Raw genomic sequence first — 141,620 nt, 5'->3', positions numbered from 1 at the left:
TAACCAGCCCATGTGTCTTTTGCCATGTTACATGGGACAGGGATGGAAGGTTCATTTTTTGGGAGAACGGGTGGGATCTTTTCTACACTCATAGCAGTTATACGAAGCATGGCCCAGCTCCCCCCATGGTCCATTGTCCAGCATTTATTCTGAGAGCAAGTGCATGCAGCCAGAGGGCTGTAATGACATAGACGGGACAGTCCTGTGCATACTTTTTGGTTACAGGAAGTTTGATACGGTTATGTTTGACGTAACTGACTAATCCTACTAGCACTTGCCATGCACACCCCAAACTCTCATTCATCTGAATACAAAAGGCCAAACTTTTCCCAGCTCTGCTTTGTTTATTCTCTCTGGGGGTTTTCTAGCTGTTTCATCTACTACATCCCATGTATAATGGGAGGCTGAGGCTACAGGATTAAGCGGCGTCTCAAGCCAAATGGAAAGTAGGAATTAATTTGCATCTCCCTCTGGCACGCGCGTCATTTCATCTCAGCGCTCCTCCGAGATGTCTCAGAACATTTAAGGACTATTTTAGGCGACAGCTTCTGAGGTAGAATTGTTCAGTGTTTGTTTCAGGGGGGAAGGTTTATGTTTGCCATTGTGTATTCGCTGCTTTAGAATTAGGTGCCAATCAGGCTGCGCTGATTTATGCCGTTGAGAATCTGGCCTATAGATTAAGGAAAACTAAACAATGCTATTTTACACAAAGCCCCTTGTGGCGCATGGCTGGAAAGGGTTAAACATCCTGCAAAATAAATAACCCTCAAAAGACATGTAGGGCGATAATGTTTGTGGTTTTGTGTATTTACATATGTATGAGTAGGGTCCACAATGTAATCAACAGTCCCTGTCTATGCTGTATTCTGACAGCATTTAAATTAATTGTAAACACGGGATATCTTGGTATTCATCTCTCTTTGAAATGTACTGTGAATGGCGGAGGAAAAAGCAAATGGCCTTATGTTAATTCACATAGCTAAGTACCAATGCTGGACCTCCTTCAAAGTCATCCTAATTGCCCCTTGTTCCCCGCAGCAATCCCAACTTGTCAAAGAGGACATGAAATTGTATAAAAGATCCTTGGGTCCTGATTCTGTCATCGCAGATCTGCTTAGACTTCAGGGGAAGTTTGAGTCTCAAGCCTGAGGTCCCAGTTATGCTGGTACGCCCTGAATATGAGATTTGGACATTGGACTATGACCTATGACCTGAATTCGAAAGGAACTCTTTGCAACTACAAAGCTCACCATCTCCGCTGTGAATCTGAACCTCAATGAATTGAACTCCTGTCTGTCTGCATATTGATCTTTTAACCATACTCTCGCTTTTGTTTTTTAATACATTTTAGTTTAGTTAATAAGAATTGGCTGTAGCGTGTATTTGGATAAGACATGAAACATTCATTAACTTGGGAGATAATGTATCGGACCCTTTGGATTGGTAGAACCTGTTCTTTTCTATGATGAAATAAGATTTACAGAAATTTTCATCATATTTGACGTGGATATCTGGATGGGGGCCTGAGGCTGGATCATGTTAAGGGAACTGCGTTGTTTGGACTTCTGAGTAACCAGTGAGGTAATAAAGACGCTGTTTTGGTAAATCTAAGTATTGGAATATCCACCAGCTTTATGGGGATTGTCTGCCCCATTCTTTGCAGTTCACCGTAATTGAGTGACCTCAGCTGGCTCCCCGCTAGGCCCCCGGTCACAGCCCTGAACTCTGAACAGAGCAGGGCAGGGCGGGAACACAGCACTTTCCCAAGAGCACTTTGGTGAGTGCTTCACACCTGGGACAACACGCTCAGGCCCAGTCCTACGCTGCTTCTAGCGCGGGGACCCTCCTCGTTTTGATTTGCTGTATTCCCCCTGCCAGGTGAAGGAGTTATTGTCACACAGGCTGCTGGTAAACAGCAGGAGACCTCACATCCTGCAGTCTGCCAGCAGCTGAACTGTTAGTCCCCTGTCCCCCGCCCCCATGCAGTGTTCCTCCAAATTTGAGAACCAGCCGCCCCTTCCTGGGGGACAGGAAATGGGGGATGAGAGTGGGGTTTGCTCTCTGCCGATGGCTTCCCCCAGGGCTCTGACGCTCACTGCTGTGGTGTGGCTTTTTGCACTGCAGATGTCCCGTGCAGGCTAGTTCTTATCCTAGCTCCTGTCAGGCCATTTCCTGTTGCAGGGCTCGGCTGAGTTCACCTGTCCCCATTTCAGGAGCTTCCCATTGGCAGTTGTTCAGTCATTGGGGCCAAATGCTCCATTGATATGGGTTGGTTTTAGCCAGCCCTGAATGCCCCATTCTGATCACCCCAGACAGTCATGTGACACAAACACGTCTCTTGCTCTGCTCCAGGAGCAGCCTTTATCACCCTTCTGCACCCCCCGGGGTGTGTGCCTGGTAAGAGCCCCTTTATGCCAATTGGCAAAGAGCACATTCATAGAATCATAAATTATTAGGGTTGGAAGGGACCTCAGGAGGTCATCTAGTCCAACCCCAGGCTCAAAGCAGGACCAATCCCCAAACGGCCCCCTCAAGGACTGAACACTCAACCCTGGGTTTAGCAGGCCAATGCTCAAACTACTGAGCTATCCCTCCCCCCATTGCTAGGTACCAGTAAATCTCAGCATGGCTGTCAAACTCCCGACGCCCGGCACACTGTCAGATTATTTAGCCAGACTGGGTCTGGTAAGGTAACATGAAAACTGGTGACACGCTGGCCATGAATACCATTGTGTGCACTGTGTTCGGATGGTGCATAAAGCGGTAGGTACGTTTGCTGGAAATAGGTTCCTAATGTAGCTCGCGGGGGCGGCTGATAAACAAGGCTGCCTTAGCTCAAGGAATGTGGACTTACCGGTCTGCCTGGTCCATGCTAACAGAGGGATGAGCAGTGGTAGATTTAGAGTTAGTGGGGACCCATGCGCAGCTTCATTTTTGGGGGGCCCCCTCAGGACCCAGCCGAGAAAAAGAACATTCTCCTCTCAAGTTTTAGACATTAGAAAGCAGGTTTTCTTTTTGTTTCACTTGGAACCTATTCTCTCAGCTCAGTGTCACTTCAATCTCTGCTCTTGGGTAATACACTTCATTGTAGACTTACCCTAAAGTCAGCACAGTGCTGTGATATTAAAGTGAGACGGGAGCCCTGTGTGACCCCACTAGCAACCCCCCCACTAATGGATGATCCCATGTTAACGGCTGCACGTAAAGATCTAGTAGTTAGCCAGCGTCAGTTCATTGCTATGGGCTATACTGCTATGATAGAGTGATGCTGGCATGGATCAGTGGCAAAGACCTCGTCTCAGGGACAAGGTCTCCGTCTCCTGGGCACAGGCCTGCGGAACAGACTGCAGGGATGCATTGTGCATTAGCAGTGAGGAATGATTCCATCGGGCAGGGCCGGCTTTAGGCCAATTCCACCAATTCCCCTGAATCGGGCCCCGCGCCTAAGAGGGCCCCACGCCCAGTGGCAGGGCCACCGCGAGAGGGGGGTGCAAGTGGCTGAGAATCCCTTCCCTGGCTAGAGGCTCCTTTTTAATTTTTTACTCACCCGGCAGCGCTCCAGGTCTTCGGCGGCAGGTCCTTCACTCGCTCCGGGTCTTCGGCGGCAGGTCCTTCAGTGCTTCTGAAGACCCGGAGCGAGTGAAGGACCCACCGCCGAAGACTCAGAGCACCACTCGGTGAGTACAAGCCCCACATGTTTTTTTTAGTCATCCCTGCCGGGGCCCCATCGAAACTGTTCGAATCGGGCCCCACACTTCCTAAAGCCGGCCCTGCCATCGGGTGATGTGTGCACAAAGGCCCGGTTGCAGGCACCTGTGGCATGATGCAGCTGCCACGGTGCACGTGTGGAGTCACACACAGAAAGGAAGGTAGAAAAAAAATCAGCCCCCCTTTCTATTCCTCTCCCCATGCACACTGCTCTGCAGAATCCAGCCATCACATGAGCGCATGGGAAGTTCCCTATGACCCTTTCAAGGACTGCAACCCTAATTCGCTGCAACCTGCAGAGCCTCGCTCAGCTCCATTTCTTTTCTGTTCCTGAAACATACGGTTCTCCTGACTGAAGACAGAGGGACTGGGGCATTAATTAGAGACAGATGCTTCATGGATGTCTGCGCAGTGGGGCTTGCTGGAAACAAGCAGAGAGAATGGGGCTTTGCTTAGGGTGGGTTTGTTTTTTTTGTTGTTTTTTTTTTGCTTCAATGGTTTAGTCTTTAATGTGCTGGGCCAGCCCCCCTCCCTGCTGCAACACTCCATTTGTGGTCCAGACAGCAGCTGTCTCCTTTAACAAACCCCACTGCAGTCAGTAACCGTTTGGAGGCCTGGCGTGGCTTGACTACACCGCACACTTCACATTCTTTCCCTAGGCTTGAGGTCTCATCTCCACATCTCCCTCCTTCCTTCCCTAGCCAACCAGACACAGCTTGTCCCTTCTCCGAGCCTCAGCTCCCGTTCTTCAGACTAGCTTCTTCGATGGATGCTAACTGGGATGGGGTGCCCAGGGCTGGCCCTCTCTCCTAGGGACTGCCTGGCTGCTCTATTCAGATTTCACAGGCACAAACATGACCAGAATGCATCACCCCTCATCTGGCCTGGTTAGCTCTGAAACTGACAGATCACCCGAGGGACAAGGTGGGTGAAGTAAAAATCTTTTGTTTCAAACTTACCCAGAGCTCTTCATCAGCTTGGGTCTTCTTCAGGTCTGATCAATCAGCCCAGCCGAGACCACCACAACTGATAGATTTCTGTAAGCCGAGGGGGGGGGGGGGAGTAATCAGAACTCATCAGCATGGGTTCTAAAGGGTTCAACATCTGGGTTGGGGTTTGTGCAGTGGTGGATTTAGAGTTAGTGGGGCCGTGTGCACAGCTTCATTTTCAGAGCCCCCCCCTCGGGACCCAGCCAAGAAAAAGAACATGCTCTCTTATATCCTCCCCCTGTTTTTCATTCTTTTTTTCCTTCATCCTCCTCCTATATTATAAGTAATAGGAAGTAAATGAAAATAAAGTGAGGTAGCTTGATTGGGGCAGAGGGTTAGGGTGCAGGAGGGGGTGCAGGGAGGAAGTTTGGGTGTGGGTTGCAGGCTCTGGGCTGCAGTGTGGGAGGGGGTGAGGGGTGCGGACGCTGGGCTGGGGCAGGGGGTTGGGGTGTCGGAGAGGTCAGAGGTGCTTACCTTGGGCAGCGTGGCTCCCAAAGCAACTGGCACACTGCTCTGGCGGTGGCTCCTAGGCGGGGGCGGGCCGGGGGGTCTCTGCTTGCTGCTGTGCGCAGGTGCCACCCCTGCAGCTTGCATTGGCCGCAGTTCCTGGCCAACGGGAGCTGCGGAGTCAGCACTCAGCACGGGGGCAACACACGGAGACACCCCCATCCCCCCCAGGGGCTGCAGGGACATGCCGTCCGCTTCTGGGAGTGGCGCAGCGTGGAGGGAGGCAGGCAGCACAGGTAGGGAGCTGCCTTAGCTCTTGGGGAGAAGGGGGCAGCAGGACTCCGTGCGCTGCCTGGGGTGGGAGCAGCGTGAGGAGCCACCTCCCCCCTGCCAGGAGCATGCAGAGATGTGCCAGCAGCCGGCTGCTACTGGGAGCGGTGTGGGGCCACCAGCCATAGAATGCAGGCAGCCTGCCTGCCTGAGCCCTGCTGCGCCACCGAACAGGACTCGGGGGCAGGTTGTCAGATGAAATTTGTCCTGCATTTTGGGGGGTCCCCGTCATTGGGGGCCCTGTGCCACTGCCCTGTTTGTTTTATGGTAAATCTGCCTCTGGGTTTGTGTGTCTTCCTTTAACGTGATTCTCTCTGTGTTCTTATTTGGCCCTCCTCAATGTAGTTGTAGGAGCACCTACAGAGAGTGGAACGTGTCATTATATACTTTCTATTCCCCAGTTAAGCGCCTCATAATGAATGAGCGGTGTCAGGGAAAGACGCATGTTGCAAGCCTAAATAATCAAGGCAGGAAGTTTGTTCCGTAATTGGATTAGTTCAGCTGGGAACAGACTTCGTCTTGTATCTCTGTCAGTCCTGGGCTGGCAGCTGGCCCCAGAGCCATGTGCAGCATTATCTGGAAGCCACCCAAATAGCGGGAGTAAGAGCACGGGCCAGACATGAATACTTGGTGGAGTTCACTAACTGAGGAATAACTAGCCTTCTAAAAACGAAATGGTCATACATTAGCCAGCCTTCCCAGGGTGATGAAAGGGTGACGCAGGCAAGACTTGTATCCTTCCCTCCCCGCATCAGGCCATGTTTGCTCAAAACTCTCAGACAGTTCACTTATACATGTTACTAACTTTGTTCTGCACCCACCCCCATGCCTCAGCCTGCTCCCCTGAATCTCCCACTGCCTCTTGTCCTGCCCTCTGTTGCAAGAGAGAACAAACTTTTCTCTATCTTTTTTATGGCAACCTTTCAAGTATTTGAAGACCACTATTATGTCCTCCTTGTAACGGGGTACACCTACATGAGCACCCCCTTGGCCAAGTGCATGTGCCTGCACACTCTCTCTCACATTGTCTCTAGGGAGGGAGCTCTGGGGCCCTGCTCTATCCCAGAGCAGGGACAATGTCTTCACCCTCTTGGGCTTTCTGGCTACAGCCCTCCACCTGGGCCACTATAGTTCAGTTCCCCTTCTGGGATGCCTCAGTGTCCAGTCCACTTCCCCCCAGTGGCTAATAGGGGTTGAGGGGACCCAGGCCCACCCACTTCAACTAAATAGGCAGCTGCAAATTGACCATGGTGACGCAGTACCTGATTGTAGTGAGTCGGTGTGGCTCCCCTCCTGCCCTGAGGAGGGAGCTCCATTACAGACACCCAAGTGGGCGGAGCCACCACCACCAGTCCCCACCCCCCGGAAGTCAAGGGGCGGGACAGGAAGTAGAAAAGCCGGCCACCAGAGCTCAGTCAGAGTCCAGCCACCGCCGGGAGCAGATGTGCCGGCGGGAGCTCCTGACTGGGAACCCTCCAGGACCCGAGGCAGCTGTCCTGACTGGCCAGAGCTTCCCCGCGCCCACTACAACGAGGAGCCGCCGGAGCTTCCCCATGACAGGTACTGGGGGCAGCCGCTGGAACTCCCCCGCACCCCCTACGAAGAGGAGCCGCCGGAGCTTCCCCGCCCCTGCAGTTACCCGGAGGAGCCGCCTGAGCAGGCCTGGCCGGACTTCCCCGAGGAGCTGCCGGACCTGCCACCAAGCCCTGGTCCCGAGGAGCCTATGCTTATTGACTGGCCTGGACCCAGTGCAACTGACGAGGTAGGCCCTGAGGGGGAAATGGAAAGTAGCCCGGGGGTAGCCGACCCCTGTCAGGCTGCAGGCACCGAAGTGCCGATGTCAGTGTGTTGCGGTCAGGACCCCACTGACCAGCAGCGGTGATCGCCGCTGCCAGGGCCCCGGGCTGGGACACAATGGAGTGGGTGGGCCTATGTCCCTCCTGCCACCCCACTCGTGGGTGGCAGTCTTCCCCTTCAACCCACCGCTCCGGTCTAGGGACCTGAGCTTCCTGTACTGTTTACTGCTCAGCCCCTGCCACAAAGGGCCTGAGCTCCTTATATACTGTCTGCTGCTCAGCCCCTGCAACCAAGGGCCTGAGCTTCCTGTACTGTTTACTGCTCAGCCCTGCCACAAAGGGCCTGAGCTCCTTATGTACTGTTTGCTGCTCAGCCCCTGCCCCAAAGGGCCTGAGCTTATTGTACTGCCTTGTCGCTCAGCCCCGCACCAGAGGGTCTGAGCTTCCTAACACTGTTGACTATTGTTCCGCCGGTTCCACAGAAGACGTGGAGTGAGTCGGTGTGGCTCCCCTTCTGCACTCAGGAGGGTCGAGCCCCGGCGCGATCGATTACACTGGTGCCTTCTCTGAGGAGACGAACTCCTGCCCCTGTGAGAAAGGGCTAGGAAGGGGAGTGGCGGCTGCCCACCCCTTCCCAAGACAGAATGGATATGGAGCGTTTGATCCAGCTGCTCATGGAAAGTCAGGAGCGGCAGCAGGCAGCCCAACTGCAGCAGCAGCAGCAGGCCGCTCAACGTGAGCAGCAGCAGCAGAGGGACGCCGCCCACCTCCGGTTACAACAGGAGCAGCATGCAACCCAGCTGGAGCAGCAGCAGCAGTTGCTGCAGCAGCTGGGAAACCAGCTGCAACAACTGCTGGTCACACTCCCTCGCCCCGCGGAGGGGCCAGCCGGGGAAGGGGCAGGGCCACCCCGATTAGCGGCCCCCCTCTGATTGACCAAGATGGGCCCGGATGACGATCCTGAGGCCTTCCTGGTCACCTTTGAGCAGGTGGCCCTCATCGCAGGGTGGGCCCGAGACCAGTGGGCTACGCTGCTAGCCCCATACTTGACCGGGGCAGCCCAGACGGCCTACCGCGGACTGGCGACAGAGGAAGCCCGGGATTATGACCGAGTGAGAGCCGCGATATTAGACGCCCTGGACATCAGCCCTGAGACCTTCAGGCAACGATTCCGGAGCCAGACCTACCCCCCGGGCGCCCGGCCACAGTTGGTGGCCCAGACTCTAAAGGAGGCCTGCCGGCGGTGGCTACAACCGGACGTCCGGACGGCGGAGGAGGTGACCGAGCAGGTCATCCTGGAACAGTTTATCCACACCCTGCCCTCCTGAGGAAGGGCCTGGGTGCTCCGCCACCGGCCGGCGACGCTTGCCGCAGCTGTGTCTCTCATGGAGGACTTCCTCACCGCTGAAACTGCAGTGGGCCCCACCTTTTCATGTCCTGGTGCCAGGTCCGAAGCCGCCCGCATGGAGAAGAAGGGGAATACCCCGAGCGAGGCGCGGCCCTCAGTCCGCGGACCTAGTTCACACCCGGAGCCCCGGGTCTGGCGCCTGGAGGCGGCCCCATGAACTGGACCAATGCCATCCAGCCAAGGACCCCCGGGGGTCCGACGGAGCCCCCCCCCAGAGTCCGAGCCAAGCGGCCCCCCAGAGTAGGCGGCCTGAGCTCGGTCCCTGCTTCGGCTGTGGTGAAATGGGACACCTCCAGCGAGACTGCCCCGACATGGACTGCAGCTACGGGCAAGTTTGGGCAGGGCACAACTGGGCCCAGCCGCCCCTGAACCCCAAGCTCACAGTCCTGGTGGTCGTTGGCAACCGGGCCACTCAGGCCTTGATCGACTCCGGATGTGGCCAGACGTTAATCCGTCAGGACTTGGGCCCCCCAGCCGACTCCCGCTTAGGATCGATTCATCTACAATGTATCCACGGGGATGTCTGGCCCTATCCCAGTGCCCGAGTTCCCCCGACGATCGCGGGTGTCACCCGGAGTTTGATAGTCGGCCTAGCGCCCCGCCTAGCCTATCCTGTTATCCTGGGTCGGGACTGGCCCGCCTTTGAGGAAGTCCTTTGAGCCACGCCGGCCCTAGAAGCGGACCACCCGGAGCCCTCGTCCGAGGGCCCCGAGGACGTCACGGAGAGTGAGGCGGAACCTACAGACGTAGCGGGGTTGCAGCCAGAGCCCACCGTGGAACCCCGCTTCGACACTGACTTCTACCGGGACCAATGGGCAGATCCTACCCTCAGCCACTGTTACAAGCAACTCGCGGCGGTGGATGGGGCGGTCATTGACCCCCAGCGAGCTGCCCAGTGGCCACACTTTGAACTGCGGCAGGACCGCCTCTACCAGATGGACCGGGACCCACGCACCCGGGAGCCGCAGACACAGCTGCTGGTTCCCCAGTGCCACTGGCGGGCCGTAATGAAGTTAGCCCATGATGTGCCGGACGCCGGGCACCTGGGGCAGGAGAAGACCCTTGCGCGGATCCTGGGATGATTCTTCTGGCCCGGGATCCACCACGATATAAAGAGGTACTGCAGCTCCTGCCCGGAATGCCAGCTCGCTGCTCCGCCAGGGGTACCCAGGGCGCCCCTAGTCCCCATGCCCCTCATGGAAGCACCCTTTGAAAGGATCGCCATGGATCTCGTGGGCCCACTACCAAAAAGTGCGGCTGGGTTCCAGTACGTTCTGGTGCTTGTGGACTACGCCACCCGATTCCCAGAGGCAATCCCATTGCGGAGCATTACCGCCCGGACCATTGCCGGGGAGTTGGTGAAAATCTTTGCGCGGGTAGGGCTCCTCAGGGAGATTTTAATGGACCAAGGGACCAACTTCACCTCCCGGCTGCTCAAACAGGTGTGCACCCTCTTAGGGATAAAGCAGCTCCGCACATCCGTCTACCACCCGCAAACAGACGGGCTGGTGGAGTGCTTTAATCGGACCCTCAAGGGCATGATGCAAAAGTTCCCACCGGGGGAGCTCCGCCATTGGGATCAGTTCCTGCCGGCCTTGCTGTTAGCCATCCGAGAGGTTCCCCAGGCGTCGACGAAATTTTCTCCATTTGAGCTACTCTACAGCCGCCGGCCGCAGGGCCTCCTAGATCTGATGCGGGAGACCTGGGAACAGTCGACCTCCCCAGCCCAGGGCCTCCTGAAATACGTCTTCCAATTGCAGGAGTACCTGGCCCAGGCAGGAACCCTAGCGCGTGAGAATTTAAGAGCGGCCCAGGAACGGCAGGAGCGGGCCTACAACCGAGAGGCACAGGTCCGGGAGTTCACACCGGGGGATCGAGTCCTCCTTCTCCTACCGTCAAGCGAGTCCAAGCTGTTGGCCCGCTGGCAGGGACCGTACGAAGTCGTCTGGAAAGTAGGACCGGTCACCTACGAGGTTCACCAGCCGGATAAACGCAAGGTGACCCAATGGTATCATGTAAACCTGTTGAAGCCCTGGCGTGACCGAGAGGGCCTCTTAATTAACCCGTGCCCACCTGAGCTGGAACTGGGACCCCGTGTGGCCCAGACGGAGGATCCCACGGCACCTATGCTGGGCGGGTCGCTGACAGAGGAACAGCACAAGCAGGCCAACTGTCTCCTGAGAGCCTTCCAGAAGACCTTTACAGCAGTTCCGGGCTACACCACTCTGGTCTGCCATTCGATTCAGACCGAGCCCGGGAAAGTGGTCCAAGAAACGAACAGGCCCCTGCCCTATCGGATGCGGGAGGCCATCGAGGAAGAGGTTCGAGCGATGCTGACTTTGGGAGTCATTGAGCCATCCCAAAGCGAGTGGCGCAGCCCGGTGGTCCTGGTGCCCAAGCCAGATGGCACCAGCCGCTTCTGTATTGACTTTCGGAGGGTTAATGCCATCTCGCGCTTCGATGCATACCCGATGCCCCAGGTGGACGAGCTACTGGGTCGACTCGGAGAGGCCCAGTATATTACCACCCTCGACCTCAGTAAGGGTTATTGGCAGATCCCCCTCGATGAGGCCTCGAAGGAGAAAACCGCCTTCGCCACCCCGACCGGGCTATACCAATTTACCCGAATGCCTTTTGGTCTCCATGGGGCCCCCGCGACCTTCCAGAGGCTGATGGACCACCTGCTACAACCCCATCATGACTATGCGGCCGCCTACCTAGACGACATCGTCATCTATAGCCGCCGATGGGAGGACCATCTGCCCCGGGTCGCGGCGGTCCTGAGATCCCTGCGCCAGGCGGGTTTGACAGCCAACCCCAAGAATTGCCGCATTGCCTGGCAGGAGACTACCTACCTGGGTTATACAGTTGGGGGAGGTCAGGTAAAACCCCTTGTGGGGAAGGTGCAAGCCCTAATGGACTGTCCTACCCCTACAACTAAACGGCATGTTCGGCAGTTCCTGGGCATCGTCGGGTACTATCGAAGGTTCGTCCCGCAGTTCGCGTCCATAGCGGCGCCCCTAACGGGACTACTAACCAAGGACAGTCCCCGGCAGGTACGGTGGACCCCGGAGTGCAAGACAGCCTTCCGGACCCTCCAGAGATGCCTCTGTCAGGAGCCGGTCCTGTACAGCCCAGACTTCCATAGAGGATTAATTCTGCAGACGGACGCCTCCGAGGTGGGGCTGGGGGTGGTCCTGTCCCAAGAGGTGGATGGTCAGGACCACCCCGTGCTATACCTCAGTCAAAAGCTGGTTCCTCGAGAAAAGAACTACTCTGTGGTAGAAAAGGAGGCGCTCGCTGTAAAATGGGCCTGCGAAGCCCTCCGCTTCTACCTCCTGGGGGTACCCTTCACCCTGGTCACGGACCATGCCCCACTCCGGTGGCTGATGCGCATGAAGGACAATAACGCCCGCATCATGCGCTGGTATTTGGCCTTGCAGCCCTATGCTTTCACCATCCAGCATCGGGCTGGCAAGGACCACGCTAACGCAGACTTCCTGTCCCGTATTGGGGGGATGGAAGAGCCTGGCCCCGACAGGCAGGAGCCAGACTTAAGGGGGGGTGCGTGTAGTGAGTCGGTGTGGCTCCCCTCGTGCCCTGAGGAGGGAGCTCCCTTACAGACACCCAAGTGGGCGGAGCCACCACCACCAGTCCCCACCCCCCGGAAGTCAAGGGGCGGGACAGGAAGTAGAAAAGCCGGCCGCCAGAGCTCAGTCACCGCCGGGAGCAGACGTGCTGGTGGGAGCTCCTGACTGGGAACCCGCCAGGACCCAAGGCAGCTGTCCTGACTGGCCGGAGCTTCCCCGCGCCCACTACGACGAGGAGCCACCGGAGCTTCCCCGTGACAGGTACTGGGGGCAGCCGCTGGAACTCCCCCGCACCCCCTACGAAGAGGAGCCGCCAGAGCTTCCCTGCCCCTGTTGTTACCCGGAGGAGCCGCCTGAGCAGGCCTGGCCAGACTTCCCCGAGGAGCTGCCGGACCTGCCACCAAGCCCTGGTCCCGAGGAGCCTATGCTTATTGACTGGCCTGGACCCAGTGCAACTGACGAGGTAGGCCCTGAGGGGGAAATGGAAAGTAGCCCGGGGGTAGCCGACCCCTGTCAGGCTGCAGGCACCGAAGTGCCGATGTCAGTGTGTTGCGGTCAGGACCCCACTGACCAGCAGCGGTGATCGCCGCTGCCAGGGCTCCGGGCTGGGACACAGTGGAGTGGGTGGGCCTGTGTGCCCCCTGCCACCCCACTCGTGGGTGGCAGTCTTCCCCCTCAACCCACCGCTCCGGTCTAGGGACCTGAGCTTTCTGTACTGTTTACTGCTCAGCCCCTGCCACAAAGGGCCTGAGCTCCTTATGTACTGTTTGCTGCTCAGCCCCTGCCCCAAAGGGCCTGAGCTTAGTGTACTGCCTTGTCGCTCAGCCCCGCACCAGAGGGTCTAAGCTTCTTAACACTGTTGACTATTGTTCCGCCGGTTCCACAGAAGACATGGAGTGAGTCGGTGTGGCTCCCCTCCTGCCCTCAGGAGGGTCGAGCCCCGGTGCGATCGATTACACTGATCCATCAGGTGTTGGGAGGTGGCTGGCGCCCCATGTAATCCAAACGGCATAGTTATAAAATGGAACAGCACTAGGGGGGTGGCAAATGAAGTTTTTTCCTGGGAGTCTTTTGTAAGGGTTATTTGCCAATACCCCTTGGTTAAGTCCAGTGGTGTTATGTATCTTGCCTTTCCAAGCTGATCCAAGAGTTCGTCAACTCGGGGCATGGGATAAGCATCAAACTGTGAGGCTGTGTTTAGGGCCCTGAAATCCACACAGGACCAGGTGATGCCATCTAGTTTGGGCACCAGGACTACTGGGCTGCACCAAGGGCTTTGGGATTCCTCAATAACCCCAAGTTCCAGTATTGCCCAAACCTCTTGTTCTAGAGCCTCATGGAGCTTTTCGGGAACTCGGTAGGTCTTGTGTTCGGGCTTGGCAGTCAGATTCACCTGGATTTGATGGGCCACTAGATGAGTCCAACCCGTCTGAGAGGAGAAGAGATCACTAAAGTATCCCAGAAGGTTCCTGGCCTGCCGTTGCAGGCATGGAGGGAGACATTCTGCTATGGCTACATCTGCAGTGCCTGCTGTGGATTGCACCTCTGGTCCCAAGTCATCCAGCAGGTCCCAGGGGTCTATAAATAGGCACTCCTGTCCCTTCCATGCTTCAAGCAAGTTTACATGGAAAATGTGTTTTTTTCCCTCCTCTTAAATTGGCAATGGATCCCGTAGTCCATGTCCCCTATTAGTCTTCTGACATCGTAAGGCCCTTGCCATTTGGCCAAGAGCTTATTTTCAGAGCTGGGTAACAATAGCAAGACCTGCTCACTGGATTGATAGACTTTCTCCCGGGCTCCTTTGTTATAGTGGCAGGCCTGCGTTTGTTGGGCCCGCTTCAGATTCTCTCAAGGCAAAACTGGCCACCTGATCTAGTAATTCACACATTTGTAACACATTGAGTTACATTTTGGGCTCGGGAAGGTTACTCTTCCCACATTTCCTTGAGAAGGTCGAGTATCCCTCGGGGTCACTGTCCACAAAGCGGTGCAAATGGGGAGAATCCCGCTGAGGCCTGTGGCACCTCTCCTACTGTGAACATAAGATAGGGCAGGACTTGGTCCCAATTGCGAGGGTCAGTGTTTTTTCAACATGTTTTTCAAGGTTTGATTGAACCTCTTCACCAGGCCATCCATTTGGGGGTGGTACATGGAGGTCCTGAGAGGCTTAACCTGAGAGTGTCCACATCAACTTTAACAACTGGGACATGAAATTTGTCCCTTGCTTGGTCAGGATTTCGGTAGGTAAGCCCACCCAAGAAAAAAGTTGAACTAGCTCTGCTGCTACAGTTCGTGCCGTTATTGAGCGCGTGGGGACCACTTCTGGATATCGTGTGGCATAGTACACCACGAGCAGTAGGTGTTGGTGGCCCCGAGAACTTTCCTCTAGGGGACACACAATATCGATCCCTATCCTCTCAAAGGGCGTACCTACTAGAGGTAGGGATATTAGAGAACCCCGCCCTGAACCCTTTGGTGTAACCTGCTGACAATCTGGACAAGACAGGCAGAAATTAGCGGCCTCCTTATAGATTTTCGGCTAGAAGAACCGAGCCAATCATTGGGCTAATGTTTTTTCCCAGTCAAGATGGCTGGCTGAAGGTATTGAATAAGCCAGCTGCAAGACCTCCCTCCTGGCCTCCCAGGGCACCAGGAGTTGGTAGCAGGCCTCCCTTGTTTTTGGGTCAAGGTCAACTCAATAGAATGTATCATTCTTTAGTTCAAAATGGGGAAATTGGGCAGCTTGGGCCTCCTGGGTACCCATTCCATCAATCACAGCAATCAGGGCATACAACTTTCTCAAAGTGTCATCTTCCTGTTACCCACATATGAAGTCATAGGTCTGGGTTAAATGGGCTAAGTCTATCTCTGGAGGAGCCTCCTGGAGAGGTTCTCATGGATCAGAAGGCGATAGCTCAGTGGTTTGAGCATTGGCCTGCTAAACCCAGGGTTGTGAGCTCAATCCTTGAGGAAGCCACTTAGGGATCTGGGGCAAAAATTGATCCTGCTAGTGAAGGCAGGGGGCTGGACTCAATGACCTTTCAAGGTCCCTTCCAGCTCTAGGAGACTGGTACATCTCCTTTTATTATGCTGAGACGATTCCCCTGGTTCTGTCTCCCCAACCTGACAGGTCTCTCTTCTTCTTGGCATTACCTGCGGGAATTCTTAATCATCTGGGTTTGGGCAGACCCCCTCCAAAAGGTCAGATTTCAGTACAGGAAATATCTCATCTAGCTTTTGGGGTACTGAGTCAGCCGGAGGAGGAGGTCCTGATTAGGGGAGGAGCAAAGAAGGGAACTGTTGCCAGTCTCTCCCAATTATAACCTTCCAAGGAAAACGTTTTGTTATGCTGACCCAAATTTTTGTTTCTTGATCACCCACCTTCATTTGTACTCAAGCCGTGGTGTAAGAGTGGACATCCCCATGCACACACATCACCTTCAAGGGGTGGTCATATTGGAGGGTGCTATGGTCAAGCAGGGACTCTCGAACCAGGGTTTAGGAGCACCTTGAGTCCACCAGCCCAGGCATAGTGCACCCTCCCACGGTGACTTGGGCCAAATAGGCCTTATGCCGCTGGTCCAGCCCGGGCTCAGAGCTGCTACACATTTCAGTGACCTCACACTCTAAGAAGTCACATTCCATTACAGGACAAGATTAGCTGAAGTGTCCTGGCCTCCCACAGCAAAAGCATATCAACAGGCCTCTAACAGGATCTGGCTGACCCTTTCTCGTCGGGGCTTCTGGGGTGCAGCTCTGGGATGGGAGGGCAGACACCCATCCTGACTGGTGCTCCGGGGCTGGAGCCAGAGGGACTTCCCTCCTGTTCAGTTTGGGTCTCTTGGGTGCCCCCTTTGGAAACTGGGCAGAGTTCTCTGGACCCTGGGCCTGCCACGTGTCAGGCCTTGGCGGGGTATATTTGCCAGGCCAGGAAGCAAGCAAATAGTCCTCTATAATCTGGAACGCAGCAGCAAGCGAGGCAGGGCTATGCCGCCGATCCCATGTTTGAACTGGTATTGGCAATGTGTTTAGGTATCATCAAGCTAATTCCTGAGTTTGTGTTGTAGTGGGAGCACATCTAGATATGGAGGATGTCAGAATTTCACTCGGTGACCTGGAGAAGGGCTTGGAGAACACGGCTTTCGAGTCCATGGTAAATCTTCCCTTCTCTTCTGCACTGGACCTGCTCTAAGGACACTGACCAGGGCCGGTGCTTCCATTAGGTGACCCTAGGCGGTCGCCTAGGGCACCAGGATTCGGGGGGTGGCATTTTGTGCGCTCCCCACGGGGCGCACGGGAGCTTCCGGTTCCACTCCCATCGCGCCGCCGAAGAAGGACCTTCTGCCGACGTGCCGCGGAAAACAGCGGCAGGCAATTGAGCAGCTCAATGACTGCCGCCGTCGCCTGTGGCATTTCGGTGGAGGGTCCTTCTTCGGCGGCGTGATGGGAGCGGAACCGGAAGCTCCCACGTGCCCCGTGGGGAGCTCACAAAATGCCGCCCCCCGAATTCTGCCTAGGGCGCCAGAAACCCTGGTGCCGCTCCTGACGCTGGCTAACAGGATGTTTTACAGGAAGGAGAGGGACTCCCTGAGGGAGCACAGAATCTGCCTCCTGAGAACAACAGAGAGGAGAGAGCCGAACGCCCCACCTTCTGGAGCTATAGTAACCCCAGGAAGCATCACTGCTCCCCAAACAGCTCCCATTAACCAGAGCTGAGTGGCCGGAGAGCAGTGGCTGCTGGCTGGGCGCTCAGCTCCGAAAGCAGCGTCACTGCCAGCAGCTGGGAGAGGTGACTATGGGGGGGGGTGCCTAAGGCAAATGTTGGGGTGACTGTAGCCCCCACAAGCCCCCCACACATAGTGCAGCCCCTGGTCTATTGAGAAAGTTAATGCAATTTAACCCCACTGCTAAATGTTTCTGGGGGAAAAATCTGGTGTTAGCAGACACTCTGCCATGAGCCCAATCACACTCAGCTACACATGAGCTCAAAGATGATGTACATGGATACTGTAGATTAATGGCTCTCAACCTCTCCAGACTACGGTTTCCCTCTCAGGAGTCTGATTTGTCTTGTCTGTCCCCAGGTTTCACCTCACTTAAAAACCACTTGCTTACAAAATCATAGAAATACAAAAGTGTCACATCACACTGTTACTGACAAATTGCTTCTTTTCTCATTTTTACTGTATAATTCTAAAATAAATCAATTGGAATATAAATATTGTACTTACATTTCAGTGTATAGTAGATAGACAATGACTTGTTTATACTGCTCTATGAATTTTAGTTTGTACTGACTTCACTGGTGCTTTTTCTGCAGCCTGTTGTAAAACTAGGCAACTATCTAGATAAGTTGATGTACCCCCGGAAGACCTCTGCACACCCTCAGGGGTTCGTGTACCCCTGGTTGAGAACCACTGATGTAAATGCATACAGACCAGTGTCAGAAAAGAGACAACACCAGCTACAACAGGCAACCCTGACCGACCCACAACGACAAGAAGTTCTAAGTTACATGAGGGCCAGCTGGCCCAAGTATCTAAAGAACACTCCGGAAGTGAGAAGAGACTGCTTTGCAGTACATGGACAATTAAGCGAGTCAAATAGACACATGACTCAAAGTGATGGTATTGTAATTCCAAGTGAAATGAGAGGAGAAATCCTAAACCTCACCCATGAAGGACATACCATGTTGCAGTGTAATCGAGAATCTGAAATGCACTTTTGCTCACTTCAAGAACTACTAATGATAGACAACAGACCACAATTCCCTACAGCAGAATTTAAGTACACCTCTACCCCCGATATAATGCAACCCGATATATCATGGGTTCGCATACAACCCGGTAAAGCTCTGACACGCTGCTCTGGGGCTGGGCCGGGGCTGAAGGGTTGGATAAGGGGCAGAGGGTCGCGGGGGGCTCCTCCGCCCCCAGGGTCTAGGAGGCAGGAGCTGTGGGGGGGGCAATGTTGGGGACCCCCCAGTCCCAGAGTGGCCCGGGGGATTAGCGGGGGGCCGGGAGCAGCCCGTTCCATTTCCCTCGCCCCAGCGCCAGCCGTGTCACTTGGGGGAGGGGGCTTAGGGGAAGGGATCCCCCCGCACTCACCGGCAGTGGAACAGCCCGGCCCCAGCCCACTCCACTCTGCCAGCTCCCAGCTGCGGTGCTCCGTTTCCAACCTCCCACCCCCTCAGCGACACGGCTGGGGCTGGGGCTGGGGCTGGGGCTGGGGCTGGGGCAAAGAAAGCGGAGCGGGCTGGGGCCACATCACTCTGCTTCCCACCACTGGTGAGTGCGTCCTGTCTCCAACCTCTCCGCACTCACTGGTGGCGGGAAGTGGAGCAGCCCGGCCCCAACCTGCTCTACTCTGCCAGCTCCCAGCTGCGGTGCTTTGCTTCCCACCACAGGTGAGTACGGGGGGCGTCCTTTCCCCAACCTCCCCGCACTCACTGGCGGCGGGAAGCAGAGCGCCGCAGCTGGGAGGTGGCGGAGTGGAGCGGGCTGGGGCCACGTTGCTCCACTTCCTGCCGCTGCCGGTGAGTGCCTGTCAGGGGGCGGGGGATGTGGATAGGGGTCGGAGCAGTCAGGAGACAGGGAGCGGGGGGTTGGGTAGGGGGTGGGGTCCTGGGCGTGATTAGGGACAGGGGTCTCTGGAGGGGGCGGTCAGGGAACAAGGAATGGGGGGGTGGGGGGCTAAAGCAAGTTCAATATAACACGGTCTCACCTATAACACGGTAAGATTTTTTGTCTCCCGAGGACCACGTTATATCAAGGTAGAGGTGTAATTCCAAATGAAATATGATTTTGACCATCTTACTAGCAGCCCACATTACCCATAAGCGAAGGGCGAGGCTGGGAGAGCTGTACATACAGCCGAGAAAATCCTACAGTGGGAAGATCCATTCCTTGCTCTTCTGAGCTACTGATCAACACCAATAACACCTAACGGGTCTAGTCCCGCACCATTTCTGATGGGAAGACAACTCAGAACTAATGAACTGACTTAGGTTATTTTCCAGTCTCCAAAGTGGCCAGACATGGAGAAAGTAACCAAATCAGATAAAAAGGCTAAAAGAACTTGCACTTTTACACAGACATCATCATTTAGAGAACTGCCAGATATAGAACCTCGTGACCGTGTTTGTGCCAGAATAGGATGGACAAATCCAGCTGTTGTAAAGAAAAAGAATTCATCTCCCAGACCATATGTGATCGAGATCGTCAGTGAAGAGTTCAGCAGAAACTGTTGACATCTATAGTTTGTTCTTCAAAAAGAAAACAATGAACACAGCAAACTCTACAGCTGACAGATGCAGAACCAGAAGACAACCAGTGCTTTCAAACCAACCACAGCCAGTCGTTGCAGCTGGATGACCAAATTTTTACATGTTTGGGTCATGTAATGAGTGTGACAAAGTGGTTTTTTTTCCAGAAAATTTTGTATGTATAGTGTGTGCGCCTCAGTTTCCCCTATGCACTGCATGATTAACTAAGGGGAAGGGAAAAGGTGTTTTCTTTGCAGAACATTCCGGAGATGCAGGTGGGGTCCCCCATACATCCTAAACAGAAGAGACCTTGCCACACCCACACCCTCCCCCTTTTACCTGGTGTACAATAACGCGGATGTTGGACATTCAGAAGCTGGGCTGGTTTTAAACTATCTCCCACCACTGAGATAGGCTGACAGCAACTCTTCTCCTTTGCTGAAACAGGGACACAGACTGCTGTTCAACACACTGGGCTAATCCCACTGAGACGAACAGGGAGGCCGAGACGGGTTAGTTTATATTGCATTTCTGTAGCACCTTTCAGCCAAACAGCTCAAAGCACTTTCCCAAGGGGAGTAAGCACTAGTCCCTGTAGTGGGGCTGCGGTCATCCCTCCCATTCTGGGTCAGAGACAGGCCACCCCGCCTCACTACGTCATTGGGATCACTGCCTAGTCACAGGGGAATTAGCAGCGCAGGCATAAGTGTCCTAATCGCCTTAATGGGCGAAACCCCAATCAGTCTATAGGCACCGGCCCTCAGGCCAGGGCAGAGCAACAAAGGTTTAGAGGCCCAGGCCCTCAAAGAGGGCGGGACACCAAACGGTCTAAGACTCCAGCCCTAAGGCAGGGCAGAGCAGTGAATAGTCTAGTGTCCTAGCTTTGGTGGGTGGTAGGCTAACACTGGCCACCTGACTTACAGTGGGGAGGCTGCCACCCCAGAGGTGGGTGGCAGTGGGTAGGGGGACCTGGGCCCATCCGACTCCACCAGGTCCCAGGCCAGGGCCCTAACAATGGTGGAGTGTTCCGCCCCTGGGGCAGGGCCACCCAGAGGGGGGGCAAGTGGGGCAATTTTTCCCAGGCCCCGGGCCCCACAGGGGCCCACCATGAGAGTTTTTCGGGGCCCCTGGAGCGGGGTCCTTCACTCGCTCTGGGGGCCCTGGAAATCTCTCGCAGGGCCCGGGCCCCCGGAGCTTCCTCCGCTCCGGGTCTTCAGTGGCAATTTGGCAGCAGGGGGTCCTTCCGCTCCGGGACCGCCACCGAAGTGCCCCAAAGACCCTGCGGCGGGTCCTTCCACCCCAGGACCTGCCACCGAAGTGCTGGGTCTTCGGTGGCAATTCGGCAGCAGGGGCCCCCTGCCACCGAAGACCCCAGGCCCCCTGAATCCTCTGGACGGCCCTGCCCTGGGGCAGCGGGGAATCCGCTGCAACACACTGACCGCATTGCAGGCAGCACTACAGCCAGACTAGAGTTGGCTGCCATAGGCCACTTCCTACCCTCCGTTCTGGATCAGGGGCTGTCCTCCATCTCCCCTGGGGTAGGTGGCCAGCAGCAGTCCCGTCTGCTCCCCTGTGGACACAAGTTCCTCCAGAAGTAGGGCGTTTCTTGGCTTTGCAGTGAAGTCAGCAACCTGGAGAGAGTAGTATGCATCTGTCTCCCTCGCTATCTCAGCCCCAATTGAGCTGGATGCTTCGCCTTATATACTTCCTGTCCTGCCTATCCACTTCCGATGAGATGGGTCTGGCTCTGCCCACCTGGACACAGACAGTGGTTCCTCCCCTTCTGGGTCAGAGGGAGGCCACACCACCTCACACTCACTGTTGGTAGCTCTCATGATACATGCTTAAAGCCCCAGCTCCTGGAATCATGTGATTCACAGCTTTCATAAAACAAAACAAAAAAAACCTAAGTAAATTTCTAACCCTCATGGTTGCTGAGATAATAATCAAAAACAGGAACCCTAAAGGCTCAAAAAGCAGGAAAAAAAATAAAAATAAAACCCCAAGGTTTATTATTTTTGAGCCAATCTCATGGTTTTGGGGGACTGATTCATGGTATGTGAACACTTGGGGTTGGCAGTGCTGGTCTCCCACAACCGCAGATGGGAAAACTGATGCACAGAGAGGCCGAGCTATTTGCCTGAGAACACAGAATCAGTGGCAGAGCCAGGAATAGAATCCCAAGCTCCGGCCCCTCTGGTTTACCTCCCCAGACCATGCTGCCTGTGATGGACAAACCAACCACCAAGAGATGATGGAAGGGGCAGAAGTGTAAGTCAAGACAAGAAAATGAGGATTAAAAATAACAAAATGGCTTTCGCCCCTCTCTCCAAGAAGAAAATTTTACAAACGGATACCACATTTGGCCTTAAACTAAACTATTTCTTGTACCATTTTAACTGTATTGCCTTTCAATTAATGGAACATGGCCTTGTTCTTAACAATACAGGGCTGCCCTGGCCTCCGTTCATCAATTTACCAAATGTAGTTCAGAGTCTGCAGTTAAAATGGTTCCCCACTTCACTGCCTTCAGGCTATGCTGGCTTTGCTCTAAAGGAGCAACTGCATCATCCCCAAGCTGTGAAGTTCCTGTAAATCAGAGCCCTGAGCTATAGCCGGGAAAGGGGGTTAGCACAATAGGGCACCAGTGGCAGGGGCCAATCTAAACTGAGCACAACTGAAATGAGGTTAGCAAAACCCAACTGCTCCCTCGATGGCTGTTACCAGAGCTGTGCCCGGGGCAGGGGCTGGACTAGCCAGGGTTGTTACGAGACAAGGCTGGGGTGAGCGAATAGTTTATGGACTTTGTCTACCCTGGCTCTGGTTTCTGCAGAGGTCAGGACTGAAGGAGCAGGGAGGGTGTATGTGGGATGGAGAGACATTGACAGAGCTGCAGGGGGTGGGAATAGGTTATTGAGCACCTGCCCATATGATGAATTTTGTCTGTGGCATCGATCCCTCCCTTTCAAATAGGGAAGATTTACTCCAGTTATTTAAAGACACGTCTCTGCTCCCGGTCTGAGGGTGTCAGAGGGTGCAGGGGTGACAAGGGAGGCAGCGATGCAAATTAAAAATGCTCCTGCGGGGCGCTGTCTTTGTTAACCACATGGCTTTACTGGATCCCGCTGGCAAAATAGGAAACATCACAAATAACTGGCTTCATGTGCCAAGGCCAACTGGAAACGCATGGAGAGATTCACAGATGCACGTTCCTGCTGATCCTTTATTCCATGAACTGAGCTGCCCTGGAAAAGGTGGTAGGAGCATGGGGGGAAGGAAAGACAGAAAAGCTGCATTTATCCCCCAGGGAGGGGGCTCCTTTAAAGGAAGTGGAAAGAACAGAGGCAAAGTGCTTTTTAGGGGAGGGAGGCAGGGGAGCAAGAAGGGACTAGCGAATGCTCCATCGCGTTTCAGCTGATGAAACTTTCCGACCTCTTATGTACGACTGGCAGAGTCGCCCCAGCCACAGGCATCCTGGATTGCTGCAGGAGTTCAGTCAGCGGGTGATGTGGAGCTGGCCTAGCCGCAGCATTTGGTGGGCTGCAGCGCGCTAGTCTCCAGAGGAGACATGAGAGCCCAAGTGCCTGCCCTGGAGTAGGCACAGGAGACAATTCAGGCAGAAGCAGAAGGACAGATCAGCTCCCTGCAGCTGTTCAGGAACAGAGCCACCACCAAAGGGCTGGGCAGGGACGTCAGGGTCTCTCACTGATAAAGCAGCCCCCAGCCGGCAGGCCTGGGTGTTTTCCGGAAGCGTGTGTGTTACACGGTGGCACGGCTCATGGGTTTGGACGCCTTTGTTATGAGAACTCCGAGCTGAAGCTGGTCTCGAGGTGGAGATCTCATTAGCAGATGCAGAAGCCACCAAGCTCCCATCCACCATTGCTCTGGGGACGGATCCTGGGGTGGGGCTCCTGGAAGCACAAGGGCTTGTGGGCAGGATGGAGGAGGGGCGGGCAGGAGGCTTCACAGCAAGAGAGCTGGAGGGGGGAAGGGGAGGACAGTAGCCAGAAAGAGTGGGAAGAGCAGTCGTCAGTTTCAGCTGCAGGGGTCTGAGAAGGGAGGAGAGAGCCCAGTCCAACCTCTGCCCAGGCGGTGTCTGCGGCTGTGTGCAGCAAGGGGCTTCCCCAGCGGAGGAACCGCACCCACCAGACTCTCCAACGGGCCGCAGCACAATCAGCCGGCTCCTTCCACGCTCGCTGCCGTCCTCCCAGCTGCTCAGCTGAGAGTTTTCATCATGGTGTGGGCCTGTCTCAGCTCTGAAAGTGGAAGAGGAGATGCAAACAGCCAATGGGGCACAGTGACCTGGATCTCAGCAGGGGGCGCTGCAGCCAGTTGCCAATTCACCGGTCACAGCAGGGCAGAGAATAACCTCTGCGCTGTGAGCAGGAACAGAGAAATGACACAACATGGAGACAGCCGATCTCTGCCTTGGCCAGTAGGGAGAGCAGCGGGGACACAGGAGAGGAAGCACCAGCCGGCAGGGCGGGGACGAGGCGAGCGATTCCAAGCTGCCCGTCTGCTGTCTGCTCACCTGCCAGTAAGACCCGGAACTTCTCTGCCGACACGGTCATGGCAAAGGGCTCCGTCACACCTCGGTCCCCGTCTCGCACAGTGAACTTCAGGTGCACAAGGGGCTCATTGACCTGCTGGAGCTCACTGGAGCTGAGCGTCTGATCCACCCTCCAGGACACAGAGTCCAGATGGTTCACTGAGGACAGAGGCAGAGCCAGTCTCAGGTTTGCACTGTCAGTGTAAAACTCTCTCTCTGTGCACAAGCCGGCGATATGGATTTGAGAAGCATTTTTCAAAAGCATTAAGCGGCTTCACCCACCCCTGAAATGCAGCCACCTCTGGTGTGTGCAACACAGCAACTGTCTTACCGGCCCACAGCGACAATGTAAGACATTACAGGAAGGAAATGTCTCCAGTTGAAATACCAAGGGAGTTTAGGTCAGTGGAGTGGAGCCCTCCGAGATGGAGTGTGGCTGGGATAATGTAGCTAACACCCCTTGTTGCATAGATTCCCATGAGTCATAAGAACATAAGAACATAAGAAAGGCCGTACCGGGTCAGACCAAAGGTCCATCTAGCCCAGTATCTGTCTACCGACAGTGGCCAATGCCAGGTGCCCCTGAGGGAGTGAACCTAACAGGCAATGATCAAATGATCTCTCTCCTGCCATCCATCTCCATCCTCTGACGAACAGAGGCTAGGGACACCATTCTTACCCATCCTGGCTAATAGCCATTTATGGACTTAGCCACCATGAATTTATCCAGTCCCCTTTTAAACATTGTTATAGTCCTAGCCTTCACAACCTCCTCAGGTAAGGAGTTCCACAAGTTGACTGTGCGCTGCGTGAAGAAGAACTTCCTTTTATTTGTTTTAAACCTGCTGCCTATTAATTTCATTTGGTGACCCCTAGTTCTTATATTATGTGAATAAGTAAATAACTTTTCCTTATCCACTTTCTCAACATCACTCATGATTTTATATACCTCTATCATGTCCCCCCTTAGTCTTCTCTTTTCCAAACTGAAGAGTCCTAGCCTCTTTAATCTTTCCTCATATGGGACCTTCTCTAAACCCCTAATCATTTTAGTTGCTCTTTTCTGAACCTTTTCTAGTGCTAGAATATCTTTTTGAGGTGAGAGACCACATCTGTACACAGTATTCGAGATGTGGGCGTACCATGGATTTATATAAGGGCAATAATATATTCTCAGTCTTATTCTCTATCCCTTTTAATGATTCCTAACATCCTGTTTGCTTTTTTGACCGCCTCTGCACACTGCGTGACATCTTCAGAGAACTATCCACGATAACTCCAAGATCTTTTCCTGACTCGTTGGAGCTAACTTAGCCCCCATCATGTTGTATGTATAGTTGGGGTTATTTTTTCCAATGTGCATTACTTTACATTTATCCACATTAAATTTCATTTGCCATTTTGTTGCCCAATCACTTAGTTTTGTGAGATCTTTTGAAGTTCTTCACAATCTGCTTTGGTCTTAACTATCTTGAGCAGTTTAGTATCATCTGCAAACTTTGCCACCTCACTGTTTACCCCTTTCTCCAGATCATTTATGAATAAATTGAATAGGATTGGTCCTAGGACTGACCCTTGGGAACACCACTAGTTACCCCTCTCCATTCTGAGAATTTACCATTAATTCCTACCCTTTGTTCCCTGTCCTTTAACCAGTTCTCAATCCATGAAAGGACCTTTCCTTTTATCCATGACAGCTTAATTTACGTAAGAGCCTTTGGTGAGGACCTTGTCAAAGGCTTTCTGGAAATCTAAGTACACTATGTCCACCGGATCCCCTTGTCCACATGTTTGTTGACCTTCAAAGAACTCTAATAGATTAGTAAGACACGATTTCCCTTTACAGAAACCATGTTGACTATTGCTCAAGAGTTTATGTTTTTCTATGTGTCTGACAATTTTATTCTTTACTATTGTTTCAACTAATTTGCTAACCGGTACCGTTAGACTTACCGGTCTGTAATTGCCGGATCACCCCTAGAGCCCTTTTTAAATATTGGCGTTACATTAGCTAACTTCCAGTCATTGGGTACGAAGCCGATTTAAAGGACAGGTTACAAACCTTAGTTAATAGTTCAATAACTTCACATTTGAGTTCTTTCAGAACTCTTGGGTGAATGCCATCTGGTCCCGGTGACTTGTTAATGTTGAGTTTATCAATTAATTCCAAAACCTCCTCTACTGATACTTCAATCTGTGACAGTTCCTCAGATTTGTCACCTACAAACGCCAGCTCAGGTTTGGGAATCTCCCTAACATCCTCAGCCGTGAAGACTGAGGCAAAGAATCCATTTAGTTTCTCCGCTGACTTTATCATCTTTAAGCGCTCCTTTGTATTTTCATCATCAAGGACACAGAGTCCAGATGGTTCACTGAGCAGGCAGTCTCTGCTTTGCACTGTACTGTAAAACATTTTGTTATTACCTTTGGATTTGAGAAGCATTCTTCAAACTCCTCTTTGGCTTTTCTTATTACACTCACACTTAAGTGCAGCGTTTGTGCTCCTTTCTATTTGCCTCACTAGGATTTGACTTCCACTTTTTAAAGGAAGTCTTTTTATCTCTCACTGCTTCTTTTACATGGTGGTTAAGCCACGGTGGCTCTTTTTTAGTTCTTTTACAGTTTTTCTTAATTTGGGGTATACATTGAAGTTGGGCCTCTATTATGGTGTCTTTAAAAAGGGCCCAAGTGCTTAGCACCGCCTCAGCTGTCTCTCTCTTTATGGCCAAGAAAGATAATGCAGAAGGCAGAGCACTGCCTAGTGCATCACCTGCCCCACTCCCTGCTGCACTTGGATTGTCCTGGAGGTGAACTAACCTGGCCAGATCCTAACCTGTCAGGCCGACAAGGTCACAGCCCAAGGGGGTCAAACAACAGGGTTCTGGTCCCAGCTCCTGGTCATCCCCTTGGTTACTGCGGAAAACCCATCTGCCCTCAGCAAACTCTGATCCTATCCCACAGTCCTCAGGAGCAGGTTCGTCCCAGGAAGTCCCAGAGGAGAATGGCTGAGAAAGTCCTATTGAACTTCCATCCATGGACACAGGGGAACAGCTAGAGGGGTGGGGGCAGTGGGTGCCAGCCTGTATCCCTGCTGAAGGACCATCTCCCATCCGCTGCCTGGAGCAGTGTCAGGTTTGCACAGCCGGAGGGGGAACACTTACGTCTCAGGCTGCGTGTCCTCAGGCTGTCCTGCAGGGGGCTCTGTTTCTCCTCGTAGGACCGGCACAATCCTGTGGCATGTTCTACAAAACAAGGAGACCAAGAAACCACCCACCAAAGAGCATCAGATCGGTCCCTGCACAACACGACTCTGGTTCCAATGGGCTCAGAAGGGACCCTGGCTGCAAACTGCTGAGCTGGCCCGTTTAGCAGGGGGACTCTAGCAGGATGCTGACATTGGGGCGCATGTGGGATAACGGGGGGATGATGGTACCGTGGGGCATTTCAGTCAGAAGACGGCCCAGCTACTGCTCCAAAGTCTTTCCTGCTGGTTGACACAGCAAGTTCTAACTTCTCACTGATGGGAGAGTGCGGGGGACACACAACCCAGCAGCAATCGCCTCCTCCCCCAGAGAGCCAACGTACTGAAGTCCACACAGTGCTGGAGCAAGGGTGGAAGGACACAGTTATCCAGGGTTACAGCCTGGTGCATGGCGTAGACAGACTCTGCTCCGCTCCCCAGCGCCCTCCTCTGGCTGACGTCGCACAAGACAGTCAGGCTGCTGCTACTGACCCCAAGGCTCCGCAGTGCGCTGCAGCCCTCTCCGAGGGACCCATCCCCTGGCACTTCCCCTACCTTTGGGCAGCCCCAGCTGTTGCAGCTCGCTGGACAGAGAGTCGCTGCCTACGCTGTGTTTGGCTGCACTGGAGAGGATGAAGCTGAGCACGGCAATAGTGGCCTTCACGTCCCCGGACTCTGGAGAGAGGAGAAACCTTTGGGACTCTGCCTGGCAGCAGGGCTCTTCCCTGCAGGGAGGCAGCTTTGACAGACCCATACAATTGACGAAGGATCCAACAGCCCTTGCTGTGGCCTGCCCTTTGCAGTTCATCGTCTGCAAGAGACTAGAGAGGGTGCACGGACAGACGCCACCTCGCACTGGGCCACGAGGGGCAGCAGGGAAACAGGCAGAAAGAGCTGGGCTCATTGTCACCAACCTGGGTAAGAAGCAGTGATGGGCAGGGGACTGTGTGTGTGTTGGGGAGGGGGGAGTCAATGCAACCAGCAGGGGTCATAACAGGTTAGGATTTCAACAAGCCTGGGACTGGCAGGGGTTAAGTCTAACTAGAATCGATTGATGCTAGGGATCCAAATACTAATAATGGCCAAGGGCCAGAGGCGTAAGGGCCTGTCTAAGCGCACACTTAGCTCGTGGCGAGCCGGGGTGTAAAGCTACCCTGCCCTAGCCAGCTGCGCACTGTCCGTGAGGACCCTGCTGCCGCGGACTAACAGCTCCCTAGGGCACTTTCACCTGCTGTTTCCAAGCAGGGCAGCTGCCAGGCACGCGGCAGAACTCAGGGTGTGGAGCAGAGTCCACCCGGGCACCTAGCGCATGGCAGATTTACACCCTGGCTTGCCAAAACTAACCATTTGTACAGCCAAAGCCTAAGGTTAACATCGCACAATAACCAGGCCAGTGGCGGTAAGACAGGGCCAAGCCACAGCACGGCAACTCAGCCAGGGTCAGCTCATCCATGAAAACCAAACCAGGCATTTCACATCACGGTCCCATCTGGCCTCGATCGTCCAGCCTGACCTGTGTAACACAGCCCACGGGGCGCCCCTGAATTAATGCCTGTTTGAACCAGAGCAGATCTGGATTTAGAAACTGCCAGTGATGGAGAGCACTTGGGCAGCTGTTCCAATGGTTAATGACCCTGTTAAAACACCTTATTTCCAGTCCGAGTTTGTCTAGCTTCAACTTCCAGCCATTGGCTCATGTTAGACATCTGTCTGCTGGACTGAAGAGCCCATTATCAGCTGTTTGTTCCCCATGTAGGTACTTACAGGCTCCCATTGAGTCTCCCCTTAACCTTCTCTTTGTGCCGCTAACCTGGCTGAGTTACTGGGACCCCTCCCCTCCCCTCTCCATTGCCACACTAAGACAGCAAGTTCTGCAGGGCAGGGACGGGGGCTGTTCAGCTGTTTGGGCAGCACCTGGGAAGTTTGGATTGCTACTGTGATCACCACAACCACCAGGCCCGGGGCACTTCCACACACTCGGGAAATGGTGTTACCCCCGCCCCCCCAAGGCCCAGAACCACCCAAAATATAAAGCCAGGGCAGTGTTTGGGGTGAGAAGGGGGAACTCATCAGGCTGCCGATTAGCAGCATCTCCCCCCAACAGAACAGGGGCAAGGACCCTGGGAGATTAGCAGGGCTCCTGTGCTTGCTCACAAGCAGAGCGTGCGGTCGGTTTCCAGTGGCTGGGCATTAACTCTTCAGGCCTTCACTGCTTCAGGACGTGCCTCTCCACTCGTGACCCCCGCCAGCAACGCTTTTCAGGCAATGCGGCTAACAAAACCGAGCCCAGCGCCCATAAACGCTGCAGGTAAAATGTTCTCAGGCCAGGCACTGGGGTGTGGACTGGGCCAGGGGGGAGGTAAGAGTCAGCCAAAGCCTGGCCTAGCATCCCAAAGCCACCGACTTGCTGCAGCCTCCCTGCCGTAAGCACAGACAGAGGAATGGCAGTTCTAGTAATGAAGCCAGCAAAGCTCCCTGGAAGGCGGGTGAGGCAAAGAGCCAAATCCACCATGACAGCCTCACAGACAGCACTAGAGGGGCCCAGGCTACGGACACTCAACAGCTCTGGAAAGGAACAACACTCACCAAACTTGGCATCCGACGTTAGCTTCAGGATCTTTTCATACTGCAAGAGAAGAGCAACACCCAGGTCCATCAGCCCCAGGGGACCCCGCTCCCAGTGCGCACGGCACGGTGCAGAATGATCACTGAGCCCTCGCTGAGCAGATCCCCCACGGGGCAAGCAGAGCCAGGGTAAGGCCAACACTCCACAAGGGGCGTCTGGTTTCGGGTGCACTTGGAGTCAATAGGAGCGGTGGGGGCTCAGCACTTCTGAGTAACGGGGCCGAGGTGTCTCAAGGGGGGGACCCAAATTACTAGAAGCTGCTGGATTTAGCCTGAGTAACTTGCCCAAGGCCACATGGGTGATCGGGGACTAGGACTCCTGGGTTCCTGGCTCCCACTAGCCCAAGCTGCCTTCACAATGGGGGGGTACAGGATGGGCCATTCCCACTGGCTGCTAGTGCTCCAGGCGTGTCCTACAGGGAACCTCCACGATCCAAACAGCGGGCAGCTGCTGTCTGCGATGGGCGTTACAAATGGCTCAGCCCCATGTTCCCGAGCGGCCAAACCCCTTTGCTGGGAGACCTCAAGGGAATCCACGTTGTCAATCACCGGCCACTCCCCTAGCGATGGCAGGGCCAATGGGTGGATGAGGTGAAGCGGACCACACAGGACCCTTAGAGAAACAGACACTAATACTTACTAGTAAGTACTTAGCAGCCATACGGTCCTTTCCACCAGCAGATCTCCTTGATCGGGGAGTGTCACTGGCCTTATTTTACAGGTAGGGACACAGGCTTTAGGCATCCTGCCCAAGATCAGTGGCAGAGCTGGGACTAGAACCCAGGTGTCCTGACTCCCACTCTGAACCCCCCACCCACACACACACACTCCACCGCACTGCCTGCCCTGAGGCCGGCCAGCTCAACATGGCCCACGCCACTCAGCCAGGGGGAGGGGAGACTTAGTCTCTGCGATCGCTGGATCCCTGCTCAGCGGGGCTGAACGTGGGAGAAGAACGTCCTGCACTTACATCAATCCCCTCTCCCTGCAGGTCCTTGAGCACCTGGCCACAGATGAGCTTCAGTTTCACCGAGGACTGGAAAGGAGAGAGCAAGAAAATAAAACCCCACCACAGCACTGGGCCCGGCGGGCACTGCCTAGCAGGAGACTGAGCTCCCCTCAAAACACACGCTCTCTGCCACATCAGGGGGACCCATTTCAACCTTGCCTGGCCTGCCCCAGCCAAACAGTCACTGGTTTGGGTTGTTTAAAAACTCGCTTCTCTGCCACTTTGGGGAACACCATGGTCTGGATTCCACAAAGAGACTCCCGGAGTTCTGGATGCAACGGTCAGGCTAAAGCCCCAGCCAGCTCTTGTGCTGCACTGAGTGTATTGCTCGAGCCCTCAATCAAAGCCTGTTCTATGTTCCCGAGCCTCTCCCCGCTCTCTTAGGGAAGCCCGGTCAGCCAGAGACAGGCACAGAGCTCATGCCAGTCGCTCAGGGACCTGAGCTCTCCCCCTTCACCAGATACTCTGAGTCCCAGAGCTCAGATCGGGATGCATCACTCAGATATTCCCAGTGCTCCCCAAGGCCGTAGATACCCCTCTTGACAGCCAAGGTTTTGTGCTGATTGTACAGCACCCGATACCATCTCGGGCGGGGGGGGGGGAGGGGGGAGGCGGGTTAATAGCAAAAATGGCTCAGATCCCAGGGCGCTGGGCACCGGGTAAGATCCAGAAGAAAACAGAGAAAGAGAAAGCTAAAGCTTCCACTTAACTATTTTGGCCAAGGTGCTGATTTCGGCCAGGACCCAGTCGGGACAGTCCAAGTCTCCGCAGAACCGGAACCTCTGGAAGGAGAAGATTGGGGGCCGTTAGGACCCAGGCGGCCTTTGGGCCAGGGGACGTCAGCGGTAGAGTGTCCTTTGCAGGGCAGCCCAGCTCTTCTTGCCAGAGCAGGGGAACCCTCATTTCCCACCGTTATTGCTGCCCTGCCCCCGCACTGCACCAGAAGAGCTGCCCCTAGATTTCTCTCCTCTCTGGGTACTTGGCTGCCCTCATCTCCGGTCTCTGCTCTTGCTGAGCCTGCTGCAGAGTTGGATGGCAGCTGGGTCGATCCGGAGCTGTACAAATAACTCTCCTCCTCAGACCCTGGGTCCCCACTGTATAACGCCCCTGCGAACTCAGGTACAGCGGCTCCATGCACGGAGGTCATCAGCCTTTGGAGCAAACTCCTGGGGAGAACGACCGGATGCAGCTGGCCAAGCTCAGCCCAGGCACGAGGGGATACAACTGCCCTGAATTCAATGGGCTTCCCCCCCGGGCTGAACTGGGCCCAGAGTCTGAGAGAGACATACTTATGCCCAGAGGAGGAAAGAGATGGACGGGGCTGGGGTGTGCCCAGAGGGATCAGTCTGACGAAGGGGTGGGGTGAAGGTGGGGGCAGGGCAGATGGCCCCTTCCTGTTCCTAATAGCTACCAGTTAGGCCGCAGCTTCAGCAGTTTAACCCAGCAAACACTAGTACAGACCATGAGCCTGCATCCTGGAGCAGCTGCTTTATACCCACTGCAGTTACATAGCGAGAGCAAGGGCACAAGTCCCTGGCGTCCCATGTGTACAGGTCCACAGGCTACAGAACCAGGCATAAGCCTCTCAGACCAGGGGGCAGACGTCTGGGTTGAGGGGAGCAGGACAGCCGATCCCGCCCCCCACACACAGGTGTTTAACATTATCATGGCTATGAAATTATCCGTTCCATGCCCACTCGTTCCCCTGCACATCCAGCGCTGATGCCTTTATTACTCCCTGCTTTAGAAACACAGGTGCTGCTACAGCAACAGCCCATCATGCCCAGCATCCGGCCCCCAGCCCTGGCCAGAGCTGGCTGCTTCGGAGGAAAGATGCATTACAAGTTTTCACTTGCCCCATCCTGCTGTGCAGCACTTTGGGGGTGGGGGTGAGGCAGGGAAGGCAGCGTTTCCTTCCTGACCCCTGCAGGCTACTGGCCTGCACCCTGAAGCATGAGATTCATTTACCCTGAGCACACTTAACTAGGAGAGGTATTAGAACTCAAAGGGCTGCCCCTGTGGGTTCCCCAGGCCAATTACCTACTATGCAAAGGGGCAGCTCGTTCTGTTTGCTCCAGCTCCTTCCCGGGGCCCCACTGATCTCAGGTCACTGGAGGGAGGGAGCAGTTTTTAAGCCAGACCCTTCACAATATTTAACGCCCCCCCCCGGGATGCACGTGTTAGGAAGCTGGTGACACTGGCCTGGCTAATCCCAAGCACTGGGCTAGCAACGGGGAGTCCTCAGCCATGGCTCCAGCTGTTACCCGGAGTCCCTGCTGCCCGGGGGACACAGCTCTGCATCGCCCCAGGCCCCCAAATCCCAGCAAAGCACCAACACCCCCCAGCCATGCACCGCGCCTGCGCTCACCATGGTTTCCTGCTCTCTCTGCAACGCCTGACCACGCCCACGGCAGGGCCGGAACCCATCAGCTGATCTCGGAGCGCGGTCAGCTGACCACAGGCCTCCCGACGCTGCAGCCTGTCAGCCGCTCGCTGAGCCGAGTCAGCTGAGCGCAGCTGTAGTGACGCTTCAGCCGTGGAGCCGGCTGGCTTATTGCACAGACTGAGGCTCAGCCGCGGGCAGCTCTTCTCTGCCTCCAGCAGGGGGCGGCAGAGGCCTTCAGCTCGTGTTCGCAGGAGTTCTAGTCTCAGCTGCAAAGCAAACACTGTACCTTGCCTCTGCCCCCAGGGCCACCCTGAAAGGGAGATCAGTGACTGAGCAACTGGATGTCCACTGGCCTGTTAACCATGCTAGCTAAGGTAGCTGCGGCCCCCTGCTGTACAGGATGTCAGCATCTCATGCTCGTAATGTATTTGTCCTCACAATATTCCTCAGACCCATAGGTGCTGGTGCTGGGGGTGCAGCCACACACCCTGGCTTGAAGTGGTTCCCTTTATATACAGGGTTTACAGTTGGGTTCAGTGGCTCTCAGCAGCCCCACTATATGAATTGTTCCAGCACCCCTACTCAGAGGGAGGGAAGTACATAGCACAGAAGAGGAACTGAGGCAGAGAGACTAAGGGCTTGTCTACACTACGAAAAATAGGTCGAATTTATTCAAGTTGACCCGTAGCCTCCGATTTTACAAAATCGATGGTGTATGTCCCCACTATGCACATTCCATCTGCGGCGCGCATCCCCACTACCATGGGTAGCACTGACTCACGGAGCGATGCACTGTGGGCAGCTATCCCACAGTTCCTGCTGCCGATTGGAATTCTGGGTTAGGCTCCCACTGCCTGATGGGACAAAAACATTTTCATGAAGTGTTTTGGGTACATATTGTCAACCTCCCATGATGCACCTGGTTCCTACCTTCCTCCCTCCCTTCTTGAAAGCAATGGCAAACAATCATTTTCGGGCGGCAGATGCCATAGCACAGCAAGCATGGACCTCACTCATCTGTACACTGTTGTTGTGAGCATCACAAACACCCTGCACATCGTCCTGCAGTATTTGCAGAGCCTAGCCAGGAGCAGCCACGCAGAAGAATGTGATGCCAGGCAAATAGCCGTGTTGGAAGCCATGGAACGGAGCAATTTGCACATACTGGCAATGACAGCTAGGCTTGTTGACACAGTGGAACACCATTTCTGAGCCAGGGAAACAAGCACAGACTGGTGGGACCGCATTGTGATGCGGGTATGGGATGATTCCCAGTGGCTGCATAACTTTCGAATGCATAAGGCCACTTTCATGTGATAAAGTTAGACTCAGGACTTACAGTTTGTCAGACCACTTTGTTTTATTAGCACAGCGCATTGCTAATAACACCCAGATAGTGTGAGCACCATGCAAGACACAAACTATCTTATTTATACAGATAAAAGGGCGAGAATTTAACAAGATAACAAAGGAAGCAGAATCTGATCAGTTTATCTAGGCTAGGCATGCATATCTTATTTTCTTACTATTACCGATTTTCTGTTAATGTTTCGCCATTAGCACCATTGTTTATGCCTAATGCTCTTTTCCTGGCACCTGTATTTCAACATTTCTTATTTCTGCTTAAAGGTACATACAACATTTCTTTAATCCATTTTTATTTTTACAGTATAATTTATTCTACTTTCACACATGGAACTTTGCGAATTGCTTTCCCCAACCCTGAAGCGCAGAAATACCAAAATGAGACCTGCTCTGACAGTTGAGAAGCGAGTGGCGATAGCCCTGTGGAAGCTTGCAACACCAGATTCCCGACTGACCGGTAGCAATCAGTTTGGAGTGGGTAAATCTACCATGGGGGCTGCTGTGATCCAAGTAGCCAGGGCAATCAGTTCACTTGTGCTAAGAAGGGTAGTGACTCTGGGAAACGTGAAGGACATAGGGAACCTCATTGCGGCAAAGCCATCCACTAACTGTGGTGGGGCAATAGACGGAACTCACATCCCTATCTGGGCACCAGACCACCTTGCCAATGAGTACATAAACTGGAAGGGCTACTTCTAAATGGTGTTGCAAGTGCTAGTGGATCACAGGGGCCGTTTCACCCACATCAACGTTGGATGGTCAGGAAAGGTACATGACATGCGCATCTTTAGGAACTCCAGTCTCTTCAGAAAGCTGCAAGAAGGAACTTCCTTCCCAGACCAGAAAATTACCATTGATGATGTTGAAATGCCGATAGTTATCCTTGGAGACCCAGTCTACCCCTTGCTCCTGTGGCTCATGAAGCCATACACAGGCAGCCTGGACAGCAGTAAGGAATAGTTCAACCATAGGCTGAGCAAGTGCAGAATGGTGGTAGAATGTGCCTATGGACATCTAAAGGGGTGCTGGCGTGGTTTACTCACTAGGTTAAATCTCAGCAAAAGCAATATTCCTATTGTTGTTGCTGCTTGCTGGGTACTCCATAATACCTGTGAAAGTAAGGGGGGAAAGTTTCTGGCGGGGTGGGGGGTTGAGGCAGATCACCTGGCTGCCAATTATGAGCAACCAGACACCAGGGCAATAAGAAGAGCACATCGAGGCGCATTACATCTCTGAGAGGCTTTGAAAACCAGTTTCATGAATGATCCATCACTGATGTGACAGTTCTGTGTGTTTTTCCTTACCAACCTGCCCCCTTTTTTGCATGTACTGCCCTGTAAACTAAACCCCCACCAACCACAGTGTGCACAGTGAATAAAGAGCCTCTTGTCCTCAATTAATGCATTTTTATTATGCTAACAAACACTGAACAGAGACAGCAATGAATAGCAATGATAACCAGGGTCTAAGGGCCTGATAACACAGGGAAGGAGGGGCAAGGACACATAGCTTATTACAATTGCACTGTCTAGTAATCAAAGCTGTGGGAATGGGAGCCTTCTGCTCCATGAACCATCCCCTGGAGTCGAGTTCAAGGAGCTTCTCCCCCCCTTGCATGCTAGGACGTCTGGGAGAGGAGGATATAGAACTTGGTGAGGAGGGCAGCTGGTTCATCACTGGGTGCAGCAGGACTCTAAGGTCTAGTTGCCTTTCGTGCACCTCAACCAGACACCTCAACATATCTGTTTGCTCCCCCATAAGCTGCAACATCTCTTGCGTGTTACACTCTTGTTCCCTGCATGCTTTCCTGCCCTCTTGGTCAGTGCACATACTCTCCAATAGCAGCCTCCATGCATTCAGCTGGGCCCTGTCAGCCTTGGAGGAACGCATCAAATCACAGAACATGTCTTCCCTTGTCTGCTTTTTTCACCTTCTAATCTGGGCCAGCCTTTGTGCTGGAGTGGAGGAAGCACCCAGAGAACAGGTTGCAGCTGCAAGGAAAAGCATACATTGTTGAAAACAAAAGATGAACTGTTGCAATGAATGAAACAATTCACAGCAGTAAATACATTCCCTGAGGGTCTCAGCCAAATGTTGTGTTATAAAAGAAGAGCCTGCCGGTAAGGTACAACACATGGCAGCGCGCTGGGCAGCAGATTTCGGTTTGCAGGCAGGCATGGTGAGCACACAAGAAAGGGCAGGCGGTGGCAGGACACACCTGGGGACATTTTTTACTGTGGAAACTCTTGGCACATAAACAGGCTTTTCTGGAGAGCGCCCTTTGCGTGGCTGCACTGGCCACCACTGTATCCCAATTGTTTACCTCATGTTAAACATCAACCACAATTGCATTTAACCCCTATAATGTTATTACAAGGTGCCTTCCTCGCCAGCACAGTCCCCGCACCAGTGGGTCCTGGGAGGGGATTGGCTCCAGAATTAGGAAAAGGTCCTGGCTGTCATGGAAAACGGATCCTCCACTTGCCTGCTGTGCATTCTCCTCTTCTTCTTCCTCATCAACAATGTTCTCCTCGTTGTTGGTTGCTTGGGGCCCCTGGGAGGTAGCCACGGAGAGTGTTAGGATACTGGTGGGGTCCCTTCCTAGAATCGCATGCAGATGCTCATAGAAGCGGCATGTCTGTGCCTCAGCACCAAAGTGACTGTTTGCTTCCCTTGTCTTCTGGTACGCTTGCCTGAGCTACCTTATTTGTACCCAGCGCTGCTGTGTGTCCCTGGTGTAGCCTTTCCCCCTCATGCCCTGTGCGATTTTGGCATAGATGTCAGCATTTCTTCTGCTGGTTTGGAGCTCTGCCTGCACAGACTCTTCTCCCCACAGAACAATCAGATCCAGTGTCTCCTGTACACAGGGCTGGCGCTTCCATTAGGCGACCCTAGGCGGTTGCCTAGGGTGCCAGGATTCGGGGAGGGCGGCATTTTGTGCGCTCCCCATGGGGCGCACAGGAGCTTCTGGTTCCGCTCCCGTTGCGTTGCTGAGAAGGACCTTCTGCTGACATGCCGCGGAAAACAGCAGCAGGCAATTGAGCAGCTCAATGACTGCCGCTGTCACTTGCGGCATCTCGGCGGAGGGTCCTTCTTCAGCGGCGCGACGGGAGTGGAACCGGAAGCTCCCATGCGCCCCGTGGGGAGCACACAAAATGCCGCTCCCCAAATTCTGCCTAGGGCGCCAGAAACCCTGGCCCCACTCCTGCCTGTATGCTCCATGCTGGAGCGTGTTTGCATACCTGGGCAGCCATGGTCAGCTGTGGTGGTGAGCTCTCCACGCTACTCAAACAGGAAATGAAATTCAAAAGTTCCTGGGGCTTTTCCTGTTTACCTGGCTGAAGTGGAGTGGAGTTGAAAGTGCTGTCCAGAGTGGACACATTGGAGCACTCTGGGACACCTCCCGGAGGCCAAAAAAGTCAAAATACACAGTGTTGTGTCTACACTACCCCTAATTCGACCCAGGAAGGTCGAATCTAGTGCTACTCCTCTCATTGAGGTGGAGTACAGGTGTTGATTTTAAAAGGTCAGCAGGAAGGGCTCTGTAGTGTAGACAAGAACATTATAAATTCGACCTAATGTGGGGAATGTTGATTTAACGACATTGTGTAGACCAGCCCTAAGGTCCAGATCCTGAAAGCTACTTTGACTCCTGCCTTCCCTTGATTTAAATTCAATGGAAGTTGGGAGTCTAAATATCTTTGAGGATTTGGGACTAAGTGACTTGCCCAGAGCAGGGCAGGGCAGAGATGGGATGGGACTCCCCCCCGCACTCCCAACAGCAGAGCCCCTTGGAGGAAGGCACATCTGCTCTGGAAGCCAGTGTCTGCCAGGGCTGTCCTGAGGCAGCGAGCTGGGCATGGAACAAGAGGCAGCAGAAAAACCATTCCATGGGCCACCTTTCCCCGGAGAACTCCCCAGCCCCACTCTGGACGCGGCTGAGAAGAGCTCAGCTCACTGGGTTAGGAGCAGAGCAGGTGGATGCTGAGCTTTACTGAAAATCCGGCCCTGCTTATCTGACCTTTGTCACCATAGGAACCCAGTGCCTCACAATCACTAATGGATACTCCCCTCCCAACACCCCTTCAGGCAGGGACATGCTATCCCCATGTGGGATAGCAACATGGGGCTCCTGGGAAACAAAGCCCCACTCTGAAATGCAGCTCCCTACTGCGCACCCTGCCTCTCCCAGGGAGGCTCCTGAAGGGGACTAAAGGTGTTTTCCGAAGAGCCCACAGGTCTGACCTCCCGCCCCCCTGGCTCATGGGAGAGTCTGAGATACAGCTAAAGGGGTCACTTCCTTCCTCGCCCATTCACCAGTGGGAACATCTCCCTCAGGAAGGCAGCAGGCTGCTCAGTGCTCTTCATTTACTCTGCACCGATGGCAGAGTCACCTGGCAGCTCGGGCAGGGACTTGCTACAGTTTGTGCCTACAAGAAAAGGTCCCAGAGTAAGACAGGCCAAAGCTGGGGTAGCAGCTGCTGAGCATAACCCCACCAGCACCGCAGGCTCCACAGCTGCTGGAAGAGGAAAGCCAGGGTTCGAACTGGAACTGAGAACTTCTGCTGCATCCCTGGCACTTACACATCCCACAATAGGGAGGTCACTCTGCTTCATGCATTAGCAGACACTGCAGCTGGAGTTGTGTTTGTGCAGCACAGAGGGCCCTGGGGTGGTGCTGCCTAGTATGATGGGCAGCAATTGCTTTATAATTCCGCCTGCAGAACTGTTGATCATAGACCACCACTTGGTGCACCAGCCTAGCTGTGATGGGCTGGAGCAGGTATTCAGTGGAAAACCCCCTGACTCTGGTTGTGCCGCTTCCCTCTTCAACCCCCACTGTTATGAATAATTCCCCCCACCCTGCCCCAGGATGAGACTTCAGGATTTTTCCCAGGTGGTTGGAAGCGCCCAGTCCTCCACCAACAGAGATATAGATTCATAATACAATGCAGAAAGCTCTCCAAGGTGTACGCAGGTAAGTCACCAGATACCATGTGATGCTGCCTGCATTGCTTCCTGTCAGTCTTCTAGGAGATCCTTGGACCCTTGCTAGGCATCAAGGATTAATAGGGGTCCTACCACAACATGATCCTCTGCTACCCTCACTGAGGAGTCACCTGTGCTGGGATACAAGACTGTTACCAAAAGTCCATTAATATTTCATTAGATACACCCTCCCCCACTCACTTTGGGATGAGGACCCCTTAAAATGGCAGGTCAGTTTGACCAAGCCAGCCTCTGTTCTTCAGGTCAAAGGTTATATCCTGCCTTCCTACATAAGTTGAGTGGGGATCACAGAAACCTACATGCCTGGGGGCCACATCTCTCTGGAAGCATCTCTCTGGCCCACTGTCCCCAGGGCTGCCTCTCCTGGACTCTCCTCCAAGCCAGGGGTTCTCAACCTTTTTCTTTCTCATTCCCCCCCCCCATGCTATAAAAACTTCATGGCCCATCTGTGCCACAACAACTGTTTTCTGCATATAAAGGCCAGGATCAGCATGAGGGGGTAGCAAGCAAGGCAATTGCCTGGGACCCCACACCACAGGGGACCCCTGAAGCTAAGTTGCTCAGGCTTCAGCCGTAGGTGGTATGGCTCAGGGCCCCAGGCTTCAGCCCCATGTGGTGGGGCTTTGGCTTTCTGCCCTGGGCCCCAGCATGTCTAATGCCAGCCCTGCTTGGTGGACCCCCAAAACCTGCTTGCAGGCCCATAGGTGCCGACTCCGTGGGTGCTCCAGGGCTGGAGCACCCATGAAAAAAAAACCCCACGGCAGCTCCCTGTGGCCCCGCCCCTCTGCTCCAGCTCACCTCCGCCCATGGGTGCCGACTTATATGGGCTCCTGGGGCTTTAGCCCCAGGAATATTTACAGTCAGGGGCTCTGCTCCACCAATAGTTGGAGCTAGGTTTCGCCCCTTTTAAATCCCAGCCGCGGCCAGGAGTCAGAGGGCTCTGGGCTGCCGGCAGCCGCGGGGAGCCCAGAGCCTTTTAAATCCCAGCCGCGGCCGGGAGTCAGAGGGCTCTGGGCTGCCTGCAGGAGCGGGGAGCCCAGAGCCTTATAAATCCCAGCCGCGGCCGGGAGTCAGAGGCTCTGGGCTGCCTGCAAGCGCGGGGAGCCCAGCACCCTTTAAATCCCAGCCACGGCCGGATTGCCCTCCCCAGAGGGCTCTGCCCCAACTGCCCCAGCAGGACCCCAGAGCCCTTCCAAGCACCACACTGGTCCTTGAATCCCAGCCCCCGCTGATTACCCCCCCAGACCCTGCCCCAACTGCCCCTTGGGACCCCAGCCCCTATCTAAGCCTCCCTTCTCCTTGTCCCCAACTGCCCCCTCCTGAGACCCCACCCAACTTCCCCACAGAACCCCACTACCTGTCCCCTGATAAACCTCCTGGACTCCCATGCCTATCCAATTGCTGCCTGTCCCCTGACTGCCCCTTCGAACCTCTGCCCCATCCAACCCCCCCAGCTCCATGTCCCCAAATCCAACCCCCCCTGCTCCTTGTCCCTTGACTGCCCCCCAGAACTCCCAACCCCTTCTCCAACCCCCAAACCGCCTACTGTGCCACTCAGACCAGCGTGTCTGGCTCCTGCAGCTCCAGACAGTTGCTGCCATGCTCCCCCATGGACCCCACAGCCCTCTCCCACCCCCAGCACCTGCCTTCCAGATTTGAACACCTCAAAATTCAGGAGTGCTCAAGCTCGGTTTGGGCAGCTTTTACTTCATTTCTCCCAAATCAGTTTCCCCTGCAAGGTGCCAACTGAAGGTGTTGGAGAACAGAGAGATCGGGTGGTCTCCTAATGCCTGGAAAAGAGACAAAGGCCGGAGGAGGGAGTGTCAGTGCCTGTGCGGACTTCTGGGAAGTGCACGGTGTGGAAGGGGATGCTGTGATGCTTTGGAACAACTCCATACAAAGCCAGTCAGGACTCTGGGGGAGCCTCTTCTCTCGGAGCAGACTGTCTCCAGGGCAAGAAGCTTACACCTTCCTGGGTCTGACCTCGGAGCATTCAGCTTGCCCTTCCACATCATGCACTTTCCACAGCGAGTCTGCCCAGGCTGGTCCTGGGGCAACCAGAGGTCCCTGCACCCCAACTCCGCAGTCAGATGTGACTCTCAGCCAGACAGTAAAACAGAAGGTTTATTAGATGACAGGAACACAGTTTAAACAGAGCTTGTAGGTACAGAAAACAGAACCCCTCTGTCAGGTCCATCTTGGGGGGTGGGGCGCCCAGAACCAAGTTCTGGGTCTCTCCCCATTTCCCCAGCCAGCTCCAAAGTGACACTCCCTCCTCTGGCCTCTGTGTCTCTTCCGGACAAGGAGGCCACCTGATCTTTGTCCCCAACACCTTCAGTTGGCATCTTGCAGGGGAAACTGAGGCACCCATACAGTATCCAGAGAAAATATTAAGGACATTCCCACTTCATCACAACAGGTGCAACAAAATATAATACTGTATATTGAAGCAGGCAAGTGCTGCTTCTGACTTTCCACTTTTAATTGACCTTTGTAATCTTGTGGCACTGACGCGTTGTAGCTTCATTTTATATCGGCTTACAGGGCGGGAGCCGGGGGGCACCACCATTTTGGGCCCCACCAAAAATTATACAAACCTGCCGCCTATGCCTCCGCCTCCTCTGCAAGCCCGCCCCCGCTTCCTGCTTCTCCTCCTTCCCAGCGCTTGCACCGCGACACAGCTGATTCGCGGAGCAGGGAGGGAGGGGGGAGGAGGGGGAATGTGGCACGTTGGAGGAAGCGGGGCCAGGGCAGAGATTTGGGGAAGAGATCCAATAGGGGCAGTGAGGGGCAGAGCAGGGGTGGAGGAGTCTGTGGCTCGACCCTGGGAGAGAGGCAGTGGCCTTGTCTTCTATCAAAGCAGACACTGTGGCAGATGTGCTGCTGACCATTTTCAGCCGAGTGGGGTTCCCCAAGGAAGTCTTGACAGACCAAGGATCCAACTTCATGTCAGCCCTGCTCCGGTGCTTGTGGGAGAAATGTGGGGTCTGGCACACCTGGGCCTCACATATCACCCCCAGTCCAATGGGCTGGTGGAGAGGTTCAATGGAACTCTAAAGATGATGCTGAAAACCTTTATGAACCAGCACACGCAGGATTTATGAACCAGCACACGCAGGATTTACCTCAGCTGCTGTTCGCATACAGGGAGGTTCCCCAGGAGTCTACCGGGTTTTCGCCTTTTGAACTGTTATGAGAGATGAATGGGAGGGGAAGGCCACTCCAGATGGAGAATCAGTGGTGGAGTATGTCCTGACCTTCCGAGAAAGGCTTGCTGAGCTCATGGGTCTGGCCAAGGAGAATTTGGCCAAAGCCCAGAGGAAACAGACGGTCTGGTATGACTGCACAGTTTAGGCCCGCGCCTACACCACCGGGGATCAGGTGATGGTTCTCATCCCCGTGAGAAAAAACAAACTACCGGCTGCCTGGGAAGGCCCTTTCAAGGTTGTCAAGCAACTAAATGAGGTAAATTATGTGGTGGAACTGTCTAACCGGGCACACCGCCACCGGGTGTACTGTGTTAATATGATGAAGCCATATTATGATAGGGGGAATGTGGGGTTAGCAGTGTGCGGACATTGGGAGGAGCAGGGAGATGACTCGTTAGTAGATCTATTCCCTGAGACAGGAACTGGCTCCTCCCTGGAAACAATTCCCCTCTCTGATCAGTTAACCCCTGTCCAGCAAGCTGAGATCAGAGGGGTGCTGCATCTGTACCAACAACTGTTTTCCAACCAGCCGTGACTCACTAATCTGACTGTTCCCCAGGTGCAGACAGAATCGCACCTGCCTATAAGATGCTCCCCCTTCTGAGTCACAGGGAAAACTGGTCAAGACTTGGAAAGAGAGGTCAATGACATGCTGGCTTTGTGGGTGATCCAGCCATCTTCCAGCCCTTGGGCCTCGCCTGGGGTGCTGGTCCCCAAAAAGGATGGGTCGATCTAGTTCTGTGTGGACTATCGGAAGCTTAATGCCATCACAGTAGCTGAAGCTTACCCCATGCCCAGGCCTGACGAGGTCAGGGTGGCCATAAAGAGCCTCAGAGCCACATGGTTCCCAGTGCTGACATCAGCTTGGATATGCATGACCTCCCCCAGCTGGAACCCATTGGAGGGTCTCTCAGCACTCCAGTCATCTGCAAGGCAAGCTCACAGTGAGCAGGACAGACAGGCAGGCAGGGTTGGGCTCCCCTGAAGGCATCTACCATTCATCAGGTGCAGTGAGAAACTCAGCCTCTCCTCAGCAGACAGGGTGGAGCTGAAGGGAACCCACGTGGGCTTGATGGCTTTACTGCTCACATTGTCCTTCCTGTGAGAGGAGCAAATCTCAGTCACTGAGCCAGATCCGACAACAGGGACTGAATGGAAGGGAGGGGACCTGAACATCTCAGACACTCACCTGGGATAGTGACACTCAATAGGAATCACAGCTGGATTGGTTCTCAGGATCACTGGGTTGCTGGCAGGGGTGGGGTTATAATTCAGGCTTGTGCTGTAAACCAGGGAATCTGGGGTCATCTGGGAAGAACCAGACGTGGAAGGGTTAACACTAGCATACATTTATTTTACTTTGATTAAAAAAATTGCCCATTAAAGTTGCTTATGTCATATTCCATTGGTTCTTTATTCCATCACTTCAATATTGGCTGAAGCTCATAGACAGGCTTCAGGCAGAGTCTGCTTCACTTTATAACGTAATACCTAGTTTATTTGAACTACATAAAAAGGGGAGGGGAGTTTAAAAAAAAACTTATTTTTGCTTCATAGTGTTTCATACTTTTTTGTTTCATTAATTGCACAAGCATTCACTGCATCATTGAAAGGCATTTCAGTGTTGCCTTTGAAAACTATTTAATACAAAGATAGTAATCAAATCAAATCTACACTATTGTTATATTATTTTGTTTTATGCTTAAAAGTTTATTTTTATTTTTTTCCAGTGTATATTGGAATCTGTACCACTGCAGCAGAGGAATTTTTTTTAAAAAGAAAGGCCCCTGACAATGAAAATTGTGACAATGAAGAGCCATCCTTGAAAATGAACTGTGTAAATGCCTCCTTAAGTAACATTGTCCTGCAGTCAACACAACAAAACAGACTGGATAATGATCATGGGTGGCGCGTAATGAAGGCTTGGGGAGGCAGGGCTCAGAGCTCCTCCAGGCAGCTGGGGCTCGAGGCTCTTCTGGCCACAGTGGGGGGCTCGGGGCTCCTCCAGTCCCAGCAGGCAAGAGCTGGGGGACAGAGCCTCAGGCAGAAGAGGCGGGGCAGGGAGCTAGCATCCCTGACTGGGAGGTTCACGCGCCATTCATGATAATGATCCTTGGGCCAGTACATCAGTGGCCACCAACTACACCTCTAAGACAGGGCCGGCTCCAGACCCCAGCGCGCCAAGCGCGCGCTTGGGGCGGCATTTTGCCAGCAGGGCGGCAGGCGGCTCCGGCGGACCTTCTGCAGTCATGCCTGGGGGAGGTCCACTGGAGCCGCGGGACCAGCGGACCCTCCGCAGTCATGCGTGCGGGAGGTCCGCTGGTCCCGCGGCTCCGGTGCACCTCCCGCAGGCATGACTGCTTGGGGCGGCCAAATTCCTAGAGCCGCCCCTGCTCTAAGAATGTCCTTCATGCTCTGACCTCACCAGCGGGAGTAGAAGGTTGTGTTAAACAGAGTTTTACCTATTCATGACAGGAAAAACAACATCTCCACAGCCATAGATATTTCACTGCACAAAGAGGAACAACCAGTACAGCCTAAGATGGATTTATATCCTTCTGCAAATGGCGTTTCAAGTGTGGTTGGATTTCTTTGTACCCCTTCATTAAAAGCTCAGTTGTAGAGGATTCTGTTTTTAGCTTTCCATGCCATCACTTTGCTAGTCAAAACACAATCGGAGCAGGAGAACAATTCAACAACAGAACATTCACTGAGCATGGCTTTAAGAAATGGAAATTTTTTCATCATGTGTTAAAACTCAGTTGCTGGCATAAGTCAGCTTTCATTTCAGGGCAAGACTACTTGAAAATGAGGGTCAGCAGTTCAAAAAGTGTTGCAGATCAACTTGTTTCCAGTCAACAGGCAGTCATAGCTGAAAAGCGCCAGTATATTGAAAGAGTCTTAAAGGTCTTCATGCTGTGTGCAAGACAGGGTATTGCTTTTCAGGGGCATGATGAGATGCATGCCTCTAGCAATCAAGGCCATTTTATTGAAATTCTTGAGTTGGTTGCTTTCAATCAGCCCAGTCTTTTGAATTGACAAAGAAGCAGATATGGATACTATACCTCTCACCAGCACCAGAATGATTTAATCCATTCTGCTACAGAAGCCCTGAGAGAAAGCATTGTTGAAGAGGTCAGGCAAGCCAAGTATTTTCTGTCCTTGCTGATGAAACTAAAGATGCATCAAAAAAAGAACAGCTGTGTCTTCTTTTACGCTACTATCCAAAAGGAATCATTCAGAAAAGAGCTCCAAGCTGCTTTCACATGGACAAATCTAAATGCTGAATCTGCTTCACAACTGATTATTGAAGAACTACAGCATTTGAAGCTTTTCGTTAATTACACTGTTGCCCAGGGTTATGGTGGAGCTTCTGTGCTGATGGGCATTTAACAGGAGTACAAGCTCAAATTCAGGAACGGATAACACATACCATTTATGTGCACTGCCAGGCTTAATCTTGTCATTGCAGACACATGTTCCAGCATTGCCCAGTGTCAGGAAGTCTTTGCATTTCCTCAAGAATTGTACATCTTCTTTAGTTTACTGAACTAACTGCTTGTGACCCAAAGAGGGAACATTTTCTTGATGATGAGAAACTGAAAATAATTGCAGATCATTATGGGTCAACAGGCACTGATTTTGGCCTTCTGGATGCAGAAGTCGAAGTTGCCAAGAAGCACATTTCACCCAAGCACATTTGCCAAGATGAGACCATGGCGTTATCCATTGTTTTAGATCATACCTGGAGTGGTTGGTTGTTTGTTTAAATAATTTGTTTCCCTTTAAACATTTCTGGAACAAATTAACTGTCTCATTTGGAACATAAGACATTTTAAAAACCAACAACAATTGCAGGGGTGAGCAGATTTTATTCATCTCTACTAAAGATAGTGCACAGAGTATCAAACTTGTGTTTCTCATATAAGACTCCCAAACTGGTACCTCAAGGTTTAGGATTGGGAATATCTTGCTGTATTAGCTCCTGATTGTTCTAAATTTATATATAAACTTAAAATATAGCTTTATTTGGTGCTTGTTTAGGTTTCTTTCTTTATATAGAAATCAGATACAGTGCTCCTGCCAGCTAATTTCTAAGTTATTATCTGGAAAAAAAAACAAAACCCAAACCCCAAAACCTAGAGTTTTCAGGTGCCTAAGTAGCCCCTGGAATCACAGTTAAAGTTGCCCCCACCCACCAAAATCTGAAATGGCGTTTCATCCCTGGAACAGGGAAATAGGACCAATGGGAATCAGTCCCACCTGTTGGTCAGTTCAACTGCAGTTTGGGAAATTCCTGCCCTGTTTTGGTCAATGGAAGGCTAAGGGTGGGCTCAACCACAAAGGGACCCAGGCTCCCTAATCCCAGATTTAGGCCTGTAAATCCTGGGTTTGGCTCCACTGTGATCCACAAACCACACAGCGAACTCCGTAGGTGCCTAAATTAACTCAACACCTATGTTTTTACAGTATAAAGCTCGCTAGGTGCCCATGTTTCAGCCTCTGGGCACGTGCACAGACACCTAGAGGAAGGCACTATCTCCCCACTAAGCCCCAGATGGAATCATGAACTGGGGGAAGTTAGGTGTTCCACTGCCTAAGTTGCATGTGGGGCCCAATCCAATAGGTGTGTTTAGAGGCTGCTTATCAGCTCAGGCCCCATTCACAATTCCAGCGTGACCCTGGCAGACCAGGTGCCAATTCATGCCAAGGCCCAGGCCTCATTGCACACTGACAAATGCAGAGCTGGAAACCAGTCTGGCTCCCCTGTGGGTTACGATAGTTAAAATAGATACTAGAGTTATAAGAATGTGTTTAGATTTTATGAAATGCTTGTAGGATGCTGCCTGTATTAATCTTACCTATAATATCTGTACCCCACGTTATAAGGTAGTGTTCAATGCTCATGCTGTAACCAATAAAATGTTTGCTAAGATTGTAAATCCCCCACAGCCAGGGAAGAAGTATTACCGCATGTGAAATACTTGTTCACCACAAGAGGCGTTACCTCTTCCCCAGCAAGATAAAGACTTGCTTCCCCGCCCCAGCCCTGAAGAGGGTACAGTGCACAAGCCTTCATCCCATCACAGTTTGAATGCTGGGCGAAGGGTGTGACATTGCATTATAATGCTGCATAGAAATATGCTTGTGAATGTAAATATGACATAACTGGATATGCCATGTAACATGTCTTTGCAAAGATTATGTTCTACTGCCTGTATTCATCCTATTCGTATGCATGTATCATTTTTATATCTGAAGTTATGAGCATTGGCTCTATGCTTGTATTTAAAGTGTTTGCTGTAGACAGCAGCTAAGGCAGATTTGGTCAACATAGTGTGAAGGGGTTATTCAAGTAAATGGAAGTACTTGGCTAACAATGGACCTTGATAGATGCCAATACACATCTGAGCTTTCCTGGGAACATTCGGGCTAACATGTGAGAAATGGCTTGGCCTGTAGAGAACTGAAGTCATGCATGGACATGTGACTTGATCATGTGACTCCAAAACTCCATCTTGTAGCTGTGATTCCACACGGGGGAGAGTGGGGTTTCTACCCACAAGAGAGACTATATAAGCCCCTGGAAATCCCTCCATTTTGTCTTCAGCTGACTCAAGAGATGGCCTCTCCACCCCCAAGAGATGGCTGAAAGAAACTGAAACAAAGGACAGTAGCTACAGGGGTGTGAGTGATTGCTGGATCCAGACTAGGAGGAAGCCTAGTCTGTAAAAGAAGCTTATTGGAGCATCTCTGAGGATGAGATTTACCTGCATTTAGTTTCTTACTATATCAGGCTTAGACTTGGGTGTTTTATTTTATTTTGCTTGGTAATTTACTTTGTTCTATCTGTCATTGCTTGGAACCACTTAAATCCTACTATTTATATTTAATAAAATCACTTTTTACTTATTAATTAACCCAAAGCAAGCAATTAATTCCTGGGGGAGCAAACCAGTGTGCATATCTCTCTGTCAGTGTTATAGAGGGTGAACACTTTATGAGTTTGCCCTGTATAAGCTTTATACAGAGTAAAATGGATTTACTTGGGGTTTGGATCCCATTGGGAACTGGGTATCTGGGTGTTGGAGACAGGAGCACTTCTTAAGCTGTTTTCAGTTATGCCTGCAGCTTTTGTGGGGATGTAGTCCAGACCTGGGTCTGTGTTTGTAGCAGGCTAGTGTGTCTGGAACAACCAGGCAGGGTACTGAAGTTCCAAGCTGGCAGGAAAACAGGCTCAGAGGTAGTCCCAGCACATCAGGTGGCAGTCCCAAGGGGGTTTCTGTGACCCAACCCTTCGCAAAGGGCATAAAAATGCCCGTTAAGGAGAACTTGTTATTCCTTTGCTGCTTGATCTCAGAGGGGTGTGGATTTTTAAGCATAAGCAAGGAGTCCCCAGATGTTTTGCCTGGGTTACCCTAAAGGACATATAGAGTCTGCTTATTATAGAAGTTGCCACTACCTTGTGCGACCTGACTGTAACTCATTTGTGTGTGTTTACCTGCTTTAACCTTGTAAATAACACATAACAAATGACCCAAGGAGTTGGGGGTTAGTTAGCCCCTTCCCTGTCCCTAGCTACAAGCAACACACAACAGTTAGCCCCTCCCCACCCCCATTCCATCCCCTTCCCCCAAGTCTGGAATAACAGAGACTTGGTGGGATGACTCACATGATTGGAGTACTGTCATGGATGGATGGATATAAACTATTCAGGAAGGATAGGCAGGGCAGAAAAGGTGAGGGAGTTGCGTTGTATGTAAGAGAGCAGTATGACTGCTCAGAGCTCCAGTATGAAACTGCAGAAAAACCTGAGAGTCTCTGGATTAAATTTAGAAGTATGAACAACAAGGATAATGTCGTGGTGGGAGTCTGCTACAGACCACCAGACCAGGGGGATGAGGTGGACGAGGCTTTCTTCCAGCAACTAACAGAAGTTGCTAGATCACAGGCCCTGGTTCTCATGGGTGACTTTAATCACCCCGATATCTGCTGGGAGAGCAATACAGCAGTGCACAGACAATCCAGGAAGTTTCTGGAAAGTGTAGGGGACAATTTCCTGGTGCAAGTGCTGGAGGAACCAACTAGGGGAAAAGCTCTTCTTGACCTGCTGCTCACAAACAGGGAAGAAATAGTAGAGGAAGCAATAGTGGATGGGAACCTGGGAGGCAGTGACCATGAGATGGTCGAGTTCAGGATCCTGACACAAGGAAGAAAGGAGAGCAGTAGAACAGAGACCCTGGACTTCAGAAAAGCAGACTTCGACTCCCTCAGGGAACTGATCGGCAAGGTCCCCTGGGAGAATAACATGACAGGGAAAGAAGTCGAGGAAAGCTGGCTGTATTTTAAAGAATCCTTATTGAGGTTGCAGGAACAAACCATCCCGATGTGTAGGAAGAAAAGTAAATATGGCAGGCGACCAGCTTGGTTTAACAGTGAAATCCTTGCTTGTCTTAAACACAAAAAAACAGCTTACAAGAAGTGGAAGATTGGACAAATAACCAGGGAGGAGTATAAAAGTATTGCTCAGGCATGCAGGTGTGAAATTAGGAAGGCCAAATCACACTTGGAGTTGCAGCTAGCCGGAGATGTTAGGAGTAACAAGAAGGGTTTCTTCAGGTATGTTAGCAACAAGAAGAAAGTCAAGGAAAGTGTGGGCCCCTTGCTGAATGAGGGAGGGAACCTAGTGACAGAGGATGTGGAGAAAGCTAGTGTACTCAATGCTTTTTTTGCCTCTGTCTTCACAGACAAGGTCAGCTCCCAGACAGCTGCACTCTGCAGCACGGTATGGGGAGGAGGTGACCAGCTCTCTGCGGAGAAAGAAGTAGTTCGGGACTATTTAGAAAAGCTGGACGAGCACAAGTTCATGGGGCCGGATCACTGCATCCGAGGATGCTAAAGGAGTTGGCTGATGAGATTGCAGAGCCACTGGCCATTATCTTTGAAAAATCATGGCGATCGGGGGAGGTCCCGGATGACTGGAAAAAAGCTAATGTAGTGCCCATCTTTAAAAAAGGGAAGAAGGAAGATCCAGGGAACTACAGGCCAGTCAGTCTCACCTCAGTCCCTGGGAAAATCATGGAACAGGTCCTCAAGGAATCAATTCTGAACCACTTAAAGGAGGGGAAAGTGATCAGGAACAGTCAGCATGGATTCACCAAGGGCAAGTCATGCCTGACTAACCTAATTGCCTTCTATGATGAGATGTGGATGAGGGGAAAGCAGTGGATGTGCTATTTCTGGACTTTAGCAAAGCTTTTGATACAGTCTCCCACAGTATTCTTGCCAGCAAGTTAAAGAAGTCTGGGCTGGATGAATGGATGGTAAGGTGGATAGAAAACTGGCTAGATGGTCAGGCTCAACGGGTAGTGATCAATGGTTCCATGTCTAGTTGGCAGCCGGTATCAAGTGGAGTGCCCCAAGGGTCGGTGCTGGGGCCGGTTTTGTTCAATATCTTCATTAACGATCTGGAGGATGGTGTGGACTGCACCCTTAGCAAGTTTGCAGATGACACTAAACTGGGAGGAGTGGTTGATACGCTGGAGGGTAGGGATAGGATACAGAGGGACCTAGACAAATTAGAGGATTGGGCCAAAAGAAATCTGATGAGGTTCAACAAGGACAAGTGCAGAGTCCTGCACTTAGGACGGAAGAATCCCATGCACTGCTACAGACTAGGGACCAAATGGCTGGGCAGCAGTTCTGCAGAAAAGGACCTAGGGGTTACGGTGGACAGAAAGCTGAATATGAGTCAACAGTGTGCCCTTGTTGCCAAGAAGGCTAATGGCATTTTGGGTTGTATAAGTAGGGGCATTTCCAGCAGATTGAGGGACGTGATCATTCCCCTCTATTCAGCACTGGTGAGGCCTCATCTGGAGTACTGTGTCCAGTTTTGGGCCCCACACTACAAGAAGGATGTGGATAAATTGGAGAGAGTCCAGGGGAGGGCAACAAAAATGATTAGGGGGCTGGAGCACATGACTTATGAGGAGAGGCTGAGGGAACTGGGATTGTTTAGCCTGCAGAAGAGAAGAATGAGGGGGGATTTGATAGCTGCTTTCAACTACCTGAAAGGGGGTTGCAAAGAGGATGGATCTAGACTGTTCTCAGTGGTAGAAGATGACAGAACAAGGAGTAATGGTCTCAAGTTGCAGAGGGGGAGGTTTAGGTTGGACATTAGGAAAAACTTTTTCACTAGTAGGGTGGTGAAGAACTGGAATGGGTTACCTAGGGAGGTGGTGGAATCTCCTTCCTTAGAGGTTTTTAAGGTCAGGCTTGACAAAGCCCTGGCTGGGATGATTTAGTTGGGTTTGGTCCTGCTTTGAGCAGGGGGTTGGACTAGATGACCTCCTGAGGTCCCTTCCAACCCTGAGATTCTATGATTCTAAGTCCCCACCCCTGCCCCACCTCTTCTCCTGAGCATGTCCCATCCCTGGTCCTTCCCCCCTCCCTCCTGGAAAGTCCTATGCACCACCAAACAGCTGTTTGGCGTCAGGAAGCTCTGGGAGGTAGGCGGAGGAGCGGGGACGTGACGTGCTCAGGGGAGGAGGAGGAGGTGGGGCAAGGGGAGCTTGGCTGCCGGTGAGTCCAGAGCACCCACTAATTTTTCCCCATGGTGCTCCAGCCCCAGAGCACCCACAGAGTCAGCGCCTATGACCACGGGGAGATACTGGGGTGATTGGGATAAGGCCCCTTGGTTGTATGAATGAGCAGGCTGTGGAATCTGCAATCCCCCAATCCTAAATTATTTTCATTTGTATTTTCCCAGGGTCAGAGCCACCCACCCTGCCAATGCACTTGGTCAGTGTGACCCCCTCCTCCTCAGTGCTATGGGACCTCCCCCATTCCTGTCCCCAGCCGCTGGAAAAGCCGAGTGCAATAGCTTCTACCTCTGCTGCTGGCCTGAGAGCTGGAGGTTGGGCCGCTCCCCTGGGGCTTCTGCAGGGAACCAGAGATAAGGGTTACCCAGTGGCAACTGGGCTAGCCAAGCCATTGTGGTCCAAAACTCCCTTTCCCCAGACAGCCTGGGCAGCGGGTGGGATTGCAGGTGAGGGGGTGCCCAGCCTTACCCACACTCTGGTTCCAAGGAGGGGGAGATGCTCCCCCAGCTACAGCCTTTTGTGGCGGGACATCAGATTCAGCCTGCTCATGCTGAACTGAAGCACCAGGAGCCTCCCTCTGGGCAGGGGAGAGAGGAGGTCCCAAAGGGGTGGGTGAAGGAAGGGACACACCGCATCCCCCATCCTCCGAGGACCAGCTGAAATATTTGTCTCTTTCCTAGGAACCTGCCCAAACATACCCAGGGCTCAACCCTGAACCAGAATATTTTCTGGCTTCCAAGACACTGGGTGGGAAACACCCCGCTTCCAAGCCTGCACCCACTGAGCCAATCCCCGCCCAGGTAGCCCCGGAGACACAGTGGCAGTCAAGCAAGGCTCCTACCTGAAACATTCGGGCCCTGGAAGCAGCTTCCAGTGTTGGCTGAAGAGTTCTCAGACCTGGCCTCTGGTTGGAGAGAAAAGACCCAGACCTGACGCCTGGGGGATGGGCCCCCAGATCAGTGTCTGCTGAGAGATCCCCATGCCACGTGCTAATGGGGCCTGGGCACAGACACCAGAAGGGAAAACCCAGAGGTCAGCTCTGGCACATCCCAGCCAGGGCCCCCCACGCCCACTAAGACACACATCATGGGGCCCCCACTCCCTGATGATGGGTTCACCAAGTTCCCAGCCCCCACCCACCTCATCCCCAGTCCCTGCTACAGAGACTGCCCCATTCTCACCCCTCCCCACCCCACCATGCCCAGCTCCCAAAGCTCCAGCCCAACCATCGCAGTCAAGGGCTAAAGCCAGAAGCGGCTCCTACCTGGGCCCCTGAGGGGCCAAATCACCGGATCCCGCTGCTCCTTCTGGTGGGCAAGGAGGGCACCTCTGGCTGGGGACAACACCAGGGATGGGCCAAGCCACATGGCTAGAAGGGGGCAGACCCCCCCCATCACCCCCACATCCCAGACCCTACTCCATCCCCCATCCCAGCTGATTGTGTGGGGCTCCAGTGGGGCTATAGGGATGCACAGACATGAAGGTGGTCGAGTTCATGGCATTTAAAGTGCCAGACTCCTGGCCGCCCTTATGGCGTAGCCGTGCTAAGGCCCTCCTCAGCGATCCTTGCTTAGCCCATTACAGTTCTTCAGTAGCAACAGGGCCCTCCATATAGGTTCTTGGTCAATATGGTGCATTAATGGACAAATCCTCAGCCCAGGGCCCAGCCTGAGTAGCTGGCCCAGGCAGTGGGAAGCCGGGCAGGGGGGACGAATCCCCTCTCCATCCCCCATGCCATGGGATGGCTACAGTCTCTGCTGTCAGGGGAGGGGTGGGGGGGAGGAGAACAGAGGTTTCCACGCAGCAAGAAATGGGTCTTCCAACTCCACCTCCATCTCGCCTCCTTCCCTGTCCTCACCCACTTTGTGTCCCAGCACACCTGGACCTGATCCAGACCTGAGCTCTGCGTGGTGCCAGGGTGCTCCGTCCTCCTGCAGAACTTGGCCTTCCCTCCCTTCGTGCAGCAGAACCCCGCCGCTTCCCCCATGGCCCTGCCCATTGCTGGGGCAGTGAGGGCACCATTCTGCCCTAGATGCCTGCAGTACTGTGCTTCCCTCCCCAGCACGGCCTGTTGTGGAGAGACCTCCCTTTGCAATGCTTCCTTGCTGCCGGGACCCTTTCAAGAGCTGCTCCTGTGACTGCAGCAGGGCCCAGCAGCTATGAGATACTTCACCTCACTTCCCCCACCCACCTGCCTGGCCTGGGAACAATGGGCGGAAGGGAGAGCTACAGCATCCCAATGTCAAAGTTAGACTCAGGACTCACAGTTTGTCAGACCACTCTGTTTTATTAGCACAGCGCTCTGCTAATAACACCCAGATAATGTGAGCACCATGCAAGACACAAACTATCTTATTTATACAGATAAAGGGTGAGAACTTAACAAGATAACAAAGGAAGCAGAATCAGATAAGTTTACCTGGGCTAGGCATGCATATCTTATTTCCTTACTAACTATTACCCAGCTTCTGTTAATGTTTCGCCATTAGCACCATTGTTTATGCCTAATGTTTCTTTTCCTGGCACCTGTATTTCAACATTTCTTATTTCTGCTTAAAGGTACATACAACATTTCTTTAATCCATTCTTATTTTTACAATAGAATTCATTCTACTTTCACACCAACAACAACATCCCAAAGGGAAGCGAGAACACTGCCATCCAGACAGAAAAGAGAAACACTCCTCACCTCGCCTCCCAGTGAGCTAAAGCCAGACTCCTCTCTGGGTTGGTGAGGGCTCGACCCCGGGAGACAACCTGATCCAGTTGCTCCCTCCTATGCTGGACAGATTATCCAATGTAGCTCCTGCCCAGGTGACCACAGACCCTGCCCTGAGGCCCCAGGAACTATTAACAGTCCCCCCACTGCTGAGGGCTCTGATGCCGTACAGTGCCCAGATTGCAGGAAGAAAACCCCAGAACTCCCCGCCTGCATCCCCCCACTCCTAAGCCAGGTCAGGACTGAGATGCCTGGGCAGAGCTGGGATCGTGGGGGGGGACGGGGAGGAGGGAGGCTGTGGGTCAGGACTGATGGGCATCAGGCCTGCATCTCTTCTGGCTAAAGCACCAGGAAGCATTCCAGCTCTGTATTAAAGTGCATTAGCACCGGGCAAGGTCACCCAGCCCCTGCCCACGCCATGCCTAGCCCTCCATTATTCCCTCTCCTTGGGGAGAAGAAAAGCCAGGTAGCAACATGTGTGAGAGGAGGGGGAGGGGGAGCCAGTGGTGAATGCACAGCTGCAGGGGCCCCTCGTCCCCCTCCACCAGCTGCTGATTCACTGCCTGGCACCTCTGCCCAGCCTCAGCTTCTGAACTCGGGGAGGATGCACCATGAAAAACAAACATTCTAAAGAGAGCAGAAGAGGAAGCTCCTTTTTGCAACTTGCACTCCTGGCAAAAACATCTGGCAGATGGATGTCCTAGATGAGGCGTGCACTGGGTGATGCGCCGTGGGAAGGAAGGCTGAAGGCTGGAAAAACCCCTCCCTTGTTCCTGTCTCACCCTGGGAGCATTGTCATTCCCAGCTTCCCACTGCAAGGAATGGGGCTGATATCTGGAGGTGGGACTTGTCCTCAGTTGACAGCATCATCCTTTCAACGTGCCTCCAAAGCGATTCAGGGCCGGTGGAAGCATTTTGCTCAGAGAGGAGAAAGGCTCGTGATCCACGTTATTGCTGTCTGTATTGTTTCATTATGAAGCTGGAAGAGGTTTGTCTGCAAGAAAGGCGGGGCCAGCAGGGAAGAGACACCATCTGTGGGTAACATTCCTTTCTGTAGCATCCATCTAATCTTGCAGGGCCTTGTCAGAAAATGTCCTACTCAGAGTCAGCCTCGACAAGCACGTCAGCAGAGTCCGGACCTACCACCCTGTGCTGTCGGCATGGCAGAGCCAAAGGGCGAAACGGGGGAAGACCTTGTTGGTTTCTGCCTAAGAGATAGCGCCAGAACCCCTGCATGACCCAGCGGAGAGCACTTTTCCCTCAGGGCCAATGCCCCGCTGCTGAGTTAGCAGGCGCTATGCTGCTGGAGTCACTGTATTTCAGATTAAATGAAAAAGCAAGGTCCTGTCTGCTAATGCCTGTCAGCAATCCCCCCAGTCTGCAGGCTGTCAGTCTCACGTTATTGCTTGTATTGCTGGAGGGCCTGGGAGCCCTAGCTCCGAAAGGACCCCATTGTGCTAGGGGTTGTACAAACACAGAACAAAGATGCTCCCGCCCCCCAAGAGCTAACCACCTCCAACTTGGGTAGCAAGGTTCCACCTCCCTAATTTCCCTCTGCAGAGGCAGCTGGAGACAATCATTTTCTCCCCTTCTGTCCTAAACTTCTGCGCAACAGTGCTGTGTTTTAGTACAGACTTGAGTGGAATCCTCCGGTAGGCATGGCCAGCTCTGTATCACTCCCTTCCAGCCCACCACAGAGGGGGCACAGCAAAGGAGGTTGTGGCCAGTGTATCCTTGCACTTCAGCCATCTGGCTCCTAGCATGGTCTCACAGGGGCTATTTCAGCCAGGCCTGAGAATCAGCCATCTTAGGGCCCTTCCACCCCCTTTGCACACTGCACCAATGCCAGGTGGCCGGTCCTGAGGATCTGGCCCAAGCTGCAAGTCAATAGAGACTCAGGTCCATCATCTCCATATTTGGTGCCTCTTTGGCTTCCTCCCACTGCTCCCCACCAACGGTCCCTTGACCGTCACAATGTTAGAGGATTGGGCCAAAAGAAATCTGATGAGGTTCAACAAGGACAAGTGCAGAGTCCTGCACTTAGGACGGAAGAATCCCATGCACTGCTACAGACTAGGGACCAAATGGCTGGGCAGCAGTTCTGCAGAAAAGGACCTAGGGGTTACGGTGGATGGAAAGCTGAATATGAGTCAACAGTGTGCCCTTGTTGCCAAGAAGGCTAATGGCATTTTGGGTTGTATAAGTAGGGGCATTTCCAGCAGATCGAGGGACGTGATCATTCCCCTCTATTCAGCACTGGTGAGGCCTCATTTGGAGTACTGTGTCCAGTTTTGGGCCCCACACTACAAGAAGGATGTGGATAAATTGGAGAGAGTCCAGCGGAGGGCAACAAAAATGATTAGGGGGCTGGAGCACATGACTTATGAGGAGAGGCTGAGGGAACTGGGATTGTTTAGTCTGCAGAAGAGAAGAATGAGGGGGGATTTGATAGCTGCTTTCAACTACCTGAAAGGGGGTTCCAAAGAGGATGGATCTAAACTGTTCTCAGTGGTAGAAGATGACAGAACAAGGAGTAATGGTCTCAAGTTGCAGAGGGGGATGTTTAGGTTGGACATTAGGAAAAACTTTTTCACTAGTAGGGTGGTGAAGAACTGGAATGGGTTACCTAGGGAGGTGGTGGAATCTCCTTCCTTCGAGGTTTTTAAGGTCAGGCTTGACAAAGCCCTGGCTGGGTTGATTTAGTTGGGTTTGGTCCTGCTTTGAGCAGGGGGTTGGACTAGACCTCCTGAGGTCCCTTCCAACCCTGAGATTCTATGATTCTTTGCACACTGACAGTGTATGCACTGATCCTCACTGAGGGGTCCCTAAATCTCTCTGGTTCTAGGGCCCCACACCCCCCCCCAATCAAATGCTGGCTCCAATCCAGACTGAGGGGGTAAAATACAAAAAGGAAATTGAGCTGCCCCTGCTTTCTGTTCTGCTAATATCGCCCCTGCAAGGAGCTTGGAGAGGAAGCTGGTGGTTACACCGACTGCGCACGACACTCGGATGCTCAGCTCACAGGAACTTATGTCGGGGTCCCTTGCTGAAGTGAGCTTAGTGGCATGGGGTGAGGTTTTGTCTCCTTGCAAAGTCACCCGCCCACACCTGCCTGTTGGACTTGCATGTATTAGATCTGTTTGCTCCATCCGACTAGCTGTGGTAGTAACTTTGATGGAAACACTAGCGTAGACGCGGATCTGGCATCTTTGCCATGCTGGTGTCTCGCTTAGCTCAGAGCAGGTCTGCACGATGCAGTGCCTAGTGCCACAGTCTGCACCAGAGATCGTGCAATTGCTACCACTGGTGGAGATGAACCTCGGGCAGCACTGATGAGAAAAGGCCTTCAGTGGCCAAATCCCACTCAGTTACCCAGGTGTAATAATAGCACTCATCTATACACAGATAGCACTTAATGGGCCAGATCCTGCGCTGGCATACACTGGCATATCTCCAATACCTTAAATGGAGCAATGCTGATTTACACCAGCCAAGGGTTTGGCCCTATGTGTTCAAAGCATTTATTCCCGGGACAATTCCTCCCAGTACCCCCGTGAGGCAGGTGCCAATGACGTCTGCAGAGTCGCTCCAGATTTGTGCCGACGTAGCTCAGAGTAGCAGCTGGCACGGCTGCTGCAAAGTGCGGAGCTCAGCAGCTTTGTCTGGCTGTACAAAACAAAACCCTTCTGTTTTCCTAACCACTTCATCTTTCATGCTGACGTTTTAGCTCTGTCTGGTTCATGGTCCTGCCACCCTGTGCTCTGGTTGGTTTTCTGGGGTTGGCTGTGAGCCAGCCTGTGGGGGTGGTTTGAGAAGTGAGTAGGCCTGACCCAAACACCACCAAGCTTTGCAGGGGCTTGATATTCAGATCTCAGATTACTGCCACAGGCCTATCTCTTCTCAGTCATAGACGCGGCTGACTGGAAGGAGCCTTGAGAGGTCAGCTAGGCCAGTTCCCTGCAGTCAAGGTGGTGCTCATGATTTGCTAGCCATCTGTCTGATCCATGTAGGGTGACCAGATGTCCCGATTTTATAGGGACAGTCCCGATTTTTGGGTCTTTTTCTTATGTAGGCTCCTATTACCCCCCACCCCCATCCCGATTTTTCACACTTGCTGTCTGGTCACCCTAGCTCCAGATACCCCAACCCCAACCTACATCTAGTAACCACCTGAGGCCCCTGCTCCCCAGATCAGAACAGCAGCATTTCAGCACCCCACTCCACAGGTATAAATGACAACACAAGAAGGGGTGAAGAAAAAGCGTCTTCCACAGACACAACTAGCACTTAGCCCAGGTTTGCCCTGATTCTCAGCTGCACTAACAAAATATATTTATCTGCAGCCAATGAGCTAAATTCAGCTCCCGCTTCTTCAGAGTGCTAGTGATGATAACATAGTAGTCAGGCCTGTAGATAGAATTTTGGGTTTTGTTTGCCCATTTGACTTTTGACATTTGTCTATTCTTACCAATATGTGTGAACAAAGACACATTGTGTTACATCTGCCCACAAGCAGATAGGGTGAAAAGAGATAGAGCTTTTGTGTTACTGGGTATGGGTATACGAGCGTACACTTGAAGACTACCTCAACTCCTATCTCAAGACAAGGCCAGTCAGGAGGGGCAAGGAGGATGGGGGTGGGAGGAAGGCATAAGAAACAACAACAAGCCAGAGAAAAGGTATCCCTGCCCAGTACATACCCTCACTCCCTACCCCTCCCGCGGGATACAAAAGAGATGGTACCGAAGGCCCCAGACTCAAGACCCTCCAAAACAGAACATGACCATAAATTGTAAGGGGTGGGACTAGGGGCATGCACTGCAGGTATATTTGGGCCTGCTAAGGAGGAGGAAAGGGGAAAAGGCTCTGTAGCATACAGAGCTGTGGATATGCTTTCTTGGATTAATCCCAATAAATATTGCATTGCCTGCACTTCGGACATCTGGTCTTCCGCTTTCTGGCTGCGTGACAAAACCAGGGGAAAGGCGAAGGGAAAGCCCTTGACACTGCTTATTCTGGCGTAACCCCACTGACTTCTGTAGGAGCTGCACCTGCTCTGCTGCCGGCATGAGCGAAAACATCCAGTCCCATTTCAGGCAAAGCTTCCATACTATTTCCACATTGATACTTGGTGACAAGCTCCAGGCAAGATGGGAAATTGCTTCTTGCTAGTTTGTAGCTAGACACTGGGGCAGACAACCCCTCATCCAAGTCCTAACCCACCTGTGTGACCTACAGCAGCTGAGACTGGAATCAGGGCTCTGCTGGGTGAACCAAAACGGGGCCTTCTCCTGCTTGAGCCAAACTCATCTGAGCTGGAAGCAACTCCAAGCTGCATGCAGCGTGGGAGGAGAATGAGCACGGGAGTGCTGGTAAAGCCAATGTGGGTGACTGTAGTTGGTAGCCAACTGGTGGAGCAGCATTGAAAACCAAACAAACATGGGGAATGAATTCCTCTCTGCTCAGCAGGGAAGGGGGATCTTTCCAGGCTGGAGCAGGAGCACAGACATACTGGCAGAACACTGAGGGAATCCCAAGGTGAAAGAGTTCCCAGCTCATTGCAGAGGATTGTCTTGAAATTTACACCAGGAATTTAACAAGCAGCTTGTGTTTAGCTGCAAGCTCTGGGGCTTGAGCTCCTTATCACCCTGGGATCCCCATGTGACAGGAACTCGGGCTAAATTAAACGGGCCCCCTCGTGCCCTGGCAGCTCAATCCCAGCACAGAGCAAGTTGCACAAGCAGTTGTGTGGTTAGCAATCAATTGCATTTGCAAGCACCCACAAATCTGCAGCCGTATCAGCATTGCTCTGCAGCGAGCCAGGCAGGGGAGAATGAAGGTCACGGCTTCCCCAAATAGAACAATCTGCTCAGATCAAACCAAGAAGCTAAGGGGCCAGATTCACCAGCATACTCCAGCTTTTTGCACCACTCCAGTGACACCAGGTCTTAAATTCTCCCGGAGTATTTCCCAGAGCCCTGGGGCTTCTGCCCCGTGGGGGAGGGGAAGAGCTCCAGGGCTCCCACAGGTTTGAAAATATTTACCGGCGCTCTGCTCCAGACTGCTCCAGTGGAATTTAAGCCCTGAGTGACAGAAAGCAGCTAGGGGGGTGGGTCTGGTTTGGGCGGGCAGTTAGCACCATCGTCTGGGGAGGGGTCCAGTATGGGCAGGGATGGGCAGTTGGTGCTGTCATCGGGGGGGAGGTTGTCTCCTTTAAGTTATGCCCAGGGTAGAATCAGCCTCTAGCTGCCCTGGAAATTGGGAGAGCATAAAAGTAGTTTAAATCCACCTCTGGCTCCTTTGCTGTGTCAGGCAGAGCTCTGGTACTGCTCACAAGCTATTCCATGCTATCATACCCAGCCCTCATGCAGAGGCATAGGGGGTAGAGGACAACTCCTTGTGCCTGCTTCTCCACCTTGCATCCACTGCAAGGCAAAGCACAGCCTGGCCCCAAATGTATAAGGCACTGAAAGGGTTAATGAGCCACACTCAGCTACTACGGGACAACCAGCACGAGAGTTTTATCGGAAAGATTATCCGGTCGAGACGGCCCTGCCAGGAGCCGGTGGTGAGACGGGGGCGTTGCTCCAAAACTGTCATGGTTCTGGGGCTGTCGTTCAGCCCCTCTTTCCCACTGTGACTCATGTGTAGTCCAGTAGCACAGAAACACCCCCCCACCCCCAACCTCTCCATTCAAGCTGAACAGGTCCAGCCCCCAGTCCTAGCCAAGCCAAGTGGGCACCTCAGAAGGGGGCCGGGGGTATTTCCAGAGCTATTCTGGTCTCCGAGGGTGGATATGGTGGTTTCACTTCCTCCCCAAATGCACTCAGGTGTCAACTCTGCTCCCCTCCTCAGCCAGCCTGGGGATTCACACCTTCACACATCACCTCCCAAGCAAAACGCCACACTTCCTGTTCCGGCTGACTCACTGCCCATGTCATTCTGACTCAATAAGATAACCAGAACAGAAACCACATGCCCATACCATCCTGTCTGTCGGTCTGTCCCTGCCCAGATCAGTCACGGCCTGATCCTTGGGAACAGCTTCTCCACCTGTACAGATCAGGTCATTCCTGGAGGCACGTCTTCCCCTGCTGAGCGACAGCTATCCTCTAGCTCTCTCGGCCCTGTTAGAGCTGCCTCCAGGGCAGAGGGATGTGAAACTCAATCAGTGCTGAGCTGATGACGGAAGTTCAAGCGGAACTTCACTTCTAGGTGAGAGACCTATTCCTGAAGCTTAAGAAGCATCTCAGCTGTGTTGACTCCATGCCTGAAATGGGGAAGCCTCCATTCTGATAGCAATCTATAGCTGGGGAGAAAGGTGCATGAGTGTATGAACAGGCAGCTACCTAGGAGATCATGGGGGGATGGGGGAGTAGATCTCTATATACTAGAGACAGGCCAAACCCTGGGCCACGTTACACCACCGACATACTGTCCCTTGCCCTTTAACTCTGGTGCTTTGGATGGAACGGAGATCGGAGTCACACTTGTTTGGTTCCCCTGCTGCATGGCACCACATGCTCCATCAGAAACACATGGCCCGAGATGGCTGCACTTGGTCAACGAGAAGGACCAATGGAACCCAGGAAATGCTTTGAGATTAGAATCAGACACCACGACTGAGAACAAAATACAGAATGGAAAGCGCTGTGGACGTAGCTGGCACATTCCCTTGAAACCAGGTTCTCTATAGTGACCCCATCCACCCACGGCTTCTTTCTAACGCCTCTCCCCCGATGACATGTCTTCCTGCTAATACAGCCAGTGGTGCTGGAACAGTTTTTGGAGTGAGGGTGCTAAAATGCACCCCTCTTACCCCTGTCCGTGCCCCTCACTGCCCCCTAGAGCTGGGGCCGGGAGCAGGGCCATGGCTCCGGGAGGGGGGGACGGAGGCTGGGGCCACAGCTAGGGGTGGGTGCAGAGCCCAGGCATGGGGCTGGTGGCTGGGACCCCAGCAGAGCCCCCAAGCACAGGGCCGGCGGCCGGTTGGGCCCCAGGCCTGCAGCAGAGCCCCCAGGCAGCAGGAACCCCTGGCTGGCAGGGGTGCAGAGCCGGCAGCTGGGACTCCAGCTGCAAACCTGGGGGTGCTGCAGCACCCACTGCATCCATACTTCCCGTGCCTCTGGATACAGCATCTCCTTCCTCCCAGTGCTCTCCCCATCCCATCGCACCCCCGGCTCCAGAAACAGGAATGGGCCTGGATTCACCAGTGCCCAAAGGAATGTAGGAGTCCCATTGGGCCATAGGGAGTCGAAAGAACCATCAACAGACCATGTTGAATAACAGAGCCTGCAGCCAGTGAGCTGAGACAATGATTCTGCTGTTTCAACAGCTAATAACCCATAGGGAGGAGAGATCATGCAGGGTTCACACTGAGATCAGGGCAGCAGCCGTTGATTACAAAGCCATTCAGGAAATGACTCTTTCAGGAGAAATCCTGCTCTAGTGGGAGCAGGAATAAAAAGAAAATTATCCTGAAAGAGAACCTGGTAATGATAAATATAAAGCACGTTTCCCCAGCCAGCCATCTCTTGCCTTATGTTTTCCCTCCCTATAAAGTTATGGATTGTTACAGTGCCAGTCCTTTACTATTTATTAGTGAGCCAACCAAGAGGGCCCCAGTTATGCTAGGTGCCGTATAAACACCAAGTAGCACATAGTCCGTGCCCCAAAGAGCTTACAGTGTAAACTAACAAACTGGACAAAGGGCTGGGGAAAGGGAGAGAGAACTGGCTGATCAGCTGGCAGGTTAGCCTCCGTTACACACCAGCTCGGGAAAGCCGAGCGCAACGGTCGCTGAGAGAACAAAGTGAACTTTGCCCTGACGTCGTGAGCAGATGTGAAATAGGGCTCACACGCTGGCCAGCTGTGCACACCTGCCAAAGCTCACACACACTCCCGAGGAGACTCCCTCCCATAACGGAAGGATAATTAAGACTCTCCCCACTGCAGGGTAGGATTTTTGCAACCTATGCTTCAGTGAGACATTTAGGGTACATCTACACTGTGACAAAAGACCCACGGCACGGCTGTGGCTGGCCCGGCTCAGGCTGCAGGACGTTCAGCCTGGTCTCTGAAACCCCATGACGGGGGTAGGTCTCAGAGCCCTTGCTCCCGCCTGAGCATCTACAATGCAATTTGTAGCCCCTCAGCCCAAACACTGTGAGCCCAAGTCAGCTGAGCCGGGCTCTGAGCCTGGCTGCCGTGGGTTTAGCATCGCAGTGTAGACGTACCTTTAAAATCTCCCCCAGGATTTTAGGAAACCTCCTTCACCCTGACAGTCACCATTTTACCAGCTTGGATCACGTACGCAGGAAACCCTTGCGTGGCGAGCCAACGAGAGGCCTTGACACCCCATTAAATCCCACTTAAACCAGAGTTTAAATGATGCATGGGCCAAGTCCGATCCCCCTGCACAGGAGTGAATTTCACCCCCTGTGCTTGATTATGGGGGACATGGTCATAATCAACGTGCAATATGCTAAGAGTCTAGTAACATCCATGGGCCCCAGGCAACGTCCTGTATGGAGATCATTATTCCTATGAGAATGAAAAAGTATCAGGCACAGAGTCTGACTGATGGGCAGAGTGGGTCACTTAGTACATTCAGGGCTTGAAGTCCTTCTGCATTAGCCAATCCCTTTCCTCCTCTCTCCCAAAACCACACACCTCCTCAGCTGTATTGTAAACAGAGATAGGCCACACCCATCTCGCTGGTTCAGAGCTAGTGGTGCAGCCTGAGCCATTCCCATACTGTGAATAACGAAGAATGATTCACAGGGTGAAACTTGAGCTCCTACACTCAGTGGGAAGTTGCTCTGTAGAGGAAGGTTTTAACCATGGAATTAGTGAAACACCCAGCAGAACGTGGGATCCTAGGGACAGCTCCAAACCACATCTGCCCTAGAAGAATCACTTCCCATCACATCAGTGGCCCCCCCCACCCCGCCAATCAGTTTCGCTATGATTTCTATCAAATGTGCAATTGTGTCTCTAATTCATCCATGTAATTATCCAGGCTGCACATGCAACCTGAGTCCCTGCACGCACGATTGCATGGACATGACACAGGCCAGCTGGGAGAGTGACAGCAGTCGTGGTGATAGGAGACTTGCCATGCAGATTGGTAACTGCACTAGTGCAGCATCAGGCTCTCACCTCAGTGTGTGGTTAGACCTGTAAACATTTTCACACACCCAACTGCAGGCACGCACGCTCGCTCTTCTGAAATCCCACTGTCAGTTACTGGATTACCTGCTCCTCTGGTCTCAGAGCACCCAGCTCAGGTGCTCAGTCTCAATGGGTTATAATCACCAGCCTGACAGCTGTCTCTCTCCACAGCCTATTGATAGTATCTGATCCTGTTAGGCACCAAGCAGATACATCACATTTTGGGATGCAGATCAACATATGCAATTAATAAAAAGAGCTAGGACCATATTTCATCACACCTGCCTTCAAGGCTTATATGGTTAAAACGTGAATGGAGTAAAGGGGGGAAGTAGGTTATGCCATTCCAAACAGTCTCACTAACCTTGATAGTAAAAACGGAGAACTAGAAGAGAAAAAAAAGGACACACAAACAGGGACGAAAGAACAATAACAAGGGGAAAGAAGGAAGTTGATTTCTTAAAACAAAATATTTGCGTGCGCGATGTAGGAAGAGACCTCCCAGCCAACTCAGAGCTCATCTCATTTATAGTAAGTGACTCCCGTTCCCAGGAACGAGCGTCTGTCTGCTTTCCGACCCAGCAGGCCTCTGACTCCTACACTCAGAGGAGGACATGGGAACAAGCACTTTGCACTGGGTGGGGCATTCTGGCCACTATGAGCCAAGGGCAGAGGTGTATCAAAGGGAATCTAAGCTATTGTCATTTACACCTCCTTCGTGCCCTCCCTCCCCCCCCAAGCCATTAGGTGGTAGCTTTTGGGGGGCTGGCACCATCTTTCTGGTGGTGTTTGTACACCAACAAGCATAATAATAATAATAATTAGTAGTAGCCCACAAAGCTCTTCTTGAAAATCATCACTATAGCTGATTATGTCACTCCCCAAAGCAGCATGTGCGATATCACTGTAAGGTAGCAGGCCCAGTCTTCAGCCGCAACCCCAGCACAGCACAGAGAAAGAAACATGGAACAACTGAAAAACACTAGTTCTGTTCCCAGACTGGGCTGCGACCCTTACTTAGCCTTTCAGGTTGCGGCGGCGGCTGCTGCTGCTTCAACCCCTGGCAAATCCAGTCTCATCCCTCTCCTAGTCTACTGACAGGGCCCTAATTTATATTCCTTAGCTGGGACCCATCACTTCAGCCCCACTCACTTGATGCAGGCCAGCTGGGTCCCACAATTCCAAATATCTGTCTGCCAGGCTCTTCCCCAGAACATTGGCTCCTCAAGGGGCAGACAGCCCTTTTACAACTGCCAATAGCACCTCCATGCTGGCATAACTAACTGCATCTGCCCTAGGAGGGCTTGGATTGTATAGCGCTCCTGGTAAAACTTCCCTACTGTATGAGACTATCTCCAAAGCAACTTACTCAGCTCCCCTCCCAGCAGAAGACAATGATCCTAACACTGAGGGCTTGTCTACATGGGGAAATTGATGAGAATAGCTGCTGCAGAATAAGTGTGTACACCCAAGGAGTGATTCCACAATAGCTATTGTGCTTTAAATCCTCGACCCACCTCATTCCAGAATAACTTCCCCACATGGACAAGCCTGATGACGCACTTCTCATGTTCAAAGTCCTTTACAGACAATACCTAATTGACATTTACAATGGCTCTTTGGCATAAAGAAGCATGGTTTTTCCCACTTAGAAATGGTGAAATTGAGGCACCAAGCAGTGAATTGAATTGCCCAAAGGCCACAGAAGAAGGTCGTGCCAGAGCTGCAGTTATACATCTAGACTCATCGACCACGCCTGTAATCAAACCGGACGTGCAAAGTCTGTGTGCTGTTCCACACCCTCAAGCCCTCGTTCACCCTGTGACACCCAGGAAACAGTGAAACCTTCGCTCTCCTGCTTTGCCTTGATTCCCAGGGAGAGACTTTGACTCGGATCGCATCATCCAGCATTCCCGGCTGTGTCACAGACAGTATCAGCCACAGAGACATACATACCAGAGTAGCCTGCATACTCGACACCCTCAGTCATCAGGAAAGTGTCCAGACACAGATGCGATACTCCAGGGAGCCTTACTAAGAGCAGGATGGGGATGGAGTCATGCTGGCTCATAACTCCGGTCACCCCATATTTAGCTGTATCCCAGGATCACCTGTGTTGTCAGCCTCCTTCCTGTCCATCACTCATGCCAGCAATGCTGAACCTGGAAAGGGAGGTCACAGGAAACATTGTGCAAGCTATAAGCGAGACCTCGTGCATTTCCCAGCTCCTATCTCCTATGCCATGTGCCGCTCTGTCCCCAGGGGCAGGAACTTATCCCTTCTTGCATGGTTTGTAATAGCCATAGCAACGGCTGTGTTCAAAGCTGGGCTGTTTGTCAGGGCTCTGCGGAGGTTCTTATCTGGTCCACATCACCTAAGCACATAGGCACCGACTCCCTGGGGGCTCTGGGTCTGGAGCACCCATGGGAAAAAAATAGTGGGAGCTCAGAAGCCACCAGCCACAGCAGTTTGGCAGCACCCCCAATTAGCTGGTGGTAGGCATGGGGGAGGAGCTTGAGGGAGGATGGAGAGAGCAGCGAGCGGACAGGAACCTCAGGGGGAAAGGAAGGGAAGGAGCGGGGGAGGGGGAGTGGAGTAGGGGGGGCCTGGGAAGGAGGGCGGAGTGAGGGCATGGCCTTGGGGAAGAAGGTGGAGCGAGGGTGGGATGAGGCTGAGCAAGGGTGGGACCTCAGGGGAGGGGTGGAATGGGGGCAGGGCCTCAGGGCACAGCAGGTGTGGAGGACCCCCAGGGAAAAGTAAAACCAGTACCTATGCCTCAGCACCTCATCTTCATTAATGAATTTATCTTTACAACAGCCTGGGAGGTAGGGAAAGCTGAGCCCCATCTACCGATGGGGAAATTGAGGCACAATGAGGCAACGTGACTTGTCCCTGGCCACACAGGGAGTTTTTAGGAGAACTGAAAAAAAAGTCTCTGGAGTCCTAGGCCCAGAGCCTCAAGGGTAGTGAGGCGTCCAACTTCTACTGATTTCAGTGGACGGTAGGAGCTTCCCAGCCTATGAGGAACTGGGCACCACAAGAACTTGCAGCCCCTTGCACCAGCCCAGGAGCCAGTGTAACTTCCACTCCCATCTGGAGTGAGGCACGCAGGGCTGAGGAGTTTCCCTGAGTGCTGTGAGGGCTGATTGCAACCTTGGCAGGAGGTGGAGAGAGTGACACGGGACCCTTGGACTGGCTGTGGCCCTGCAGGTCAGGGCCAGGGGCAGGAGGACTTTGCAGGCAGGCTAAGCCGGAGATCTCGGTGCTGTGCTCAACCCTACAGGTAGCCAGGTCGTCAGCGCTCACAAAACCTCTGTGGCTGTAGTAACACCACACATTTCCTGTGCCCTCCAGGCAAGGAAGGCCAAGCACTTGGCAAATATTGCTGAACAGCTCCTCACCACACCCAGGCTGAGCTAGAACAGCACGCTCACGCCCATTCGACCAGCGGGGACCTGGGGCACAGAGAAGGGAAGTGACATGACCGAGGTCACAGAGCAGGTCAGTAGCGAAGCAGTGAATAGCTCCTAAAACTCCTGATTCCAACCCTAGGCTAAACCACAAGCCCACCTGCCTTATGACACAAGGATTAATTAATGGGTTCCTCTGCTCTCTCACAGTTTCCAGCGTAACAAGGTGACAAAGAAAGCCCCTGTGGGGGGAGGGGGGTTTGGCCCCGCACAAACTCCACTTTCCTAACCTGACAAGACCCCACAGTTTCCCCACAAGGAACAGGAAGCCAGCGACCACACGGTGGGACTGGTAACTGTCACACAGGAACTGCCGTACCTGGCCTTGAACTGTGAACCAATTTGTCACTTAAAAATAGCCTCAAAATAGCTGCCATGGAACAATCAAGTCATTGTCTGCGCGAAGGGGTGATGTATGGGTTTTTCCTCTTCCGTGATCTGCCTTTTTCTTTGCTCCCAAAGACAAAAACAACCCTGCCATGCCCCAGAGAAAAAGCTTTGTGCTTTTTTTTAACAATCCCGCTGCTCTTTGGAGTATTATCTGCATAGGAAATACATGTGGTGCCATGGAAAACACTGCTAAGAACCCCTATTTCACACCATGAAGCGCAGCGGGTCTCAAACAAATTCACAGTGCCTGCAGTTAAACCACGTACTAACAACACTTACGCTTACTTATTTGGAAGTAAATAAAATAAGCTTTTCAAGATCAAGTATAATATGTACTATTAATAATACCACAAACGTTACACAGTTATTACTAATTATATCATTTAAAAAAAAAAAGGTTTGTTGTAACCAAATTTCTCCGCTGAGGATCCTGGTGACCATACCTGCGAACCCCCGAGCTAGGGTTACTTTCTCTTATTAAATGGAGAGGATGACACTGCTTCCTATTCTTGCAGCAGATGGGGCCTTAAGTGCATCACAAGGAGCTGGGGGGGCAGCCCCATGCTGAGCCCCTAGCTGAGGGGATGTGCCAGGGCAGGCAGGAGCATGTTGGGGGCAAACGGGGAATAGCTGTAAGGCTCACTGGTGCAGTGGATTCTGGGCTGCTGCGCAGCCCTTAGGTAACCCTAGGGAAGCTTCCTAGAGCGGTCCCAGGGCTGCTCTAACTTCCATCAAGGACTGTTTTGGCCCACGCAGAAGCCGTCTCTCTATTTTCTGTTCCTCTCCATTGCGAAGATAGTGCTCAACCTGTGAATCAATGGGTTGCTGTCCCATTAGCCAGCCTTGCAGAAAATTGTCTCTAGCTAAAAGAGAAAGGGGAGCATAGGAGCCAGCCAGTCTGGCGCCTGGGACAATATGTGGGCCCCCCACCACGTAATCCGCAGCAGAACCCCACCCCATACCATAGAAATGGACTGGGCTTCTTACCCTGAACTTATGAACCGAGTGTAAACCGGTGCAATGTTATCTTCTGCAGGCAGCCTGAAAAACCAGCGCTGAGAGGTGTGCCCATCAGCTCATAGCAATGCATTGTTAACTCTGAGACCTATCAACCTCCCTTCCCCTAAACTATTCATCATCAAAATAATAATTATTGTGATTTCATGGCTGATGATTTTTAGCAGGATGTGCTCACGTTTAGCTAATGTGCTCACCCCACAATCCGAAACTGCCTCCCACACCTCCCCAGGTGACCAAACCCCCAAACAGCTCCTAACCAGATGCCCAAACCTCCTGCTTCCCCTTGAAAGCTTCTACAATGCAGTGAGTCATTGGCATAGTGGAAAAAAAATATGTGGACACAGTGTAAAATACATTGACTTTAGTAGCAAAGGGGATAACACTGGGGTTGCTGCATTGATTGAATTATTTACATTCACTTTTTGCTTAATTAGAAACCCTCCCGTTTGTGATGTAAATGACAATAGTGATGCAGAATTTCCACGCTGCTGCACCAGAGTGTTGCCTGGGGTTAAGCTCACTGCATAGCACCCAGGTTTGATCCGGAGAGTGGCAGCACTTCATTGCATGTTGAGGGCTATCAGCACCTCACCGGTTTGCACTGCATGGCCCCAGCCAACACCTGCTGCTACGAATGCAGAATCTAGCGTGCATAGAGACGTGCAGAGCTGCACCCTCAGCCGAGGGGGCTTCCTCACTGCTTCAGCAAAGGTGTGAGCTCCTCTTCCTCTAACTGCATTCAGCCCTCTAGTGCAATCTCCAGCCTCCACTGACCCTACTGGCAAGGTGTGAATCCTCCCCCACACCACACAGTGCAGCTCTGGGAGGTGTGAACCGCAGAGCTTAGTTAGAACTAGCCACATGCAAACATTTCTGAGAATGGACAGGCTGAAGGCCCGCTTGGCTCTAGCCACACAGTGTAAAGGCAGGGTTAGATGGAGGGAGGGATAGTTCAGTGTTTTGCGCATTGACCTGCTAAACCCAGGGTTGTGAGTTCAATCCTTGAAAGGGCCATTTAGGGAACTGAGGCAAAACTCTGTCTGGGGAGTAGTCCTGCTTTGAGCAGGGGATTGGATTAGATGACCTCCTGAGGTCCCTTCCAGCCCTGATAATCCATGATTCTATGAGACTGAACTGTGTTCTTGTGACTGTTAAAACACTGGCTAGTATAAAGGTTTAGCCTGTTTAGATCCTGTGCAGCTGAAAGGCCCCATGGAACTAAGTGAAACTCATTGTTATGAACATTTCAGACCAGACTCTCAGCTCCCTGCAGAGCTGTGCCATTTTACCCCAGTGAGGCACCAGCCCAATGCCTTCATTGCCAACAGTTCTTAGGAACAGGCGTATTAAGCCACGTCTACACTCCAGCTGCCACAGCATCACGGCCATTGCTGTAGTGCAGAAGCTTCCTATGTTGCAGGAATCAGGGTCTTTTCCGGCACCGTAGTTAATCCATCTCTTCACGAGGCGGTAGCTAGGTTGACAGAAGAATTTGCCCATCGACCTAGCCGTGTCTACATTGGGGTTTAGACTGACCTACCTAAGGTGCCACGGCATGACATTTTTCACCACCCTGAATGACGTAGCTAGGTGGGTCTAATTTTAAGTGTAGACCAGACCTTAGAGCCAATTATTTGGTGTTCACCACCTCCAGCCAGTAAGACGTGGACACCTAGCATACTCCCGGGCCTGACTACACAGGGGTTCCTGGATCTTGGCACACAGCCCAAGATCGCGAGGATCTCGGCGAGGGTGGGGGGGTGGCAGTGAGGCTGGAATCTCCTGGCCTCACTCCAGTGCCCCAGCACAGTACGTTTTGCTGGGGCACTGAAAGCAACGACCCCCTCTGGCTAAGCTTGGCTAAGGCTTTGGCTGGTGTCACCCGTTCTTGTGCAAGGACAAGAACTATGCACGCACTGGAAATCACAATAGAGCAGGAAGAAATACCATGTGCCAGAGCCCTGTGCCTTTCTCTCCAAAGAAGGAAGCAGCCTGTTGCTGAAGTCTGCAGCCCATTGTAATAGCACATTGAGAGGGTGGGGGGGAGCTGTTTGTGTTAGTTAACCAGGGGCTTTCTGAATGAGGCCAGCAGGGAAAGGTGATTCCTGCCTCACACCATACATGGGGCTAGAGGGGAGCAGCCCGGAGGTGACTCACACTGGTATGACGGCAGGAGGCCCACAGGAAGGACATGCCAGCTGGGCACACCTGGTATGTTGTGAGTGACTCTCTGCAGCATCACCCTCAGCGCAGGTTCCTGTGGGGTGAAATTTACATGCACACGCAGTATCCATCCAACTCAAAAGTCAGCCCAGAGGTTTTGGCATGAGTTACCCTCTGAGATGCCAGGTGCATCCGTGGGTAGCTAGCCCCACCCACTGCATGTGCCGCCACAACAATGCTGCTATTTATAGCATGCTCAGCGTTCACTCAATCAAAGCTAGCACAGGCATGGCTCCTTGAATGGGGATTCAGGCCTCCAGCTGCAAGGGCCACAGCCACACAGAGCAGGGTCCATCCCCTCCACCCAGGGCCAGCTCCAGGGTTTTTGCCACCCCAAGCGGGGGAAAAAAAAACAACCAAACAAAAAAGCCGTGATCGTGATTGGCGGCAGCTCCACCGTGCTGCTTTCTTCTTCGGCAACACTTCGGCAGCAGGTCCTTCCCTCCAAGAGGGACCGTGGGACCCGCCGCCGAATTGCTGCCAAAGAGCCCGACGTGCCGCCCCTGCCCCTTGGCTGCCCCAAGCACCTGCTTGCTGAGCTGGTGCCTGGAGACAGCCCTGCCTCCATCAGCTCTGGCCCCAACCCCCTGCACCCAAAGTTGCTGTGGATGCCGTTCTTTATTGCTGTGCGGAGACCCAGCCTGGCACACGGGGCCGTGTGGTAACAATGATGTGGACCCAGGAGTGGCTCTAGCAATTTTGCCGCCCCAAGCACGGCGTCATGCCGCGGGGGGCGCTCTGCCAGTCGCCGGTCCCGCGGCTCCGGTGGACCTCCCGCAGACGTGCCTGCGGAGGGTCCGCTGGTCCTGTGGCTGAGGTGGACCTCCCGCAGGCACACCTGCGGATGCTCCACTGAAGCCGCGGGACCAGCGGACCTTCCACAGGCATGCCTGCGGGAGGTCCACTGGAGCCGCCTGCCGCCCTCCCGGCAACCGGCAGAGCGGCCCCTGCGGCATGACGCCCCAAGCATGCGCTTGGCGTGCTGGGGCCTGGAGCCGCCGCTGTGTGGATCCCACCCCCCACCCCCATCTCCTAGTCCCACCTCAGAACCCTGGACCGTGGCTGTTTCAGGCTCCTGCCAGAGGGAAAAAGGCTCAGGGCTAAATCCTGGCATCGATCTCCTGCATAAGTCACAAATTAAACACTCCTGCAGGCTTTTCCCAACACGTGCCCTCACACCCATTTGCAGGGTGAAAGGATGCTGGCACTTAGCACGGAGCAAGCACTTTTCTGCCATCGCCCATCGCACTCCCAGTGCTTTGGAAAGATGGGCCCTTTTCATTGTCAGGGAAACTGAGGCACTAAGAAGTAAAGTGAATTGCCCAGCACCATGGGAGAGATCACACAACCTGCCTAAAAGAGGAAGAAACATATCCCAGGCTGTAGGAGGTCTCTTGGGAGAGGCAGAGTGCTTTAGCGGATAGTGCACTGGACTGGCTCTTGGGTGAGTCATGGCGCCGCTCTGTGCCTCAGTTTCCCCTCTAACCCTTTGTCTGTCTTGTCTGTCCAGATTTTAAGCTCTTCGGGGCTTACACGCTCTCTCTCACTGTCTGTCTGTTCAGCACCTAGCACTGTCGGGCCCTGATTTCAGTTGGGGGCCTCTCCGTGTTACCATAATGCACATAACAACTAAGCCTTGAGTTGCGTTTGGTTTCAGAAGCCCCTCCTGCACATCAAGGAATCCAGGGAAGACATCTCTGCAGATGCTAGATGGCAAACCACCTGTAAATGCACTGAGGGGCCAGATTCTACCCTCAGCTGCGTGCACCCATTGACAGCGGCAGAGGGCTCAGTGCGAGTAGATCACTGAGGTCATGCCCAAGAGCAGAATGTTGACCACAAACAAACTTGTTTTGCCAGCTGTTCCCTCTCCAATTCCTGCCTTTATTTAAAGAGACAGAGCCAAGATTTCAGGCTGCGATTTGGCTGGCTTTGGGTTTTGGTCCATTGTCTGACACGCGCGCGGAAGCTTAACTCACATTCCACCCCCATCCCGCCCCCTCACCCTGCTGGTTTTCATTTCCATTTGATTAACAACAACTTCTTTTTCCCATTTCTCACTTAGCACAAGTTTTTTGTTTCATTTAAAGAGACGTTGTCCCAATTACTGCAGGTCTGCCAGGGTACAGGAGTTTTGTTTTGCTTAAAAACTACAGTTCTTTACTGAAATGAATACACATGGCGTAGCAGAGTGATTACTGCTACAGCCAACACACAGAAGCCCCCAACCTGCAATCGAATCCATGCAAGGCCCCATGGGTGGCCAGGGAACCCCACCTTCAAGGAGGTTAGCCCCCAGCCCCACCCCTTCCATCCAAGGTCCTGCCCCCGCCACCAGAGGAGCCCCGGCTGGCCTGCCCCAGCCACGTCAGCCCGAGCACTGGCACTAGCCACCCCTGGCCCCCCAAGCCTCTGACCGCCAACCTCAGCCCCAAGCTCCAGGCCACCGGCCCCCTCTGGCTTCAGGGGAGAGGGTGAGTGAGGGCAGGGCTTGGGGTGGAGCATGGGCAGGACGCTGACCTCAGTTAGGGGGTGACTTAGCTTCCCCTGGCCTTTGATAGCCGCCGCCCATGCAAGGCCCCACACCCCCACTCTGACCTCCTAGAGCTTCACATAGGTTTTCATAGATTCCAAGGCAAGAACCACCATTGTGATAATCTAGTCCAGTGGTTCTCAAACTTTTGTACTGGTGACCCCGTTCACACAGCAAGCCTCTGAGTGCGACCCCCCCCCCTTTATAAATTAAAACCACTTTTTTATATATTTAACACCATTATAAATGCTGGAGGCAAAACGGGGTTTGGGGTGGAGGCTGACAGCTCACAACCCCCCATGTAATAACCTCACAACCCCCTGAGGAGTCCTGACCCCCAGTTTGAGAACCCCTGCTCTAGTCTGACCTCCTGCACAACACAGGCCAGAGAACTTCCCTACAATAATCCCTGCCTAGAGTGTATCTTTTAGGAAAACATCCAATCTTGATTTAAAAAATTGCAGTGCTGGAGAATCCACCATGACTTTTAGTAAGCTGTCCCAATGGTTATTGACTCTCTGTTAAAAATATACACCTTATTTCTAGCCTGAATTTGTCTAGCTTCAACTTCCAGCCATTAGCTCATGTTAGACCTTTCTCTGCTAGACAGGGTGACCAGATGTCCCATTTTTAAAGGTACAGTCCCATATTTAAATCCTCCTGCAGCTGTCCCAACTTTTTCTTAAAAATGAGCAAATTGTCCCTTATTTTCTCTCTCTCCTTCCCCACCCATCAGTACCGGCAGGTTCTGCTGCTGGCCAGATCCCTGCTCGCCAGCCACCCGCCCACCAGTGGTGAGTGGGGGATCCAGTGGCTGACAATGGGGGTGGGTGTGCAAGGCTAGTGGCAGGATGAAGCTGCAGCACGTGAGGTTGGCCGCTTCCCCTGCTGGTCTGCCAGCACAGCCCCTGCTGCGTGCCAGCTCTCAGCCAGCAGGGCTCTGCCCCCGTCCCATTTCCAGCCGGTACTGGCTGCGCACTATGAGATGCGGTGGCTGGTGAGTGCGGGCAGGCGCCAGGTGGCAGCTGGTTACGTGTTACCTCTGCTGGCCACTCATCGGCCCTTTATGTGCTCCCCCCTCACTGTCCTTTCCCTGCTTTGCCCCTTCACATCTCCATATCTCCTCCGTATCTCCCCCGGCGGGCACGTCCCACTCCCAGCGCTGTGCAGAGAACCAGCCCCCACTGGAAGCACTCAGCTCACTAACAGCCTGGCCTGCAGGCTCCTTCCTTCCCCCACTGCCTCTGGCTGGGCCGGTGCCTCAGGAAAGCCCAAGATCCTCCGGCCCGGGGTGCTGGATAGGAGGAGCCGAGCCCTGCATGTGCCAAAGTCCTGCACAGCACTGGCACGGGAAGCATCTCCGCCCCTCAGCTAAGCTCTGAAGTGGTGGTGGAGGGAAGCGATTTCCAGCCTGTTTGTCCCCCAACCCCACAGGGTCCACAGCAGGACCTAGGTAGGGGCTTAGCACCCTCTTCACCTGCCCCCTAGGGCACAGGGCTGCTCCATCCTCTAGGCACCCTCCCCTGCTGAGCCACCTCTCTTGCCCGCTTCACTGAAGCCCCTGGTACACAATGCATTCTTAGGGCTTAACCCCTTCCTATCCGCGCTGGAGCTGGGGAACAGGAGGCAGCTGCGTTATGTCAGTGGCCAGCAGCCAGGGGCGGCTCCAGGCCCCAGCATGCCAAGCGCGTGCTTGGGGCAGCATGCCGCGGGGGGCGCGCTGCCGGTCGCCGGCTCCGGTGGACCTCTCGCAGGCGTGCCTGTGGAGGGTCCGCTGGTCCCGAGGCTTCAGTGGAGCATCCGCAGGCACGCCTGTGGGAGGTCCACCGGAGCCGCGGGACCAGCGGACCCTCCACAGGCACGCCTGTGGGAGGTCCACCAGAGCCACCTGCCGCCCTCCCGGTGACCGGCAGAGCGCCCCCCACGGCGTGCTGCCGTGCTTGGGGCGGCGAAATGGTTAGAGCCGCCCCTGCCAGCAGCAGCCTGGAGGTGTTAGCTGCCTTTCAAAACTATGTGGGTAGGAAGGGACAAGCTGCTTCCAGTCATGTGGGGAGGGGCAGAAAAGAGAGATGAGCTCTGCAAACCCACAGGCCAGGTCATCCCTCTCTTCCCCCACCCAGCTGGAAGTAGCTCCCTCCCCTCCCACACAGTGAAAAAGGCTGCTGCTGGCCACATTCTGGTATGAACCCTGTGAAGACATGACACCATGAGTGGTGGGACCATGCCAGGGGCCTAGCCAGGCATGGAGGACGGAGAGTGCCAGGGAGGGAGGGTTAGAACGGTCAGTTACCCCCCACCCCATCTGAGAGAGGAGTACAGGACTGCATGTGGGGGTGTGTGTCACCTCTCCCCCTGGGGAGGGGGTGGAGTAGGGGAGTGTGTGTAACCTCTCCCTCCTGTGAATCCTAAAGCATTAAAAATAAGAAAGCAAAAAGAATCCAACTACACGTATTTCTTTTTAACAAGGGCTCAGTCAACTTAATGTTCATTTGAACATTTGTACTGCATAGTTCAGATTGATTACCATTGAACCTGCTTGAATACGAGTGTGCCCTGTACTTCAGCACAGGGAAATATGGTCTGCTAGATGGAAGAGCCAATTATAAAATATTTGTTCCTCAAATAGGTACTTATAGACAGTATCAAGTCACCCCTTAACCTTCTCTTTGTTAAGCTAAATAGACCAAGCTTCTTGAGTCTATCACTATAAGGCAGGTTTCCTAATCCTTTAACCAGTGTCATGGCTCTTCTCCGACCCCTCTCCAATTTATTAACATCCTTCCCAAATTGTGGGCACCAGACTTGGACACAAGATTCCAGGAGCGGTCACACCAGTGCCAACTACAGAGGCGAAACTAATCTCTTGGCTCCAACTCCTCTTCAGGTATCCCAGGATCACACTAGTTGTTGATTATCCACCACGGCTCCCAAACCTTTTTCCGAGTCCCTGCTTCCCAGGATAGAGCCCTTCCCCCCACGTCCTGTAGGTACGGCCGACATTCTTTGTTCCTAGATGCATCTATTTACATTGAGCTGTATTAAAAACACACATGGTTTGCCTGCGTCCAGCTTACCAAGCATGCCAGCTTGCTCTGTAGCAGTGACCTGGCCTCTTCATTATTTACATGGCTAAATTTTTGTCTTCAGATCCACTTCAGCACTTCCTAGGAGCATGGATAAACCTAGCATCCGCCTCCACCTGTTACCACATGTTCACGTACAGCTCACCCTGTCTATATGCAGGAGTTAAAACAGGTTAGCTAACAGGTTTTCAACTGTGACTTTTATCCTAGTGTGGACAGGTCCCCCACACAGGCTCTGTTGAACACATTTATAATCATGTTTCTGGTGGACGTGTAAGGTAGGGCAGGGAGTGGGCAGCTATAATTAGATGTATGGCTAGGTGTATGGATAGATGGCATGGCATGCTCCAGCTGCTGCCGAGGGGCTCAGTCCTGCCGAGCACTGAGCCCTCTGCCCCATCTCCAGCACAACAGTACCATGTGTGTATCTTTCAGCACAGGCAGTGATTTAGGATTGCCTGTGTGCGTAAAGTTCTGCCTAGGAGCCTTGCTGGCTTGGGGTCTAAACGAGCAACGAATTAAGCAGTGAGGTTCTGGCTGGCTCAGGATAGGCTCCGGGGTAGAGCCTTTCACCTCTGCATCACCTCTTCAGATCCAGGTCAGTGGCCCAAAGGCTATTCCTTGCTGGTGGCTATTTGGTGGCACACATGACAAAGGGCTGTTCTCAGCACTGCCCCTAGTGGACAGGTCTCCATCTTGCAACCTGAATCAACGGTGTCCTAACTTGCCCCTTGTTGGCAGTCCCAGCAATGGGGTGAGATCAGGGAGCTCCCAACCGCTCCAAGGACGCAGGTGGAGTGAGCTGGTGAGGAAAACATGCTCTGTGGATAAGCAGCACACTTCACTCTGTGGGGCTGGCACCTTGCCCCAGCTCGGAATTCACTTTTGAACGAAGGCTTCTCCTTTTCCATCACTGCCCCTGAATTCCAGTAGCGGATCTGCAGTGAGATTAACATCTCCCCCAGCTCCCAGCCCCACTTTGTTCCTGGCTGCCCCCCTTGCAACGTGGTGCGACGGGGCGACTTCCTTAGCGTTCCTGTGACTTTGTGGCTGTGCTTTGACTCAGGCAGGGTGCTGGTGTTTCGATTCCTTGGCTTTCTGGCTTCCCAGCAAAGTCATCTTAGCCACGCTAACCAACAGCCAGGAAGAAATGTCGTATTGCTGAGAAGTAGAACTTACCCAGAATACCCATCATCTCCACCCCATTCCCCAATGCCCCTCCCTGGCTGTTTCTGCTCAGTCCAATGATGGTTAAGACTTCCCACATGTGGAATTACAACCCAAGGACACCTCAATACACATAGCCACATGCCTAGATGATCTGCTGACTGCTTTGCTGAATCGGGGCCTCAGTTTCCCACCCAGCAACTCTTTCCACATGGTAGGACCCCTCCAGCTAAGAGATGGGGCTGTAATCATGACCACACTCATGCTTTAGTTAATGAGAAGTCACAGTTTTATTGAGATGCTTTTTTGGGGGGGGGGAGAGGGGAGATTAAAAAAAAATCACCCTCTACAACATGATGCAAAATTAACTTAGAAACATAATAAATAGGCCTTTTAATAGTCACATCATTATGATACTAAAGTGCTTTGAAAAAGGATGTAACAGAATCAGTGTATACGACGCAAGAAAGGGTTTACGAATATCAGAAAATGTAGTGCAGCAAAATATGCTCCAGGGCTGAGTGGCCAACACCCAGCAAACTGACCAAGCATGTGACGACCTAAGGAGAATTCTCCTTATTTCACAGTTTATCCTTATCTCACTAGTTGAGCTGAAATGATCAGACACAATCAACTCTGGGAGGCGGGCTGGGGGGGGGGGGAATCCAGTCTTCTCCCTCCATTAGGAGACTGGTCTCCGCCCATCCATCATGCACACATCATGGAGAGAGGAAGCCACAGAGCAGATCCTCTGCTGGGGTAAATCACAAGCCAGTGGAGTTACACCAGCTGAGGATCCAGCCCTTGTTTTCCTTCTAGCATCACTGAGAAGCCAAGACTCTTTTGAATAATTCTGATGAGACAGACTTGGGCATCAAGGTCTACATTTTGTCCTCAGATACACATCAGCAGCTCCCAGCAACTTTAGAGAGACGTGTGTGCACGTCAACAAGGCCAGAATTTGACACCAGAACTGGATTATTTCCAGGAAAGTCTCCTCATCCATCCATCACCACACACTCATCCCCATGGTATCCAAGTACCTCTTGCACATCTTTCTCCTTTGCACACAGCCCTGCTTAAAGCCAGCTCACGCTCATGAGTGCTACATGTGGGTATTGCTGTCTAATCTGTCTACAGGCAGGGTCACTAGTGCTGGTTCCTGATCCCTTTTTCTAGTATATAAACTCAATACAAAAGGTTAAGCAAGTAGAAGTCAATATAAGGTATAAAATTTTTGTAACCAAACCTCTGAACAGAGATGGATGCAAAACCACTCCCAGTTCGGAGGCTATTTTCTACTCTGGGGCTGTTCAGACACAGCTTTCAGCTTTGTGGTTAGCTCCTCTCATGTGCAGGGCTCAACAAGATGCCAGAGCTATTTGCCCCCTGACCTCGAGAGAAGTGCAGATCCAGAACTTGATAGGACTCAGGTCTAGCACTAGTGCACCTGCCATAAACAGTTCCAGACTGAGCAGGAAGCTCTGCTCCCAGCCCTGCCCCAACTCCACCCCTACCCCACCCCCTCCCGCCCCCATTCCAGATCAGCCCCATGTTACTCTTTGGTGGCATTAGCTTCAGTCCCGTCCTGCCCCGTCTCTTTGGTGGCCTCAGCTCCTGTGCTGCATGGAATCAGGAGAGGGATCTGGGCTGGTTTCATCCTCTCCATTCAGTGTCCCTAAAACACCATCCGGCATGAAGCTGCCATGATGGACTCGATGCGCACGGACATGTGGGGGATGGAATCCATCTGCTTCAAGTGGAAGGGATGCCACTTACGAAGCTGAGAGGGGGACAAGGTGCACAGAGATGAATGTCCAGAGAGCAGCCACTGGGATGGGGCGATCCCTTCCTTGCTCAGGTGCTGGTAAGAAGCTGAAGATCAACAGTAGTCCGAATGGTGAGTCCTGGCCCACCAGTGTGGATACCACCCCCCATTTCACTGGAACAGCCGGGCAAGAGCCATCATCTGCAGGAAGCCCAGCCAGAAGGAGGGGGAGGCGGCCACAGCCTGGCTCCTCTGCATCAAAGTCTGGGAGGGCGCAGGCTGCTTCAGCAGCCATTCCTTCACGAGGGTTTGGGAGAAGCCATTCTCCTCCGAGATGCAGGTGTAGCGCCCGTAGTGGTCGTGGGTCATGTTCTTGATGAAGTGGATGCAGGGCCTGTGGGTGGAGCCGCAGTTCTGGACGTGGCTGCCATTGTGGTGCCACATGTAGGTGGCGGCGTGGGATTCGGTGGGGCAGTGCAGGAAGTAGCGGGAGAAGAGCGCCACAGTGATGTTCCGGTAGCTCCCCGGGCTGTCCACTGGCAAGAGAGGGGAAGTGAGACGGTTGTCCCCAAAACATGGTCCAGCATGAAACCAACATTTCCCCCTTACTCATGGGGGGAGGGGGGAAGGTGGTCTCAACCCACCCACCTATTCTGCATGTCCACCCAACCTGAATACACAAGCCTGATCTGAGGGGAACATCTCCATGGACTTCAAGGGGCTTTGCAAGGCCAGTGTTTGGAGGCTCCCTCTTGCCTCTTTAAAAGGCCCCAGACCACACCCAGGCAGATTTTAGAGGAGAAAAAGGCCCCTCTCTGTCTGACCCCAGCAGCCCCCTGAAATAAGTCAGGGCCAGCTGGGTGCCTGCAGAGTTCCCATCGCTATCAGTGGAGCAGGAGACATGCATGCAGGAAGGGAATGTGGAACCTGGGTTTACAGCAGCTGTGAGGAACCATTGCTGAGAACAGCGGGATGAAGGGTTACTATGGATCATGGGGGCTGTACACAGGGTGGTCTGACTCCAGCTTCCTTTGACTTCAGGTATTTTATAGTGGTTAGTTTGGCTGTGCCCCACTTGCCTGGGCAGGAGTGGATCAGACCTGTGTGTCATAGACTCTATACTGCTAATAGCGATTCTCTAGTTCAAGGGGCAAGGGCCTGTGGTTTCAGAACAGAAGGAGCTGAACTCTACTCCTGAGGAAGTTGAGTGGCCTCACTTGGCACTGTGCTTCGTGCCATGAAATGCTAGGGGCTGTGAATCCATCACTTATTTAACTACAAAGAGGTATTAACACAACCCTGCACATAACAGGAGTGAGAGATTCAGTCCTTCTCACCTGACTACAGGTACTAGCTGCTTAGGAGCTTCAGTCCCCCTTCCCACAGAGGGGAGAGCAGTTTACGCATAACAGCGCTTACTCTTGGCCACTAAGGGTCTGTCTTCACTCCAGTGTTAGCCGGGGGGAGGATCAGTACTCCTGGGTTAACCTAACGCCAGGTGTGAGCAGCCACTGCAAAGCCTTGCCCGTGTTAATGCATCCTCACTGGTGCTGTGCTCCCCCATGGGTTGCTAGGACTTCTGGGGTCCATTCCAGGATTCCTAGCATTGCAGTGAGCTAAGCCTCTTTGATTCTTCCCAGTGAGTTGTGGGAGTCTGTCTTGCTGGGCACAGGGTGGATGTGGGGAAGGCAGTGAAGGACTACCAACTCGCAGGTGCAGCCTCGCTGCAAAGCGGGCAGGTTACCAGCGCCAGCGAAAGCAGAACCCAAGCACTAGCCTGCACCCCCTGCCGAGCCAGCTAGCCTGGGTGCAAAGCACTGCTCAACCCAGAGAGAGGGTTTTGCATGTGGATGGGAGCGGGGTTGGGGCAACACCCAGGAAAGAGCCTGAGTCAACTCTGCAGTGAAGGCAGATCCTACAAGGTACAATCCTCCCAAGGGAGGTAAAAGGTGCATTAGAAACCTCTTCCTAAGACATTAATTACCTACCCTACCCGTGCCCCAACTGCCTGACTTTTCCCAAGAGCAAGTGGCTCTAGAAATCAAAGAGCAGCGCTGATCGTTAAAAGTACCTTCCTGCTGTTTGAAGACCAAACGGGGACATATTTCCGGTGAGGACTCCAGGGTCACATTCTGTAGCATTGTCCTGAATAGAAGGGAAGTGGGTACAACCATTAACAGAGAAATAAGGTCACCAAGTTGTTTATATTGGATTTCCTTCCTGGCCTTTGAAGATTTCTCTCCTGGGGATCAGAGTTGGCCCTCCTCCTTCCTGGCCCACCAAGTGACTGGGTGAAGGGAGAGAGAGACATTGTACCATGCCCAGTAATCTCCTCCACACACATTCACTCTGCACCAGTCTTTTAGGGCCTGTCTACATTACAAAAACAACACTAATCCCTGGCTCTTATCTAGTGCATTTTATCAGTAGATCTCAAAATGCTTTATCAACGGAGATCAGGATGATTATTCCCATTTTGCAGATGGGGAAACTGAGGTAGAGTGGGGAAGTGACTTGCCCCAGGTCACCCCGCATGCCAGAGGCAGAGCCAGGAATAGAACCCTTGTTTCCAAAGTCTCAATCCAGTGCTGTGGCTGCTAGGCCATGCTGACCCCACTGTGTACACAGGACTGTGACCAAATCCCCTTCTTGTCTGTGAGGACAGGTAAAGCAGGTTATAACCATGCTGGAGAGCCAGGTGCCAGCCTGGGTAAAGCCATTAGTAATACTTAGTTCTGTTTGCATTGGTAGATCTCAACAGATCAGGCTGTGATACTTTTCCCCTCCCCTTGCACTCTTCTATGAGAGAAACTACACCCAGTAACACCCGGGCAGGTAAGTGTTCTCCATGTACACAAGGATTTCAACTGCTTGTGGAGCAACAGCTGGGGTCAATTGGTGCAGCTCCATTAACTCTGATATTGCTATGTTGTTTTATGCCGGCGGAAGGTCTGGGCCCCATGTGAATATGGGTCTCACAGGCTGACGCAGAGGTAGGTAGGTATCATCCCGTTCTCATTGCTGGGCACTGCTGCATTCCACCCCAGAAGTGGGTGCATTTAAAGCAGAGTGTGAAAGCTCCATCTAGGCTCTGGATTAGCCAGGATCGTGGCCAATGGACACAGTGCTTTCCGGAGGGAAAGCTAGCATGGCTAGGTCAGCTTCCATGCTGCAGTCACGGGGTGTGATTGCAGCTCAAGCAAATCCACCCAAGCTAGCACTATCCTGGAGCAGGGAAGCTGCAGCAGGGTGAGCTCTCTCATAGGCTGTCCAAACCCGCCCAGTACCCTGGGGAGCTCCTCGTGGGGCAAGCCAGCGCTCAAGCTTGCACTGCTGCAGCTTCACTGTTCCGGGACCCAAGCTAGCTGGATTGTAACTCAAGGTTGGCAGCTTGAGCGGCAATCCCACCAGGTGACTGCAGTCTGGATAGGCTTAACGCCTGTGCTGGGCAAAGCAAGGGGGTGTTCAGGGTCAGGGTATATTTATTGTCACCAGCACTGACACCAGAAACAAGCAATAAAACAGTGAGCAAAGGGAGACGTACAAGTTAGTTTTAACGGAGACGCAGTTCCCATCTGCCCATCCGCAATAAGGATCCTTTGCCATGACGCAGCTCTCGCAGCTCCTGTGATACACCTCGCACATGTCCATGGGCACCTGGACCACCTCGGTCGGCGAGCTCACATAGAGCTTTGCCTGCATGGGGGAAACAAGGCAGAGCTATTACTCCAGCAGCAGTTCCTCACACCAGGCGCCTTCCCAAACTCCTTCTAGTCTTCATTCCAAAGGCTCTCAAAGCTCTCAGTGAGCTAATACGTGCACAACCAAGGAGCACTACCATTGCAATGCAGCCATCTCTGGGGTGGAACAGCAGACAGCACGGCGATGCTACACAACAAGCAGGGAAATGAAGAAGAACGTAACATCCCACCAGAACTGCAAGAAGAAGCTGAAACTGCAGCTACCCAGGTTAGGATTTGGAAACTGGGCCCTGGGATTAACACCCAGCTCTGAAGGCAGCGCCGCCACCAGCAGCAGCGCAGAAGGAATGGTGGCATAGTATGGGAATGTGTTAATTTGGGGGGGGGGGGAGTTGTCAGCGGGGGTCCCAGTAAAAAAAGTTTGAGAACCCCTGACTTCGATAAATGTCCTTCAATCCTATGGGAAGCTGGAGGCAGCTTCAAGATACAGACAACCCAAGCCCTGATAGGAAAACTGGGCTGTTTCCAAGTCTGGTGCCCGGATTCTGCTGCTTGTATCACTGCAGGTGGGCTGCAGCCTCTCAGACATCTCCTCTCCGCTGCGGGATGAGGCCAATGCAGAGCGACGGAGGAAGGAACTCACCCTTCTATGATCCAGGGTCATGGCCAGGATGGGAGCTGGCGGTTTAAAGGGCTGGATCTCTAGGATGTTCAGGACGCCGTGTGGCATCTCCACCATTTTGTGGATATACCCTTTGTCTGCAAGGGAAAGGAGAACACAGGTCAGCCCACAAAGCAGGGAGACTTGGAAACGTAGGAGGATGGTGCCAGGGCTATGCAGGGAGTGGGGGAGAGAAAAAGCATGGTGAAGATCAATGGCCCTGGGTCTAAAAGCAGAACCTGCCCTTTTCTGCAGTGCCTCAGGCTGCATGGGAAAACAATGCCCTCTTTGCGAAGCTTGGCATGAATTAGTCACAGGAACCAGCAGTCCACTGGAGCTTCCCACAAGGGGAAGATTCCAGGGCCCTGACCGCTGCTGCTACGGATGGCAAAACAATGGCAGCCTTTTCAGAAAGGGCTCGGCAGGGCAAAAGCACCATCAGGAACACGGCCAACAAAGGCTGGTCCTGTCACTGAGTGCGCTCAGCTCCATACCCTGCAGCCCCCGGGAGCTGGCTCCCCGTTGCCACCTCTCACAGACTGGGAGAGGAGGCCCTGCTGCTAAGAGCAGGAAGGTGTGACTGTCCCTTTAACACCACGGAAAGGAAAATAAACCCAACCCAGATCTTTCCCCATCTCGGGGAATTTGACTAGACCACAAGTCTGGTCTCTCTTCCTCCTGCTCGTGAATCACATCATGTTGGGGGGGAAAGGAGGAGTACACACCCTCCTGTCCTTTTCTGCGTGGATGCAGACCTCCTTGTTCTACGTCGCAGGTGGCCGGAGAGTTGCACGCCCTCTGATCCTGCCCCTACAGCACCTGCATGACCCTGGAGAGTACAGCCCACTGAAACTGACAATGCTGCACTGGGCCATCCCAGGGCACAGTGGGGCCTGGCAGGGCTCCCAAACACTGCCAGCAACCAGCCCGCCTGGGAGGGCACTGTTGCCAGAGGGAGGAATCCCAGGCTCTATGGGGTCACTGTGCAATTGGGGAGAGGTGCTGGGAAGGGAGCGCCACCTCCAAAGCTAGTGATCTTCCAGCTCTGCTTCTGTCTCTTGTCCTCATGCCCAAGCCCATTGATGCTTCTAGGCAGGGACAGAGGGGTTGGGGGAGGGGCAGATAGCACAAGGGCATTGCCAACACCACTATTTAAAGTCAGGAGTCAGGGGAGCCCCGAAAATAAACAGACAAAACTGTGGGTTCTTCAATGGGCCTTCTGCTGCTGGGTCCCACTTTCGAGTTCTTCTCTGCAACCAGGAGGGCTAGAAACTTTCCATGTGAATTTCAGCTTTTCTTTTTAAAACAATGATCACTTGACTCCAGGAACTGGGGCTTTAAAGAAAACCCCAAGCATTGAGACGGGCAATGATGCAGAGAGGACTCAGGAGAGGCAGTGATACTGGAAGCATGGGGAGGAGACAGCTCAGTCCTGAGCGTATGATGATGCGGAATCAGACATTCTATCTATTCACCTAGTTTAGGTACTGTGATATTGGGGGCCGCACAAGTATCTGAATGCTTCACAATCCTTTATGTAGTATCCTCACAGCACCCCATGAGGCAGGGCTCTGCTATTATCCCCACTGTACGGATGGGGAACTGAGGCACAGAGAGAGTAAGGCCCAGATTTCAAAAGTAGCTAGGCACCATCCTTCCTACCTTGCTGGGCACTGATCTATCGAGTACGACAGTTTGCAGCAAACCCCTCTAATAGGGAATTGGGAGGACTATGGAGTCAGACATAGTTCTCTGCATTCAGCTCGGGGCATTGGCTAGATCAGAAAGTTGGGTCTGTGGTGAGCAAAGATCCAGCCACGTCTGCCAACGTGCATCTGATCAGGGCACTTACACTGTGAAACAAAATCACCAACCAGTAACTTTCCAGCCACAAAACAAACAAACAAACAAACAAAAAAACCCACCCCAAACCCTTTGGAAAGTTCCCATGTTGCTCAAATGATAGAACAGCAGGTGGAAACTGGCTGGAGGTTTCTATGGAAATCCTGGGGGAATGGAAAGCACGAGAGGGAAATACGGGGATATGAGTGTTCATAGAAATGGCCGTATGTTTCAGGGTTAGGGAGCCAAAGCTCATGTTCCGTGTCCTGAGACTTTTCTCAACCCTTGGGATTCTGATGAATCTAGAGGTGTTTTACATCCTCCCGACTGAAAAGTGGTTGGAAGCCACTAGTTAACTGAGCTGCGTGGGAAACCGTTTTCTCATCCCTCCAGTATTTTCAAGGCTTTGAATATTTTTCCCCCTCTCAGGAGAGGGACAAAAAATTGAAATCTCAAAAACATTTGCAAACCAAAACCAAAATTGAGCCCATGTCAAACGAAAGCTTTCGTTTCAGTTTCAACCTTGGCCTTAAACCTTTTTTTTTTTGCTCCACTAAGCGTAAACTTCTAAATCAAACAGGACCACCAGAAATGGGTGAGTGGGGTTTTGGTATCACAAACGTCAAAATGAAACATCTCAACACTTGTGAAAGTTTTTTTCTTCCCCCAAAGATTAGTCAAGTTGGGAGATTCATCAAAACCGACCCTGTTTCGCAAACAGTTTCCATTTGGAAGCGGGTTTTGACAAAAAAAAAAAAAAGTTCCCAATCAGCCCTGCAGGTGGATGCTCTGCTGGTGGGCAGGGCAAGGCTGGGAGACAGCCTAGCCTACCCCACCTTCCCTGCTCCCTGCTGGGAACCTCCGCTCCTTCCCCCACTGGCCTCTGGGAAGTGCCCACTTCTCCCCTCTGCCATGCCCTGTCCCCAGGGAGGAAGCAGACCAGATTGTGACAGCAAGAGGGCAGGAGCTCAGAAGTGGCTCAGTGGGGGGGAAGGCAGCCAGCACTTGGAGGACACGGACATGGATACACACACACAGAGGAGATGGGTATTCTGAGCTGCTGCACCTCGGTAGAGTCACCTTTGCACAGCCCCAGTGTTCAAAGGGGGGGATGGGAGAGGGTTTGGATCTGGGCCTTTGCTTGGGGAAAAGGTTCTTAGGTCACCCTATGCCAGGCTGCCCAATCCTAGCTCTGTACCGAAAGCCCCAAACAATAAGCAGCAGGAAGGGTCTATGCCTGCCAGCCACTGCCATCTTCCCCAGAACCAGAAGATGGGCGTTTGCAGTGCTTCATTTGTAATGGAAGAGGTGCAGAGGCTCAAGCAATTTTTTTAAAACTTTCATAGCTGAGGTGGCAAGCCCAGAGGTACTGGGGCTCTGAACTGCCAAGTCTAGAGGAACCGGGGCTCAGCCCTGGCTGCCCTTTGACAAGTCAGCACCTACCACAAAGCAATGTCACAGCTACCACAGAGCACCAGAGCAGTGGGTATTAAATAGATCACTCACACACACACACCCCTTTTCCAGCCTGTACTAAGCATGGAGAGAGGCTCCACTGGGGCCTGGTCTTCAGCTGGTATAAAGTGAGTCTAGTTCCACTGAAGCCAATGATGGAAGGAATCAAACGGAGCTACATCCCTTTACACCAGCTGAGCACGTGGCATGTGATTGCTATTTAGTAAAGGGCCCCGTTTCAACAAGTAAAACCCAAGGCACTGCACTTAGTCATGACAAACTATGAAATACAGATGCTTCCAGCTCAGGGCCTTCTATATCAGGGTGTGCTGTAAAGAACAGGCTAGAGGTAGGGATGTGTATGTGTGTACACCCATACCGATTCCATCTACAGGATGGAATTGGAACTGTTTACCTGTGTGTCATATGCCCTATACTGCTAACAGCTCATGGAGATTCTCCTTTAATGCTTTAGGAGCAGACTGCTATGCGTTCTATTCCTGCAGTCACTGGAAATTTCCCAGTGGCCATGGGGTGTAGTACAGGGACAAATGCAGAGCCCCTAGATGGCCATGGATTAGCTCCAGTCCAGTGCTCCAGAAGGGGCTGCCCTGCCTGGGTCCTGAGGGTAAAAGGCGGAGAAAAATGGTCAGTACCTGTCACCAAATAGAGGACGTTGTAGGTGTGTCCGTCTCTCGCCTGGATGCGGTGCACCCCGATTTCCTGGTAGCAATTCTTGTTGTGGAATAGGGGGCTATTCCTTGGGGCAACGGGCTGCACTCTTTGCTCCACCTCCGGGTAGAGGTCAGCTATTTTGAAAGTCTCAGGAGGGGTATGATTTCCGTCCCAAGGGCACTGAGCCAAGAGAAAAAAACCACCACCACATTATCAGGGCCATCCAGATCCACAGGGAAACAAAGACATGGATGAGCCATCTCCCCTGCTAATTCCCCAAGGGAGCCCCGGGACGAGGAAGCTGGTTACCAGGGCTGTGCTCAGGCACCTGTGCTCTACTGTGCAGGCAGAAAAGCCTCTGGGGAGAATTCCTGCAGCACAGCTGTGGCGTAAAGCAGCCACAGGCCACCCTTGATGCCTGGTGCATGCCTGGGGGGCAGGCTCTGGAGGAAGTGGGGCTATAGCACAAAGTGGTAAGGCAATTCTAGGCAGCACTGCAGCCTGCTCAGGGTGGGCGGCCTAAATTTCGGCCCCCGGCACAGCCCAGACACAGGAGGGTGCAGAAGGGGCTTAAACCACCATGCCACCCGCTGGGCTGGAAGGTTTGTCTCCAAGAGACACAGGTAGCCCATATTTCAGAGGCTGTCCCTGGTTCCCACCAGGGAGGCATTAGCTAACTGGGGAGAGGGAACGTGGTTTCTGCAGCAGCTGCAATCCCAAATGCTCCAGAGATGTCAGTCACACACGCTCAGTGTCCCCCTGACAGGACACTAACAGCCTGAGGCATAGGAGAGCCAATCACCCCTACTTCTCATGCATTGGTCATAGTCTTATCCAGCCCTGTTATATCATAGACTATCAGGGTTGGAAGGGACCTCAGGAGGTCATCTAGACCAATCCCCTGCTCAAAGCAGGACCAATCCCCAGATTTTTACCCCAGTTCCCCAAATGGCCCCCTCAAGGATTGAACTCACAACCCTGGGTTTAGCAGGCCCATGCTCAAGCCACTGAGCTATCCCTCCCTCCCTATACATTAAGGACTAAAATGTGTCACTGTCACCTGGCCAGGAACTTAGATTGTAAACTCGTTGGGGCAGGGACCATCTCAGCGGAAGTGCCCTAAAAGTGTGGGGGGGCCCCACAGGTACCCAAGCACCCCCGTGAGGTGCTTTCCCTTCACTACCCATTTCCCCTCTTCCCCGCCCCCCGAGGTCCCGCCCACTCCTCTCTGCCCCCTCCTCCTCCTGTTGCTCACCCTTACTTCAGAAGTGGGGGCAGGGGCATGGCCCCCTGGCCCTCCCTGTTCTGGTACCCCTGGTACAGCACCTAGCATCATGGGCTCCTGGGCCCGCACTGGCCCCCCAGGCACCATGCGACTAGAACTCATCAGTTTCCCCCATTTTACAGCGGGGGGGAAGCAGGAGTGGCACAGAGAGATGAGGGGACTTGCCCAAGGAAGTGTTGGGAATACAAGTCAGATCTTCCGCCTCCCGGTGCTTTAAGCATCAGACCACCCCCCCGGAAGGCCGGCTGTCGCTCACCTGTCCAGGACGGACGTGGGGCATGTCCTTAGTGTAGCCTTTGAGTTTCGATGTCCGGAACACAGTGTCAATGTCACCGATGGTGTAGACGCAAACGGCTGAGTACCCCCTACAAGCAACGGAACAGAGGATCAGGGCCTGGCTGCCATTCTGCTACGGCTCAAATTCTTAGCCATTGTTTCTCCCAAGCTGGGGGGAGGGGGAAACATTTATTACATAACCATTGATAGGGACACTTCTAACTAAATCCCAGACACGTCTCAGCCAATGAGAATGGAGGGATGAAGCAGCAGATCAAAGCCATGTGACAGTGGAATAGGAGCCATATGGGCCAGGATATATTAGCCAGGACATCCTAAACCTGAAAATGTGACTCAGGCAAAACTCCCACTGAAATTAATAGGGAGGGCGCCAGGGCTGTGCTTAGTACAGAGATGCTGAAGTCTCTCTCTTCCTATCTTAGGTACTTCTATGGCCCCGTTCCTGGAACCGCACCATCTTTAATGGATTTATCCTCACAACCCCCCCGGGAAGCAGGGCAGTGCTGTTATCCCCATTGTACAGATGGGAAACTGAGGTACAGAGAAACTAAGTAACTTGCGCAAGATCACATGGGAAGTCGTCAGCAAAGCAAGTGAGTCTGCATTGAGGAGGAGGGAGGTCAGGGCTCCTGCAGGGGGAGAACTGCAGAGTGAAGCTGCAGGGAAAGGTGGTCTCCTGCAATGGTCCTCCAGGACAAGACATGTCCTCAGGAAGGAGGGGCTGAGCCCAGCTTAAGCCTGGGTGAACGATTGTGTTTGAAAATGCTTAATAAAAACCCAGACCCTTGCAAGGGTTGTGACTGAAAGAGACTGAGGAGTTTGTTGACGGAGCCCTGGTGAAGAGGGAAACAGGGGCAGGGCACAGCAGAGGTGCCCCTAGCCCTGAAGGGGCACTTGGGGGGCAGCCGACTCCGTTACACAATAGGATCACATTGTGATGTGGCAGCAAATGCCATACCACTGGCATCTTCTCAGCATGCCGCTACCTCAGCATCCAATGACACTGCTGACAATACAACAGCCTCTCCTGATGGACCAGCAGGTGCGGAAAATAAATGCTTTAATTGCCTTGTGTGCTCAAAAATTGGGAGAGTGCTGCCAATTTCAGGACATGCAAACACAAGCATCGCCAGGGTCACTCTCCTGGATCTCACAGAGAAACCAGCTTTTCAAGAAGTGTTTGCTCAGCACCTAGCCCCGTGGGACCCTGATCTCGGAGAAGAGCCTTTAGCCACCCCCATAATACTTTTCTCTTTCTCGCCACCCCCCCACCCCACCTCCATCTCCTCTCCAATGTCCTGGGCATCTCAGTGGTGTCTCAAATCAGCAGCATTAAGCACCATAATGCGAAACAGCAGGGGGAGAGTGCAAAGCAAGATTCCTTGAGCAGGGATTGCTGGAGGAAGCGCCATACAGGAGCACGTTGACCCTGAAGCTAATAGTTTGTCACAGAGCTGATACTTGGCCTCCTCACCTCTGTGCCCCTGGGAAGATGTGCCCCTGAAAGTCTTGACTCACACTGGGAGAAAGCAAGAGAAACAGACAGGATGGAAAGGAGCAGCAGACACCCAAGGGCTAGGCATCCCACTGAGAGGGCTCACCCCAGGATTACAGAAAAACAAAAAAGCCCGCAACATAAATACTACAGGGAGAGAAGGGAAAGAATATCAAGGTTAGGACCCAGAGTGGGCCAAGTTACTTGGGTTAGGTTAAGACATGGAGACGGTCCTGGCTTCACCCAGAACTGGCCCTAGTAGGGGCAGCCAGCCCTTTTATCTGGTTTGCTGGGCCCTGATTGACCTTTGCCTGCTCCCACCCCTTCTAGGCACCAGTGGACCAGCTCTCACTGGTTCTGCCTGCAGCTGATCATGGGAGGTCTCTCTAGGCAGCCCCTAGCTGTCCGAACTCACTGTTCTTCCCTCCCAGCAAGGCACCTTTTGAAGGCGGAGTGCACCAAGGTGTTGGGGTCACCAACAGGGAGCAGTGAATGCCTGGTACACCCCATCACAGGGCCCCAATCCTGCAAGGCATTGGGGCCTTGATGGGGATGAAGGTGCTCAGCACCTCTCAGGGTTGAGCCCACAAGCTGCCTTCTCTGATGGTGTGAGGAATAAAGCCACGGATGGCAAATAGGAGCAGAGGAGCTTGTGCTTTCTGTCTCATGCCTTTCCCTCTCAGCTATGAGGGAGCTGAGGTGAGTGGACCAGCTATCTAGCAGTCAGCTCCTGAGGTGCCTTTGAACACCCCTCCCCTCAGCTCTGAGGCGGTGACCTGTGTGGGCAGAGATACTCACCAGCAGTTGGAGAAGAGTCCATACACTCTGGTTTCCCTCCAGTTCTTGTCTGACGGGACAAAGAAGACATCTTGCAGCAAGTTGAAGTTGCTCTTGGTGGCTGGGTCGACGCAGACCAGCGTGGCCTTCAGGAAGGTGGTCCACTTGGAAGCAGAGAGGGAGCTGGTGCCCCCTTTGTCTCCCTAGGGGACACAGCAGAGCCTCAGAGCCCATCCCAGAGGAGGGGGATGCAGAAGGGAATCTCTGGCACACTCCCAGCCCCTTGAATGGCTCTCCATTATATATCGTACTTACTATTGCCCCCCCCAATCACCACAGCATGTGAGCACTTCACTATCTTTAATGTGTTTATCCTCACAATACCCCCGTGGGGTAGGGCAGAGCTGCTATCCTCATTGTGCAGAGGGAGAAAACGAAGGCATTGAGACACTGAGGGATTTGCCCAAGATCACACAGGAAGTCTGTGGCAGAGCCATGTCCTGATCCCTGGTTTGCACCTTGGACCACCAGACCATCCTTTCAGCTTGCTCCCTTCCAGCACTTCACTTCTAGGCAGGTCAGAAATCAGGGGGTGGTTACAAGCAAAAAAATGACCTATGGCAGACGGGTTCTCTCTTCACCTCTAGCACTGCTTTGTAATGCCCACAGCAACCTCCTCACCACATGGCCACACCAGCTCCCAGGAGCAGGGGAACTCGTGGAAGCAATGTATTGGCTCCCATACTCTCTCTAACCCACCCTGCCTGTCCCCGCCCTGCGTGCTCTGTACCTTGCACAGCTGGGCCACTCTGGAGACTTGTAACGGGGCCTCGGGACTCTTGTCCGGATTGTCTTCTCGAAAGAAATAGTAGATCTTGTCATCATGGCGCTCATCTTGCTTGATGACAGTGGCTTTCACAAACTTTGGGTCTGGAATGGAGGAGGAAGAGCCGTGAGACTGGGACAGACAAGCAGACATGTCCTAAGAATCTCTCCTAATACAAGGGCACCTGTGACAACCATTGCCAGGGACTGAACCAGGGACTTCTAGGACTTAAACAAGTGAACTTCTGCAGCTGGAGCTGAAGAGACATGCTATAAAGCCAGGAACTGAAACCAACTCAGCTCCTCTATAGATCAGACACAAAGAGAGACCACCCCTGACACACTCGGTGCCTTACCCCTGTTCCTGTGCCAACACCCTGGTTTAAGACTCTGGATCTTGCTTTTTGCAGCTTCCTTGAAGTGTCAAGGCTTTGAAGTCCAGCTCAGCCGAGTCCCTAGGCTGGTTAGCATGGAAGGAAACCCGTTCCATGGAGACAACGGAGTGCGTAGGGGAAATGCCACGGCATGGAAAAGGAGGCCCAGCGGGCTTTGCAGTTGTTTGTGTTTAACTGGGGAAGACCGGAAGGCTGGTAATGATGCAAGAGCCCTATTAATACACCTCCCTGGCTCCATGAAGTCAGCTGGAGGGGAGCGCTGAGGCTCATTACTTCATGTCCCCCAGCACGGAAGAGCCTGATTACGTGATGCACTGGGAGCATCTGCTTTGTTTGCTTCCGCTGGCTCTGTGTTTGCACTTGACTTGCTGCCATTTTTGGCCCTCATCTGTGAGGGGGATAAAATCCCCTTGCCAGGTGGAAACCCCTGACTCTTCCCTCTGCCAATCCACCAGCCGGGGAGCGGAGGGTGGGGGTGGGGGATGCTTTCCAGATTTGGATTCGTTACCAGGCCCCTGGCTGGAGCTATAGAAGGAGCAGCCTTTGGGCTCCACCAGTTGCCCATTTATGGCCAGATGAGCGACTGAAGCTCTCTGCTCTGTTGCCACAGACAGTCAGTGATTGCAGCTGGCAGGTCAATTAAACAGCTGCATTTCCTTCCAGCTTCAGACATGGGATGCTGCGTCCGCTTTTTCAGTTCTTTTTACACAGCTACTTCTGTTTCCCCTCCCCCCCGCCCCCCACTCACGCTGGAGGAACAGTTCCTCTGCAGCCACTGCCCAAAGCATTTTGCACAGCACTGGCATTTAGTCCCCATCATTACAGGGATAACTTCCCCAGTGCAGCTAGAGCAGGGGTGCTAGGAGTTGCTGTTTCCCTGTTTGCTAGCAATGGCTGGGGCCAAATAACAGGTGGAAGTTGTTTATCACTCTAAGGACGCCTTATTGTTCAGTGCTGCAAAGAGCAGGCCAGGAAATGCTTTGATTTCCTCTGCTCCAGTGTACGGCAGCCTCCCCACGGCTACCTAAGGAGACTGCCTTGCCTGCCACAGTCTCACCCCCAGCATGCTGCTGCTGCGCTGGAGGACTGGTCCCCAAGCCACTTCCTGACCCCGGGCAACCCCAGAGCAGCAGATAGGACTACAGCAGGGGGCAGAGGATGCAGGACGGCTTGTGGAGAGAACAAGGTGGAGACACCCTTACATCCCAAGATCATTGTCCTGCTGGGCTTCGCCTGGCAGGCACCCCCAGGCCCAGGGGCTCTCTGCCATACTCACTCTGCATCACTGTGTCGCTGGTGTAGAGCTCCCCAGTCCCTCGGACCTGGCGGAAGCGGGGTATCTTCCCATTGTGCTGGTGCAAGCTGATGGTGGAATAGATGGCTTCGCCTGCAAGATGGGAAGGATCGTTTGCAGCTGACTGGCTTTTAGTTCTGCCAATACTCGCCTGGGGAGTATTTTTCCCTCAAGGGATCTAGTACAGGTGAAAGGAGCCGGGGTGATGACCCTGGAGGGCAGAGTCCCCTCAGATCCGATGAGCAGGCCTGGCCTGGGTCATAGTAGTGCCAGCTCAGCCTGCATCAGCCCTGGACTAGCAAAGAGCCCATTCTCCAAGGCCCACTCATGCCGTGGCTTCTGCGCTGGGCCAAGCTCTGCCAGTTGGGGTGGGGAGGGGGGCTGGCTTTGGATACAGACACTTGTCCCCTGGGGGCCAGAATCAGCAGCATTACCCCTCAGCTAAGGAAAGAAACAATTCAACAAAGCCATGGAAGAAGCTCTGGTTTTCCAGGGGCAGAAGAGGAGGGGAAGGTTTCAGGGGAGAATGGCATTCACAGCAGCCTTGGACGGGGCATGGGGAGGAGCTCCCCACTTCACTGCCTTCTCCCCTGGGCAGAGGGCTCAGTGCTGAGAGGTAGATATGGGGGATGGGAGAAAACCAATGGCCCCAAGATGAGGTGGAATTAAATCTGGTGCCTGGAAGCCAATCACAAGGGCTAAGCCTCTGTATGTCTGCCTAGGTGAGGAGGATGGGGCCAGGTCCCCTGCGAGAGGGCAAGAGAACCCACCGGTCTCCCTTCTTTGGGCAAGTGGATGAGGCGTTGGCAATGCCAGACTGCCCACCAGCTTGGGCACTGGAGTGACAGGGGAGGGTTTGCAGGGTTACTGCCCGTCACCATGGACTCTGGCCAACCCTGGCAGGACAGTCCCAGGCTCCCTCCTCACACTGCTCCAGAGATAGGCTCTAGCCCAGCCTTGAGGTGATCCCACCTCCCTCGCTGCTGGGCTTCTTCAGCTGCTCTGATGCTAGAATTAATGGGACTGACCCTGCACTGGGGGCCCAGGACATCACCCAGTTCCTGGTCGGAGAGCAGTGCTCACTTCATGCTCATTCCACCTTGAGCTTCTCCCCAGCACGGAGATCTAAGGCCTGTTCTCTGACCAGCACCAGGCCAATTTACAGACCAGCGATGGTACGGCATGGAGACGGCACTGTTCCCCCAAAGCCCCTTCCCCAGGAACACAATCACTTAAACAAGGCAAAGCCGAAGAGCCTGGGCAAGCCGCCCAACTGGTGGGAATCAGCGTGGCTCTACTGACTTCAGTGTTGCACCGCTGGGGACCTGGCCCTGCGGTGCTACGGGCTGAAGAACAGACACAAGCATTTGGACTTACCATCAACAAGGACCAGGGAGTTCTGGTTAGGCACAAAAGGCGCCAAGCCCTGAGCAGCCACTTCAGATTTATTCCGATCGGCCTGGGGAGGGCAGAGGGAACAATTAAGAGTCATTGTTGGCAGGAGGCACCTGGCATTCTGGCACCTTGTTGTATTCTCCCAGCAGAGTAACGCAATCAACATCTGCTCCAAGAGATTACCTACCCCCCAGCACCTGGACCTGGCATGTGCTCTGGCTGCAGGGTGTCTCATGCAGAGCTAGACCGGGCTGGTGCACCAGGAAGCTCAGGAAAGATGTTTCCTGTGAGTTAAGGCTGGGGGTGAGGGGGGTCAGGTCACATGCTCCAAGAACAACTCTGGCGTCCAAAGCTAACTTGGAGGAACATTTACAGACAAGTGCATTGACTTGGCTGGTGTTCTCCTGCGTTCCCCTTTGCTGTTACTCACTAGAGATGCGCGATCCTGCCTGTCCTCTGCCACAGACTGGATTTCCCAGGCGGGAGCAGAGAGTGGGTTCTGTCATGGACTATTAAACTCAGCTTCCACATAGGCTTTCCCCACATAGGCTTCAAAGCACTTTGCAAAGGAAGGGGAGTGTGATCATCATCTGCATTTGACAGATGTGGAAACCGAGATACAGACAGGCAGAGCAATTTACTCTGGTCATAGTGCAGGTGAGTGGGGACAGAACCCCAGCTCCGATGGAGAAAACGCTGAACTAAGCATCAGGTGACCCAGGTTCTAGACCTGCTCACCTGCAGGCTAAGCGACAAACTCCCCGGCTTACCAAGTTCCAGCAGGTCGGCTTGCAGGCATTTGTCCCACAGATCAACAGCGTGTCATGGTACTTGCCAATGAAAGTCAGGTAGTTCTTCTCATCCTCCTGGAAAAGAAAAAGGGGTGCATGAGCCACGGTAGATGGTTTAGTGACTCCCAGCTGCTCCAGGCCCAACCTTAGGAGCCCTGATAGCACCACTAAGCTGGAGGAGATACCAGGATTTTTCTGGGTATTAAAGCCAGGAGGGACCGTTCCCCGTTGTGATCATCTAGGCTGTCCTCCTGATACAACACAGGCCAGAGAATTTTACTCAGGAAGGGGACAGCAGGATTGGCACACCCTCCAGAGCTCCAGTGGGGGACCCTCAGCCACCCCCACCCCATAGCACAGAACTGACTCAATCTCCTAATTATCCATTCCCCACATTAATGGAATTCGGCGACTTCATGTCTCCTGTTCACCCCCGTCCCGCCAGAACTTCCCACTCTGACCCATGTTCCCCCTTACTTAAGCCTACATCCTCCACCCCTCTAAGTTAGGGTGACCAGATGTTCCAATTTTATAGGGACAGTCCCGATATTTGGGGCTTTTTCTTATTATAGTCACCTATTACCCTCCTCCCTGTCCTGATTTTCTCACACTTGCTATCTGGTCTCCCTACTCTAAGTGCCCATCAAGGTTCCTTCTACGCTGGGTGGCTTAGGAGTCCTACCGCGGAACGGAAAAGGCGCACTAACAGAGCGGAGGTGAGAGTTACAAGGGCTCCTCTGGGCTATCTGGAAAACTCCTGATATTTCTCAGAGACCTAAATCCACCTGGTGAGATCTCCAGACTTACTGGTTTTTGGCAGGCTCCTGAATCCTGTTCTGGGAAGTCCTCCTAGAGAAAAGGAATAAGTGTGGGTTAGTTCCTGCCCTTGCTAAACAACTGTCTGGAAGTGAATGACAAATGCTGGCAAAGTTCGGTGAACCCGTGTGCCACCCACGGACTCAGCTGGCCAGGAAGATGGGGGTGGCTGCATGGCTCGGTCAACACCGATAGACGGCACTTTCCAGATGGTTCCCATATGGAAGCTGCGGGTTGGGAGCACTTGGGAGGCTGGGCTGGTTTAGGGCCAGGTCTGGGAGTTTGGGATAAATGGAGGTAGAAGCGGGGCCGCAGGTGGGCAGAGGGCACAGCTGGGGGAACTAGTAGTGGGCTCAGGTCAGGCTGATGTCAGAGGGCTGTCAGGAAGGACTCAGGTCTCTTGCTGGGGGAAGTGAGTAGGCATCAGTGGCTGGGTGGAGGAGGAAGTGGTAAGAGAGACTGGGGTTTTCAGAGGGTTAACCAGACTCTCTATTTGTATGACAGCAAGAGGGGTGGTGTCTGTGCCTGACCCATCAGGGGTTAACTTGCCTGAGGGGAGTGGACGTGCATAGAGACAACCGGAGAAGACATCACCCATGCTCCCACTGCCCAGTCCATTGGTCTCCATCATCAAACCCCATTGGTCTCCATCATCAGTGATGTCACTGGTTAGTCTATGTGACATCAGAATCACTAATGCTGAGGTCAAACACTGGCTGGTCAGATCCCTGGATAGATTGTGCAGGGTGGTTATCCAGAGGGATGAAAGCACGGGGCTGGGTGTTGAGACACTGGCCTTCTCTTCCCAGCTTTGCCCTTGACCTGCTGGAGGAGGTTGGGCAAGTCACTAACCTGCCCTGTGCCTCTGTTTCCCTAGCTATGCAATGGGGAGAATGTGGCTGAATGATTTCACAGTGAGCTTGGATGGCTAAGCCATGCACATCTGTAAAGCCTCCTTACCGTGTGGTTTCTGGAGCTCTCAAAGTCGACATAATAGAGCTTTCCCTCCGCTCCCACCAAGAGAGAGGAATTCCCCTCCTCATGGTAAAGAGTTATGAAATTCTCGTGCTTCTTCAGCGGAAAGCGGCTCTCCCCTAGGAAACACAACAACGAAGAGACTAAGCAAGAGTGTCCATGAATCCAGCAGGATCGTTGTCAGATTACCAGCCACCCTGCCCCACTGAGGAACAGGGAGTACACACTGATCTACGCCTCTCAGCTAGTTACTCTTGCCACATTGTAAACCCAGCTGCAGAGACACGCCCAGATCAAAGAGACAGTCACCAGGTGCAGTGATCAGCCCATCCGCCAGGTGTGGCGTTACTATCTAGTCTGATACTCGGTGCCTTTCAGGAGGCGGCCCAAATGCCCATTGCACACCCACATGTGCCACGCTGCACTGTGGGGTGGAATCACTTCTTGCCCTCACTTGTGCACCAGCACAAGGCTGGAGAGCTCTCCTCAGCTTCCTCCTAGCAAGTGAAACTGCAGACACGGCGCACTTTGGAGGGAGCATGTGCCAGTGATTAGAGCAGCCTCACACATTTACTAGCCCCGGCCTAAAAGCACCTACTCATGTGGTACAATGAGACAGGTGTCTGGCCTGTGAGAATTAAAATAAATGACTTTCCCCAAGTCAAGGAGAGCCAGGCCAGGTGGGGGCAGAGCAGGCATCTGGAAATCAGGGCTCCTGGCTTCTAGTCCTGCCTTTCTGTGCCCTCCCCCATTGTACCAGAGCCCCACAGCATATTGAAACAGAGTCTCTGCTACAGCCATGAGCTGGGGCCCCGTGTGGGGTGTGCAGCATGTATAGACACTGTACTGTGGAGCAATTCATGTTGCGGGTGAGGCGGGGGTTAATTCGGGTCAGATAAAAGCATCTGAGCTGCTGGGGGCTTAACTCAGCTGTGCCCGCTGGGAGCCAGAGGCCTGAGGAGAACCAGCCACGTCTCCACTTTTGCCTAGCAAGGCATGGTTCAGCCTCCAGCACAGAGGGCCCTCACTCCCACCCGCACACTGGTGTCTGCCAGCTGATGTTTCTCATTTCTGGCTCAGCATAAATAAAGAAGAGAGCTAGAGAAGGCAGAGACAGACACAGGAAGGGCAGGGAGGATCCTGATGCCCTTGCAGAGCCTGATGGAAGGGAGGGGTCAGGATTATTTGATGCAGGAGAGCAGCAGATCAGAGTGGCTAGTCACTGACTCCAAAGCAGCTGGGTTATTGCTCTTCTTCCCAGCCACCACTAATTGCTAAGTGCACTGTGCACCTGACCCTTCTGTGTACAGAGCAGGAAAGAAGATTACACAGCTGCTGAGAAACTGGGGGAGGAACAGATGAGATTACAAAGCTGCAGCCCTCCCAGGCAGATAGAAACAACATGGCCAGACAGCTAGCAGCCAGCCTTGAATCTGCCTGCAAGCACTGCAGATTAGCCTCCTCCCCGTCCATCCTCCCACAGGGCCAGAGTTGGCTCTTGGCTCTTAATCATACACTGCTCCACCTACAGCAGCTCCCCGCTACCTCAGAGTGCCAGGTAAACAAATTAACCAAGCCTCACAAACCTAGAAACTAGGTCACCCTGCTTTGCACATAGAGAAACTCAGGCAGACCAAGCAGTGACAGGACCTTCCCCGCAGCAAGTCAGTGGCAGAGGTAGGAACAGCCCCCACTCTGCTGATTTACAGGTTCCGTGCTCTAACCACTAGCCTGCACTGTTCCATTTTGCTGTGCTCCCACGGCTCTTTCCCACCCAAGATCTAATAGGTCAGAGGCAGCATGGGCTAGGTCAGGCCCCTGACACTGCTGAGTTCTATTGCTGACGCCACCAGTGGCCAGGCACGTGCTGTCCAGCACTGCTGAGCCAACACCACCTCTGAAAAATCAGACTGTTGTTCCATGGCCTGAGGGGAACCCCTCCTGCTCTCTGTGCCTCATGAAGGTAATAAAAACTCACTACTGGGGAGGTGGCCTGGGGAAATGGGGTTTACAAAGTGCAGTGAACTTATCAAGCCCAGTCCCAGCGGTGAGGATGATTGCTATTTATTCTTCGCTGATGCAGCAGTGCGCCAAGGGTCATTAGTGCAACGGCTGAGCTGCTGCGAAGAACCCTTCCCTGGAGAGGCTGTGGTGCAACTGCGTTGGTTACAGGATGGGGAATCCTCATTGCCAAGTCGACCTGTGATGATCACCCACCCAGGGATTCGTTAGGTTCTGCTCCAGCTGAGCTGGGTTTCTTCCTCTCCCCGGGGCAAGGGCCCTCTCCTGTCGATTCTCATATCACAGCTGGCTTTGTGCTGTCTCATGTTACAGCTGGGTTCTCTAGCAGAGTTCTCCTCCCACATCTCCCTTTGGTGCCTGACCCTCCATGCCTGGAGCCACAGCCGGAGCAGAGAGGCCTGCAAACTCAACCTCCAAGTGGGGGTGATGTCCCTGGGCAGCGTAGCTGCATCTGTGCCCCCTAGGGGGTGTCTATAATATAGTCTAAAACAGGGGCATGCGCTAGTCAGATCCCTCCACCGTAGCCACATCACTGCACGCTCACTCGGATCGCGAACTGCAGGCTGGACACAAGACTTAGTGGGGAGCTAAACGTCAGCCTTGATGAAGAACATAAAGCCCCTGGCCACCATCAGAAGCGGTATTCCCCACCAGCACACAAGGGTTAACAACGAGTGCACTGCGTGACTTGTGCCCCGTCCCGAGTTGCAGCACGTTGCTACAGGCCAGAGCCTTCCTTGGCTGGCCAGATACACTGTCCTGCTTGCTAGTGAGAAATCTCCCTGCTCTCCACTCTTGTTCTTCCTCTATTGCAGCATAGCCGCTCCTTTCCGCTGTGAGCTTCCTCCCAGCGGTGCCCTGCCACTAGCAGCGGACAGGAGGATCCTACTTTTTCCTAGACTGGGGGGTGGAGCCGTATCACCATATTCTCTATTAAGAGCCAGGCACACTTAAGTTGCTGTGTCCAAACTACTCCGAGATCTGTCATGGTCCTGACTGTCTCTTACCCTGGCCATCTCGCTGTCCTGGTCTACGCTTGCGCCTGCGTCTCTTTAGCTAGGCTGGGGGCTGGAATCTCAGCCTAGACAAAGCCCAATGTGTGTGGCCATGTGGGAAGTCTGCGCTGATGGTGCCTGTGCTTTGCCCGGCAGAGGGTCTGCCGACACCACGAGACCTGCGCGTGGGCTAACCCGCCTCGCTCAGTGAAGACAGCTGAGAGAGAGTGCGGCCTGGCGGAGACCCTGCGTACGTACTCGGCTCGCTAGCCCACGCTGCGCTGTCTTCACAGCTAGTATTACCCATGTAAGCTGGCTCAGGAGGCTAGCCCTGGCCCAGACGTCACTGTGGAGACAGACTGGCTGTTGGGTCTTACACCAGCGGGATGTTCGCTTTCAGCCCAAGCAAGCTTGTTCTCTCCTGCTGAGAAGAATCAATCATCGGTGCGCATTGAGCCTCGAGTACAGGAGGAGGGGGCGGGGGAGAGTCTGCAGCCCACATGAGCCAAGGGGAAAAAGGCCCTCGAGCAAGGAAATAAATCCCTAGCACGTGCCTCTTGATTGACAGAGTCAATGTGCAGTGTGGGCAAAGGGCAGGCTGCACAAGACCGAGTTTCCTGCCAGGCGCCTTCAGCCACTGCACAGGCTGGCTGCCTGTCCAGCACAGCTACAGTACTCAGCAAAACAGAGGGCGCCCTGATTGTTCTGGTGGCTGCATTGTCTTCTCTGTGCTTCCTCCTCAAAGGCAGCAGCACCTGGGATTCCAGCATTGTGAGCTTCCTCCCAGCAGTGCCTGATCAATGCCACTCAGGAATCAAGCAGAGTGAGCACCTCTCTGGTATGACCATGTTAGTGTTGGCCAAGACTCCAGCGGCGGCTTGTCAGTGCCAGATCCCAGCAGTGTGAGCTTCCCCATATCACTGCCCATTTGAGTGTGGGCACCGCTCCACTGTAAACCCCGTACTGGACCCGACAGCTCCTACTGAGGCAGCGTTGTACCTTCAGGTCACTACACGCTGTGCCATAATGCTGCAACACGACCTGGCCAGGTCACCCCTCCTCTCTGCAAACAGAGGGCTCACCTCACCCTGCAGGCTAAGCATGTAGGAGGCAGGACAGAACCATGAGAATGGGTGCACGATCCTTGTATAGCCACAGCAGGCTGTATCACCGTACCCCAGCCCCCTAATTCTGCATCTTCACCAGAGGGGTTAAATTCCTCCCACTCAGCCATTTGTACCGCCCCGTCAGCCTCTAGCGCAACTCTCTGTGGCTGCGCTGATCACCGCTTACTGTCAGCCAGTTTGTTCAACTGCAAGTCACTTCTAGGAAGCTCACTGCCCACCACATCCAGATGGAAAATGCAGCAAACTTCGAGCATGAGGTGTTGTGCAAGTCAATTGCAATCACAAAAGGGGTTGTGGGAAGAAGTCCGGGCAGCTCTGCTATAGTGCTAGAAAGTACCATCCCTTCACAGCTTGGGAGAGAACGGTACATGGGGTTGCCTGCACGCAATGCTCGTACAAATGCAACCTGCTTGCTGACATGACCCGGTTGGGGTCTCCTCCAGGATTTGCCCTCTGCAATCCCACAACACTCCTTGCCCGAGCACCGTCTGTCTCGTGTCCTGGGTGGCTTTGCAGGCCAAGTTGCTCCTTGGTTGATCCCTCTTTTGCAGATTCAACAACTTGGGCATGTTCAAAGTGTTGGGTCCATGTTCACTGCTTAATCTTCACCAGATTGAAGACAGATGGAGACACTGAAGCACAGGGAGGTGAAGTGACTTGCCCAAGGTCACCCAATGACTTAGTGGCGGAGCCTGGATTAGCGCCCAGAACTCCTGACCAGTGCTGGGCAACTACTGCGCAAAGGTGTGTCCATGTCTTTCTTAAAGTGTGGTGCCCATAATAGCGACCTCAACTGGCTATATCAAAGTAATAAACTACATGTGCCTTGGCTCCCCTAGGGTTTTCCATCACCATAGCTACGGCCATGTAAAATCCACACCCCTTTTTGCGGGGAAGACATAGCCTACGTGCCTGGATAAATAAAAAGAGGAACCCGCTCATCTTATGCTACCAGCATACTCTAGCTCTTACTTGGGGGTCCAGTGACCTTTTTCCTCTTGTGTAACATTCATCTTCGTCCTACGTTCAACAGCTGACCTAGGGGAATACATGCTGCCTTCAGACTTCCATTTTCCTTATGCAGCACAAGGCTGCTCACTTCATTTCTGCTGACCTCAATTTGGCTTTTTGCAGTGTGGGTGTTTTGGGGACTGGGTTTAGTTGAGCTCAGCCATGCTCCAGAGCTCTGCTCAGACCCAAGCTTCCACAGAAGCTAATGACTTGTTTCCCCTTTGAGCAGCTACAATGAAAACAGTCATTTTGCTGGCGCCAGAGCAGTAGTTGTTTTTCTTTCTGCCAGATGCTTCAAAAGGGACGAACCCAAAATACACGGGCTTGCCAAGAGCCATAGTGCTTGACTTGCAGCTTTGTTTGGACTCATCTACTAAACAGGGCTGAACCTGTCTGGTGCTTGGATAGGAGACCTCCAAGAAGATTCCAGGTCCTGGTACTCTTCTCTCTGAACTGGCACTACCCCCAGTGCACCCAGGAGTGCAGTGCTGGAAGTGCTGCCATTTGACGGATTCCCCATGTGACCTTGGGCATTGATTTCAATAAATGTATTGAGGCTCCTGACTTCTAAGGATTTGGGTGTGCCTCAGTTTCCCCCTCTGCACAATGGGGCTAGTAGTACTGCCCTGCCTCACAGGGGTGTTGTGAGGAGACCACATGCCACAGTAATGGGGGCCGTATAAACAGACTAGATTTAAAGCCCAAGGCTTGCCCACGGATGGCCATTTAAAGATCTTGTGGCATTTTTGGGCAAAAAGGGGTGCTACCCCCAATATCCTGGCCAAATTCCAACTTGATACGCTGCCGTCTGTATTCCTGTTGGGGTTCCATTTTAACTCTATGAGAATTTACTGGCATGCTACGGCTACCATGATCCACTCCCAGAGGTGGCTGCATGTTAGAGGTAGGTGGGTTGATCCCCACTCATGCAGTCTCTAAACACCCTGGGATCCTTCTGGGTGAAAGGTGCTAGGTTGTTCTTTGATTGAGAGACCCAAACCCTCCCCAAGTCATGCTCTGCTTTTCCATGCACAGCCCTAGATTGGCATTTTCAGTATCTGGTAGGGGAATCACCCCATGTGCATTCTTGATCTCATTTCGGTGGAGTGGGGAAAAAAAAATAGCAGTTCCCGGGAGAATACTGACCCCTCATAGGAGACAATGCCACGAAGAAGGCGGCTCCTCAGCCACCCTCCAAATTCCCTTCAATTCTCTCTGAGATTTTCCATGACATTTTATCTGGTTTACACAAAGCCCCAGCCAGCTGAAGAATCAATGGAGCAATTGTAATTTTAGATGCTAACCCGAGTGGGAGAATGCATACAAGAAAGGAGAGCTCTGTGCTTTGCGGGAAAAGCAGCTAAATCAATTGCTGGCAGATACCATGACCTGAGCACAACAGAAGAATAGGGGGCAGAGAGAGCGAGAGAGGACATAGATCCGGTGGACATAGTGTACTTAGATTTCCAGAAAGCCTTTGACAAGGTCCCTCACCAAAGGCTCTTACGTAAATTAAGCTGTCATGGGATAAAAGGAAAGGTCCTTTCATGGATTGAGAACTGGTTAAAGGACAGGGAACAAAGGGTAGGAATTAATGGTAAATTCTCAGAATGGAGAGGGGTAACTAGTGGTGTTCCCCAAGGGTCAGTCCTAGAACCAATCCTATTCAATTTATTCATAAATGATCTGGAGAAAGGGGTAAACAGTGAGGTGGCAAAGTTTGCAGATGATACTAAACTACTCAAGATAGTTAAGACCAAAGCAGATTGTGAAGAACTTCAAAAAGATCTCACAAAACTAAGTGATTGGGCAACAAAATGGCAAATGAAATTTAATGTGGATAAATGTAAAGAATGCACATTGGAAAAAAATAACCCCAACTATACATACAACATGATGGGGGCTAATTTAGCTACAACGAGTCAGGAAAAAGATCTTGGAGTTATCGTGGATAGTTCTCTGAAGATGTCCACGCAGTGTGCAGAGGTGGTCAAAAAAGCAAACAGGATGTTAGGAATCATTAAAAAGGGGATAGAGAATAAGACTGAGAATATATTATTGCCCTTATATAAATCCATGGTACGCCCACATCTCGAATACTGTGTACAGATGTGGTCTCCTCACCTCAAAAAAGATATTCTAGCACTAGAAAAGGTTCAGAAAAGAGCAACTAAAATGATTAGGGGTTTAGAGAGGGTCCCATATGAGGAAAGATTAAAGAGGCTAGGACTCTTCAGTTTGGAAAAGAGAAGACTAAGGGGGGACACGATAGAGGTATATAAAATCATGAGTGATGTTGAGAAAGTGGATAAGGAAAAGTTATTTACTTATTCCCATAATACAAGAACTAGGGGTCACCAAATGAAATTAATAGGCAGCAGGTTTAAAACAAATAAAAGGAAGTTCTTCTTCACGCAGCGCACAGTCAACTTGTGGAACTCCTTACCTGAGCAGGTTGTGAAGGCTAGGACTATAACAATGTTTAAAAGGGGACTGGATAAATTCATGGTGGCTAAGTCCATAAATGGCTATTAGCCAGGATGGGTAAGAATGGTGTCCCTAGCCTCTGTTCGTCAGAGGATGGAGATGGATGGCAGGAGAGAGATCACTTGATCATTGCCTGTTAGGTTCACTCCCTCAGGGGCACCTGGCATTGGCCACTGTCGGTAGACAGGTACTGGGCTAGATGGACCTTTGGTCTGACCCGGTACGGCCTTTCTTATGTTCTTATGTTATGTTCTTATGAGAGAGCGCGCGAGAGAGAGGGAGAATGAGAATGGGGGTAATGGAGAAGCAGATAAGGAAAAAGAAGGTGCTCCCATAGGAAAATGCCTCCCATGATTAACTAACAAGAAGCAACCCATCCAAAGAGCAAATGCCACTTCTCCCAACTGCTAAGGGAACTTGCAAACATGGTCAATTGCACTGCAAGGGAACCAAGAAACAAACTAGCTTCCATCAACCTGGGGCTGTTCATGTTATTTAGCGAAGCTGAAGGGCACCACAGCGGATCTTCAGTCTCAGTCAGCTGTCCTTGCACATGACTTAGCAGGAATAAACACATGCTTGTTCTTTTACTTATGGAGAAGTGAGGAGGTGACTGGCCTCCTGGTCCAAATGGCCCTAGCTTAGTGGGGAGTTGCCTCGATCTGCTCCTTCCAGGCACAGAGGAACGTAGGATTGGCCCAACTGGACCAGATCACTGGTCCATCCAGTCTGGTATCCTGCCTCCTGCACAGACCAGAACCTGCTCCTTCACAGGAAAATGAGCCCCTTTCGCACCATGCCCCCATACTGCACACGGCCAATTGTACAATGCTCCAGCCAGATTTGGGGGTGGGGAGGGAGATTTCTTTCCTGACTCCCCACCCCCGCCTCCCCAAATGTAACCAGTTTATGCTCTGAAGCCAGAGCCAGTGTGGCCTAGTAGTGGATTAGGTCTGCCGATCTCATGAGCGTAGGCATTCAGAGTAACCAAGTTCTACTGCTGGCTCACTGGTGGTTAGAACAAATCACTCCTCACATCTGTACATCAGGGTCTGTAAAAGAGGGATATTAGCTACCTGCCCCCCGGATTTCAGGAGGATGAAGTGGCTAATGTGCGTAGAGGGTGTCAATGCTCCTAAATGCGAAGGCTTTAGTATTAGTCCTGGCTACAAATATCACCAGACATTAGTACAAGTATTAGTGAGTCGTTAATTCATTGGTGCTTTAAGAGCCTCGGTTGGAAATTCTTATTATGGCTCAGATACGGTCGGTTGGCAGGACTCCCCAGTTTTCGATTTCTGTTCTTCTCTTTTTAAAAATAAGAAAGAACCATCAACATCCTGGAAACCCCTTCAAAGGAGAGCAGTGTAGAGGGGCTCATTCAGAGAACGAGATCTCAGTAGGGGGAATCCCTTCTCGTTTCCAGTAAAACCACACACAGAGGTCAGTTGCTCTATTTATCCGGCTTCCATTGCAGTCGTATTGGATACGTCACAACACAGGCTGTGCTATTATCCCCATTGCGTTGATGGAGAATTGAGGTAGAGTGAGACTTGAGGATGGGCCCAGGGTCACACAGCAAGGGTGCTGCACTAACCACTGATCCATCCTTCCTGCCCAGCATGCACATGGGTCTATGGACGATGATAGCAGGGTATTTGCTCTGGCACAAGGCCGTGTTCCGCTTGCTTTCCACTGCAGACAAGTGACCCAGGGAGATGTCAACTCACTGCTGCCATCAGTGGTGTAGCTACTGCCAGGCAGAGTGAGCTAGGGCAGCAAGCGAGGAGCAGCAGCCAGTGATCAAAGGAGAAGGGATGTTTTCATGTGCTCAGTCACAGGTTTCCCGATGAATGGGAGACTGGCTCAAGGACTGATTGGACATGGCTCTCTGCTCAAAGCAGCTCACTCAGTCACTGGCCAGGGGGCCCAGAGATCTCGGCTCAGCTGGACCTGGTCCTGCTGCTGTATCCACCCAATTGTGTGCTAAGTTCCAACTAGACCCAATTGACAGCACAAGCCACACTCAGGACATGATCCAAAGGCAATGGGCCTGCACAGGTGGCATGGATGGCAGGTATAGGGTCCGCAGGCCAGATCATATTGCCCAGCTTGGTTCTCAGATTCCAGGAGTCTGTAGAGCTGGCAGGTAAAAAAGTGTCTCCTCTTTACTTATGACCTGATCTGGTGTGATCAGGGGTCACTGAGAGGCAACAGGGACAAGCTCCCCTCCATGCTGTTCTGACAGAGTCACTGGCTGGTGTAAACCTGACCTTTCTGTGGAGCCGGCCTGGGGACAACAGAATGGATTCACCCCTCCCCAGGGGCCAGAACAGGCCATGATCTGGTTGGTGGGGGGTGGGGGCACGGGAAGTCTCCCAACACAGGCACTGGGTCTCAAGGCCCAAACAGAAGGGATGTGTATGTGTGTTTGGGGGACTGGGAATGGGAGGGCAGGCTGGTGTCACAGCCCAATGGCAGCTGGGGATGGGCTGCTGTAATTTTGGCCCTTAGAACAGATCAGGAGAGGGAGTGGGCAGGATGGCTTAAAGCCAGCGTGGTCCCACCCCACTGGGCTGGGTCTGTGTGCGCAGTGATGCAGTGCACCATCGCCCCTCCCACATTTCCTTTTAGCCCGGGGCAGGGGGAAGGGTTAATATCAGGCTCCCTCAGACTTTAAGGGACCATCATGATCATCTAGTCTGAGCTCCTGAATATCGTAGCCACAGATTTTCCACACACCCCCTCCTGTAACAGACCCCTAACCTCTGGCTGAGTGACTGAAGGCCTCAAATTACAGTTTGAAGACTTCAAGTTACAGAGACTCCACCACTGATAGGAGTTTAAACCTGCAAGTGGCCTGTGCTCCATGCTGCAGAGGAAAGCAAAAAATCCCACGGTCTCTGCCAATCTGATCTGGGGGGAAATTCCTTCCTGACCCCAAATACTGCGATCAGTTAGACTCTCATGAGACTAGGCTCTCACAATGACTTAGCACTCGGGCCAGGTTGAACAAACCAGTTTGTGTGATTGCTGGTTTCTTCACTTCAGAAAGTGAAGCTGGCTTATCTGTGTCTTGTAGCTCCTCCCCAGTCCCGTCACTTCTCTGTGAGAGGCCCCTGGGACCGGTCTTCCTCTTGCTTCTCTTCTCAGCCTCTTGGGCCTTCCCACACTCCCCCAACCCCTGGCAGAAATGGGCCATGCAGCTAGTTTGGGGACCAAATGGTCCCCGAGGGATTTTGGTTGGGTTCCATCTCTCCGGTCAGGGATTGACCCGGGGTCCTCTTGAGCTAAAGAGCCAAACCCTCAGTGGGCTGGACATGGGAGACCTGTCACACTCCAGCCTGTGGCTGCACCTCCCTGCCATCACCAGTTCATACCCTGGTGAGAGACCCAGTAACCCTGCACCCATGGAGTCAGCGCCTACGACTCAGAGCATGGGGTTGCATCCCCGTCCATCCTGGCTAATGGCCATTGATGGACCTATCCTCCATGAATAGAAAAGAGCAACTAAAATGATTAGGGGTTTAGAGAGGGTCCCATATGAGGAAAGATTAAAGAGGCTAGGACTCTTCAGTTTGGAAAAGAGAAGACTAAGGGGGGATATGACAGAGGTATATAAAATCATGAGTGATGTTGAGAAAGTGGATAAGGAAAAGTTATTTACTTATTCCCATAATACAAGAACTAGGGGTCACCAAATGAAATTAATAGGCAGCAGGTTTAAAACAAATAAAAGGAAGTTCTTCTTCACGCAGCGCACAGTCAACTAGTGGAACTCCTTACCTGAGGAGGTTGTGAAGGCTAGGACTATAACAATGTTTAAAAGGGGACTGGATAAATTCATGGTGGCTACGTCCATAAATGGCTATTAGCCAGGATGGGTAAGAATGGTGTCCCTAGCCTCTGTTTGTCAGAGGATGGAGATGGATGGCAGGAGAGAGATCACTTGATCATTGCCTGTTAGGTTCACTCCCTCAGGGGCACCTGGCATTGGCCACTGTCGGTAGACAGATACTGGGCTAGATGGACCTTTGGTCTGACCCGGTACAGCCTTTCTTATGTTCTTATGAACTTTTCTGGAACCTTGTTATAGTTTTGGCCTTCGCAACATCTCCTAGCAATGAGTTCCACAGGTTGACTGTGCATTGTGTGAAGAAATACTTCCTTTTGTTTGTTTTAAACCTGCTGCCTATTAATTTCATTGGGTGACCCCTAGTTTTTGAGTTATGCAAAGGAACAAATGAATAAGGAAATGTTACATTCTCTACACCAGTCAACATTATATAGTCCTCTATCATATCCCCACTTAAGTCCCTTTTCCAAGCTGAAAAGTCCCAGTCTTTTTAATCTTTTATGGAGCTGTTCCATGCCCCTGATCATTCCTGTTTAAAAAGCAATCAGGCTTCATGCTTCTGCTTCAGGATGCTAGCTAAGCAGCGACTGTCTGGGGCTGGGAGGACTCGTCCATCAAAGGCATATTGTTGCAAAATTCTCCCTAGCAGGGATTGATAGACCATCCTCTGAAACTGGCTAGTGGGCTAGATGGACCATCAGTCATGGCAAATCTCATGCCCCTCCTGTGTAACCATAGAGCTGAGCAGAGGGGCAATTCCATTTTGGGGAGGATGTCAGTATTTTGAAATCTGGTTTATTCCGACTCTGTGTTACAACAAAACATTTCGAAACCCTCTGCAAAAGGGAAGGAGCTGTGCAACCTGCAAGTCCTCGACCCCAACGCAATCTGCTCGATGGGCTGCCCCCAAGCAACGGGCCCTAGAAGCCTGGGAACTGATGGAAACCTGCCTGGCAGGCGGTGAATGTGCTGGGGTTCCGGCAGAACTGCATTAAAAATCAGACTGTCTCTGTGGAACGGGTCGAATTTGCCAAATCAGAACAAAAAGAAGTTTCAGTGGGATTTTTGCGACCAGTTCTTAGAATTGTTCTGACTGGAGAGAGTTGGGTTTAGAATTAAGCCATATACAGAGCAGCAGCATTTATAAGAACACAGGAAATGACTCACCAGGACAAGCCAATGGGCCCTGAACTCTGGTATCCTGTCGGATAGGGACTAATACTGAATATTTCAGAATACGCAACAGTGACCCAGTGCCCTAATGATGCCCCTAATTGTGCCATACTATACTATCCTTCCTGACTCCAGCTGGGAAATCAGCTTAGAAGCATGAGCTTCAATAACCCTGGTAATACTCGATCTTCCATGCTCAAGGGATGCACAGCAACGCGTCTCCATGGGGTGCAGTGAGTGTATTGCAGAGGCATCAGCCATTACTGGCCTGATTTTCAAAACTGCCGAGCAAACCCGAGTGGGGGTTGCAAGCACTCATCCCCTTTGAGAATCAGGCCACATGCACTCTGCTTATTTTTAATTAGTCCATATTTCTATTCCAGTAGTTCCCAGAGGCCCCCTAATCAAGATCAGGGTCCTGTTATGCTAGCGACTGGATAGCAGAATTCACGTACAGCCCTGGATTTTAGCGAATCAGTTTCAACGGAAGAGCAGAACGGTGGCCTGGGATGCCAGTTTAAGTAATATCGCCCCAGCTGTTATAGAAAGGGCACCAGGACCTTTCACTTCCATCTAGACAGCCATTGCCAGAGGCAGGGAGATGAAACTCACCACAAGGCATGACAGCGTTACCATAGTGTGACCCACCTAGCGTCATGAGGTGGGTGCACTGTGTGCGCCACTTTGAGTCCTATCATGGGATGTCAGACCCTGCAGGGGGAGTGCTCCCACCTGAGCCTCAATCCCTTTCTGTTCTGCTCCCTCACAAGCACATTTACTGCGTCCTGTAGTGCCTGGCTTTATTCTTTCCTGCACTCAATGAAAGATGAGGGCAGGAAGGAAGGAAACACTTCAGGACAAATCGGAGGCACTTCACATCTTGGCTTCAGGTTTCTGGATAAGAATCCCGGGGAAAGTGCTGTCCTGGGGGTCTAAAGCCCACATAAACCAAAAGGGATGGAGGGTGAACCTATGGCAGGCTTCTGAGCTCTCACCAACTCATCCAGTGCTGGGGATTTTTTAAAAATAAAAATAATAATAATAATAATCCCAAGGAAAAGAGACAGCTAGCAACAGAGCAGGGATTTGGGAATTCTGTGGGAGTCCCCACTGTGGCAGGAACCCTCATAAATTTCCAACAAGACAGATGGATCAGAGCCTTACATCCTTCCGTGGTGCCAAGTCACACACGGCTAAGCCCCTGCACCGGGAATGAGGCCAGAGGTACCAAGTACATCCTGCATTCCATGGTTTGAGACAGCATTTTAGTAAGACTATTGCTGATCTATAAACAGAGTGGAGCTGCGGTCAGGGCTGTCCCATCCGGACTCAACCCACTTCAATTGGAAGAGCTCAATATAGCCAAGGTATGGGCAGGGGAAGCAGCCTTGGGATTCTGGCCAGCACCAACTCAGTGCTTTGCCAGCACAGCCCATCTGCTGACCTGTCCCTTGAACTTTAACAGGAAAGTACGAGCCCGTTTTAGACATCCTCAAACAAGGAAATGCAGCAGTTCAGCTGGTGCCTGTCGATGACGTGCAGAGAAGGTTCTTTCCTGCTGCCGTTTCCCTATTTTCCCCTACAAAGTAAATCTGAGAGATAGTTACAAGTTACAGATGCACACCCCATTTATTGGAAATTTACAAGGGTTCCTGCCACAGTGGAGACCCCCACAGAATTCCCAAATCCCCACTCGGTCGTGATTGGACTCATTTTAAAAAATCGTTTTGAAGAAATAATTCCTAGGGTTATTTTTTAAAATTCCCTGACTCTAGATGAGTTGTCAGTGCTCAGAAGCCCACCATAGGTTTGTCCTCCATCCCCTCCAGTTTATGAGGGCTTTAGAGCCACAGGACAGTACTTTCCCTGGGATTCTTATCCAGAAGCATGAAGCCAAGGTGTGATGTCCTGGGACACCCCAATCTTGCCAGTGAAGGTGGGTGGGGTCTTCCCCTCCACAGCCATCTCGTTTGAAAATTCAATTCATCGTTGCTTTTGCTCTTGACTTCCATAGTTACTCGAGTACTTCCTAATCTGTAATGTATTGTCACAAACACCCCCAGGACTGGGAGGCCAGGCACAGCTATTATCCCCACTGTACAGATGGGGAAACAATCACGGAGTGGCTCTGGCAGAGCAGGAAGTTGAGCAAGTGCTCTAACCACTGAACAATCCTCCCTCTCCTTAGCACCTCTCTGCTGTTCTTATTTCTCTCTAACTGAATTGGAGCAAATTAAGGCTGGGGTTTGCAAAGGAGCAGGGAGGAGCCCAGCCCCCCCCAGCAAATGTCCATGGGACTGGAATGCTGAACTCCCAGACCTTACAGCAGTATAGCCTAAATACCCCCAGAGGACACCTGCCACCAGAAGATCTCAAAGCACCTTCCAGCAATGAGTAAGAATTCTTAACCCTTCTTTTCCAGAGGGGGAAACGGAGGCACAGGGTGGTGAAGGTGACGTGTCCAAGGTCCATCACTGATTCAGTGCCAGAGCCGAGACCAGACCCCAGCTGGCCTGAACCCCAGCTATGTGTTCCAAGCGCCAGGTCATACTGACTCTCTGCTGTGGCCAGGCATGTGGGGACTATAGATCAGTAAAGCTCGGGCCCCAAACACAAAATGAACATGTATCAAGTGCTGGGCATGGCTGCCACCTTGTTTCTCATCTATTGCTGAAGGGGGTTAGTAGATAGTGGAGCAAGAGTTCTGCACCTCTGAGACTCAGCACATGTCCAGTAGTCGCTCGTTGACTAAGAAAAAAGGCTGGGGTCAATAAGGCAGGAGGGAGGGGACATCTATGGGGACACAACTCTCCCTGTCCCAGAGCTGCAGCTCAAGCAGTTTCCTGCTCCCAGCCATGGCAGGGTCCCAACAGGCCCAGAGACATTCTAGGGGGCTCAGATTTATCCTTCCTGCTCTCCACTGCTCAGATTCTTTGCCGTTGCCCATTGATCATCACGAGGCTCTTCCCGGAAATCATAACAGTGGCACCTGAGTTTATTCTCCCTGTCTGGGAATCTAAATACAAGAGGAGCTGGTGACTAGCTGTAGGGACGTTTATTTCTGTCAACTTCTGTCTGCAGTTTTTAAAAGCTGTCAGCGCCCCATCCTTCCAGACAGCCGCGGAGCAGGAGGGGAGAGGATCAGACCAGATGGCTGCTCCTTTACCCGAGAGAGTCAGTGAAGCTTGTGGCATATAAACAGCATTGGCTGATCAGAGTCTTAGACATAACAATGTGCTGCCAATACTGTAACTGGAGGCTCCCATAGGAGCATTTCTCAGAAGCGTCCCAGGGTGGGTGTGCAGCCGGGATGAGGGTACATCTCTGAGCCCCAAGGAGGAGCCCTCCGTAGCGGGGTTGGTTAGTGATACCTAGAGAGGTGGGACCGCAGCAGAGGTGGAGGGTGGGATCCAGCCCAACTCCTTCAGCCTGGTGATGGCATTTTAACTCAGGGCCTCTCTGTGGAATCAGTGGCCTTGCCATGGCAAATCAGTCATCTGAATTTAGGAAAGATGTGGACACATTTGAGAGAGCAGAGAGAGCCACAGAAAGGATCAAGGGTTTAGAAAACCTGACTTAGGAGGGAAAAGTTTAAAAAGCAGAGCATGTTTAGTCCTAGGCAAAGAGACCGAGGGGATACCCGATAATCTTCAGATATGCTACAGGCTGCTATAAAAAGGACAGTGCTCAATTGTTCTCTGTGTCCACTGAAGGTAGCACAAGGAGCAATGGGTTGAATCTGCAGCAAGATTTAGGTTAGATATTAGGAAAACTTTCTAACTCTAAGGTGGTTAAGCTTAGGAACAGGCTCCCAAGGGAGGCTGTGGAATCCCCGTCAGTGGAGGTTTTTAAGAACAGGTTGGACAAGCACCTGTCAGGGTTAGTCTAGGTTTGCTTGGCCCTGCCCCAGTGCAGGGAGCTGGACTCGGTGACCTCTCCAGCCCCACCTTTCAATCTCGCTAGGATTTACAGAGCGCTTTCATCCCAAAGCGCTTCATGGACTACGGCTGAAAGGTTCAAAGCGGCCCAAATCCCAAGGGGTTTCAGTGAGATTTGGGGACCTGACTCAGACTCCTGTGGCAAGCCCAGGCTGCATACACAGCCGCTCTGAAACACTGTCACGTCTGGGCCAGAGGGCAGCAGCCAGAGACAGACAGTGAGAAAACCACTGGTCTAAACAGACACGCCAGGCACAGGGGAGATGAAAGGGGTAAAAGGGGCTTCTCGTGAGCATGCAGCATTTTCCTGTCTGATCTACCCAAGGATCCTTGTTCGTCCAAAAAGGGCTGGGGCGGGGGAATTGTACCACGCAGACCAGACGGGACCTCAGCTTTGAAGGTCACACGCCAGACTCCAGTAAACTGCCTGGAATGGAAGAGCCGAGAGGACCTTGGCCTCACCCAGATTTGGGGAGTTGGTGCTAAGGAGACTTTTTTTATCCTAGACGACCGATTTCTGAACCTCTCGGCAGCGTGGGCAGGGGAGCCAAAGTTCAGCCAGAGGTTGTGAGGAGACGATGGCAGCGTGCCAGGCGCATTGCAGAGTAACAGCTCCCTGCACCGAGGCAGGGCCAAGTAAAGCTAGAGCAGCCTTGACAGGAGATTGTCCGACCTGTTCTTAAAAACCTCTACTGACGGGGATTTCACAACCTCCCTTGGGAGCCTGTTCCAGAGCTTAACCACCTTAGAGCTAGAAAGAAGGAATGTGGGGTCACATGTCCATCCCCGCCCCCGATTCCTCGGTCACATGAGGAGGCCGAGCCCCCTCCCTGCCAAGCAAGCTGTGCGGGGCAGGGAGAGGCAGGAGGGGAGGAACAGCTGGGAGCTGCTCGCAGGTGCCGCTTCTTTCCCGGAATGGGGGGCTGGGCATGACTCGAGCTGTTCTGGGGTAGTGGCCTCCCACTGTCAGCAGGCCCTGGTCATCTATGGTTTAATCACTAGGACGCTGGGTTACAATCTAAACAGACAAGCCTGGCACCTCCCCGGTGTCTGAGGTAAAAGGTGTTCCTTGTTAGCACGCAGCAGTTGAGTCTCATCTACCCGCCTGCACACCGCCAGCATCCCCCGAAAGCTCCCAAGTGAGCCTCTCTTTGGCTAACAGCTGCTCTCTTACACTTGGAACAAATGCCAGAGGGGATGCAGCTGGTCCCATTCAATGTCACTGCCTCTTTGCTGGAGGTAGAGGGCGAGGAGACAAGAGCGGCACATTGTTATTCCCACCTCTATCCCCACGGTGCTGGCAGCACCTGGCATGGGCTGGGTGCTCTGTGCTATTGGAGGCTGTAGCATCACCCCAGCTCGAATTCTAGAGTCAGCCCCAGAGACCTAGTGGTAGCAGGGTGAGCCTCGATCCCTCTCGGTGTGCGTTTTTAAATGGAATTGTACAGTGAGGAGGATGGAACCTGGCTTGACAACCGGAGAACAAATGAGCTTTAAAGAGCCCAGACTCCTGGGGTGCAATTCTGCAATGTGCCTCCAGCGGGTGCAGCAGAGATAGCCTACCCCAGCAAATGGAGTAGGGGAAAGGCTGCTTAAAGCAGGCTGCATTAATTCAGTGCCTGCCCCTGGCTGCTGCATGTGTGCAGGTGTGGTCACAAGAGGGAGAATGCTTCCCCTGGGTCGATTTCCAGCTCTGACACTGATTCACAGCATGACCTTGGGCAAGTCACTTTGCCTCAGTTTCCCCATCTGCATCAAGGTGAAGATGAAAGGCCTAGAGTCCTCTGAAGGGCTGAGCACAAATAAATGCCCATCAAGCACTTGGAGAGCCTCGGACAAAGACAGACCATCGAGGGTACCAGCTGTATGAAGAATTACACTAAGGCGGAATACGTACATTTCAAGAACTCAGCTCTTCTTTTCTGAAGGACTCAAAGGCCATGGACCCTTCCATCTCCAAGATGGAGGCTCCTTTCCCACCCAGGTCTGTAGGATGTTGCCAACTGACTGCACCTATATCAGGTGAGCAGCTGAGTCTCAGTCTCTGCCCCTGGTGGGACAGGGGTCCACACCACAGAGCCATCCCTCCCCTACCACTTGTCCCCTTTTGGACCTGGGTCTGAAGGGGCCCTAGATCTTGTGCTCCCCGTCTCACTCCTGGTCAGCACCCAGGCACATGGGTGTGAGCTACTTTCTCCCTGCACCTGATCTGGGGATAAACAGCTCTTTGTGCACCCCCCACCACACCCCCACTGCTTTCCACCCAGCCTCTTGCACTTTACAAACAAAAAGCAACAGGGAAATTTGGCATGAGGAAGAAGCTCAGTTAGGAGAAGAGACTTTCTGTTCTCCAAAAAGCCTGCGGGTGACAAGGAACAATTTGGAGAAGTTCATACCTCCTGCAGAGGGACCTTCTGCTTGATTAGCAGCGGGCACCACCCACGTCATTATAGGCTCCCTGCTCACCATATTAGGTACTTCCTGCCTCCCCATCACTGCAACAATGAGTTATTTCAGTACCCAACTTCCATTGAAATCAATGGGAGTTAGATACAACTACCCTTGGGGATCTGGACCTGACTGCTTGGTGGGCCCCATCCCTTCACTAGGGTTAGGAAAGGCAATTCAGACTCCAGGGAATTCAGTCTTTCGTCCAAATTGCTCCACCAATGACCCACCCTCACTGCTGAGGCACAGGTAACACCGTTTATCTATTTACATTCTTTCCTTCCCCGCCCGGGCCAAGTCATAGTGGGAGCACTGCTCAGCTGAAACTTAAACCAGGGGTGTGTCACCAAAATTAAATTATCGTACAAGCTGGCAAACCTTCATGACTTCCTATTCTCACACTGTGAGTCATTCAGTATTCCCTTAGGTTAAGGAAATGCTTTCTGGGGATAATGATACAGACATCCCCTGTAAAGCGCTTTGAGATCCACAGATCTCAAATGCTAGATGAGAGCTAGGGATTATCATCATTTTTATTCCCACCATGCATAATTAGACTGTGGAACCCACTGCCACAGGAAGTTGTTGAGGCCAAGAATTTAACATTCCAAAAGGGACTGGAGTGATTTATATGGATAGCAAGAAAAGCCAGAGCCATTGTAATTATGGACAATAATAATTTTGAAAGGAATATTAAACTTCAGGGCTTCAGTCATTCCCGACGCAGTAGAGATCAAAATGAGCTCTAACGTGGGGGCAGATTATCCACATCTGCTACTGTGCGACTCTTGCACCTTCCTCTGAAGCATCTGGTGCTGCCACTATCAGCAGTAGGATACTGGGCTCATAGACCATGGGTCTGATCCAGTCAGGAAATCTATGTTCCTACTGCTATTGGAGATTCTTCTGTCGCCCAGGTGAGCTGGTGCTTTTGGAGAGGAGGATCTGTGTTTTAGTCCTGCTGAGCCATGAAGTAAACTGGGGCCAGTCACAGAGGTCAAGCTACTAACAGGACTGACCTTGGGCTAGGCAGCGTATGGAGCCAGGGCTAGTTGAATGTACGGGATGCATTTTGAAATGGACAATGATTTCTAAATCCTGTATGCCAAGTAAAGCAGCCTGAACTTCACATTGTTTATTCCAACCCTATTTGTTTTCTTCACATTCCTATAGCAGGCGGGGACAGAAACCACTTGCTCTGTTTGGTTTTAAAATGTTTTGCACTGAGACTTAATTACGCCAATGTCACCCCTAGAGAAGATGACCACAGAGCAAATCTGCACCACTCGGAATGGGGCTTTCTACTGGAAATGCTGATGCTGGTAACTCCACCCCAGGTGCCTTTTCTCCTGGGGGAAACAGGGCTTCAGTCATTAGAAAACAAAGCTGCCTTCAGCAGTGGAAACACCATGTGGCTTCCTCGCTTTGATTCTTCCTCCACTGTCTCACTTTTTCTGTGAATCAGCCCCAGTGAGAATGGAAAGGTTCCCCACAAACCCATGGCACCCACGGTCTAGAGGGCCAGGCTAAGGGATTTCTGGGCAAGAAGAAAAGATCAGGATGAAGTGGAAGTAACCACACATTACACCCACACAGGGACCACGTGCCAAGTGGTGATGGCTGGATTGGCACAGCCCATCAGCTGCAGGGGGAGAGGATGAGGAGCAGGGAGCCTGGTACCAAATGCTCCCATGTGGCTGATCCAGCTCCCCTCAGATGAGGAAGGGTGGATACAGCAGCCATGGGCCAAGAAGGTAACTCCCTACAGAAGCAGATGCTGGCACAATACAGATACTGCTGTGGGCACCTACTCCTGACACACCAGTGCTGACCCACTCATCTAGGGGTGGAGCACCCCCCCACACCCCAACTCCAGCCCACCCCACCTCCCGGAGTGCTTATGGCTGGTCGGTCATATACGGCTTTTGGGTCTCAGGGACACTCCTCCCATCAGGCCCTGCTGCAGCCCCTGCAAAGGATCTGAGGACTGGGGCTGGAAGACACCAGATGAGCAAGCTGAGAGGAAGGGCTGTCAGATCCATCTTCAGCGAGGACCCCAATGGACAGATTCTCAACCCCCCCCACACACAATGCATATGCCACTATTATAAACTTCACAAACGCCTTATTCTCATCTGCCTCACATTGAGCAGCAACCCATAGCATAACAAGCTGGACTGAGACTGGGAAAGTCTCGTACTGCCTACATAGCACTCGGCATACAGAAGATGGATTGGAGGGAGGGATGGTAACAAGTGCTGTGTTGTTAGACCTACCAGTGGCACACGATACAGTCAGCCACCAAAACCTGCTTGCCAGAGTCTACGACGTGATGCCCGACTACCATGCAGGGTGGCTGATCCGATCTCTCCTGGAGAAGAGACAGTTTCACGTAGAACTTTGCAAGAAACAGAGCCGCTGGAGACAAGGGAACGGCCTCCCACAGGGCAGTGTGCAAGCACCACTCCTCTTCAACCTATATGCCAATGACCAGCCCATGCAGATCAATACGAGGAGCTTCACATATGCTGATGATCTATGCAGCACGTCCTAGGAAAAGGACTTCACTGCTGTCGAGAACAGACTCACACGTGTCTGGAGCAACCTCTCAGCTTATTACAGTTAGAACCAACTTTACGTCAGCCTGACCAAGACACACGACAGCCTTTCACCTATGCCATCGAGAAGCCAAGCGGAAATTAAACATCACCTGGGATGGAATCCAACAGTGCCAGAACCAGTGGGCCCGGGGGCCATGCCCCCCCACTTTTTAACATGGGCAGAGTTTGGAGGAAGGGGGAAGCACTGCCCCTCCCTCCAAACCGCAAGCCTTGGGCAGGCATGGAGCAGCGCTGGATGGGGCTGTGCTTCGCAGCAGGGGAGCTGATCTCAGCATTGCTCCGTGCCTGCCTAAGGCTTGTGGTTTTGGGGGGGGAAATGCCCCTAAACTATGCCCATGTTAAAAAGGGGGGACATGGGGTCATAAACAGGTGTCAGCGGCCACACCCACCCTGCCCTGATTGCTAACTTGGAGTGGGAGTCCTGGCTAGATGTGGGTAGGGTCCCAGTGCAGTGCCAACCATCATGCTCCTGTACTAGCTATGGACTGTTCACAGAGCTTCCTTCTGAGCGAGATATACACCGGATGGGCTCATCCCATCCTTCACTGCCCTGCCAGGTATGGCTGAGGTTAGCTTTAGTAAGGGGTATTTTACACACAGTGCCACCTAGTGGCGGAACAGTATCACATGGAAAAGCCTAACTACTGCTGCTGTAATGTAGCATATTGGGCCAGCTCTGTTTTTCCTCTTGGTCTCTTACTTTGCAGCCCTACCACACTGTAAAGCCGTGTCTGATCTGACAAGCCAGGGCTCAGCGTGAGATGATCCAAATGTACCTTTTCCTAAGCACAGCCCAGCGGGCCAGCGTTTAGTTCTAACTGTGCAAGCAAAGAAAGAGAACACAAGTTACCAGCCTGAACACACTCCCTTCTGCACTGGCAAAGGGAGGAGTGCCCGAATTCTCTGCAACTCTGAGCACTGAGGGGGCTATTTTGCAAAGCTACAGAACTCCACAGCTCCCTTTCTTCCTTCATGTGCACTAGAGGAAGTGAAATGCACCAGAATAGACCCACGGGCCACCCTGTCTAGCTTCTGCTCTGACAATGGCTAATGCCAGATGCTTTGGAGGAAGGTGAAAAATCCTTGCAATTAGAAATGAGTCCAAGCTTTGGCATTTGGAACAGGTTCTGGACTCAGTTCCCCTTGAGACCACAACTGAGAAGGAGGAAACACCCAATTGGGTCCCAATACCCATGTTTACAAACAGACATGACCTAGCTACATATATACCGCTCCTATGTCAGGATCTGGTGGCTAATCTGCACTAGAGACAGCCAAGCCCACTAGATATCCCTTTAAATAGCATAGGAGCCATCCCACAATTCCTACACTATAAGTCTCATCTCTCTTTACAACATGTCTTACTAGATAAGACTATCTCATGGTAGAAGGAATTGCTTCCGCACTTCAGCTGGCAAGCAGTTCATGCCCTGAAACAGTATGTATTGAGGACGGTGTTGGAATTGCAAGCTATTGCTTTAAGAATGGCTGGGGTGGGGGTGGGGTCTGGTCAGCCTTGCAGGCTAAGGGACTGTCTGAAAGTACCTGATCAGAGTCAGTATTGGAAAAGGCCATCTTAAAGCAAGGTGGGCTGAGTTGTGCCTCTCTGCCTGGGGGAGCAGCCTATTTTCATGCTCTCTGGTTTTGGATTCTTGCTTGTTATTCTGAATTCTAAGAAATAAAGTCATGCTACATTGCCAACTTCCAGCCAGAGTATTTATGTTGTTTTACAAATAATTTCTGTGTGTGCGCGCTATGAGCACTATAGCAACAGGATTGTGCCAAAACTGGTGATAAATTTGCAGCCCGATATTGCACTGTTATTCTGGCTGCTCCATTTCAGGCAGTTTCACGGCCCACCATTTTCCACGTTATTGGACAAAACAGCTTTTCTCCACACCAAAATCATGCCACGTTTGGAACCTCAAAGCTGTCTTTGGCAAGAAAGGGGCCCATTTCCACCCTGAAATGGGGTGATCGCTCTGAAAGAGGGACAGTAAGCCAGTGAGCGGCTAATCCGGTCAGGGAAGGCTTTATTAAACCCAAAGATTCCAAACAAGAACAGATCAGCTCAGAACACTGGGTCCCTATTCCCCCCACTCCTCCATCAGGAGTCTGGTCCCTGAAAAAAAAAAATCATGAGATTAGCATAAAAATCTCATGAGTTGAAACAATAGGACGTGTCAGGACCTGTTTCCCTTGCCTTCTGAGCCTGGTCTGGGGCCATATTCTGAGGCTTTCTGCCAAAACCAAGAGGGCTAGAAAGTTTAAATGAAAGCCAAGACGCTCAGTTAGTCAGTGGCCTGCAGGAGTGGAGGTGATATTCTATGGTTCTATGATGCTTTAAGGAAAAGCACCAAATAACGCCAGACTCATGATGAGAGTCCACAGAGTGACTGATTTGCAACAGCAAATCTAGCTGTGTGGACACTGCGGCTCCTGCAGAGACATGCATTAGCCACCCGAGCTCAAGCCTTGGGGGTCAGATGGGCTTGAGTGGCTAGCACAAGTCTACTCAGGCTGGGGAGCTCACTCACACCTGCAGCGTAGACACACCCATAAAATCCTTGGTCATTTTTGTTGAGTCCAAGTTGTGGCTGTGGGTTTGGGGACACTGATCAGAGTTACATCTGAAGCAGGCCAGGCACTTCCCAGACACAAGATAAGCCAGTTCCTGCTCCAAACAGGTTATCATTGAAGTGTCTAGAATGCAGGCGGGGTGGGGGTAGGGATCAACACAAAAATAATTTCCCAGCCTCCTTTCCCCCAGGCCAGACAGCCAAGAGGAGTAACAGCTTTGGGTCACAACCCACCTGGGCTGGAACTGAATTCATGACCAAAGGCACCAGACTCCCTAGCCAATCCTCTCTGCTATCCAGTCTGCACCCCGGCACTACTGGGTAAGAAAGATGTGGGTGACAGGGAGCCAGACTTACACAGAGAACAGCAGATTTCCTAAATTAGACATTGTCACTGGATTCCCAGCTGTTCAGAGAAATCCTGGACAGGATCCAATAAAGCAGGGGTGGGAACACTTTTCAGCCCAAGGGCCACATCGGGGAATAGAATTTGTATGGTGGGCCATGGATGCTCACGAAATTGGGGTTGGGGTGCGGACTCTGGAGTGGGGCTGGAGATGAGGAGTTTGGGGTGTAGGGGGATGCTCTGGGCTGAGACCCAGGAGTTCGGAGGGCGGGAGGGGGATCAGGGCTTGGGCAGGGGTGCAGGTTCTGGCTGGGGGTGTGGGCTCTGAGGTGGGGCTGGGGATAAGAGGTTTGGGGTGAACGAGGGGGCTCCGGGCTGGGATCGAGAGGTTTGCAGAGCGGGAGGAAAATCAGGGCTGAGGCAGGGGGTTGGGGCGTGGGGAGAGGCTCAGGGGTGCAGGCTCCAAGTGGCGCTTACCTCAAGCGGCTCCCGGGAAGCAGTGGCATGTCCCTTCTCCAGCTCCTATGCATGGAGCAGCCCCCGACCCTGCTAGCGCCAGACCAGGGCCATGCAGCTGCTTCTTGGAGCCCCATGGTGTGGCCCCAACCCTGTGCCCCGGCCAGAGCTCCAGAGCTGGGCCGAACCACATGGTGCGGCTCGCAGGCCAGCTTAAAACAGCCCGCCCCTGCAATAAAGCGACAGGGACATGCCCTGTCTAAGCCCTGTGGCAGAAGCCATCTCAAAGCACGTATTTGCTATCAAGTTTCCCAGCACTAATTATCAAGTGCGCTCCTTGGCAACAGCGTCTCCCCGCATCCCATGCCGGGAAGCCCAGCTTGGGGCACACGTACGTTACAAAGGCTCCGACTGAGCGGGTAAATAACTGCGTAACAAGCAGCAGGGGAACATGGCCAAAGAGAAACAGGTGCCATAGAAACCTGATCGCTTCAGCCTGCTCTTTCCCCTGGGATACGCTCCCTTGGAAAGAGGCGTTTGCCCCTCACATGCGATCTGACTCTTTTCCCCTAATGGGAAGATTCAATGGAAATTCTCCTCCTCCCTAAAGCTCACTCATTTCCCAGCCACGGATTCTATGTCCCCATCTCCTCCTTGTACCATTTGTCTGCATTATTTGCCAGACAAAGAGATAATAGTGGCACCTTTCTCCTGGATCGCCTTTGTCTGACTCCCCACATGCTGTGGATATCATTCAGAGGCCTTAATATTCCCCACGCTCTCCAAATGCCCCCGAACAGCTGCTTCCGAGCCACACTAATCACAAACTGCACATGGCTGAAGAATAACAGAGGGTTCATAATAAGCTAGGCCATAGCTGGGTGCAAACATGCCCTCAACAAAGAGGCTCCAGGAGACTATACAGAGAAGCTGTTGGTCACAGACTGACAAGACATTTTCAGCACGGCTGTCTGCTCGGTTCAGACAAATAGCGTAAAAATCAGGGACACAGCTGTGCCTTCTGTTAATGCCTTTGTACACGGCGTTAATCAAGGAGTTTGCGGGGGGGAGAGAAACCATCAGTAAAAGCTATTCTGTTCTATACATTTAGATGTGCTCTACAAACACTGTATACACTTCCTCATCTGTAACCTCACCTCGCTTCTAATAACTGTGCCCCTCCATTTCTGCTCAAGGAGAATGCAGTACGAAATGTTTAGCGCAGAGCCAAATTGGCACAGAGACAGCAGGTTAAGTAACTCTAATGAATAGAAAGATAACTGTTTTACAAGACATGTGTTTGGCATTTCAGCTTCTCAGTATCTGTGCAATTCCAGGGAGAGCTGTTACAGTGTCTCTCCAGGAACTGGGCATATCAGCAGCCTTAATTATATTTGTGCAGTTTGGAAACGGGATGAAATAAAAAAAATGTAAAGGTCTCCTCAAGAAAGAGAAAGATCAGCTGTAAAAAATTAAGAAACTGATCAAGGAGGAGAAAGATCTTAACACATGAGCAAGTTGCCAGTTAATATCTTTTCATGTATAACAGCATCAATCTTCCTTGAAGAGGCAAAAATGAATCAAGACTAATCCCACCAAAGTGATTTTATACAGAGAGAAGATATAGATTGTTACACCAACAGGGCTATTCTCAGCATATCTCTTGTAAATGGCACATAATATTTATACATTTCTAGGTTGCCAGCTCTGCCTGTCAGGGAGTACAAGGATCTGTCAGGCAGTTGCTCTCTAGGACTTACCTTTTGGAGCTGTAATAATTCTAGGATTCACCCTTGAGTGCCCGGCTGTCAGGAGAAACAGGTGGCTGGTCCATAGGGCAAAGAGATAGGCAGCACGTGAGTTCAGACCCATTTCCACAGCTGTCCAAAGAGCTCAGCAGCTTAGGTCTGGAAGAACAGTAGAGCATACACTTGCAATACAAACCTTTGAAAGTGGGTGTGTCTAGAGTCGTTACTCACACTAGCCAATCGGCGTGCAAGCAGGAAATATGGGTCAGGGCAGCAAGGGTGGGAAACAGTTACCCCAGCTAGGGATAAGGGTTTATCAAAGCTTGGAAATTTACCAAATCAGCTACTCTGGAATAAGAGTCCACACAAGGAGTTATGGCAGGATTTCTGGTCTGGAATTCTTGTGGAATAAGAATTCCAGACTAGCTATTTCACTCCATTTCCAAGGGAAGACAAACCCTAACTCACCATCCAAACCCTTTATGAAGGAAGGTGGGGGGAGTATGATGTTATCACTGCCTGAATCCAGAACACCTGCTCCTTGTAGATGAAACAGGGAGTAGCGACTGCCCCACAGCAGATCCAATGGCCAATCCCCTCTAGAGCCATACAGCTGTTCTTGGGGAATGTGGTGCTCTGCAAGCTGGAGGTGCCAGGGAGGGGTCACTTTGTGCCTGTGGAGATGGATAGGGCAAATCCTCAGGGTCAGAGAGATACTGTAGCCCCCAGCTTGCTTCTGCGGCATTGCAACCTCAAGTGTTCAAGAATCATGAGTGGCTAAAAACCATGAGCTTCTAAATAGAATACATTGGGCTGATTTTTTTCTTGGCTTTCTAGCCTTTGAGGGCCACCTTTACAAGCTTTCTTCTGCCACCATGAGGGATAGAAACTTACTTTAAAAAAAAAAAAGAAAGCTGAGATTCTGGTGTATTCCCCTAACTCTGGTGCGTAGGGCTTTTTACTCCAACTATCGCCAGGCTCATGGTAAGAATCACAAAAGTTGGCTATGGTCTGCCAGATGAGAGACAGTATAGCCTAGGGGGTAGAGCACTAGTCTAGGACTCAGAACTGGAGTGTATTCCTGGCTCTGCCACTGGCCTGCTGTGTGACCTTGGGCAAGTCACTTTGCCTCTCTGTGGCTCAGTTTCCCTGCCTCTAAATCAGGCCTAGACTTGAGCCAACTGGCAGTGTGAGTACTTACCTAAACCAAGAAACCAATGGAATATAGCCCTACTTAACCTTGACATTGGAAAAAGAGATGATGACATTAAAATCCCTCCTGTACTTCCAATTTGATACATCTTTCTTCCCCTCCAGTCCTATAAGGTTGTGCCGTGTTGCTGTTCACTTATAAACAGCTGTTATGTTCCACCCCAGAAATGGTGGCATTTTTGTACTGGGTTCATTGATCCCTCTGCACATTGGGCCCAATTTTAATTTACTGCTTTGGCAGTGTGAGCCTTAAAGTGAGTGTAAATGTAATTCATGCCCACTTTAAGGCCCCTTTACATTATCAAGGCTGTGTGAAAGTACATGAAAGTCAGGTCCATCATTTATAAATCAGCAGCATGGTATATATACACGTCACTCCCTTTTTAGCCCCAGCAGCTGTTGATGATGATATGAGACTAAAAAATGTTTTGCGCCTAAAATTTGGGTTGTACACACAAAAGATACATTATACCCTTGAAAGCTTGATGTATTATTATTTCCTTTATAGTTTATGTCCTGAACAATCTTAGTTCTGGTTTTGTGCTGTGTGTTTATACTATTAGTGTATTATTTTTAGAACATTGCAAAAGTCAGGACTATCTGAATGTGATTAGCATTATATAAATTATATTAATAAAAATATGAAGACATTGGTCAGCATTGTGACTTATTGGTGCAATGGGTAAATCATGGTTAATTCAATTAACAGAACAAAGCATTTTCTTAAAAAAAATGGCATTTCATGTAAACTAATATTCTAAAAGGGAGATTGAGTTAGCAGTCCAGAAGATACCATTATGGTCCCCTGAACTACCCGTTGGAAGGTATTTATTTACATATGCTATCTAATCGGTTAACTCTGCACCAACCCTCAGCATTCTTGAAACATATAACTCCGGCAATTTTTAGTCAATGATGAGCTCGGATTCTCTCTGTGTTTATTTTTATTACAAACTGAATCTATACTTTGCATTAGCTGCATCCATGCATTTGATATCCAAGTGTTTTTATCCTGGCATTAAGAATGTGGCTCTGGACCACAGAATTTAGTTCCAAACTCTCCCAAGCAAGGGCGGCTCCAGGCACCAGTGCAGCCGGTTGCCTGAGGGAGGTCCGCCGGTCCCGCAGCTTCGGCAGCAATTCGGTACACCAAAGGCGCGGGATCGGCAGATCACCTGCAGAAATGCCGCTGAATCCTGACCAGCGGACTGCACACAGGCGCGCCACCGAAGGCCACCTGACTGCCGTGCTTGGGACAGCAAAAAACACAGAGCCGCTCCTGCTCCCAAGGGGTCTTGTTTCAGGGCCTATTCAAGTCAGTTGCACTTGGTATAACAGCAAAAAAATCTTCATTAAATCCATTTTAATTTCTGAGTTTATTCTGAAGCATATGGAAGAGAGACAATCGTTTTATAAATAGCTTGAACTTCAGCCCAGCCCTCCAGCCAGTCACTGTCAAAATGCTTCCTCCAGACAGTTCCTCTTATTTCTAGGCAGCTGTTTTCATACATTTCCCTGTGTGACGGTTCTTGGATCATGAGTGTGGTATGTGGGCGTTAGCTCCCTAACCTCAGCAGCCTTTCAGCCATTCGAGCACTCTCCACCAGCCCCGTCTTTGCCTTACAGTTAACAAGAGGTGCGCCCGTCCCCGAGGCCCTCTGAATCATCCCCCTCTGATATCCAGCCTCACAGAAATCCCAGATCCTCTGCCCCCAAAAGAGCAATGTCCCCCGGTTTACCAGTTCTACCTTAAATCACTGCTCCTGTATAACGAAAGATGGCTGATTTAAGTAGGAAATAGAGATTCTACTAGAAACAAGAGGAAATGGTGGAGACAAATGGTTACTATACAAAACAATCAAAAAGCACAAACTAGGGCCTACACTTATTGCTAGTTACCTTTCCCGTCTAATAAAGAAGGTTTTCCCCTAGGGAGATCAGATAGCAAGTGTCAATATCAGACCAGGTTTTTTCCTGGGGGGCAGAGGGGGGGGAAGATTTGGGTAATAGTTGTGTATAGAAAACAAAGCAGGTCCTGATAATATCGGGTCATCTGGTCACCCTATTTCCCCCTACCCCCAAAGGTCAATCTGTTGCAGAGCTGGCAATCAAAGGACAGCAAAGAAAATGTAATTCATACAGCCGAAGAAAAATAACTTGTAAACACACAGAGAGCAGAAGGGAAACAGGCCAACCCTCGTGAGAAAAATGATCTTCACGTGTTTTGTAATTACATTTTATATCTGGGGGTAAAATCCAAGCTTTACTGTTCAGATTTTAGGATTCCTTTGAGCAGCAAGGCTGGGCGATGGGTTCCCTTGAACTTACAGCAATAAAACGTGCTGGGGGATGGGGGAGGGGAGATTTTCATAGACAAATGGACTCGTTCCCCTCTATGCCTCTGAAAATCTGATTTGCACTATGATTTCTGAGAGGCGATGATGCCTATTCTGGGTAATAAATCCCTGGTCACTAATCTGGATCTCTGTACACAGTAGAGGTGCCTCACCTTTGTTTTATATTCCTCACTCCTGTGAGAGTTTAAGCTCTGGCTGTAGGAGTGGAAGGCCCGGCTGAGTGATTCTGTTCCTGAACTGCATGCATATAGTCTAAGCAGAGAGTTAGGGTGTTATCCTATGCTCCTCACTCAGGCAAAATCCCCATTAGGTTTACAGGAGCTTTGGATGATCGGGTCTTTAATTGATTATTTGTGACCACAGCCTGAGTTAGCACAGCCTTCTGTCTTGCGGCTCAGCAAGCATGTGAGAGTTATTAAAGAGATGGGGTCAGAGGCCCAGATGCCGCAAGCAGGGAGTTCGTTCCACGCTCACATCTATGGTATACAAGGCGGAGTAGCAAGGCCCCTATTCAGCAAAGCTCATAAGCACATGCTTCAGTGGGACTTTCAACGCAGGCTCAGAGTTAAGCAGGTGCTTAAGTGCTTTGTTGAATCAGGGCCAGAAACGGCGCTCGAGATGGGAGAGCGGCTGATCCCAAACCCCTTGATGTTAATGGGAGTCTTTTCAATGACTTCAGTGAGTTTTGGATCAGGCCGAAAATGAGAGGGATGTGAGTAGCAGCTGACACAGGGAGGAGAGAAAGGTTGAGCAGTATGAGGGAACAATGGGATTCTGGGTTGTTTCTTGCCTCCAGCAGCTCACAACAACAAAATACAGGTGCCAGCCAGGATGTTGTTGTGTTGAGTGCTGAGGATCACAACAAGTTCAGCCTTATAGGGTCTTGCTGCCAGAGCGGAGCTGGGAGTTGAATTCTGTTTTGGGTTTAATGCTGATAGCTTCCCCTAATGAGGAGGCATTTTAAAACACAACATGTCATTCGCAGCACTGGTCTTTGAAGACTAAAGATATATTGGTGCTTGGATCCTACCATATAATCAGGGAAAGAATGACTGTTATTTTTACAGCGCCCGGGCTAGAACAGTACAAATGGACTTGTGCTCTGCCCCAAAGAGCTAACTAAGATCCATTTATACAGGAATTGCAGTTAAAGTTTAGCTACCACCAATATTCTTTGTGACACACTTACAGTCTCACTACCTCGCTGCTGCACTAGAGCGCCTCCTAGTGTCACTACAGGTGTCATGCATAATTTCCCAGCACAAGGTCCAGCATTATGACCGTTTGTAAAGGTTAATATTTATACGTGGTTCCTTTCATTCAGAAATCTCAAAGCACTTTACAAAACTGTAAGCCAGTTTCCAGGCGAAGCCAAAGTTTGCTTCCACCTCTAGAGTTTTCCCACAACTATTTCACATTTGGGGACGATGTATACCTTCAAGTCAGTGACACCGCTATGGGTACCCGCATGGCCCCACAGTATGCCAACATTTTTATGGCTGACTTAAGACAATGCTTCCTCAGCTCTCGTCCCCTAACGCCCCTACTCTACTTGCGCTACATTGATGACATCTTCATCATTTGGACCCACGGAAAAGAAGCCCTTGAGGAGTTCCACCAGGAGTTCAACAATTTCCATCCCATCATCAACCTCAGCCTGGACCAGTCCACACAAGAGATCCACTTCCTGGACACTACAGTGCTAATAAGCAATGGTCACATAAACACCACCCTATACCGGAAACCTACTGACCGCTATACTTACCTACATGCCTCCAGCTTTCATCCAGACCACATCACACAATCCATTGTCTACAGCCAAGCTCTAAGATACAACCGCATTTGCTCCGATCCCTCAGACAGAGGTAAACACCTACAGGATCTCTATCAAGTGTTCTTAACACTACAGTACCCACCTGGTGAAGTGAAGAAACAGATGGACAGAGCCAGAAGAGTACCCAGAAGTCACCTACTACAGGACAAGCCCAACAAAGAAAGTAACAGAATGCCACTAGCCGTCACCTACAGCCCCCAACTAAAACCTTTCCAGCGCATCATCAAGGATCTACAACCGATCCTGAAGGATGATCCCTCACTCTCACAGACCTTGGCAGACAGGGCCAGTCCTTGCTTACAGACAGCCCCCCAATCTGAAGCAAATACTCACCAGCAACCACACACCACACAACAAACACACTAACCTAGGAACCTATCCTTGCAACAAACCCTGGTGCCAACTCTGTCCACATATCTATTCAAGGGACACCATCACACCATCATAGGACCTAATCACATCAGCCACACCATCAGGGGCTCGTTCACCTGCACATCTACCAATGTGATATATGCTAGGATGTGCGGAGGGTGTGCACGTACAAGCAGTTGTTTCACTGGTCTCTACTACATAGAGTCAGCACTGCTCAACTGTGTGTCAAAGCTCAGTACCGCTAACCACTAATGGAGATGCTCCTTTAGATAATCAGATTTTAGGAGCCTGTGCTTTGGAAGCAGGAGGATCTGAATTCTATCCTTCTGACACAGACAACCGAAGAGGCCATGACATGACCATAAGTGACAACCATGACGTCCTGGAGGACCATGGGTTTGTACAGTAAAATACTATTACAAGAGACCAGGATATATACCAGGAAGTTCTAGGGTTTTGTCCTCCTGATATTTCTGCTTGCCTTTGTGATCCTTTTGGGAAGGAGCAGCACATGGTAGCAGAGGAGAAAGGACCTCTCCCAGCAGAAAGACTGCCACAGTTATCAGACAGCTTTCCTTCCGCATGGGCTTTGCTATGTACATGAAGAGGCAGCAACATGAAATAAAGTGAAAGGCGAATGGAAGAGAATTAAACCCTTATCACAGCTGAGGAGGGATATTGTTTGTTCCGGGGCTGGCAGAAAGACATCTGAACTCCTAGGAGGCTAAAGCGATCAGAAGGAAATGGAGCTTTGTGGAATTTTCCCCTCGCCATGGCAAAGGCAAATTAATGGTCAGTAAAAATGAAAGGTGCTGTGACTCCATGAGAACAGGAGATCCTGCTCGGTGCCCTGTGAGAATGCATCCCTGGAATGAGTTCATCAACCACAACTCTGCCCCCATCACTACAGTAGCTGAGCACCTCACAAGCTAAAACCCAGATCTTTAAAGGTACTTAGGCACCTAACTCTGATTTCACGGGGAGTTAGGTGCCTAAATACCGTTGCAATCAGGGCCTAAGGGTACATCCATACAGCAGCTGGAGGTGTAATTTCCAGATCAGGCAGATGTATAAGCATGAATCTTGATTAAGGTAGTGCACAAAAAATAGCAGCATAGCCATGGCACAGGCTAGTCACTCACATACACACCTAGGATCTTAGGCAGGATTGTATGTGGGAAAGTTGCACGTATGACCACCTGGGTTGCCCTTTTTAAGTGCACTAGCTTGATCAGAGCCAGTGTGGCTATGCCTACCCAACCTGGAAATTGCACCTCCCAGCTCTAGAGTAGATACACCCTAAGAGACTTGCCCACAGTCAGTCTGGGGTACAGGAGGAACTTGACCCCATGTCTCCCAAATTGCAGGCACATACCCAAACCATCGGACAACCCCATCTTTCCAACGCTCCTCTTTTCAATCAGAATCTCTAGTCCTCAGCAGAGCCAGACTGCCCTGTGGGATGCTCAAGTATTATAGCTGTTTATTAGTTGCATTGCGCTAGCACCTAGGGCCCCAAGGCGGGATCAGGACCCCACCATGCTAAGTGCTGTACACACATATCATGAAGAGATGGCCCAAAAGTGCTTAGGCCCAGATCCGGAGAGGTATTTAGGTTCCTATCTTCCACTGAAGTGAAATACATTGAGCAGCTGGGCCTTACAGTCTAACTAATGTTTCCTTTTTCCAGTGTTTCCGACCGCGTGTGGGGTGGAGGGGGAGGTATAGCTGGGATATATAAATGACCACTCGTGTTTCTGATGATGTGTGCTGCACATGTGTGCATGTGTACCTGGGATGTATAAGGGGGTTTATCACCAGTGTTTTTTATTACGTGTGTGTGTGCGTATCTGGGATATATAAATGGTTGATCATGCATGTTTCTAATTGTGTGTGTGTGTGTGTGTGTGTGTGTGTTCTTCTTCAACAGTTAGTCCAACAGTTGGCCATAACGATCGTTAGTCATTCTGTCCATTCCTGTGCAGCTGCAAGGGCTTGATGGGCCAAGAGTCCAATGTCGGAACAGACTTGATCTGCTTCTGGGCGCCTCCACCTCTCGAATGGTGGAATTTTATCTCGGCTGTTACAAACCACTCGGAGAATGGCGTTTGCTGGATTGCCTTGCGGCATTCTAGCGACATGTTTGAAATTTAAGATGCCATCTGCGGACAATGGCCCCAATAGTCTGTAGACCAGAGCGACTGTAAACATCTGCGTTACTAATGAAGTAATTCCACTTTATGCCCAAGATACAACGTTGGCTTTTTGTGTGGAAAGCCTCCGGCTTTGCCTGGTCTGAGCGGCATAGTGTCCATGTTTCACAGCCTGCCATACAGCAGTACAGGGAGGATATAGCTCGAATAGATCCTGAACATGGTTGTTGTACTGAGATGATGTTAGTTCCATATTTGTTGTAAACAACCCATGGCAGACACTGTGATGCCAATCCGGTGAAGAACCTCTGGGTGAGAGTTTGAGGAAGTGGTGAGTATAGAACCCAAATAGTAAAAGCTGAAAAAGGCTTTGACAGTTTCATTATTCAAAGATTGAAGTCACTGGTGGACCTGATCCTAGGTTTTGCAGCTTTGTCTGTTACCATGACCGACCTTGGCCAACTCCTCCTCCATTTGCTGGAGTGCCTCGTGAAACCTATCTGGGCTCTGTACTAGGAGAACAATGTCATCAACGTAGACTAGGTCTGAGAGCAAGAGATCACTAATCTAAATGCCTACTGACCTGACAGAATGCTGCATTACGAAATCCACCACCTGACAAAAGAGCTCAGGGACCAAGACACAGCCCTGCCTGACCCCAGATACTGATTTAAAAGATGCCAACCTCCCATTCTCAAGATGTCCATGGGCAGTGGTTCTGTGCAGCTCACTAATCAAGTCCAGAAGAGTGATTGGGACATGTACGCCCCTTAAGGCCTTCCATAAAGCGACTTAGTCAACTAAATCAAACGCAGTCTTAAAATCAACTGACACCATGTGCAGGGGCTTCTTGAACTCGCAGCGTATCTCCAACAACAAGCAGAGGGCCAAAATGGCATCTAATGTGGTCGTGTTCCTCATAAAATCTGACTGATGGGGGTGATGTTTCCAATGTAGCAGGGGCTCCAAACGCACCAGCAGAACATGCACAAACATCTTCCCTGCCACGGACAACCAGGTGATTGGCCTGTAGCTCTTACATTCACTGCGCGGTCCCTTGCCCTTATAAAGTGAGATCACAATACTGTCTGTCCAGGAAGCTGGCAAGGTTCCAGTTCTCCACATCAGGCAAAAGATGGCCAGGTGTGTATCTGGAATATATAAATGGCTGGTCACCCATGCAGCATGTCTTCTTTATAACTGGAGCTGTGAAATATGAGGTGTGAAAGGCCTGTCCTCATGGAGGCTGGATCTAGCTCCAAAGTCTGAGACCTTATCTGTGAATTTCACCAAACCACTGGGAAATACACCAGGGTTTCAGTGAGCAATGAGATCCTGAGCCACGACCTGGATCCCCTGCGGGAAATGATGTGCAGGCTCCTAGCGGAATAAGTCACTTCCATGTCTTCCCCGCAGAGGAAATAACAGCCTCTGTGGTCCCAGGGATTTATGTCACGGGTCAGGGTCACAGAGTTTATACCTGAGAGTTCAGAACAGTCCAGCCCAGCAATCCCTCCACACAGCAAATGCTCACTTTATAGGAGATCAACTAGTGTGTGTTGAGACAGGAAGGAAGGAATGTCTACTGGCCATTCCTGTAAGTGACACAGATACTGACACAAGGGGAATGTTCAGCACCAAGGAGCCTGGGATGGGGCTTATTCCGCAACACCTGCAAGGTGAGGGATAGATCCCCAATTAGTCACATGCCGCACCTGGGGGATAGCTGATTAACTAATTGCCTCCTGGCCTTGTAAGTAGACTGAGGGAACTCAGGGATGGAGAGAAGATCTTAGAGAGGAGGTAGGCCGGGGAGTTCCTGGCCTCGCGTGGGCCTGGGGCAGGCAGACTAAGGAAGGCCACAGGGTCAGGTAGGCCCTGGAAAAGAGGGGGCAAGATCTAGGGAGAAACTGAAAATAAAGTGGGAATCTCCCACAGAGGGAGACTCACAGTGAGCAGAGCAGGCTCCTGTGGGAGAGAGCCCAGAGATAGGGTTTGTAAGCAGAGAAGACTTCAGTAGCCCAAGGGGGCAGAAGAATTATGCAGTTTTGTTTGCACTTGTTCATGATTCCCAGGAAGGGTCTGAAATTAGGCGACTTGGCTGGAGGGCTGAGCCACAGAAGACCTGAGGCCAGAGGGCAGGTGGCCTGGGGGAGGCGCTAGAGCAGAACATAGCAGCAACACAGCCGGCACTGGCAAAAGGAGGTGAATGAGCACTGTCAAAAGGCCACCTTAGTTATTCCAGCCTCTATTCAGCCTCCTTGTCTAGCCAGCTAGGGACAGATTCTGCTGTCATTTACACTAGCATCAAGGACTCTACTGAAATCAATACGAGTTACTGTGGATTTACACCAGTGTAACTGAGATCAGAAGCTAGCCCTAGCTGTTTGGACAAACAGGGCTGTATTTAAACTGGGACTTTAATCCAGATTTACAACAGTGAGGGGAGACCAGAATCTGGCTGTTAATTCTCAATTTTTATATTACCAGATGGGCCCGGATACACCAAAGGTATTTAGGTGCCTAACGCCCATTGAGTCACACAGGAGTTAGGTGCCTTAATACCTTTGGGGATCTGAGCCATGGAGCTTATACTAGGCTGTCTTGAGATGCAGATGATCTGTGCTTGGTGCAGGACCTGACTTGTGTGTGGGGGCAAGGAGCGCAAGCGGTTGTTGGCCACCTTTCCACCACTGCCTGTAATTCTGGGCCCAGTTCGGCCCCTAGCACAACCGAGAGCAGCCTCCGTATACATAACAGACGAATGCTAATGTTGAGGAATCACTTTGCCCGCCATTGAAATGCAGGCACCTTTGGAGTGAGATATGGCAGCTGACCAGCAGCACAAAAGTTTAGGCCAGGCCATAAACAGTACTGTAGCCAACTGAAATGGCAGGAATTTTAGGTAGGCAAAATCTAATCACACACACTGGTGTTTAGCCAAGATGGCAGAACTAACGTGTTCTGCAGGGTTATTAACATAAATTCCTCCCTAAAATAAACAAAACTCACAAACAACCTAGGGTGAGGGGAGAATGTGTAAGCAATCTGGTTAAAGCAACCTGGGCTTTGTTTCTTTTGTTAGGCCAGGAGCGAGCTGGTTTTTCTAGTCAAACTGTTTTACATTTTGTCTAGGATCTTATTAGAAACACTCCTTTTGTCTGTGGCTCAAGAAGTTAATAAAGGGTGTTCGTGGATAATTGCGGATGCTGCTTCTCTTTTCACGTCTTTCTCTTCCTCTCATGCACTGTCATGTCAATGATTGTTTATGGTCTCTTCGACTCCATGGGCGGAGGGTGATTTTTCAAATGTCTTAGTATTATTCATGTAGCTGGTATTGACCCTTCAGACACAGCCTGCCATCCGGATGAATGATCAAAAGTACTCTAGCTCAGACTGATTGATGGACAGATGACACCAGAAACCCAGACCAAGGACAGACAGATGGATGACAACAGAGAGATGATGCACGGCAGATGGATGGATTAATGACAGACAGATAAAGGTTTGATAGACAGGTGATGACAGATATGATAGACAACAGGAGACAGACGGATGAATGAGGAGTGGCAAACCAAGACACACACATGCTAGACCAGTGTTTCTCAAATGCAGCCACCGTGGCCGCATGAGGCCACCAGGGGCTTTTCTTGCAGCCACAGCCTCCTGGGCTGTGATGGGGTGGGGGAGGGCAAAATAGCGGCCCGTCCCCCTCGCTGTTGCTCCTGGATGCAGTGCCTTAGTGTTGGTTGCTGGGGCCAGCAGCAGGGGTTGGGCCCTGCCCCGCTCTGGAGTCACCTGGGGCACAACGCTGTATGTAAGCGGGGGAATGGTCTCACTGTTGTGGGGAACTTTCCTGGCTTATACACTACCCCAGTGAAATGAGCTAGCGAAAGGATCTGAGTCTTCACTCCCACTTCCTTTACCCAGAGGCCTGCCTGACCTCGGGGGCTCCCCTTCCACTCTCCTGTGTGGCAGAGTCCTTGTAACCCCAACAAGGCTGGGCCCAGGATTCCTGGGGGGCTCGACCCCCAACCTTGTTGTGGTCACTTAGGACAGGGGCTAAGGTGTCCCCACTCCAGGGTGCTCTCTCTGCACTGGATGCTTCTCTGACCCACTGATCATTACAAACAGTTCAAAGCAAATACAATGTATTAAACAGCAATCAATTAAAAAAAATTAGGAAAGAATGGGAAAAGTGAAAGGAAAACCCGTCACCCTGCTCTGTGGCACAGGGACACCACAACCAGCCCTGGCTGGAATGTCAGGGCAGTTCACAGCCTGTTCCTCACCAGTCCCAGGCCTCCTTCTCAGGCCCCAGCTGTGCTCCAGGGATGCTGCAGGTAGGACACTTGCTCTGGCGGTGGCCACAAGCTCTCAGGCTCTAGGTGGCAGGACCCTTCTTCCCAGCATCGCCCCCACCCCATTGGGCTTACGATCCCTCTCCAAGTCTGGCCTACAGGGCCTCTTGGCTGAGGGTGTCTCCCTGTGCTGGGCCCACTGCCCAAGGTGCCCCTCGTGTTTCCAGCTGCTCACCGCACCCAGCTCCGTCCGGCCTGCTCCAGCCCCAGCTCCCCTCTGCCTCAGCTCCAGCTCCATTCTGGCTCAGCACTGCTGCTTCTCTGCCTCCAGCCCCCTGGGCTGCTTCTCTGGCCCCTCTGGCTCTGGTTGCTGCAGCTCTGCTCCCAGCACTGACCTGCTTCCTGGGCTGCTTTTCTGGCCCCTCTGGATCTGGCACGGCTCTGTTCCCCAGCTCAGCTCAGGCCCCTGCATTCTCCTTAGCTCAGCCCCACTCTGTCTGACCCAGGCAATTCCAGCTCACACGGAGGACAGGACCCCTCCCTCCCCCCTGGGTCTGCTAACTCCCTGATTAGCCTGCCTGACCTGTCAATCAGGCTGACCTGGAGCATTGGCCTCTCCCCATTGTTCCTGGAGACTGTCAGTCTCAGGGTCCTGATTTTCCATTGACCCTACCCCTTTCTTTTGGCACTGGGAGCTAGCCAACCAAAACACCCCACTGAGTTTTAGTAACAATCCCCTTACATGTAGGAGAAGGCAGCTAATGAGTTCCCTCTGTTCTCAGGGGTGGCGAGGCAGCAGGCTCTGGACATGGGCCTTCGGGCTCCACCCCTGGGCTCTGGCTGAACAATGGCCCCAGGCTCCAGCCACATGGCTTCAGGCGCCGTCCCTGGGCCCCATCCTCCAGCTGCGAGGCTTCAGGCTCCAGCCCCCCGCTACCTCCTCCAACCCCTAAACCCCGTCTCCCCTGCCCTCACTGTCTCTCCCGACCCTCCATCCAGGACTTAATTTAGCCCCAGGCTCGCTAGTGCTGAGTAAGTCTGCTGTGAAAAAGGATACTTGTATATTTGTTAATATCACTTTTCACAACAGATTTACTAGCTAGCAATAAATAAATTACAATAATTTGGATGTGTATATATGCATATTTATTTGGTTTTCCTAAAGCTAAATAAGTATTTTAGGAAAAAGTGTGAGAGCAGCCACCAGCAAGAGTTGGTGGCAGCATTCTGAGGCCACCAAAAATTTTGTCCAGAGAACCACTGTGCTAGACTCCAAGGGACTAATACACCTATTAGCTATTGAGGCTCCTATATCATTAAAAAACATATAGCCAGAACAGCACACAAAAAGACAATATCCTGGAGTAAATCTCAAGGAAACCACAATCACAAACACATACCTCCCTCCTTGATTCAGACCCTAATTAGACACACCACAATTAAAATAGGAGCAAACAAACAAACAGCTTGGGCGTAGTCTGGCATCGTGTTCGGTAATCTTTCTCTGACTAATGCCAAAGGCATGCCAGAGATGGAAACGGCCTTGTCTTCTGACTGAGGAATTGCAGCTAGCAACCAGAGCACAGGACTGTGAAGATGTCAGCTGTCTCCTACTCTGACCTCTGCCATGGGCCCAAGGGACCGTAACCTCCCTCTGCCTCAGTTTCCCAAACTATACACAAGAATGGCCATACTGGGTTAGACCAATGGTTCATCTAGTCCAGGATCCTGTCTTCCAACAGTGGCCAATGCCAGATGTTTCAAAAGGATAAGCAGCAGATAACAGAACTTGCTTCTCTCTCTAGGCTCTTATATGGCCCTAACTATTGTAACATCTGAGCACCTTGTAGTTGTTAATGGATTTTATCCTCCCAACACCCCCATAAGATAAAGAAGCACAATCCATATTTTATGGATGGGGAGGCCCACAGAGATTAGAGGGTCTCAACTAGGAACTGAACTCAGGACTCCTGAGCTCAGTATGCTAGCCACTAGACCATCCTTCTATCTACTTAACAGGGGCTGGATGAAGCTTAATATATATAAAGTACTCAGCGCTGCTCAGCTGGGCAATCATTCATTATGCTGTGGGACAATGAGCCGGACCATGCCCAGACACCACAGTGGTAGGCACCGCATAAGATCCTAGAATTTCAGTGGCAGTGATGAGAGACAGAGCAGGTGACCCGTTGATGGAACCTTGCAGCGCTCTTGCTGAGATGATTGTTAGCCAAGTTTACTAGAATCATCGATGTTTAAGGCCAGAAGGGGCCATTAGATTGTTTCATCAGTGCGCCTGTTTAACACAGGCCAGAGAACTCCCCACACACATGCAGTGAGCCCCATCATTTGTGTTTGACTAAAGCATCTCTTCCAGAAAGGCTTCCAGTCTTGATCCGAAGACCTCAAGAGATGAAGAATCCATTGTTCTTTGGTAGTTTGTTCCAATAGTCCATGACTAGGTCTCCTAGGTGCTCCAGGAATACAACCAATAATAATCAGCACCACTATTAAATATGTATGTCTTATTAGTAATTTGAACATGTCTGGCTTTAACATCAAGTCCTGGGTTCTGTTTTGCCTTTCTCTATAAATGAAAGAGCCCTTTAAGACCTGGTGAAAAGGTCCTTGTACATCATGATCAAGTCACCTCTTGATCTTCATTTTGAAAAGCTAAATAGATTGAGCTCCATAAGTCTCTCCTTGTAAGATATTTTCTCCAGTCTTCATATCATGTCTGTTGCTCTCTGCTGCACCCTGGACTATATTTTAACATCCTTTTAAAAATGTGGACATCAGAACAGCATTCAGTGTTGGTCTCACCAATGCCA

General features: G+C 52.0%; 4 protein-coding genes across 6 annotated transcripts; 1 reads left to right on the top strand and 3 right to left on the bottom strand.

Moving 5' to 3' along the window:
* The first annotated feature begins 8,211 nt into the window (after positions 1-8,211).
* LOC120373424 (SCAN domain-containing protein 1-like) lies at positions 8,212-8,598 on the top strand. The gene has a single exon (XM_039491826.1). It carries the CDS (start codon positions 8,212-8,214, stop codon positions 8,596-8,598), a length of 387 nt encoding a protein of 128 aa, XP_039347760.1.
* Positions 8,599-22,737: 14,139 nt separating this feature from the next.
* Positions 22,738-33,474, bottom strand: LOC120374099 (COMM domain-containing protein 4-like). Of its 2 annotated transcripts, XM_039493347.1 has the most exons (8): positions 33,325-33,474; positions 31,667-31,738; positions 30,918-30,983; positions 29,909-29,948; positions 27,878-27,997; positions 27,243-27,323; positions 24,064-24,240; positions 22,738-23,788 (listed from the first exon to the last, which is right to left on the bottom strand). In XM_039493347.1, the coding sequence occupies exons 1-8, from the start codon at positions 33,325-33,327 to the stop codon at positions 23,748-23,750; spliced, it is 600 nt and encodes a 199-aa protein (XP_039349281.1). In that variant the 5' UTR covers positions 33,328-33,474; the 3' UTR covers positions 22,738-23,747. The 2 variants fall into 2 exon arrangements, with proteins under 2 accessions (XP_039349281.1, XP_039349282.1); XM_039493348.1 differs by lacking the exons at positions 30,918-30,983; positions 31,667-31,738; positions 33,325-33,474 and adding an exon at positions 30,588-30,889.
* A 2,698-nt stretch (positions 33,475-36,172) lies between these two features.
* Positions 36,173-67,578, bottom strand: LOC120373729 (zona pellucida sperm-binding protein 3-like). The gene is made up of 4 exons (XM_039492540.1): positions 67,377-67,578; positions 44,116-44,234; positions 43,922-44,025; positions 36,173-36,698 (listed from the first exon to the last, which is right to left on the bottom strand). Exons 1-4 carry the CDS (start codon positions 67,389-67,391, stop codon positions 36,634-36,636), a joined length of 303 nt encoding a protein of 100 aa, XP_039348474.1. The 5' UTR covers positions 67,392-67,578; the 3' UTR covers positions 36,173-36,633.
* Positions 67,579-80,840: 13,262 nt separating this feature from the next.
* Positions 80,841-139,199, bottom strand: SEMA7A (semaphorin 7A (John Milton Hagen blood group)). Of its 2 annotated transcripts, none has more exons than XM_039491989.1 (15): positions 139,185-139,199; positions 126,573-126,719; positions 99,739-99,872; positions 98,770-98,811; positions 97,942-98,037; positions 97,154-97,235; positions 95,759-95,869; positions 94,053-94,192; positions 93,284-93,465; positions 90,950-91,058; positions 89,390-89,588; positions 85,419-85,534; positions 84,619-84,770; positions 83,146-83,219; positions 80,841-81,610 (listed from the first exon to the last, which is right to left on the bottom strand). In XM_039491989.1, exons 2-15 carry the CDS (start codon positions 126,682-126,684, stop codon positions 81,246-81,248), a joined length of 1,914 nt encoding a protein of 637 aa, XP_039347923.1. In that variant the 5' UTR covers positions 126,685-126,719; positions 139,185-139,199; the 3' UTR covers positions 80,841-81,245. The 2 variants fall into 2 exon arrangements, with proteins under 2 accessions (XP_039347923.1, XP_039347922.1); XM_039491988.1 differs by lacking the exon at positions 139,185-139,199 and adding an exon at positions 126,896-127,030.
* Between the last annotated feature and the right edge of the window lie 2,421 nt (positions 139,200-141,620).

Source organism: Mauremys reevesii, linkage group 10 (assembly GCF_016161935.1).
Source record: "Mauremys reevesii isolate NIE-2019 linkage group 10, ASM1616193v1, whole genome shotgun sequence".
Classification (NCBI taxonomy): Eukaryota; Metazoa; Chordata; order Testudines; family Geoemydidae; genus Mauremys; species Mauremys reevesii.
This window is presented reverse-complemented; position numbering and strand designations above follow the sequence as displayed.

What these genes read in the sequence shown, in the direction of transcription:
- LOC120373424 (XM_039491826.1), top strand. Translation starts at nt 8,212, where the DNA reads ATGGGCCCGGATGACGATCCTGAGGCCTTCCTGGTCACCTTTGAGCAG.
- LOC120374099 (XM_039493347.1), bottom strand. An exon ending in TGCAGGGAGAGGGGATTGAT is followed by an intron (nt 29,949 to 30,917) that starts GTAAGTGCAGGA and finishes CTTCTCTTGCAG; the next exon opens with TATGAAAAGATCCTGAAGCT. An exon ending in GAGGACACGCAGCCTGAGAC is followed by an intron (nt 24,241 to 27,242) that starts GTAAGTGTTCCC and finishes CTCTGTCCTCAG; the next exon opens with TGAACCATCTGGACTCTGTG.
- LOC120373729 (XM_039492540.1), bottom strand. An exon ending in ATTGAGTGTCACTATCCCAG is followed by an intron (nt 44,026 to 44,115) that starts GTGAGTGTCTGA and finishes CTCCTCTCACAG; the next exon opens with GAAGGACAATGTGAGCAGTA. An exon ending in CTCACTGCACCTGATGAATG is followed by an intron (nt 36,699 to 43,921) that starts GTAGATGCCTTC and finishes TTTTCCTTGCAG; the next exon opens with CTGCAACCTGTTCTCTGGGT.
- SEMA7A (XM_039491989.1), bottom strand. Translation starts at nt 126,684, where the DNA reads ATGGGTCTGAACTCACGTGCTGCCTATCTCTTTGCCCTATGGACCAGC. An exon ending in AGAGCTCCAGAAACCACACG is followed by an intron (nt 98,812 to 99,738) that starts GTAAGGAGGCTT and finishes CCTTTTCTCTAG; the next exon opens with GAGGACTTCCCAGAACAGGA. An exon ending in CGTCCTCTATTTGGTGACAG is followed by an intron (nt 85,535 to 89,389) that starts GTACTGACCATT and finishes TTTCCCTTGCAG; the next exon opens with ACAAAGGGTATATCCACAAA.